Below are 144,179 nucleotides of genomic sequence, written 5' to 3'. Positions count from 1 at the left end.
CCTAGACCTTGGGGATGATAGCAACCCCTTGGGTTGGGGGATGGCAACCCCATCTTCACTAGAACCTCTATAGTTAACTTTGATTTTTCCCACACCGTCTATCCATCCCATGTATGCAGTCAGACATTTGATCTTGGACTTTTACTGACAAAATATCCTTGAATATAACCATTTCTTTTCACTGCCACTGCTACTGCTTTTGTCACTGCCTTAACTAGAGCTTTAACTTTAAGTTCTTTATATAAATATCTAAATATCTATATATAAATAAAATATACAAATAAATAAAATGTAATATTAATTTTGATGATTTAAAAGTCTTTTCTTGATAAAGACTTTTCCTGATAAATATACACAATATCTTATATAAATATTTGTGTATTATCTGTTCTTTTCTTAGAATTTTAGTCATATGATTCTATCTCTTGGTATGTCTAGAACTTTTTGATTGAATGCTGACTATTTTATTTGGCTTTTAAAATTTTTCTCAGTGGAAATGTTGTTTTGCTTCAAAATATTTTACTCTACCTGGAAGTAGCAAATCTTCAAATTACAATTTGTTAAATGCTTTGAAATATCAATACTATAGGTGTCACAAAATCTAGAAAAATGACATTTGAAAATTAACTACTGCCAGATGTGTCTCTATAAAACTTTTTCCCCACTCTTGTAGCTATATATTCTTTAACTGCCTCCTGTTTTAGAAATAAAATTGTAAGAAATAAACTTTGTAGTTTATAGACATAGATTTCTTTTCACATGGTTGATTAGAGTTTGCTTTTAGTTATTAATAGTTTAGAAAAGTTTATTTCAGCATCACAATTTATTATTGATAATGTCGCATTAATGTTCATTGTTAACTTTGAGAAAACCTCTATGGATTACTTCCTCATAAATATTTACTATTATAAATGCATTACTGATTTCAGTACTGCTATAGGTTTGTGCATTACAGGAATTCTGATAAAATACTCATTCACACCATTCCATTACACACATTATTGATGGGGTATATTCTTTTATTTCTTTATTTATTTTTGACTGTGTTGTGTCTTCGTTGCTGTGCGCAGGCTTTCTCTAGTTGCAGCGACTGGGGGATACTCTTTGTTGCGGTGTGCAGGCTTCTTATTGTGGTGGCTTCTCTTGTTGCAAAGCACAGGCTCTAGGCACACAAGCTTCAGTAGTTGTGGCTCGCAGGCTCAGTAGTTGTGGCTCACGGGCTCTAGAGCGAAGGCTCCATAGTCGTGGCACACGGTCTTAGTTGTTCCGCGGCATGTGGGATCTTCCCGGACCAGGGCTCGAACCCGTGTCCCCTGCATTGGCAGGTGACTTCCTAACCACTGTGCCATCAGGGAAGCCCCTGGAGTATATTGGTTATTTTTTTTTTTGCGGTATGCTGGCCTCTCACTGTTGTGGCCTCTCCCCGTTGTGGGGCACAGGCTCCGGACATGCAGGCTCAGTGGCCATGGCTCACGGGCCTAGCTGCTACGTGGCATATGGGATCTTCCCGGACTGGGGCACGAACCCGTGTCCCCTGCATCGGCAGGCAGACTCTCAACCACTGCACCACCAGGGAAGCCCTGGGGTATATTCTTGACAGAAGGAAATTTCCGTTTTGACTAAGCATTGAAGAAAACTGAATCTTTGACTTATCCTTCACATGCCTGATGATTGAAATAATTTTCCACAGAATAACTTCTGGTTTTATACTTTTCAGTTCTTTTTTTCTTCTTCAAACGCACATGCTTTGAGAGCTGTGAAGTGCAAGACATGGCTATATTGTAAGGTGGTTTTTGTCCTTACGCTTCTGTGTCTTGTGCTAGTTAAGTCAGTAGAGTAGTCAGTAAGAGTACTGGAAGTTATTCCTGTAATGGGATATTATATAGTCAGTTACATATGGTGGTGTCTGAAAATCACATAATAGCCTCACTTAAAACATCTCCTTAGCCAGATTTCAAGAAAGCCTGTGACCAATCCAATATGATCCAACATAGCAGAATATGATAGAAGGAAAATTGACAAAGAAATAGACGCTGGACTTACCTGATGGAAATTAAAATATCTCACTTTTGACAATTTTCCAAAAACCTATAATTACATGAACTAATTTCTAGGGTTCTTCGTAGGACCTAAAAAGGAACCCATAGAGTTGTGGAACAACAATAGAAGCTACTGTGATGAGAAGCCCGGACACCGCAACAAAGAGTAGCCCCCGCTCGCCGCAACTAGAGAAAGCCTGCACGCAGCACTGAAGACCCAACGCAGCCAAGATAAAAATAAATAAATAAATAAAAATAAATTTATCTTTTAAAAAGTGATACTCAGGTTTGAGGCATGAGAAATTTGATGAGGAGAAATTAGCTCATGTTTGCAGAACTTTTAAAATATCAAACTCAGTCTCTAAGATTTTAGCATTCTATACAACATCGGTTACTTATTAGTGGTTTGGGAAGGCCAATTTAAAATTTTCTCATCTTACTGTATTGAAATTCACGGCCCTAATGTTCTCCACGTTGACTATATGAATGATGAAGAAAAGTCAATCATGTATTTCATTTCCAACTGGACAGAAAACAATATTTTGAAAAGTGTTTGGCCTACTGACTTTTGATTTCTTCTAAGGCAAATGGATAGGTAATTTTTATTCCCTGATTAGGAGAAAAATGGGGGAAGAGGGCAGGGTTAAGAATTAAGATTTCAAGAGCATGAGAGGTAGATGGCCAACCATAGTTCCTAAGGTTCGGTGCCTGTAACTGTTGCCGCTGCTTAAGCGTGCCAAAGCAGTGGTACGGCTGCTGCGCTCGTGTTTGCTACCACTAGAAACATTCTTGCCAGTAGTGGCGGCAGCGGGACTCAATTACTCCCTTTTTTCACTCTCTCCAGAAGCTCCAGATGGCGTCTTCCATGGGCAACATGGCCGACAGCACAGAACCAACGAAACGTATGCTTTCCTTCCAAGGGTTAGCTGAGCTGGCACATCGAGAATATCAGGCAGGAGATTTTGAGACAGCTGAGAGACACTGCATGCAGCTCTGGAGACAAGAGCCAGGCAATACTGGTGTACTTTTATTACTTTCATCTATACACTTCCAGTGTCGAAGGCTGGACAGATCTGCCCACTTTAGTACTCTGGCAATTAAACAGAACCCTCTTCTGGCAGAAGCCTATTCGAATTTGGGGAATGTGTACAAGGAAAGAGGGCAGTTGCAGGAAGCAACTGAGCATTACCGGCATGCATTGCGTCTCAAACCAGATTTCATCGATGGTTATATTAACCTGGCAGCCGCTTTGGTAGCAGCAGGCGACATGGAAGGAGCAGTACAAGCTTACGTCTCTGCTCTTCAGTACAATCCTTCTTTGTACTGTGTTCGCAGTGACCTGGGGAACCTGCTCAAAGCCCTGGGTGGCTTAGAAGAAGCCAAGGCATGTTATTTGAAAGCAATTGAGATGCAACCGAACTTTGCAGTAGCTTGGAGTAATCTTGGCTGTGTTTTCAATGCACAAGGGGAGATTTGGCTTGCAATTCATCACTTTGAAAAGGCTGTCACCCTTGACCCCAATTTTCTGGATGCTTATATCAATTTAGGAAATGTCTTCAATGAGGCACGGATTTTTGACAGAGCTGTGGCAGCTTACCTTCGTGCCCTAAGCTTGAGTCCAAATCATGCAGTGGTACATGGCAACCTGGCTTGTGTATACTATGAGCAAGGCCTGATGGATCTGGCAATAGACACCTACAGGCGAGCTATTGAATTGCAACCACATTTCCCTGATGCTTACTGCAACTTAGCCAACGCTCTCAAAGAGAAGGGCAGTGTTGCTGAAGCAGAAGATTGTTATCGTACAGCTCTCCGGCTGTGTCCCCGCCATGCAGACTCTCTGAATAACCTAGCCAATATCAAAGGAGAACAGGGAAACAGTGAAGACGCGGTTCACTTGTATCGTAAAGCATTAGAGCTCTGCCCAGACTTTGCTGATGCCCATTCAAATTTAGCAAGTGTATTGAAGCAGCAGGGAAAACTGCACGAAGCTCTGATGCATTATAAGGAGGCTATTCGAATCAGTCCTACCTTTGCTGATGCGTACTGTAATATGGGAAACACTCTATGGGAGATGCAGGATGTTCAGGGAGCCTTAGAGTGTTATACTCGTGCCGTGCAGATCAACCCTGCATTTGCGGATGCCCACAGCAATCTGGCTTCCATTCACCAGGATTCAGGGAATATTCCAGAAGCAATTGCTTCTTATCGCACTGTTCTGAAGCTTCAACCTGATTTTCCTGACGCTTATTGTAATTTGGCTCATTGCCTGCAGGTTGTCTGTGATTGGACAGACTATGATGAGCGAATGAAGAAGTTGGTCAGCATTGTGGCTGACCAGTTGGAGAAGAATAGGTTGCCTTCTGTGCAGCCTCATCATAGTATGCTCTATCCTCTTCCTCATGGCTTCAGGAAGGCTATTGCTGAGAGGCATGGGAACCTCTGCTTGGCTAATATAAGTGCCCTTCATAAACCACCGTATGAACATATAACAGACTTGAAGCTCAGTGATGGTCGACTGCGTGTAGGATACGTGAGTTCTGACTTTGGGAACCATCCTACTTCTCACCTTATGCAGTCTATTCCAGGCATGCACAGTCCTGATAAATTTGAGATATTCTGTTATGCCCTGAGCCCACATGATGGCACAAACTTCCGAGTGAAGGTGATGGCAGAAGCCAATCATTTCACTGATCTTTCTCAGATTCCATGCAATGGGAAAGCAGCTGATCGCATCCATCAAGATGGTATACACATCCTTGTAAATATGAATGGTTATACCAGGGGTGCTCGAAATGAACTCTTTGCTCTCAGGCCAGCTCCTATTCAGGCAATGTGGCTGGGGTACCCTGGGACTAGTGGCGTGCTTTTCATGGATTATATCATCACTGATCAGGAAACGTCACCTGCTGAAGTTGCTGAGCAGTATTCTGAGAAACTGGCTTATATGCCCCATACGTTCTTTATTGGTGATCATGCTAATATGTTCCCTCACCTGAAGAAAAAAGCCGTCATCGATTTTAAGTCCAATGGGCACATTTATGACAATCGGATTGTGCTGAATGGCATCGACCTCCAAGCATTTCTTGATAGTCTATCAGATGTGCAAATAGTCAAGATGAAATGTCCTGATGGAGAAGACAACGCAGACAGCAGTAATACAGCTCTTAATATGCCTGTCATTCCTATGAATACTGTTGCAGAAGCAGTTATTGAAATGATTAACAGAGGACAAATTCAGATTACAATGAATGGATTCAGTATTAGCAATGGCCTGGCAACTACCCTGATCAACAATAAGGCTGCCACTGGAGAGGAGGTTCCCCGTACCATTATTGTAACCACACGTTCTCAGTACGGGTTACCGGAAGATGCCATTGTGTACTGTAACTTTAATCAGTTATACAAAATTGACCCATCTACTTTGCAGATGTGGGCAAATATTCTGAAGCGTGTTCCCAATAGTGTACTGTGGCTGTTGCGTTTTCCAGCAGCAGGAGAAGCTAATATTCAACAGTACGCACAAAATATGGGCCTTCCCCCAAACCGTATCATTTTTTCCCCTGTTGCTCCTAAAGAGGAACATGTTCGGAGAGGCCAGCTGGCTGATGTCTGCTTGGACACTCCACTCTGTAATGGCCACACCACAGGGATGGATGTCCTTTGGGCAGGGACCCCCATGGTGACTATGCCAGGAGAGACTCTTGCTTCCCGAGTTGCAGGTTCCCAGCTCACTTGTTTAGGCTGTCTTGAGCTGATTGCTAAAAATCGGCAAGAATATGAAGAGATAGCTGTGAAACTGGGAACTGATCTCGAATACCTGAAGAAAATTCGTGGCAAAGTCTGGAAGCAGAGAACATCTAGCCCTCTGTTCAACACCAAACAATATACAATGGAACTAGAGCGGCTCTACCTACAGATGTGGGAGCATTATGCAGCCGGCAACAAACCTGATCACATGATTAAGCCGGTTGAAGTCACTGAGTCGGCCTAAATAATGACTGTGTGCCCAGGAGAATTACCCCTGTAGCTGAGCCTCAACCTTCTGGGGGAAAGGGAACTACTTTTTCAATATCATGGTGCAGATGGGTGACAGACAATGATAAGAAATAGCACAGCCAGACTTGCTTCCTGCATGGTCACGATAGGGAGAAACCCAAGAGATGCGAAACTGCTGTTCCACAAGGAGTCTCCATCGAATTTTGCAGCAGCCAGGTGTCTGGAAGGTCTGGAAGGTGAGTCTGGAAGGTAAGTCTGGAAGGTCTGATCTCCCTTGGTCTTCCAGGGGATGGATGGTTAATGTGGAAGGGAGATAGAGATTGCCCGGCCGTTTTGTGATTATCACGGATTGATTGAGTCTTCTGAATTAATTTTTTTCTTTATATTTTGGGTATTGGAGCTTTTAAAAATGTTTGGTTTCAGGTATTTTTATTCATGTGAAGTGTATATGATTCTCTTGAGATAAGGTTTTAAGCTAAAATATTCCTTGTTTTAGTTTCTGAACTCTACCGATAAATGGGGACTTTGCTGGTGTAGTCTTTTTATAGGTTTTATAAACCACTTGAGCCTCTATCAGTCACTTTAGTGTCTGACATAACGTTTGGAACTCTCAGTGCTTTGTTGGTCTGTAGATGATGGCTTCAATTCTTTTTCTGGTCCGTTTCCTTCTTCCCTTCCCCCCACTTTAAAAATTCTCCTGTAACTTGGCTAACAAAATACCAAGTGTGATTCAAAACCTCCCAGAGTGTTTCTCTTCAACACATCATCTGGTGCCAAATGAAGATTGTTAGGAGTGCTTATTAATTATGAAGGGCACAGTTGTGGTACTGTCACTGACGATAATAATAATGGATTTTTGGCCTAGAGTTTTGACCTATTTCACCAGTGTTTTACCATTGACTGCCCCTCTATGCTGCTTCCAAAAGTGAGAGTGTGTGATAAGATTTTTACTTTCATTTCTAAAGTTTGTTTTTTTTAGGTGAGTCCTGTTTTTCCTTTTTCTTTCAGCAGAAATGAAATCCCAGGTAAGTATAAGTATTCAAATATTTGATCAGTAAGTCACAGTTATCTCCAGTACATTAAATAACTTTCATCAAAAAACATGTTATAGGTGAAAAGCTCTGAAGGACCAGCTATGTATATGATAATTATGTTTCAGGCCTTCTAGGGTATTATATATAATAACTTGTCTTCTGGTCGTGGTCTTGAAGTCTTTATGGATTCAGCCTCAGTAGTAGCGAACTGCACTGCTACTTGGTTTGGAGTACAAATTAGACTTTAGCCCTCCTGGAGGTTGAGTTTTTGGTATTGAAAACCATAGGAATGAAATTATTGTATTTCATCAAAGGATCGAGGGCTTGAGGCTTAAACAAGCCAACATATGTGTGGGAAGCAGTCAGCCTTGAGAGCAGGCTACGGACATGCCAGGCATGCCGCCGCTGCTCGAAGGGACTGTCCCTACTTGTTCCCCTCCTTGTTCCATTCCACGGGAGATAAATCACCAGGGCCCAGAAATCAGAAAGAATGTAAAATGAGACAAGCCAATCTGTCTCCACCCTGCACGTGCAGGTTATTTTGGATGATTCTGGGTTTATGGGTTTTCTCCCAGGGAAGTTATCCTTGAGCCGAGACAGTCATTAGATGATGTAAACCACCGTCTGGCAACCTTCCCTTTTCTAGTCGATATAATCTGCAACTGTAGCATAATAAAACTTGCCTTGCAACCGTCAGTTGTCTTGGTCCTTCTGACCCCATTTGTCGGTGCTACTTCAGTTCCTTACCCCGTCCCTTCTGACCCTGGGCGGTGAAATCCTCTTTCTGAGGCTGGTCCGCGGCAAGTGGCGCCTGAACAGGGACCTGAAGCGTGAAGCCAATGAAAAGAAAAAGAAAGTGCAGGTAAGAGAACCCTTATGCAAAATATGTGTGGACACGAGTAAAAGTGAAACTAACAGAGGCATAAGGCAACAGTCAGAAGTAAAATAAGATGGGGCAAAAGGGCTCAAAGGAGCGTGAATTATTTGCTCCGGTTTTACTTTCGATGCTTAAAGCTCGGGGTAATAAAGTTTCTACCTCACAGTTGACTGAATTTTTGCAGCATATCCATGATGTATCTCCCTGGTTTCCTGATGGCGGCTCTGTGACATAGAAATCTGGCAGAAAGTTGGAGAAGATTTTAAAAATTATTATGAGTCTCGAGGGCCTACTCATACTGCCGTTGTTACATTTAGTTTGTGGAATCTGATAAAAATATGTTTAGGTTCTTCTCATGATAGTGTTGATTTGAATGTAAAGTCAGAAAAACATAAGCCTCTGACAGAAGAAACGACTGTATTATCAGCTACTGTGTCGCCACTTCCTAAACCAAAAGAGCTAATAAATTTAAATATTTCAGATGAAGAGGAACATTTTGACTTAACAGATGAGGCTTTTAAACATAAAAGAGAGAAGTATCCTGAAGATGATTTTCTAATGGCTATAATAGATAAGTCAGTGAAAAAGCTGCAAATTAGTAAGGACTGTCTTCCTCAAAATTCTCCATCTGTAAAACTGCTCAGTCCCTTGCAACGTGCTGTACAAGCAGCAATAAAACGAGGAGAAGATCCTATTTTCTGTTGTCCTGTCACGGAAAGACCTGATCCTAATAATCCTCAACAGGCTATTAGGGAGCATCAGGCTCTTCCTTTTAAAGTTTTGAAAGATTTAAAATCTGCTTGTGCTCAATATGGGCCCACTGCTCCTTTTACTACTGCTATGGTTGACACTATTACAGGAGAAGCTCTTCCCCCTGCTGATTGGCAGTCTATTGCACGAGCTTGTTTAAATGGTGGAGATTATTTAATATGGAAGTTTGATTTTTATGAACGGGCTGCTGAACAAGCAGAAAAGAATGCTACCCATGATATTCCAGTTGATTATCATATGCTGATTGGGGAAGGACCATATATTTCTTTACAAGTTCGATTAACTTATCCCTTTGTTGCTTATCCTCAAATAAATCATTTGGCATTACAAGCCTGGAGGAAATTATCTTCTACACACAAAACTGAGGATCTTTCAAAAATTAGACAGGGACCTGATGAACCATATGCTGATTTTGTAGATAGATTGTTACAGCCGGTGGGGAGACTCATTGTGGATGGACTCACTGGTACAATTGTAGTTAAGCAACTTGCTTTTGAAAATGCTAATAATGCATGTCAGGCTGCGATTCGACCTTGGAGAAAACGGGGAACATTGGAGGATTATATTCGCCTTTGTGCAGACATTGGGCCTGCTTATATACAGGGTGCTGCTATGGCTGCAGCATCAACTAAAGTGGGGTTTAAAAACAATCCAAAGAGAACAAAGACTAGTTTTAAATGCGGAAAGGCAGGTCATTTTGCTGGAGAATGTAGATCTTTTCACTGTAACCCTGGTCCTTCCTTCCCTACTCAAAACCCTCCAGATGGTCAGAAAATCCCTGGTTTATGCCCTAAATGCAATAGGGGAAAACGTTGGGCACGCGATTGTTGGTCGCTCAGTGGCCCACAAGGATGGAACACCACTGTCGGGAAACTCCTCCCGGGGCCTTCCCCGGCCCCAACAGATAATAGGGGCAATGTCTGTGTATCCTCCTCAAACTATCAATCAGACATTAACCAAAAACAAAAACATACAATATCTTTGCTCTCCAGAGAAACAGCAGGAAGCGCAGGACTGGACCACAGTACCTCCGCCCGCTATGTATTAACTCCTGAAATGGGTCCTCAGGCCTTCTCTACGGGCATCTATGGACCTTTACCCAAGGGTTTGATGGGACTACTATTGGGAAGAAGTAGTGTCACCATGAAGGGTTTAACTATTATGCCAGGAGTCATAGATTGTGACTACGAAGGAGAAATAAAAATCATGGCACAAACTATTAAAAATATAATAATGATTTCTCCTGGGGATAAAATTGCACAATTGCTACTTTTGCCCTTTGTACCTCATGGACAAATTTTACAACATCAAAAGAGAGACACAAAGGCTTTTGGATCATCTAATGCTGCCTACTGGATTCAGAAGATAGGGAAAGAACATCCAGAAAGGAAATGAACCATTAATGGAAAGGTTTTTTCAGGTTTGTTAGACACTGGAGCTGATGTCTCTGTTATGACACAGATTCACTGGCATAAACATTGGCCCGTTAGTCCTACTATTACAGAACTTCAAGGAATAGGACAGAGTTCTTCTCCTATGCAAAGTAGTCAGTTATTATGGCAAGATAGTGAGGGCCATTCAGGATACTTCCAGCCTTATGTTTTGCCTAGGCTGCCTTTAAACCTCTGGGGCCGAGATATATTAAAAGAAATGGGAGTATTACTTTATAGTCCAAATTCTCAAGTCTCTAATATGATGTTGGATCAAGGATTTCTTCCCACAAAAGGGCTGGGAACAAATCAACAAGGACCTGTCTATCCTATTGATGTGAAAATAAAATATGATAGACAAGGTTTGTGTTTTTCTTAGGGGCCTTGGATTCTCCTCCACTCACTGCCGATCCAATTACTTGGCTGAGTGATGACCCTGTATGGGTGGACCAATGGCCCCTCACAAAGGAGAAATTAGAAGCTGCAGAACAATTAGTACTGAAACAATTAGGGCATTTAGAAATTTCCAATAGTCCTTGGAATACTCCTATTTTTATTACCAAGAAAAAATCTGGAAAATATAGGTTATTACCGGATCTAAGAGCTGTTAATAAAACTATGCTAATAATGGGAGCTCTTCAAGCAGGCCTACCCTCTCCAACAGCCATACCACACGATTATCATCTTTTAGTTATAGATTTAAAAGATTGTTTTTTTCACTATTCCTTTGTTTCCTGAAGATAGAAAACATTTTGCTTTTAGCTTGCCTTCCTTAAATTTTAAGGAGCCCATGAGGAGCTTTCAATGGAAAGTATTGCCTCAGGGCATGGCAAATAGTCCTACATTATGCCAAAACTATGTGGCTCAGGCCTTAACTCCTGTGAGAAAAAGGTTTCCAACGTTATATCTCATACATTATATGGATGATATACTTTTAGCCACTGATAATATTTCTTTATTAGAGACTGCTTTTCAATTTTTACAACAATCCTTACAATCATTTGGCTTGGTCATTGCCTCAGAAAAAATTCAAAGACAATCTCCATTTTTCTATTTGGGAAAATATATTGATAACACTACCATTAGGCCTCAGAAACTGCAAATTCGAGTTGATAATTTAAAAACATTAAAGGATTTTCAAAAATTACTTGGAGACATTAATTGGCCAAGGCCTTCCTTAAAACTTACTACTGCTCAATTAGAGCCTTTGTTTGATATTCTTAAAGGTGACTCAGCTCCTTCTACTTCACGCTCTATGACTCCAGAAGCACTTCAAGCTTTACAAGTAGTTAATAGAGCTATCAGCTCTGCACAGTTAACTCGAATGCATACTCACCTGCCAATTTCTTTAATTGCTTGTCCAACACCTCATGTGCCTACTGCCATCTTATGGCAAACTGTTGGCATTATTGAATGGATTCATATGAAAACTACATCCTCTAAGGTTATTAACCCTTATTTTGAACTTAGTAGTAAGCTAATAATGCAAGGTAGAACTAGATGCTTACAACTTCTGGGTATAGAACCTTCTCAAATTATTATCCCTTATTCAGTTAGTCAACAAAATTGGCTTTTTCAACATAGTAATGAATGGGGTCTTGCTCTTGCAGGATTTTCAGGTGCCTTGGAATGCCATTACCCTGCTGATAAATTGATCCAATTTGACAAAGTTAACTGTTATATCTTTCCTTCTATAATTAGGCAACAGCCTATTCCTCATGTACCTTTGGTTTTTACAGACGGTTCTTCTTCAGGAGGGGCTACTGTAATCACTGACGACGGAACAAAACTCATTAAACAAACTTCCTTGACTTCAGCTCAACGTGTTGAACTGTATGCTGTCATGATGGCTTTTAAACATTTGCCTTCTATATCTTTTAATTTGTTTTCTGATAGTAAATATCTTATCAGCTTATTATTTCTTCTGGAGACTGTGACCAGAGGACATACTAATGACCCTGAATTATCATCCTCTTTTCGTTTGCTTCAACAGCTTATTCGTTCCCACGATGGCCGTGTTGCAGCTCTGCATATCCGTGCTCATTCTAACTTGCCTGGTCCATTGTCTAAACTTAATGTGACTGCAGATGTTTTAACTCGATCTAAACGTGATCTTTATCCTGTGCGTTTTCCTCCCAAAAATAAAGTTAAAGTTACTCTTCCTCCTCAATCTCTTTTCCCTAAAGCAGGACATATCCCAAATTACCGTCCTCCTCCTTTCCGTTCGTCATGCTGTCAAGAATGGCTAAGGTATTGCATTCATTATCTTCATACTGTTGATACTCATGGTCCATGTCCTGGACACCCTCATATTATGGTAAGTTATGATCAAACTGCTTCACAAGCAGCACAGCAGTCGCATGCTTTACACCATCAGTTGGCGGCTACGTTACGCAAAGAATTTTCCCTTACTCGTGAAGCCACCCGACAAATTGTTAAGCAATGCCCACAGTGCTTACCTCACCTTCCTGTTCCACATTATGGTGTTAATCCTCGTGGATTATTACCTAGTTATTTATGGCAAATGGATGTTACTCATATCCCGTCTTTTGGGAAATTACAATTTGTTCATGTCACTATTGATACTTATTCTGGTTTCCTCTGTGCTACAGCACAGACCCGAGAAGCTACTAAACATGTTATCACTCATTTATTACACTGTTTTGCTTTTGTGAACCTTCATTTTACAGGAACCAACATTACTCTTACAGGCCCGGCTACCAGCCGACGAGAGGATCTTAAGGATACCATCATTTGGTATAAAAATGGGCAAGCTATTAATATTAGAGGTCGAATCTCATATGCCTCGCCACTTTGGGATTCCGCTATTACTATAGCCAAGGTTCCAGGTGAAGATTCAGGAAATTATTTCTGTATGAAGCATTTACTTGGAGGACAAGGGATACTTATAGTTGGACATAAGGTTACTATTCTTAACAGAAAATCAAAACCTCAATTTCCTCCTTTTATGACCATTAACTTTGCTGGATCCAATTTTGAATGTTGCAATGCATCTTGGAATAATAACCAAATATGGTGTACTACAGATCATACCAAGGGGTCAATTCTTCTCTCTTCTATTCCCATCATAGATAGGTTTATCACATTTCAAAAGAACTGGGATATATGGAAACTAGCTCTAACTTATTCCAATACACCTGTTATAACTTGTGTTGCTCCTCCATATACACTTTTGATTGGTTCTATTAACATTGGTAATTCTTCCAAAGGAGGATATAATATTAGCTGTGTTCATTGTATTTTTAGCAGTTGTATGTTCCCTTCTGCAGGAACACAATCTGTGCTTATACTAAGGCAACCCATATATGTTATGGTGCCTGTACATCTGAGAGAACCTTGGTATGAAGATACTGGAGTACAGGCATGGGTGGAACTCTCTAAAGCCTTGCAGAGAAGGAGACGCTTTATTGGGTGGCTAATAGTAAGTTTACTTGCCTTGGCTGCTCTGTCTGCTACCGCGGCTACTGCCCGTCTTGCTCTTTCACAGAGTATTAATCATGCTCACTTTGCTAATCAATTATCTCAAAATACCAGTCTTGCTTAATCTTTACAAAGTCACATAGATTTACAGATTAATAACAAGTTAGATGAATTTAAAAACGCAATTTTGAGGATTGGAGATCAGATGGCAGCATTAAAATTGAGGATGCGTTTAGCTTGTCATGCAAAGTATACGTGGATTTGTGTTATTCCTTACAAGTACAATGACTGTATTTGGGAATGGGAAAAAGTAAAAATGCATCTGCTGAGTGTTTGGTCAGATAATAATATTAGTCTTGATCTTAAGAAATTAAATGCTGAAATTCAGGATATACAACATGCACATCTTGATGATATTTCACCAGAAGATGTAATTCAAACTTTACTGGATCATTTAAAGTGGTTAAACCCTTAGTCGTGGATTACTAGAGGGTTGTCAGGAGTTATTACCCTGGCCATAATTTGCCTATTATTGATAATAATCTTCTCATGTCTGTTTCGTATCCTCATGCTTCAGTATACTACTCTCGGCACTAAGCTTCATGGAATTATTTTGCAGCAAAAATTAAAAAATAAAGAAGGGGGACCTGTGGGAAGCAATCAGCCTTGAGAGCAGGCTACAGACATGCCAGGCATGCCGCTGCTGCTCGAAGGGACTGTCCCTACTTGTTCCCCTCCTTGTTCCATTCCACGGGAGATAAATCACCAGGGTCCAGAAATCAGAAAGTATGTAAAATGAGACAAGCCAATCTGTCTCCACCCTGCACGTGCAGGTTATTTTGGATGATTCTGGGTTTATGGGTTTTCTCCCAGGGAAGTTAACCTTGAGCCGAGACAGTCATTAGATAATGTAAACCACCGTCTGGCAACCTTCCCTTTTCTAGTCTATATAATCTGCAACTGTAGCATAATAAAACTTGCCTTGCAACCGTCAGTTGTCTTGGTCCTTCTGACCCCATTCGTCGGTGCTACTTCAGTTCCTTACCCCGTCCCTTCTGACCCTGGGCGGTGAAATCCTCTTTCTGAGGCTGGTCCGTGGCACATATGAATATGTTTTTGTCTTGCTGTACTGCACATATGCTGTCTAGTAACAGATATTTTGTCTGCTATTAGTGTTTTAGATTATGTCTTTCCAAAGCGCTGAGGCAGTGCACCTATTTTGATGTTGCAGCTGATGCCTGAACGTATCCTAGCTGACAAATTATTGATTAATAAAAACATGAATTTCTGAAAGATTTGTACTGTTAACCAAAATCTGAGCAAGGAGTCTCAAATGTAATTCTTAGCCAGAATTACATGTTAATGAACCATTTAACAGTGTAAATCAAGGAACATCAATGTAGGGATTTCTTTTCATTTATTTCTTACCTGCTTGAAATATCAGTTAAAGGTTGCCAGCTTGGTTGCAGATGAACAGACATTTGAAGTTCCCTGAACTACGTAATGTGGAATAGGATAGTAGACTTCCAACGCCCTCAAGGCTGTGACCTTGCAGCCATTTTACATAGCACATCATCCTCCTATAGGGATGAACCTTTCCCTGGCCCAAAAAGTAGCCACTCCGTTGAAGCTTTGCTTATTGTAACAGGCTTTTGTTTCCAGGTTACATGTCTGTGGAAGACTTAATTCTGAATAGAGATATAGATATTACTGGAAACTAATTGTTTTTGCTATTATACTCTGCTTTATCAAAAAAGTAAAACATTTAAATTGTGCTACAAAAATTCAGATGTCTTACAATCTTTAAACAATAAATGAATGAATTGCCCTTAAAAAAAAGAATTAAGCAGTTAGTTAAGCTGTTGGTCCCACATCAGACAAATTATCCTTATACCTCCTGTCAATATTGTTAACAGAGACTGTTATTTTATTAATCCTTATGATCCCATGATTCTTTCTTTCATGTTTCGGGGCACAGCAGGTGAGAGAGTGGGTTTGTTAAGCTGGGTGGGTTTATCCTTCTTTTATGCGTTCATTCAATTTTCTGTTCATTTACTTATTGTATACATATGGCAATAGAAGCTGCTAAGGCAATCATTGCTATTCTGCAAAACAACAAGGCACAGAAGCAGATGTCTTATTTCCGAGATTTCTCCCCCCAGGATTATTATGATTAAAGATCCTTTCCCCCCACTCCCTGGAGAGGACAAGGGGCTGCTCGCTGGAGGATTTTTAATGACTTGGGGAAAGGCTCAAATATCCCCCCATTATGGTAATCCACCCCAGGGGCAAACCACACAAGAATATTATGAATTTATTTTATTTTTCTATCCTTGCAAAGGTAATACTCAGCTCATTAGAATATGAAAACTATACTGTCAAATTTCAGAATTACATGGATGAAGAAAATCACCAAAGTGGCATCATATCATGTGTGTTATAGCTGTATTTACTATATTGACTATATTAAATATGTTGTGTTATCAATGTATTGTATAACTATATATTGAAAAGGCAAAATGCTGTAACGTATTTCAGAGAAAATAATTATGTTGGCCAACCCCAAATTGTACATTGTAGACGGGTCCTAGGAAAAGAAGATTCAATTCATAGTGAACAAGAGGTTAGCTTCTGTTTTCAGCCATGTGCTATTTCAAGAATTAAACATCATGAATAATACAGGATATAAGAGGAATAGTCTAAAGATGGAAAAGCACATTTTGATTAGGAAAGAGAATTTAAGTCTTTTTTTTTTTAAGGAAAACTGCCTTATTACTATGAGATAAGAAAATTGTTTCCTTCTTTTCTTCCTTGCTTTCTTCTTCTTTTTTTTAACCTTTTTAATTTTGGATATTTGACCTCTAAGCTGAGATGACTGAAAATGCCTCCTCTGGGCATCAACCTTTTTGAAAGACTTTTTCCCCCTCCCTGAGGGCTATTTGTCTCTTGGAGGCTTTGTCTACATTACTCCTCAAGAGGCAAGCATTTGTCCTTGCACTAAATGCTGACATCTCCTGATAAGAGGGAAGCTGCAGAGTAGAAGAATTGAAGGTCAGTATGTTGATATTGGTCTCAAGCGCATTGATGTACATTTGTGTATTGGGGAAGGGGAGTGAAGCTTGAGAGTGGGCCAGTGGGGAGGGGTAAATATTTTGTGATGCTGTCTACCTATGGGCTTATAAAGTTTATGGCTGCATTAGGAGGACAAGCATTACCATTAGCATGAAAAGTAGGGCAGACCTCAGTTGCAAAAGCTTCTAGCCATACACATAGGGCAATACGTAAATGATACACCTTATTGCATTCACCCATTCACCCTCCCCTGTTCACGCTAATTGGAAATTTCCATCCATTTCAGAGAAGTAACACAACTATCAATCATTTTCCCTGGCACGAATCTTCCAGGAGAAAGAAAATGGAATACACCTAGCGACAGAGCTCACGCACTAGTAGTCCATGTGTCTTAGATTTAATATCTGATGACTAGCTGCATTGAAGCCAAGAGGTGGTTCACAAAGTTGCTGCACATTAGAATCACCTGGGGAACTCTGAGACCTTCCCGTGCCCAGGCTCCTCCCTAGACCTACTGAATCAAAATCTCTGGGGCTGGGACCCAGACACCAATGTTTTTCTTCAAAGCTCTTTAGGTAATTCAAACGAGCAGCAAAGCTTGAGAACCAGCCCAATAATGGGAACAAACTTATTTCACACAGATAAAGTGGGGCAATTCATATGTTAAAAGAACGTGAATATATGTATATATTTCTTTTTTTCACTTTATTCTGTTTGTATTTCAAATAGGCTTTTTTTTTTCCTTCTGCAAAAAACATTATTGTTTCCATTTGGTCCAAGGCTTGGGAGAGGGCTCCAGGGCGGTTACAAAGCTGCCTAGTGGCTGCAGAGCGGGGCTTCAGGCAGAAGCTCTGACGCCAGAGGGTCTCCTCAGACGCGGCTGGACTTCAGAGACTCCTGTTTGGCTCGAGGGTGAGCCTTTCAAAGAGATACTCGCCCAGCACAGCCTGCAGACCAGCCAGCCTGCGGAGGTTGGTCAGGTGGTCTCCCATCTTCTGGATGAGTTTTACCTGCTCCTCCAGGAAGCGGCTCTCCAGGAAATCACAGAACTGGGAGTCTGCACGGGCAGGACCCAGGGCGCGCAGATCCGTTAGTGCCTGGTTCAGATTCTTCTCCCTAAGAATGGCGGCTTCCACAGCATCCTGGGTTTTACCCCACTCATCCTGAGAAGGCTTCTGCGCATCCTGGAAGAGGGCGCGGCCGCAGCACTGGTTTTGCATTTTCAAGAGGCGCTGGGCGCCCTCACACTTCTCCTCAGCCAGTTGGCGAAAAATGTGGCCCATACTGTCCAGAGTCCCATTGTTGCTGTCGAAATAGATGCTCAGAGAGAGGTAAGTGTCCACAGATGCATGTTGAACAGGCGGTGGACGGCGGCCTCCACCTCGGTGGAATAATTCTGACGAACCTGTGAACTCGTGGTTGATCAGTGATAAGGAGCTAAGCTCAAAAACTGGTGTTGGCCTGTCCTGGAGGCTGAGGATAGCTGAGTGTCTGATTCCAAAGGTTGCGAAAGGAAGAAAGGTTGGAAGGTGGTCGGGGGCTGGAGCAAGGAGCGTCCCTGGGTCTGTTCATTCCAAACACTGTTGAAGCAAAAGACAGATCTGCAGGACTGCCGAACGCACTGCCTCAAATAGGCTTTGATATAAATGAACAAGAAGTCCAAGCAAGGACAAAACTTACCCTTCCTCCCACCAAAATAGCTGGTGATACTAGAATCTAGATCTGGGAAGGGATTCTTCCATTGCTTTCTTAACATTCCAAGCCACTAGAGCAGTGGTTCTCAAAGTATGGTCACCTTGTAACCAAGCAGTACCCTATGGGGCCTTCCTAGGACAGACCCATCCCCCATATCCTCTATTGTAGTTTCTCTCTGAAGTACTCAGATAATAGTATCTCAGGCATATTTCTTGAGTTTTCAGATGCTAAAAACCACCACCCAATGGAAGAAATGAACTCCTTGATGATCATGAGCACGTAGCCCTCAGACCTCCTGGCACCTAAGGATGGATAATGTTACCTGCCTTGTGGCCTCAACATCAGCCAATCAGAGGATTGTGCACCAGCTGATCACATGCCCTGGGATGTCCCTCCCTCACCTGGCCTTTAAAAATGCTTTGCTGAAATCCTTTGGAGATTTCAGGGGTTTTGGAACACGGACCACCCCTCTCCTTGCTCGATCCTGCAATAAACCTTTCTCTTCTCCAGACTCCAACCTTTAGGTTTGTTTGGCCTCACTGTGCTTCAGACACATGAACCTGCATTCAGTAACAACTTGACCAGCTTTACCAGCGTCCCCTGATAATGTGTCAGATATTCAAGTTTTAGGGCCCTATCCCAGCCCTATGGAATCAGCAACTCTAGTGGGGCTCAGTGATCTCTGTTATAACAGGCCCTCCATATGATTTTTATTCACCTTAAAGTTTGAAAATATCTGCATTGTCAGCTGGCCAAAGTGTCCACCAGCAGGTGAAGGGGAGTGATGCCTGGAAAAGATAGGGAGTAGCCAAGGCAAGTACAGCAGCATTTGCCGTGGTAGTAATGGAGAATGCCTTTTCTCCACTGGTTGGCACAGACTAGTATCTGGGAGCAGTGGCAGGGTTATTTAGGATGCTTTACAATTCAATGTAGTGACCGCTGTCCTGGTTTGCCAGGGACTTCCCCTGTGTGAACACTTAAAACCTCATCCTGGCAAACCCCTTAGCCCTGGATTTGAAAAACTTAGGGAATAACATGAAATTTAGGGGAAACATGATCTAGGATTTGGGCGAGTCACAAGTGCTAATTAAAGCTAAGCAAGTATGGTCAGCATCTAGCCTTCTTTACCCCTTTGTGGGAAGGTAAATCTGATTGGGTGAAAGGACTTATTGTTAAGAAATCTTTGTAGAAACATCCCCTTCTGCTTAGTCTGCTGGTTCTCAGTTCTGGCTAGACACTGGCATCGTCTGAGGAGATTTAAAGTTATTTTATTGGTCTAGGATGACCAACAGTCAGTGTGAGGGTTTTTAAAAAGTGCTTCAGATGATTCTAATATGCAGCCAAATTTAGGTGCCACTGCTTAAGCTTTTGAACCACTGCTACATATTTTCACCTCATCTTCCTATGAGAATATCCAACTGTAGTTGAGGTTTGTTTGTTTTTCTTTTTCTTTTTTTAACTCTCTTATTATAAGATTTACTGTCTTAAATAAGATTGAATGTACAGAAAATCCTGCTAGTCCATCTGGTACAGCTAGATACTTAGAATAATATCGTTAAGATATATACCATTTAAGTACTGTGACTGGCCTTTTTAAAATTAACATATGCATTGAATTAGTACAATCTCTTTTGAAGTTGTCATGTTGGGGAGCTATACCTGTAATCTGCTGCCATTGCTAAATATCTGGACAACTCTTATTAGGAATTGTTTTTAAAAATCTTTAGGGATTAAAACCAAGAGTGCTGTATTATTTGTACTGGGACCACAAAAACCTCACAAAGTTTCCCCACTGTACCTTCTACCCCCATCTCTAACCCTTGGCAACTTCTAATCTGTTCTCTATCTCCACAGTTTTGTTATTTTAAGAATAATACGTAAACATAATCATGAATTACTTAATCTTCGGAGATTGGCTTTTAAAAATTTTTTCTTCAGCATCATTCCCTTGAAGTTCATTTTAATTTTTGCATATATTAATAATTTGTTCCTTTTCGTTGCTCCGTAGTATTCTATCATAAGATTTTATCACAATTTGTTTCAACATTCATCCATTGAAAGACATTTGGGTAGTTGCCAGTTATTGGCTATGATAAATAAAACTGCTATGAACATTTATGTGTAAGTTTCTGTGGGAACTTAATTAAGTTTTTGTTTCTTTTGGATAAATGCTCAAGAGTACAAGTACTGCGTTGTAGGGTGAATCTACTTTTAGGATTAAAAGAGACTGTCAAGCTGTTTCTCAGAGTGGCTAAACCATTTTATTTTCCCACCAGTGACGTGATATAACTTTTCTACGTACTCGCCAGCATTTGATGTTGTCACTATAATTTTAGTTATTCTCTGATATCTCATTATGGTCTTAATTTGCATTTCCCTAATGCTAATGATGTTGAGCATCTTTTCATGTGCTTCTTTGCCATGTGTATATTCTCTTCCATGAAATGTCTGTTCCTGTCCTCTGCCTATTTTCTAGTTGGATTTTTTTAAGTTGTTTGGAGAGTTCTTTGTATATTATAGATACAAGTCATCTGTCTCATATGGGATTTTCAAATATGTTTTCCCACTGTGTAATCTGAGTTTTCATCCACTTAAAAGGATCTTCTATGAAGCATTTTTTTTTTTTTTTTAATTAGTTTCTGCTTTATAACAAAGTGAATCAGTCATACATATACATCTGTTCCCACATCCCTTCCCTCATGCATCTCCCTCCCTCCCACCCTCCCCATCCCACCTCTCCAGGCGGTCACAAAGCACCGAGCTGATCTCCCTGTGCTCTGTGGCTGCTTCTCACTATCTATCTACCTTACGTTTGGTAGTGTATATATGTCCATGCCTCTCTTTCGCTTTGTCACAGCTTACCCTTCCCCCTCCCCATATCCTCAAGTCCATTCTCAAGTAGGTCTGTGTCTTTATTCCCGTTTTGCCCCTAGGTCCTTCATGACTTTTTTTTTTTTTTTTAAATTCCGTATATATGTGTTAGCATACGGTATTTGTCTTTCTCTTTCTGACTTACTTCACTCTGTATGACAGACTCTAGGTCCATCCACCTCATTACAAATAGCTCAGTTTCGTTTCTTTTTATGGCTGAGTAATATTCCATTGTATATATGTGCCACATCTTCTTTATCCATTCATCCGATGATGGACACTTAGGTTGTTTCCAGCTCCGGGCTATTGTGAATAGAGCTGCAATGAACATTTTGGTACATGTCTCTTTTGGAATTATGGTTTTCTCAGGGTATATGCCTAGTAGTGGGATTGCTGGGTCATATGGTAGTTCTATTTTTAGTTTTTTAAGGAACCTCCATACTGTTCTCCATAGTGGCTGTACCAATTCACATTCCCACCAGCAGTGCAAGAGGGTTCCCTTTTTTCCACAGCCTCTCCAGCATTTATTGTTTCTAGATTTCTTGATGATGGCCATTCTGACTGGTGTGAGATGATATCTCATTGTAGTTTTGATTTGCATTTCTCTAATGATTAATGATGTTGAGCATTCTTTCATGTGTTTGTTGGCAGTCTGTATATCTTCTTTGGAGAAATGCCTATTTAAGTCTTCTGCCCATTTTTGGATTGGGTTGTTTGTTTTTTTGCTATTGAGCTGCATGAGCTGTTTATAAATTTTGGAGATTAATCCTTTGTCAGTTGCTTCATTTGCAAATATTTTCTCCCATTCTGAGGGTTGTCTTTTGGTCTTGTTTATGGTTTCCTTTGCTGTGCAAAAGCTTTGAAGTTTCATTAGGTCCCATTTGTTTATCTTTGTTTTTATTTCCATTTCTCTAGGAGGTGGGTCCAAAAGGATCTTGCTGTGATTTATGTCATAGAGTGTTCTACCTATGTTTTCCTCTAAGAGTTTGATAGTTTCTGGCCTTACATTTAAGTCTTTAATCCATTTTGAGCTTATTTTTGTGTATGGTGTTAGGGAATGATCTAATCTCAAACTTTTACATGTCGCTGTCCAGTTTTCCCAGCACCACTTATTGAAGAGGCTGTCCTTTCTCCACTGTACATTCCTGCCTCCTTTATCAAAGATAAGTTGGCCATATGTGCGTGGGTTTATCTCTGGGCTTTCTATCCTGATCCACTGATCTATCTTTCTGTTTTTATGCCAGTACCACACTGTCTTGATTACTGTAGCTTTGTAGTATAGTCTGAAGTCAGGGAGCCTGATTCCTCCAGCTCCATTTTTCGTTCTCAAGATTGCTTTGGCTATTCGGGGTCTTTTGTTTTTCCAAACAAATTTTGAAATTTTTTGTTCTAGTTCTGTGAAAAATGCCAGTGGTAGTTTGATAGGGATTGCATTGAATCTGTAGATTGCTTTGGGTAGTAGAGTCATTTTCACAATATTGATTCTTCCAATCCAGGAGCATGGTATATCTCTCCATCTATTTGTATCATCTTTAATTTCTTTCATCAGTGTCTTATAATTTTCTGCATACAGGTCTTTTGTCTCCTTAGGTAGGTTTATTCCTAGATATTTTATTCTTTTTGTTGCAATGGTAAATGGGAGTGTTTTCTTGATTTCATTTTCAGATTTTTCATCATTAGTGTACAGGAATGCCAGAGATTTCTGTACATTAATTTTGTATCCTGCTACTTTACCAAATTCATTGATTAGTTCTAGTAGTTTTTCGGTAGCATCTTTAGGATTCTCTATGTATAGTATCATGTCATCTGCAAACAGTGACAGCTTTACTTCTTCTTTCCCAATTTGGATTCCTTTTATTTCCTTTTCTTCTCTGATTGCTGTGGCTAAAACTTCCAAAACTATGTTGAATAAGAGTGGTGAGAGTGGGCAGCCTTGTCTTGTTCCTGATCTTAGTGGAAATGGTTTCAGTTTTTCACCATTGAGGAAAATGTTGGCTGTGGGTTTGTCATATATGGCCTTTATGATGTTGAGGAAAGTTCCCTCTATGCCTACTTTCTGCAGGGTTTTTATCATAAATGGGTGTTGAATTTTGTCGAAAGCTTTCTCTGCATCTATTGAGATGATCATATGGTTTTTCTCCTTCAACTTGTTAATATGGTGTATCACATTGATTGATTTGCGTATATTGAAGAATCCTTGCATTCCTGGAATAAACCCCACTTGATCATGGTGTATGATCCTTTTAATGTGCTGTTGGATTCTGTTTGCTAGTATTTTGTTGAGGATTTTTGCATCTATGTTCATCAGTGATATTGGCCTGTAGTTTTCTTTCTTTGTGACATCCTTGCCTGGTTTTGGTATCAAGGTGATGGTGGCCTCGTAGAATGAGTTTGGGAGTGTTCCTTCCTCTGATATTGTTTGGAAGAGTTTGAGAAGGATGGGTGTTAGCTCTTCTCTAAATGTTTGATAGAATTCGCCTGTGAAGCCATCTGGTCCTGGGCTTTTGTTTGATGGAAGATTTTTAATCACAGTTTCAATTTCAGTGCTTGTGATTGGTCTATTCATATTTTCTATTTCTTCCTGAGTCAGTCTTGGCAGGTTGTGCATTTCTAAGAATTTGTCCATCTCTTCCAGGTTGTCCATTTTATGGGCATAGAGTTGCTTGTAGTAATCTCTCATGATCTTTTGTATTTCTGCAGTGTCAGTTGTTACTTCTCCTTTTTCATTTCTAATTCTATTGATTTGAGTCTTCTCCCTTCTTTTCTTGATGAGTCTGGCTAATGGTTGATCAATTTTGTTTATCTTCTCAAAGAACCAGCTTTTAGTTTTATTGATCTTTGCTATCGTTTCCTTCATTTCTTTTTCATTTATTTCTGATCTGATTTTTATGATTTCTTTCCTTCTGCTAACTTTGGGGTGTTTTTGTTCTTCTTTCTCTAATTGCTTTAGGTGCAAGGTTAGGTTGTTTATTCGAGATGTTTCCTGTTTCTTAAGGTGGGATTGTATTGCTATAAACTTCCCTCTTAGAACTGCTTTTGCTGCATCCCATAGGTTTTGGGTCGTCGTGTCTCCATTGTCATTTGTTTCTAGGTATTTTTTAATTTCCTCTTTGATTTCTTCAGTGATCACTTCGTTATTAAGTAGTGTATTGTTTAGCCTCCATGTGTTTGTATTTTTTACAGATCTTTTCCTGTAATTGATATCTAGTCTCATAGCATTGTGGTCAGAAAAGACACTTGATACAATTTCAATTTTCTTAAATTTACCAAGGCTTGATTTGTGACCCAAGATATGATCTATCCTGGAGAATGTTCCATGAGCACTTGAGAAAAATGTGTATTCTGTTGTTTTTGGATGGAATGTCCTATAAATATCAATTAAGTCCATCTTGTTTAATGTATCATTTAAAGCTTGTGTTTCTTTATTTATTTTCATTTTGGAAGATCTGTCCATTGGTGAAAGTGGGGTGTTAAAGTCCCCTACTATGATTGTGTTACTGTCGATTTCTCCTTTTATGGCTGTTAGTATTTGCCTTATGTATTGAGGTGCTCCTATGTTTGGTGCATAAATATTTACAATTGTTATATCTTCTTCTTGGATCGATCCCTTGATCATTATGTAGTGTCCTTCTTTGTCTCTTCTAGTAGTCTTTATTTTAAAGTCTATTTTGTCTGATATGAGAATTGCTACTCCAGCTTTCTTTTGGTTTCCATTTGCATGGAATATCTTTTTCCATCCCCTTACTTTCAGTCTGTATGTGTCTCTAGGTCTGAAGTGGGTCTCTTGTAGACAGCATATATATGGGTCTTGTTTTTGTATCCATTCAGCCAATCTGTGTCTTTTGGTGGGAGCATTTAGTCCATTTACATTTAAGGTAATTATCGATATGTATGTTCCTATTCCCATTTTCTTAATTGTTTTGGGTTCGTTATTGTAGGTCTTTTCCTTCTGTTGTGTTTCTTGCCTAGAGAAGTTCCTTTAGCATTTGTTGTAAAGCTGGTTTGGTGGTGCTGAACTCTCTCAGCTTTTGCTTGTCTGTAAACGTTTTAATTTCTCCATCAAATCTGAATGAGATCCTTGCTGGGTAGAGTAATCTTGGTTGCAGGTTTCTCTCCTTCATCACTTTAATTATGTCCTGCCACTCCCTTCTGGCTTGTAGAGTTTCTGCTGAGAGATCAGCTGTTATCCTGATGGGGATTCCCTTGTGTGTTATTTGTTGTTTTTGCCTTGCTGCTTTTAATATGATTTCTTTGTGTTTAATTTTTGACAGTTTGATTAATATGTGTCTTGGCGTATTTCTCCTTGGATTTATTCTGTATGGGACTCTCTGTGCCTCCTGGACTTGATTAACTATTTCCTTTCCCATATTAGGGAAGTTTTCAACTATAATCTCTTCAAATATTTTCTCAGTCCCTTTCTTTTTCTCTTCTTCTTCTGGAACCCCTATAATTCGAATGTTGGTGCGTTTAATGTTGTCCCAGAGGTCTCTGAGACTGTCCTCTGTTCTTTTCATTCTTTTTTCTTTATTTTGCTCTGCAGCAGTTATCTCCACTATTTTATCTTCCACCTCACTTATCCGTTCTTCTGCCTCAGTTATTCTGCTATTGATCCCATCTAGAGTATTTTTTATTTCATGTATTGTGTTTTTAATCGATGCTTGATTCATCTTTAGTTCTTCTAGGTCCTTGTTAACTGTTTCTTGCATTTTGTCTATTCTATTTCCAAGATTTTGGATCTGGGAAATAGAATCTTGGATCATCTTTACCATCATTATTCTGAATTCTTTTTCAGGTAGACTGCCTATTACGTCTTCATTTGTTAGGTCTGGTGGGTTTTTATCTTGTTCCTTCTCCTGCTGTGTGTTTTTCTGTCTTCTCATTTTGCTTATGTTACTGTGTTTGGGGTCTCCTTTTTTCAAGGTGCAGGTTCGTAGTTCCCGTTGTTTTTGGTGTCTGTCCCCAGTGGCTAAGGTTGGTTTAGTGGGTTGTGTAGGCTTCCTGGTGGAAGGTACTAGTGCCTGTGTTCTGGTGAATGAGGCTGGATCTTGTCTTTCTGGTGGGCAGGTCCACGTCTGGTGGTGTGTTTTGGGGTGTCTGCGGACTTTTTATGATTTTAGGCCACCTCTCTGCTAATGGGTGGCGTTGTGTTTCTGTCTTGCTAGTTGTTTGGCATAGGGTGTCCAGCACTGTAGCTTGCTGGTCGTTGAGTGAAGCTGGGTGCTGGTGTTGAGATGGAGATCTCTGGAAGATTTTCGCCGTTTGATATTATGTGGAGCTGGGAGGTCTCTTGTGGACCAGTGTCCTGAAGTTGGCTCTCCCACCTCAGAGGCACAGCACTGACTCCTGGCTCCTCAATTTGGGATGATTTGTTGTCTATTCATGTATTCCACAGATGCAGGGTACATCAAGTTGATTGTGGAGCTTTAATCCACTGCTTCTGAGGCTGCTGGGAGAGGTTTCCCTTTCTCTTCTTTGTTCTCACAGCTCCTGGGTCTCAGCTTTGGATTTGGCCCCGCCTCTGCGTGTAGGTCGCCGGAGGGCGTCTGTTCTTCGCTCAGACAGGACAGGGTTAAAGGAGCAGCCTCTTCGGGGACTCTGGCTCACTCAGGCCGGGCGGGAGGGAGGGGCACGGAGTGCGGGGCGAGCCTGCAGTGGCAGAGTTCGGCGTGACGTTGCACCAGCCCGAGGCGCGCCGTGCGTTCTCCCAGGGAAGCCGCCCCTGGATCCCGGGACCCTGGCAGTGGCGGGCTGCACAGGCTCCCGGAAGGGCGGTGTGGACAGTGACCTGCGCTCGCACACAGGCTTCTTGGCGGTGGCAGCAGCAGCCCCAGCGTCCCACGCCCGTCACTGGGCTCTGTGCTCTCAGTCGTGACTCGCGCCCGTCTGTGGAGCCCCTTTAAGCAGCGCTCTTAATCCCCTCTCCTCGCGCACCAGGAAACCAAGAGGGAAGAAAAAGTCTCTTGCCTCTTCGGCAGCTCCAGAGTTTTCCCGGACTCCCTGCCGGCTAGCTGTGGCACATTAGCCCCCTTCAGGCTGAGTTCTCGCCGCCAGCCCCAGTCCTTTCCCTGCGCTCTGACCGAAGCCCAAGCCTCAGCTTCCAGCGCCGCCCGCCCTGGCGGGCGAGCAGAGAAGCCTCTCGGGCGGGTGAGTGCCGCTCGGCACCGATCCTCTGTGCGGGAATCTCTCCGCTTTGCCCTACCCAGGTATGTGGGGAGTTTCTTGCCTTTTGGGAGGTCTGGGGTCTTCTGCCAGCATTCAGTAGGTGTTCTGTAGGAGTTGTTCCACGTGTAGCTGTATTTCTGGTGTATCCGTGGGGAGGAAGGTGATCTCCGCGTCTTACTCTTCCGCCATCTTACCCGGAAGTCTATGAAGCATTTTTAACTCATTTTGATGAGATACAATTTATCAGTTTTTGCTTTTATTGATCATACTTTCGGTGTCAAGTCTAAGAATTATTCACCTAGTTCTAGATGCCAAAGATTTTCTATTTTTTTTTCTAAAAATGTCCTGCTTTTACATTTAAGATTATGATCCACTTTGATTTAATTTTTGTGTAAGGTGTGGAGGTTTAGGTTAAGGTTCATTTTTTGTTTGTTTTTGTCAAGGGATGTCCAACTGTTTCAGTACCATTTTTTGAAATGTCTATTCTTCCTTGATAGCATTTGCACTGCTGTCAAAAACAGGTTAAATGTATTTATGTCAGTCTATTTCTGGGTTCTCTATTCCATTCCATTGATCTATGTATCTACCCTCCAAAATTACTGCAAAGTCTTGAAATTGGGTGGATTAATTCCTCCCATTTTAATCTTCCTTTACAAATTGTTTTAGCTATTCTTCAGCCTCTTCTTACCATACAAATCTTAGAAAAAGCTTGTCTATATCCGCAAAAACCTTGAGGGCATTTTAAGAGTAATTGTGTTAAGCCTCTTAACTTGGGGAGAATTGACATCTTTATTATGTTGTGTTTCCTAATCCATGAACAAGGTATGTCTCCCTATTTGTTTGGGACTTTAAAATTTTTCTTCATCAGCATTTTGTAATTTTCAGTATAGAGGTCCTATAAATGTCCTATTGGGCTTGTATTTAAGTATTTATTTAGGTCAGTTGTAAATGGCATCACATATTTTAATTTAAGCTTCTACACATTTGTTATTAATATATAATGTGATAAAATTGTGTTGATCTTGTACTCTAAAACATTTACAAACTAATATTATTTCTCAAGCTTTTTGTGGATTCCTTGGTATTTTCTCCATTTAGATTATCATGTCCTCTTCAGACACAGACAGTTTTACTTTTCCTTAGGCAATATAATAGGATATATTACTCTTCAACATTCAGTAGGATATATTCCTTCCTATTCAACATAGTAGGAATAGTCCTTTTATCCTTTAAATGAACTTTTTAAAAATTTAACTTTTAAATGTATGTATTTATTTATTTTTGCTTTATTTTCTTACTAGAACCTCCAGTAATACATTTAATAAAAGTGGTGAGAGCAGATATCTGTGCCTTGTTTCTGATCTTACAGAGAAAGCATTCAGTCTTTCACGGTTAAATATAATCTCGGTATAGGTTGTTTGTAGATCATCTTTATGAGTTTCAGTATGTTCCTTTTCTATTCCTAGTTTGCTTGGAGTTCTTTTTTCTTCTTTTTTTAAAATCATGAATGGGATTGGATTTTGTCAAGTGCTTTCTCTGCATTATTGGATAGGATCACATGACTTTTCCCTTTAATCTATTGGATATGGTGGATAACATTGTTTGATTTTAAAATATTTAACCAACTTTGCATAACTAGAATAAATGCCACTTGGTCATGGTATATTATTCTTTTTATATATTTCTGGATTTAATTTGCTAATATTTGGCAGAGGATTTTTACAGCCAATTTCATAAAAAATATTGGTCTGTAGTTTTCTTCTTTCTATCGTATCCCTGTCCGGTTTTGGTATCAAGGTAATACTGGCTTCATAAATTTAATTAGGAACTGTTCCTTCTACTTCTATTTCTTATCAAATCATGTAAAATTGGTGTTAATTCTTTATGTCTTGGGTAAAAGTGAAACATCTAAGCCTGAATATTCCTTTTGGGAGTTTTTAAATGAAAAAACAGTGTTTCTAATGGTTACAGGAAAACTGAGATTATCTATTTCATCTTGGCTGAGTTTTGGTAGTTTTGAGTGTAGAAGCATTGGCCCATTTCACCTACATTTTTCAATTTATAGTGTAGACTTGCTCATAACAACTTGTTCCTCATTAACCTGCAGGATATGCCATGGTATCCCTGGTTGCATTTCTGATATCTGTGATTTGTGCCATCCATCTTTTTATCTTTATCAGTCTTGCTAGATCTTTATTGATTAGATTGTTTATTTCCAAGAACCAGCCTTTTGTTTCATTGATTTTCCCCCCTATTTTCCTGTTTTCAGTTTCATGGATTTCTATTTCATCTTTATTATTTCCTTCTTTCTGCTTGTTTAGTGTTTTTTCCTCTTCCTTTTTTACTGTTGTAATATAGAAAATTAGATTATTGCTTTGAAACACTTTCTTTCCCAATTTAGTGCTATAGACTTCTCTTTCAGCATTGCTTTCACTTCATTCTGCAAACTTTGATCTGTTATATCTCCATTTCCTTTTATTCTATGCATTAAAAAATATTTCCTTGATGCTGTCTTTTTTACCCATGAGTTATTTGGAATTGTGATGTTTAGTTTTCACGTGATTGAAGATTTTCCTGTTGTCTTTCTGTTATTGATTTCTAGTCTGATTCCATTATGGCTAGAGAACATACTCTATGATTTTAATTCTTTTAAATCTGCTAACTTTTTATGAATATATAAATGAAAGAAATAAGAAAACCTCTGAGTCTTAGCATCCAACACTTAGGCACATTACAATTTAAATCTGCTAAGGTTCTTTTTATTGCCCAGTATATAGTATATGAGTGAATATTCCATGGACACTTGAATATGTATTCTGCTGTTACTGAGTGTGTTCTTTAAATGTCAGTTATATCCTATTGATTGATGATGTTTTCATTTCTTCCATATTCTTGCTGATTTTTCTCTCTGGTAGTTCTATAAATTGCTGTGCTGAAGTCTCAAATAATAATTGTGGATTTAAAATTTTCTCCTTTTACTACTTTTTTCAGTGTTTGCTTCATGTATTTTGAAGTTCTGTTGTTTGGTGCACACACATTTTGTATCATTGGGTCATCTAGGTGGATTATTCCTGTTATCTTTATGTAATGACCCTGTTTGCCCCTAATAATTTCCTTTGCTCTGAAGTCTACTTTATCTGATATTAATATAGCCATTCCTACTTTTTCTGATTAACGTTCACATGATATATCATTATCTTCCTTTTACTTTGAACTCCCTATATCATGATGTTTAAAGTAAACTTCTTATAGACAGTATATAGTTGGATCATGCTTGTGAATTTTTAATCTACTCTTCCAATCTCTGTCTTTGACTTGGTTATTTAGATCATTTACAGTTAATGTAATTATTGCTATGTTAAAGATTAGGTCTACCATTTTATTTTTTGTTTTGTCTTTTACCTTAGTTTCTCAATCCTGTGTTTCTCTTATTTTGCCTGGTGGGTTACTTAAACATTTTTTAATAAGTCCATTTTAATTTAATTTATTTATAATCATTTGTGTATACTGTTTGTATAGTTTTCTTAGTGGTTACTTTTGGCATCACAGTATACATATGTAACTTACCATAGCCTACTGGAATCAGTGTTTTATTACTTCAAGTGAAGTTTCAAAATTTTACTTCCATTTAGTCTCTTAATATTCCCCAGTTTTAAAGTATGATTTTCTGTAGTATTTCCTTTCTCTACATTGAGAACCACATCAGATGGTGTCATAATATTTGCTTTGACCATCAGATAGTATTTAAGAAACTCATGAGGCTAATGATAGTCTCTTATATTTACCCCATTTGTTTTCACCCATTCCATTGTTCCCCTTTTCTTTCTGAAGTTCCCAGTCTTCTGTTATTGTTTTTTTTTTATGTTTTCATAACATTAGGTGATATCTGGGCTTTCCAGTGCCATTGGATATGAGTTTCAGGAAACACTGAGTCTGGCTCACTTAATGCTGCTGAGTTGGAGGGTTTGTATATGTTGGGCCTGTTGGCGCAGCAGGTGCTAGCAGATTAGACTAATGTTGATGGGACTAGTGCCACAGGAGGATGGGTTCCCATTCAGGCTATGCTGCTGCTACAGTAGATCAAGTCCCCCTCTACTCCAAGTGTGGGGCAGTGACCTGCTGCTGTCACTGCTTTGTATTAGGCTGCTTTTGCCTCAGGTGTGTGGTGGGATCCCTTGGAAGCTGCTGCTGCTGTCAATCACAAGGTTAAATTCATTTCAGAAATACTTAAGTATAAATATATAGCCTGGCTCCTGTAGGACCCCTGTAATAGTTTTTTATTGCTTTCATACAAATTACCACAAATATAGTGACTCAAAACAATGTAAATTGATTACCTTACAAGTCTGACATTGGTCTCAATTGAGTAAAGTAAAAGTGTTGGCAGGATCGACAGATGAATGGATAAAGATGTGGCACATATATACAATGGAATATTACTTAGCCATAAAAAGAAATGAAATTGAGTTATTTGTAGTGAGGTGGATTGACCTAGAGACTGTCCTACAGAGTGAAGTAAGTCAGAAAGAGAAAAACAAATACCGTATGCTAACACATATATATGGAATCTAAAAAAAAGAAAAAATGGTTATGAAGAACCTAGGGGGCAGGGCAGGAATAAAGACGCAGCCGTAGAGAGTGGACTTGTGGATACAGGAAGGGGGAAGGGTAATCTGGGATGAAGTGAGAGAGTGGCATGGACTTATATACACTACCAAATGTAAAATAGATAGCTAGTGGGAAGCAGCCGCAAAGCACAGGGAGATCAGCTCTGTGCTTTGTGTCCACCTACAAGGGTGCGATCGGGAATGGAGGGTGGTAGGGAGATGCAAGAGGGAGGAGATATGGGGATATATGTATACGTATAGCTGATTCACTTTGTTATGAAGCAGAAACTAACACACCATTGTAAATCAGTTATACTCCAATATAGATGGTTAAAAAAGAAAAAAAAGTGTTGGCAGAGCTACATTCTTTTCTGGAGGCTCTTAGGGGTGTTTCTGTTCCCTGGACTTTATCCGCTTCCAGCGGTCACTTGTAGTCCTTGACTCAGAGTCCCCTTTCTCCACCTACAAAACCCAAAATGTTGAATCTCTCTGATTCTGCTTCTATTAAGACATCTCTCTCTTTCTCTTTCTACAGTTGGGAATGGTTTTCTACTTTTAAGGACTCATGCAATTAGATTTGTTCCATGAGGTAATCCAGGATAATCTTTCTCAAGGTCTGTAACTTCAGTCATATCTGCAAAGTCCTCTTCACCATGTAAGGTAACATATTAATAGGTTCTAGGGATTAGGGTGAGGGCATTTTTAGGAGCCATTATGCTGCCTACCACACCCTTAACAAGTGACCTTGAGAAAATTACTAAGATTTTTAAAGCCTTACTTTCCTCAAACATAAAATGGAAAGAAAGCTAACTAGTTAATATCATGAAAGTGAAACAGTATATATGAAATCAACTAATTCAAAAAATGAGATTTCTTCTTTTTCTTTATGATTTACATGATTCTCAGAGTTCGGTTACTTGAAGAGTTACTTTTTTTTTAAACAGAACTAAGGAATTTCAGGGTTCAGGTGCTGTAAGATTGTCTGAATTATCTGAGTAACAATTAGCTAAGCACAGGTGTAAAGCATTTGATTTACTCCCTGGTTTTCTTTATCTTCTCATCCCAGTAAATGCATATCCCTTTTCTAGCTCCAGCCAGTAGAGTCAGAGCTTGTTTTACTGTTTAACTAAAGTTCAATTTAAATTCTCTCTACATCTCCAGATTCTCGGCCCTGGTTGCATATTATAATCACCTGGGGAGATTTCAAGAACTACCGATGCCAAATTTCTACCTATCATGGATATTTGAGGAGGGACCTGGAATGAAATGCTCTAGCTTATGGTTTTTGGAACCAAATCATAGTCTACACTGAGCCAAATTATTTGTGAGATCACCTCTAAAAAGGAATTTATCTGTGGTGACTAATGCTCTTCCTTTGTCAGTATGCTTGATTTGTCCCTCTTTGGGGGAAAAAAAGAGGGGGAAAAAACCCCCAGCAGTTGTGCTCCCTGAATTATAACCTGATGCTTTGGAATTAGTGTTGGCTTAGAGCGCACATCTTCGGATACCCATTCTCTCTCCTGCTTCCTTGCATGAACTTATATCCTTGGGCAGTGTTTCATCCACCACCCTCTTTTGCTTCTAATCTTAGCAAGTAAAGTCTCCCCTTAATGAAATAGCATTTCATGAGGCTTACTGGGAGCATAGGTCTGTTCCAGACCTATCCTATGTTAGCTAAAGCAGATATAAGTGATGTATTTTTGGCATTCATCCTTGTGGGTTGGAAAGAGAAGACAGAATTTTATCCTTTAGGTGTCATCGGACTGGACAAATGGGCTCTTTCCCTCTGCTGCCTATCATGTAAAAACCTGAGGGTGTTACCTCTAGAAGGTATCTTCTAGTTATCAAAATAGTTCAGATAAGTCAAATTTCTCAGTAAAAGATGACAAAACTATGGCTTAGGTGGTTAATTTTCTATGTCAATTTGTCTGGGCCACCATGCCCAGTTATTTGGTCAGATATTATTCTGGATATTTCTGTGATGGTGTTTTCGTGTTTTTTACAATTTTTATTTATTTATTTATTTATATTTTTGGCTGCGTTGGGTCTTCGTTGTCACACGTGGGCTTTCTCTATTTGCAGCAAGCAAGGGCTACTCTTTGTTGTGGTGTGCAGGCTTCTCATTGTGGTGGCTTCTCTTGTTGCAGAGCATGGGCTCTAGGTACACGGGCTCAGTAGCTGTGGTGCACGGGCTTATTTGCTCCACGGCACATGGGATCTTCCCAGACCAGGGCTCAAACCTGTGTCCCCTGCATTTGCAAGCGGATTCTTAACCACTGCGCCACCAGGGTAGTCTCCGTGATGGTGTTTTGGATGAAATTCATATTTAAATTGGTGTTGGACTTCGAGTAAAGCAGATTATCCTCCATAGTATGGGTGCGCCTCATCCAATCAGTTGAAGCTCTTAATAAAACAAAGACTGACCTCCCTGTCGCAAAAAGGAATTCTGCCAGAAGACCTACAGAAATTGAACTGCAACTCTTCCTAGAGTCTCTAGACAGCCTAACCTGCAGATTTTGAATTGACCAAGCCTCTATTATTGTGTGAACCAATTGTTTAAAATCTCTCTCTCTCTTTCTCTATCTTTATATAGATATGGATATAGATCTAGGTATCATTATTGATATCTAGATCTATATCTATCAATATATATGGGCACATTGTATACACATGCTGTTGGTTCTGTTTTTCTGGAGAAGCTTGACTAATATAGTGGCCCATATAAATAAAAGGATGAACCCAAGTTCACCCAGGTAGAAATTAGTACAATGAGAACTGGAACTTAAGGCCTCATGACTCATTCAGCTGTGAACACTGACCCAGAACTGGGGTCCTCAAACTCTGGCCCACTGATCAGATCTCGCTTGACTCCTGGTTTTGTACATAACATTTTGCTTGAACACAGCCACACCCATTCATTAATGTATGGTGCATGGCTGTTTCTGTGCTACAGCAGCAGATAGGCAGTTGCAACGGAGAGGTATGGTACACAAAATCCAAAATATTTACTATCTGACCCTTTACAGAAAAGATCTGCTGACCCTTGCTCTAGGATGCCATCTGATTTCTGATAACACAGAGGAGAATAATTCATGCACATTGGGGTTGATTGTTAATCTTCTGTCCTCCTTAGGTCAAAGATCTCTTAAATGCTCACCCTTGCAATAGCCAGCTTGGGGAGCATTGTCTGAGGATGCAGAAACATTTCTTGCCAGGTCTTTCCAATCCACACTGCTCCCTGACTATGGTTCTTAAAACCTATTTTAAAAAAAATTTTTATTGGAATATAGTTGATTTACAGTGTTGTGTTAATTTCACGTGTACAGCAAAGTGAATCCGTTATACATATACATATATCCACTTTTAGGTTTTTTTAGAGTCATTTCCAAATAGCCCATTACAGAGTATTGAGTGGAGTTCCCTGTGCTAATAAGAAGAGCAGGTTCTTATTAGTTATCTATTTTATGTATAGCAGTGTGTATATTTCAGCCCCAATCTCCCAATTTAGCCTCCCCACCACAATCCCCTGGTAACCCTAAGTTTGTTTTCTACATCCCTGCCTCTACTTCTAAAACCTGTCTATTTTAACCAACTACCACTCATTGCTTACTGTCTCTGGCTTCATGTACTTCATAATAAATCTGCCTCTTGTTCAATCCTGGATGACATGTTCCAAAGACTGAGATAATATCTTATTCTACATAACTTGTGCTTGATATTGTCTAACTTGGGGTCTTTATCTATGTCCCAAAGAAGACAGTCACACTCTGTCTTCTAGTACTACTAATAATACCACATTTTATGTCATGAATTTGACCCAATGCACTGAACTATCCCTTTAGAAACTGTATGCAACCTGTCACTGGGTTTTAGCACCGGGATAGAGCTCAAATTAGTGTTCATATTTAAACAAATCTACTTGACCAGAAACTTTTTGTCTCACCATTTATTTTATTACACAAGTAACTTCTCTCTTTGCATCTATGATGTAAATATTTTTGATTTCCTAAATTATCTGGAAAATTATTTAGAGCTTCCATTTCAGTAGGCATTGGAATTGCTGTGTTATGACTATTTCATTATTTTATTTCCAATGTTAAATTAGGCTTCAAGCTTTGGCCAAGAGTAGACAGGAAAGGGTTTTAAAAGAAATGAAGAATGGGAAAGACTTCTGATGCAACGGAGACTTAATAAAGATTTGCTTTTGAATCAAGAATTTATAATAAAGGTTTGAATTTGAATCAATAAGTTATGTCATTGCAAAATAGCTCCCTGGTAAAATTCCATTCTTTTGTAATCATTAAGTACAGAAATTAACCATCAAAATATGCAGTGATCTTTTTCATTTTCTAAAAACAAACCTATATCTAGATGAGAGGAGAATTCATTTCATAACTCAGGCTCTGGACTTACGACTCCAAGTCCTGTTTTCTTTCAACCATGCCTGCTAAGTTTCTGTCTACCTTCTTGAGCATGAGGTAATGGCTTCAGCTTTCATCTCCTTACTCAGTATATAGCTTGGTGACTAAGAGTAAGGGATCTAAACCTTGAGAACTTGGGTTCCAATCTTGACTCTAAAATTTACTTGTTGAGTACTCTTGAGCATGTTATCTGTTTTTGCCTCAGTTTTCTCATCTATAATATAGAGATAACATTACTTCTCTCAGCGAGTTGCTATGAGGGTTAAAAAAATTCATACAATGCAAGAATTTATCAGTTCTTGGAACACAATAAATACTGAAAAGAAATGTTAGCCATTATCAAGGGCCCCTCATTTTATGGATAATATAGATTAGTTTATATAGGTCTAATATTTACATATACATAACTATTTTGTACCTATATGTGTGTATACGTTCTTCTTAGAAATTGAGCAGTCAACATTCACATCTAAAAGTATGTGCTCTGTGAAATGTAGATCTCCTGTGTACAGACACAGTGCTGTAGTTATCTATTGCTACATAATAAAGAAGTCCAAACTTAGTGGTGAAATAAACAAAAATTGTAATATGTGCCCAGATTCTGTGGGTCAGCGATTCAAACAGTACGCAGAGGAGATGGCTTGTCTCTACTCTGTGACTGATGTCTGAAACCTCAGCTCATGAGGATTCAAATGGCTGGGGCTGCAATCATCTAGATAATTTTAATTCACATGTCTGGCCCTTGAGATGGGATGACTTGAACACTGTGCCCAACAAAGACTGTTGCCTGGAGTGCCTATAGATGGCTGCCCATGTGGCTTGGACTTCTCATAACGTGGTAGTTAGGATTCAAGATAGAGTATCCCAAGAATGAGCGTTCAGGGTTGAAGCATTCCAGGAGAATCATGCAAAAGCTGCATGACCTTTTATGACCTAGTCTTAGATGTTACATAGTATCACTTTATACTATTGCAGGCGTTGGAGACCTTTTTCCATAAAGTGTCAGACGGTCAATATTTTAGGCTTTACACGCCATACAGTCTCTTTTGCAACTACTTAGCTCCGCTGCTGTGATGTGAAAACAGACACAAACAATACATATACTAAGGAACATGGCTGTGTTCCAATAAAGCTTCATTTATAAAAGCCGGTAGAGGCCTAGATTTGGCCCACCAGCCATAATTTACTGACCCCTGCTCTACTGTTTGAAGCCATGGAAAGCCTGCCCAAATTCAAGGGAAAATGCCCACATCTGGATGTGAAGAATGGCAACGAATCTGAGACCCTGTATTAAAACCACTACATATGGGATACTTAGAAGAAGATCTGTCTGCATACCTTGTTTCTCCCATGTATGGTGGATATGAGGTATTGGGACATGTTACATCTCTGTAAGCCTGGGTCAAGGTCAAAGTTGGAATCTGAACTCAATGACCTTGATTTCTGGAAGAATTGGTAACTCTACTTATGATATCCTTACACTCCTTACCCATATAAATACACCACAAAAGATAGATTTCAAGTAAACAGTTGCTTTATGGCAGCTTTTTATTATGTCTCCATTGACTGAATTATTCCATTTTGGTTAGAAACATGAGTTTTGTTTCTTTCCTAAAGAGATCTGCAACTTTTCAGATGCGGCATTTCATTCTAATGAGAGGATGATGTAGGTTTTTATAAACGGAAAAAGCAGGGCAGGCTGAGTTCACTCAGATCATACCAATGCTTACAGGAATAACCGAAGCTGGAACACAGGCTTCCAGGTTTTCCTGTCCTGTGCTCTTTTCAGTAGGTGCCATTGTCTGCTGGGCCTGGCAGTAATAAGTTTTGACCTTTACCTCTCTACACTATTGTGAAGTGGTTTTGGGCTTTGTTAGCTTTCTTATGAGTTTGTACTAAATTGTGTCCATAAAGTAGGCTGAATTCCTCAGGGAAGGATGATAGCTGTTACTGTGTTATTACTGCAAATGTTGTGTTGGTTACTTTTTTTTCTTTTCTTTTGTCCAGTTGTATCCTGAACTTAAAAGTTATATTATCTGAAATGAACGATGTGCATCTGGTGGAAAACACTAATTTAAGGGATGAAAATTCCTGATGATTGCTTCAGTCAACCCTTAATACACACTGAGCTTCATTAGTAAATAGACAACTCTCAGACCTTTCCCTTGGAAGAGGTCACATAATCAGGCTTTGTGTTGATTTCGCATTCTGTTCGTTAGAGACAGAACAAAGTAGAATAATTGGCTGGTACAGGGAAAGCAGAAAGAACTTTCTTCTATTTTGGTGATGCATCCCGTAATAAGGGTTGAAAATGAGACTGGAGGTAAAAACGTGAAACTCAGAAGAGCAAAGGAGAGAGGATATTGTTTCTTTGAAAATATTCTTTCAGTGTTGGCCCAGATGAAATATGAAGCTGAGGAAATTTTTTTTTAAATGATGATTTTTGTGTTAACAATGTGAGTGTGGAATTAGTAAGAATCAGAAAGCAAGCATCCTTTTCCACCAAGGACTTGGGAGCAAGTGAAACCATAAATACTCCCGGTTCTTGGAAACCCTTTTGGAGCAGTAATCAGAGAAGGGTAAAGGCAAAGCCTCAGAGCAGAGGTGTTCAGAGCAAAGGGATAGGAGGAGAACAAAAGGAGAGTGGATATTTTTAGAGCTGTCATTTTGAAATTTACCTGCTTCTGATTCAGTGCTGCTTTGCTACTGTGTTGATCCCGTGGAAATCCTCAAAGCAGGAGCAGCCCTATTTTAAAATAATAAGGTTAGAGCAAGTGACTTGAATCCAGGTCTCTTTAGCTCAAGAGCACAGAGGAGAGTGTGAGGAAAGAGTGAGGCCACAAGGAATTGTTCACTGGGTACATTTTCCCCAAACCTCACTAACTGGGAGAAACTGACCACTGGATTATGTGGCTTGAAGGAAAGCAAAAATGTTGAAAGCAAAGAGTGTGGAGCTTGTTTAGAAAGCAAGCTCTATCATTTGGTCACCTGCTGATGATAATAGCATTGGCTGAGTCCTGACCATTTACAATGAAGGCACTTCTGTAGGTCATAAGTTCCAGGAGGGCCAGAACTGAGTATGTCTGTTTCAGCATTTAGCATGGTGTAGCATCTTAGAGCCCGGTACATTATTGGCATATAGTAGACTTAAAAATGAATATTTGTGGATTGTCTGAATGAGTGGATGAATGTGTGTGATTCATATCCTATTTGCAGGTCCTATGCCCTACAGTGGATTTTCAGTGTCAGATTGGGAACGTATTTATGATGGGGATTGGCATTGTTCCCTATCTAATGGATAAAGATTACACATCAAAGGACTTTACATTCACATCCCAAAAACCTCATAGGAATTACTTAACAAAAAAATAAAATTGGATTCTGTATAATTTCTAATTTATAAGCTGGCTAGACCACTGGTATTTCTGCCAGTCCTCTGGTAGTTCCGATGATGTCCCCATGATGACCCAGGCATAATCAGAATGGCTTTAGGATTGGGGAGCCAAAATTTTCCTCAGTATTTACTGCTTTGCTAGTCCATTTAAGAAAATGGACTATTGAAAAAATAGCTTCAGACACAATATGGCATTTTATGATTTAGCATAAAATCTGAGAAATATAGAGGTTATCTGAAGCCTGCAATGGTAAAGTTCCCTCTGCTATTGAAGTTATTGTCTTTAAATAAAGATTCTACATCAGTAATGCTATATATATATATTTTTTTCTGATATTCAGGTTAATTTCCTATTCTCTATAAGGAAGTAATTGGTTGGTTGATATGAGAGATAGTGTGGCTTCCAAAAGTGAAAAGTATTATTTTATTGTAATTTCCAGCTACCTAAGGATGGGAGAGGCCCAGGACACTGCAGTCAGTATATTATGTGGAGCAGGTTATATTGTGGTTTATTTATGACCTTTTACATGTTTATTTTCTATGCAATTTTGTGTGCTCCTTTTTGAGTTTTGGTAGATAAGTGCTTTGTAACTTCGGAATACTTGGAGTTATATAGATATATATATGACATATATATATATATATATATATATATATATATATATTATCATAGTAGTTAAAGCCGTGGACAGTGTACTAGTCTACCTAGGTTCAAATTCTGGCTTGACCCTATGACTTCCCTGTGGCTTCCTCTGCTCACCTATTTAAAAGGAGTATAATAAGACTGCTGTGGTGAATTATATACTAAGTGCTATTTAAGCATTTGCTATAATGATTATGTATACTCGAAGGCAAGGGACTTGCCCCTTGATTGTCTCTGTATTCCTAGTGCTTAAGAATTCCTAGTGCTTTCCTAGTGCATTGTCTTAGGATAGAGATAGCTCAGTATAGTTCTTCTCACTATAAAGTACTGTTATGTTGAAAGTCTTTGCTTGTGTACTAATAATCTATGACATATCTGCTGAGGACAAGGAAAGGAATAGTTTTAAAACTGCAATGGATAACAAAAGATTGTATGATGTAATGCCTTTATTATGTAATTATAAAACTAACAAATGATCATGGTAGAAAATTTGAAAAACTCCTAGACAAAATAGAGATCAATAAAATTTGGAGTAGCGTTCAGAGTGTAGAGTTGTCCATGAATATTAGTGCTTTCACATTTTCCAGGACTTTAAGTAGACTCTGCTTCTTAAGAGTCTATTCATGATATTTTATTTTAATGATGTTTTCATCATGGGGACACACACACACACACACACACAGAAATCTGTTAAAAAAAAAAGAAAGACATGTAAATCACTGATGTTTCAGATAGCCACATGAAATAAAGTGAGAAAGGTCAACAAGCTGAAAGAATGTGGAGTAGCATCTCCTTAACTGCTTACATAATTCTGATAATTACCTCTCTGTGGATAATGTAATTAATGGGGAATCTAATTCAAGAAAAATGTATGAACTTCAAGCCTTCTCGAAGCCAAGTATTTCTTTCCACAAAAGTTTAATTTCCACGGCCGTGCTTCCTTATTACCTGACAGGGAAAGTGTATTGTATGGCAAAGGATCTTCCCGAAGGAGGGTGCTTCCCACACTGATCGTCATAAATGACTTCGGAATTACTGTTGCTATATTACCAAAATCTTAAACTAGGGTATTTTTGACAAATGCGGTCCTTAGTTAATTTTTAGAGCTACAAACTGTCAGATGGCTCTGCAATAACAATTGTCTGGCTGTTCTTCAGGGTGATCACAATATGGTAATGACCTTGCGGTACCACTAAAAAGCAGGAAGGTGTGAGTCTTCCTTTGGTTCCAGAGTGAAATGCGAGTTGGAGTTGGAGTTGGAAAAGAGGCCGACAACCAAGTGATAGAGAAGGAAATGTGAGGTCATTAATGAAAAACCAGGTTTAAGTTAAGGTGAAGAGGCATGAGGAAATGGTCAGCTGTTACAGTATTACAAAGATCATGAAGAAGCATATCCATGAATGTGGTTTGTATTGCAATCTGCTGAAAAAGAGACAAATATCCTGGCCTGGCCTTCATGGAGATTATTTTTATTGATTCTGATAATAGATTATTGTTGAAAAGGGCTTCCTATAAATTATAACCATGCAAAGGCAGCAAGATAATTTGTTTTTTCTTTATGTATGTGTTTCTCATTCCTACTCACTTCTCTCTTAGGGGAAGAGAAAATCACAAAACACAAAAATGTCAAATCTCAGCTATTCATTTTCAAAATAATTTTTTTTCCAAATTCCAAAGGAGGCAATAGGTTAACTTTTAAGATTTGTAAGGCTCAAAAAACTAGATTTTTACAAAGTGTAGCCAAATTTTGTTCCATAAATAGTAGCTTTGGAAAGAATATGTGATGATGCAAAGTTGGAAAAAGCTGGTTTTTCTTCCGTAAATGACTTCACCGTGTGGGAGAAGAGGCAGAGAAGAAATCAAAGTAATTAAACATGGGGTGAGTTTTTCTGATAGGGGACTCTAGTGCTTTCAAATAGACTAGATAATCCTCGGGATAATCTGAGGGTAGAACAGACCAGTGCCTCATTTCCAATCTGGTACCCTGGAAGAAAACAGTGTATTTCCTTTGAGGTCTTGAGAGGTTTTTCTTCTTCTTTGTTTTGTTTTTGGTTCATTTTGTAATCAACTTTATTAAGGTATCATTTACACACAATAAAATGCAGACATGTTTAGTCAACGGTTCAATGACTTTTAATTAATGTACACATTTGTATAACTACCACCCCCATAAGATCGATAACAATTCTAAAACCCTAGAAAATTTCCTCCTAGGCTTTTGCAAAAGTATCCCCATCTCCCACCCCAAGGCAACCACGGATCTGATTTTTATCTTTAGAGATGAATTTTGCCCAGTTTAGAATTTCATGTAAGTTGAATAATATGGTAGGTGCCCTTTTGATCTGGCTTCACTTGCTCAGCATATGGTTTTTGAGATTCATTCATGTTGGGCTGTTTTAAACCAGGACTTTAGCCTGGGTGACTGATGTTGTCTGAAGGCACCTATAGGTACATCTGAGTCTCTGGCATTGTCACTGTCTGTTCTTGGCTCAGTATTTTCAACTTTACTAAGAAGCACAAGGTTGAAGTAAGGAAGATCATTGTCAGTATAATGGAGGTGAAGTGGGGTCTGTTATATAATATTCTCAGCATAAATTGACCTGCTTGGAATCATTGTGTTGATAATCGACAAGGATACTCTTCCTCCAAAAACCTTGATACTATAAAACTTCTAAAGGACGCTGTCCTAGGACTCTTTTAGTTTTCATTTTTTGGGAAACATTTCTGGAAAATTGAAATGCTCACAACCTGAAAGAAGCAATTATTCACCTGAAGGCTAACTCTGCTAAAGTTGAGTTGTCCGACCTTTACCTGCTGATAGAACCCAAATAGCCTTGCAAAACAATGCTCTTATTGGATATAAGCATATAGATTGTTTAAGACGGACGTGTATATGCAGTAAAGTAAACAAAAAAAGAATCTTTGAGTTTTCCTTGCTGGTTTTTTTTTTTCATTTATGCTTCTATATCATACGCTAATAGTTTAGGGTAACCTCAGGTTAGTTTTAGGTCCACTCTTTATGTAAATGTTGATGTACTCCATACGCAACTTTTTTCTACCTTCCTTCTTTTCTTCCATCTTTCCTTTCTAACTTCTTATAATCCATTCTACTTAATCCTGCATTTGTTGAGGTGGCAATTACTGTAGGAAATTGAAAGCAGTGTGAAATTTTGCTGTTCAGAATGCATGTTGACCAAATTCTATATTGAGAAAAGGTCTGAATTTACCCACAGTAACCGTTTCTCAGCGTCTCTGAATAAAGGCCGTAGAAACTGGACTATATATAATATCCTGACAGGTATGTAGAATTCATAGCAATTACCCTCAAAGAGCTTACCTAGCGTAGATGCCTATGAATGCATTTAATGATTGCTTTATTGGCAGCAGTGCCAACACACACAGTCTATTTTGTTTTATATGATTATCATTACCTGCTGTTTACCACTGTATACATTGCTAATGGTGTGGTTTCTATGGCTTGTGAATTTCACGGCCCAATATTATGTAATTTATTGCACACTTTAGTGTAGAAGATGGAGACTCCATAAATTTTCGTGTGCTCTTTGCCCCTTTGGAATGTATTACACTGAGATCAGGCAAAGTAATAAATTTATTTCAAATGTGCGTGATAGCTAAACATCAATTAGGACTTGATGGGAAATATTTCTTCTTCCAGCAACATAACAGTTTTTTTTTTTTTTTTTTTTTTTTTTTTTTTGCGGTACGCGGGCCTCTCACTGCTGTGGCCTCTCCCGTTGCGGAGCACAGGCTCCGGACACACAGGCTCCGCGGCCATGGCTCGCGGGCCCAGCCGCTCCGCGGCATGTGGGATCTTCCGGGATCGGGGCACGAACCCGTGTCCCCTGCATCGGCAGGCGGACTCTCAACCACTGCGCCACCAGGGAAGCCCCAACATAACAGTTTTTAAAGACTAAGCCATTGAACGTGGAGTTCCTGAACATGGGACTCAGTTCACTGGGATCCCTTCTTAGAAAAATAAAGGAAAACTTGAATTGGATATGTGTGGCTTATTCAAGTAGTAACTAATCAGCTACATCTTGGTTAACTTAATTTGTCACAATGGTTTGGTATTTTATTAACTCTCTTCCCCTTCTTCCCCTGACTCTCACTAGAATGGATCATGAGTATCTTAAAACATACTAAGTCGTCTTCCATCCCTGTTAATCTAACTACAAAAACACACTTTCCTTATCCAATGTAACATACTGTCTTTTAGAGTAGCTGTGGTTTTAATTCTCTACAAAATTAAAACCAGCAAAGAGAAACATTTTCAAGGAGCCACCACATTGTAGAGCTTTAGAAAGAAGACTTTAGAATTAAGAGCAACTATATCATTTTATAGCTAAAGCACCTGAGACCTAAAGTAGGAAGGTAACCATCGAGGTCAGGGAAAGGGGTTGAAGATCAGGTTTCAAGCTGAGAAAGAGTCTACAGGGACTCAATCTGAGCAGGTCAAAAACTGAAATGAGACCACGAATGTTCTGGGAAGGGTGGCACCTGGCCTCAAGGGTGGGATTCAAACAGGGAGTGGGCCTGGGGGAACTGAGCTTCTGCAGTAGGCAGAGAAGGCCACCTCATCTGTGGAAAGTGCCACTGACATCAGGGAGTTGAGGGGAAAGAGCAGTGAATTCCAGTCCCCCTGAGAAAGCAGGCCAATCTGATTAACTCTGAATTTAGGCTTATTTCAGATACTTCTAATTTTTTTGTTTGTTTGTTTGCGGTACGCAGGCCTCTCACCGTTGTGGTCTCTCCCGTTGCGGAGCACAGGCTCGGACACGCAGGCCCAGCATCCATGGCTCATGGGCCCAGCCACTCCACGGCATGTGGGATCTTCCCGGACCGGGGCACGAACCAGTGTCCCCTGCATCGGCAGGCAGACTCTCAACCACTGCATCACCAGGGAAGCCCAGATGTGTAGTTCTTTAAAAATATTTTTAACATTTTTCCAGCTACATGTAGACTATAACTTAGCATAAAAACAATATGGGTTTTATTTTAAGTAATTTAACATTTTGACATCCTCATAATGAAATTAAATCCAGACGGTTTCTCTCCATGTTCTCTTGAAATAGTCCTTGATCATCCACAGTATTTCCCATCATCACAAAGGTGGTACCAAGGGCAGAGAACTCCAACATTATTAAAGTTTCATAAAGCAAAGTCAATTTTAAGAATATAATGTCCCCTAACTGCTAAAGGTCTTGACAGATAATTTCAAGGGAAGCATAAATTATTTTCTGTTTGTCAGAGGGCAAAATTATTTAGGTTGACTTAATGAATAGTAGAGTTTTTGAGTGGAGAGTGTTCTTAAAATATTATGTAGATCTGTCTAGCATCTGTCAACAGATGCTAGCCACGTGGCATTCTTTATGTGGAAACAAATTTTAAAATAAGGTTAAAAATTCAGTTCCTCAGTTGCATTTGCCATATTTCAAAGATGTTTATTAGCTCCATGTAGCTATTGAATACTGCTTTGCATAGTACAGATATAGAATATTTTCATTATCACCAAAAATTCTATTGAGCAATACTAAAATTATACCCAGATATTCACAGAGAAGGCAACCAAGTCTCAAGGAAATAATATAACTTCCCCAAGGTCACACAGCTATGTTTTTAAAGAAAAGCAAAATGACACAAAGGAAATAGTAACAGAGGCATTAAAGAAACCTAGTAAGTTTCTGGAGCAGTCAAAGTAGGGTTTAAAAGTGCACACTTAGCTGTTAGCAGGGTTGAAGCTCTTGATGGTTGGTAAGATCTACCTGCCTGAATTTGGACATTAGCATTTTATGCAATGAATTAAAAGCAAAAAATCATTTCAACGAATGCCTTCCAGCTCCATATTTTTAGCCACTGCCGTGCTTCCAGATTATGTTTATCACTTTCTTATACAGGGCACCACTGTGAAATGTGATGGTTTATCTGACCCCAGAGAAATCAGGAAATCTTGTGGGGGTTATGGCTCTATTTGAAAACGTTGATTTTTAAATGCATCATGCATACTGGCCCTGTTTTAAAAGGGATTCCTGCCATCAAATAATCAAAATGTAAACCTCTTCTCAGCTTGCAAAAGTCAAAGATAGTCCCTGCATCTTTATTATTTCATTGAAATCCAAATATTATTTTTCCTTTCTCTAACTTGTTTTCCTCACAGTGTGATCAACTATTGCCAAGGAAGGAAAGGTTAGATTTATCAATCAAAGTTTGCTAAAGGCCCCCTAGGTAATTGAACCCTCAGGAGAAACAATCCTCATGTATTCTTTTTCTGTTGTTTCAATAGCTTTGTAAAGAGTCATTTCAGTATGTTTGGTTCTGTAGCAGAGGTTCTGTGAAGTGCTTGTCGTCCTCAGAGGTCCAGAAAGTCTGCGAGTCTGTGGGTAAAGATGGGTAAGGAGAGAGAGGGAAGGAGGATAGAGAGAGGCTCAGGGCTGAGATAAGGACAGTGATCTAAAGACTCCTGGGGGTGAGGCTGGGGTGCACAGACACCCACGACTAATCTAGACAGAAACTGAGTAATCAAGGGGATGACCACTGTGAGGTCATGTGGTCACCTCTCCCTCTAGAAATAAACATTGCCCTCAGTAAGTCTCCTCCCACCCCAGAAGAGCATTAGGAAGGTCTGGAGAGGGGGCTTATTGGCAGAAATGGAAAAAGCAGGTTGAAGGGATTAGCCTGGAGCAGAGAGACCAAGAAACCCAAGCCAGTAGGTGGAAGGCAGACTTTTCATGGAAGTCTCCAAGCCCAAGTCAAGTTCTGGGACCACCAAGTACAAGTCAAAGAGTGCTCATTTAACCCCTTTGGGCCCCCATGGGTGTGGAGGAAGACTGGACAGAGAGGGAGAAGGGGCCAATGAAGGTACAGTATTTACTATGGGATTTAACACCTGAAAGGCCTCCCAGTAGCTTCAGGTCTGCTCAAGAATCCTTCATGTCCTGCTGGTTTGCAGTGAGTGGCTCACAGCTTCAAGGCCTCCTCTGCCAGATAGAGAACTATTTCAACCATCCTGCCTCTATTTTGGACTGTAGCAATGCAGACAGGAAACCTGACCCCATTTTCAGGTTCTAAAGAGAAATTCTAAGTACCTGAAAGACTGAGGAACATGGTGGCTTTTATTTAAGATGGGGAGCTAGAGAGCACATACCTGGACTTGGGCCTGCAGCAGCACCAAATTCCACCAAGAGTTCCCTTTATTTTCTCTCGCATCTCTGTTTCTCCTTTTCTCTCTGCTGGATTAGCCACGGGGACTCCAAGTTCTTCATTGTGTGGTCCTGGTACCAAGATTCTCCTGGGAATTATAAAGCTATTCACCTTCTACATCGAGCACTTCTTATTTTTTCCCCAGCAAAGTTAAGTCATCCTTAAGAGGAGTCAGGGTGCTAGCTCTTAAATATATTTTAGTCATCCCTTTGTACATTAAATGCTCTTTCTTGGAGACTGCTCCTGACGTGGCGTTCACCGTGCTCTCAGCTGGCCTCCTGAAGTTCTGCCCTGCCTTCCCCACCAGGTACAGTTCAGGAGCTGCCTACCTCAGGGTGATAGGTTATCTTCTAGTTGCTTTATTCCTTTCCCTTTTACATTTAGAAAATATAATTTGAATACATAAACTTCTCTGTGGCCACAGCTTTATTTGCAACCCACAGGTTTTGTTATGGCATATTTTCATTATCATTCAATTAACAAAATTCTAATTCCCATTGCGACTTTATCTTTGACTTACATAATGATCAGAAGTATGTTTTTAATATCCAACTATTTGGCAAAATATTGGTTATATATTTTTTAAATTCTTGCTTATTCGGAGTCTTGTTTTATAACCGGAATATAGTCAATTTTATAAATGTGCCATGTGCACCTAAAATTTTCTGCATAATATATATATTCCATCATTGTTGTTGCAGTGTTTTATGTAAATGTAGGCCAAAGTTTTTAATGATGGTATTCAGATCTTCTCTAACCTGCTGATTTGTTGTTGTGGTTCTATGTTACTGATCTAGGTAATTTAGATTTTTCTATTTCTACTTAGTTTTTTGGAATTTCCCTTCATCTATTGCATTGAAGTTTAGATTTATAATATATTCCTTGTAAAGTAACAGTGGGTTTTATTATCCTGCCTTATCGCCAGTGATACTTTTTGCTTTCAAATTTATGTTAATATTAAAAAATCTTCTTCAATTTTACTTATTGTTGTTAGGACATAATTTTTGAATCCTTTAATTTTCAATCTGACTCTTGTCTCTTGTAGGTGGCATAGAATTACGTTTTTTGTTTGAATAATCCTTGTCCTTTAATTTGAGTATTTACAGTTAAGGTATTTTCTTGTAGACCGTTTACTCCTCGTTTACTATCTGTCCCACCTTGTTATGTTCCTTTTGCTCTTCTTTCTTCCTTTTAGATTTCTTCAAATTCCATTTTCCCTTGTATTAGCTTGTTATTTGTACATAAGTAGCAGTTACACATGTACCATGACTTATTAGCTCTTTTACTGCTTCTCAAGCAATGCTGAGATCTTAAATATCTTTTACTACTTTTTCTCTTCCATTTTTTTAATGCATTTTAATTTTTGATATATTTTATTATTACTTTTTTGTGCTGTTAGATTTTATTTAGGTTTATCCACTTATTTATTCCTTCTGTTATACATAATTCTTTATAAAGTCCTTATTTTCGTCTATGATAATCTTCCTTCAGCCTGCGGGTCTCCCTTTATAATTTAATTCAGGCAGTTCTGATAAGAACATATTTTCTAAATTTTGTTTGTCTGCAAATTTCCTTATTTCATCTTTCCTTCCAAACAACATTTTCTCTGCCTCTAGAATTCCCAATGGGCAGTTCTTTTCTTTAGCACTTAAAAATATTATTCCATTATTTTCTAGTATCCAGTCAGTTTCGTTGAGAAGAAAGCTGTAATCTTAATCCTATTGTTCCTTTGAAAGTAATCTCTCTCTTTTTCGTCGGGCAGCTTTTAAGATGTTATGCTTTTCATTGCTATTCATGAATTGTACTGTGGTGATCTCATGTGTGGTTTTCTTTGGATTTGTTCTTGTTGCATTTTTTAGTGCTTATTGAATTTATGGCTCCATATATTCTTTTTAGTTTTAGAGAACTCTCAGCTGTTAATATTTCTGAAATATTGTTTTCATCCCAATCTCTCTCTCCTTTTTTCTTTGGACTCCGGTTTACACATATGATAAAAAATATTTACTGTGGCCCATGTGTCTCAAATGCGCTTTTGTCTACTTTTTATTCTTTTCGTTTCCCATGCTTTACTCTTAATATTGTTACTACTCTATCTTCCAGTTCACTTACCTCTCTTTACCTGTGTCCAATCCAGTACCGAGTTTTAAATTTCGTATAGTTTTTAATTCTATCAGTTCAACTTCAATCAGTTTGTAGTTTCTACTCGTCAAGTTAAGTTCTCCACCTTGTCATCTATTTTCTTGAACTTGATAATATTTACCGAAATATGTATGAACTTTAATGTTTAGGTCATCTATGATTCTGATTCTGTTTTGTTTTTTATTCTAATTCTCCTTTTCTTGGTTGTCTTGGTGGCTCTTCAGTGAATACCAGACTTGGGATATGACAAGTTGTATAGAATCTGAATGACATTACAGTTGCCCTTTGAACAACCTGGGTTTGAACTGCACAGATGCACTTATACATGGATTTTTTTTCAATAAGTAATACAGTACTACATGATGTGTGGTTGGTTGAATCCTCAGATTCAGAACCACAGATAAGAAGGGCCGACCATAAAGTTATATGTGGATTTTTGACTGCACAGGGAGTCAGTGTCTCTAACCCCTACATTGTTCAAGGGTCAACTGTATTTTCTTGAGGAGAGAATTTCCTATTCTTAGGTAGGGAGCAGAGGGGAAGATCACCTCAGTCACTGGACCAACTTCATACTCATTTTCCTTCTTTATAAGGTTCAATGTAGATGTTGCCTCAACCTTCCTAACACACACACACACACACACACACACACACAAACACAGACACACACACACACACATATGTAGAGATTTCAATGTCCTAATTCATATCATTAGTTTACCATTGGGCCACAAATCTTTCATAGGTTCTGAACCCCAATTTTGCCTCTTCAGCATTATGAACCAACTAAGTCTTTGTTTTGACTTCAGTTAGCTTTTGTTTGACTTCTTAGCATCTTGCCTTGTCTACCTATTATACATGGAAAATACTGCAAGGGAACACTGTTGCTGAATCCAGCTCTGTTCTCTGAATCTTTACTCTCTCTGTGATTTTGGTCCTTAAAATTCTAGCTGCCTTGTTATTTCTCAATTCCAATTCTGGTTTCCTTAGTCCTATGACATTGTCCTAAGATCTACTGGCTTTTCTACCTCTTAGGAGCCGCATTTGGTTTCTCAGCCTTTTGCTCTTCATCAGTAGTTTCTAAATGTCTGGGCTAGAAAAGCATGTGCAGAATATTGTTCTCACTTCAGTGAGTTTCTTTCTCTATTTTACTTTTCTAGGTCATGGCTACCTCAGTAGCTTTCTAACGCTCACAGTCAAATGTTGCTTATGATTTATCTGGCCTTTCTAGTGTGTTTTCCTAAGGTAAACTGATATAGTTGGAAACAGAAGTTCATACCCACCATTTAAAAAATGCTGTTTTGTCTTTCTATGAATTCTCTTTTCGTCCCATCTTCTGTCGCTTTTTCCCACCAAAAATTCCCATTCTCCCAGATAGATTATTTTAGACTAAAAATTATTATTAAGCTAATATGTTAATTTTGAAAGGAATTAATTTTGCTTTGAACAAGAACACAGATTGGTGAATGGAATATGGAAGATTCCTTAAGACCTTTTTCATCTCTAAGAGTAGTATCCAACCATCGGTACCATAATAAGTTTGTCAACAATGGAAGAAAGCAGTCTTTATAAAATCAGCATTATTCAGTAATCTCAAAAACTGCTTCACTTTCCTGCTCATGCCACCAATTTCCAAATGTTCAATAGGAGCAGAGAATCATGGGATAGGATGTGGAGAAATGGCCTGTCATAGTAACTATAAATATTGGAAAAATGGAATTATAAATAAAGAGGGTTTTCTATGAATATATTTGAAGTGTTTGTTCCTACAGAACTTCTAGAATAAGACTCAAAAGTTTAACATAGAAACACCTCTTAATAAGTATGAAAATCACTAAAATTTATCTCATAATACTTTTTTCTTTTGTGTTATGTGATTGTCAGAGTCACACAAAACTATTTTTATCTGGACTTCACAGATCTTCTTATTTTTACTATGGGATCAGTTACCCTACATTTTTGAAATTTGGCAAAATAGTTAAAGTTGGAACATTTCCCCAAAATCCAGGGCATATGACTTACATTTCTGTAGAAGGCAATATTATATTTCTGTCTAGTTCTGGGGTAAACATTTTCATACCTGCCAATCCAATTTGACGAATGTATCATTTTTCCAGTGCACTAGTGTAAAGTAAATGGTAAATTCAGTCAAACAGTCATTTCATACATCAAAAAGGAAAATCAGTCAACACAACTGTCTGACTGAAATGAATGAAGAAAACAAATCAAGGCAAACAACTGTCCCAGTAGACTTGTATAAATACAGTAGTGGTGTCATGTGCAGGATTAATCTTCCCTCACCCTTAACTGGAGAACACTGGGCCAGCCAATTCAGTCACTCAAATGATACTGAATTATAATATTCCAGTTTCATTTACTCTCAGTTACTGCTGACTGCCCTTCCTTCTCCTTCATCTGTCCATCAGTGGAGAATGTCAGAGCAGGAGAACAGTAATATTGGCATATTGTAATGTACTGTCGTGAATTCTACAGCTTCAAAATTCTTAGGATAACTCAATGATCTTAAAGAGTCTGGTGCAGAAAGGATATGTGAATTAAATCGCAGACCACTGTCTGACCCTACCAGCACTAACACCCCTTATTCCTGGTTCTAATATATCACAGAATACTCAAGAGGAAGGTTTTGAGTGGTCAGCAGAAATATGGCTCCAAAGCAGCCACATGGAAAAGAAATGTTGTCATCTCTGATCCACTTTAAAGTTGACTTGTCTTTTACTCATAAACCAGATTCAGTGTGAACTCTGTTCTGCTAAATGTTAGAGAATCTATTGGAGGAGTGTGGCCAATTCTTTTGAATTGTTTTACTCTCTAACTTTTTGTTTTTTTAACATCTTTATTGGAGTAGAATTGCTTTACAATGCTGTGTTAGTTTCTGCTTTATAACAAAGTGAATCAGCTATACATGTACATATATCCCCATATCTCCTCCCTCTTGTGTCTCCCTCCCACCCTCCCTACCCCACCCCTCTAGGTGGTCACAAAGCACCAAGCTGATCTCCCTGTGCGATGTGGCTGCCTCCCACTAGTGTGTGTTTTACATTTGGGAGTGTATATATGTCCAAGCCACTCTGTCACTTCATCCCACCTTACCCTTCCCCCTCCCCGTGTCCTCAAGTCCATTCTCTACGTCTGCGTCTTTATTCCTGTCCTGCCCCTAGGTTCTTCAGAAGAATTTTTTTTCAGATTCCATATATCTGTGTTAGCATACGGTATTTGTTTTTCTCTTTCTGACTTACTTCATTCTGTATGACAGTCTCTAGGTCCATCCACCTCACTGCAAATAACTCAATTTCATTTCTTTTTATGGCTGAGTAATATTCTACTGTATATATGTGCCACATCTTCTTTATCATTCATCTGTCGATGGACACTTAGGTTGTTTCCATGTCCTGGCGATTGTAAATACTGCCACAATGAACATGGTGGTACATGTCTCTTTTCGAATTATGGTTTTATTAGGGTATATGCCCAGTAGTGGGATTGCTGGGTCGTACGGTAGTTCTATTTTTAGTTTTTTAGGGAACCTCCATACTGTACTCAATAGTGGCTGTATCAATGTACATTCCCACCAACAGTGCAAGAGGGTTCCCTTTTCTCCACACCCTCTCCAGCATTTATTGTTTGTAGATTTTTTGATGATGGCCATTCTGACTGGTCACAGAAAGAACTTTGGCATGGTGTTCATCATCTAACTTATCCTAACATGCAGACATTTATGAGAGTAAAGTCATGTCTTTGCCAGAGTGGGTTGGTTATCTGGGCAACTGGGTCAAATCAAGAAGGGCAAATGTAGGCTGCCAGAGTAAATAAGGAGAGGAAAAACAAAAAGAACGAGCCATATCATTCATCAGTGATTTTCCCCCCAATATTCTTAGACTCCACCTATCTCCATCTTACTGGTAACACAGGAACTAGACTGAACAATCAGGTAAAAGGTCTCTACAGAAACTGAGGTAATATAGAAAATTTAAAAAAACATAAAATTGTAAATTTTCTTCCTAGGGCTAATTGAGATGATACTTCAATAATAACATAAGATCAGGTGAAGTCTAAAGAAATTTTAGAAAACCTGGATACAGTAAGAAAACATGTGTTCGCCAGCATCCGAATGTTAGAGAGACACCAAGACATGTGGGCCAAGTTCTGGAGAGAAGGGAAACACAGATGCAAGCTTGACATTTGGTGCAGCTTTTCTCCTTGGGGCATTTGCTGATTCAAATGTTATAGCCTAGGAGCTGAAAAGCCAAGGAGTTCAAAAGACTGTAACCACAGAAGCCAAACGGCAAGAGCTGAGGCTAAAAGCAACAACTAATGGAATGACAAGTTACACGTATCCTTAGTCTCACAGGGCTGGGGGAACCATTACATTTAAAGCCTAACAAATACAAGGGTAGTTGGGAATAGGGAGAATCCAAACGTTCACATGGTAATCCCAAACGGCAACACCCGTAGAGGAAGGACAAGACAGAAATAGAGCACCCTTCACACAGACGGAAAAAAAGGCTTTGAATGAGCTCAAACTGAGAATGGACTAAGGTTTCCAGTCCCTATGGTAACTGTCTGCCATGGGCAAAAGGAAATCTTTTCAAGAGAACGATAACAACATCCAGAATATGGAGGTATCTTTATAGTTTCCTAAAATAAGTTAAGCCCAATTTTAATATAAAAAATAATTGGACATACCAGGAAAAAGACTCAATGATCAAAAGCTCAAAAAAAAAAAAGAAAGAAAAAAGACAATATAAATAGACACAGGAGGACAAGAGTTAGTAGGCATTGGCTAAAAAACAAAACAAAACAACTATGATTAAACAAAGAAAATAGACACATGGCAAATAAGCATATGAAAAGATGCTACACATTCCATGTCATCAGGGAATTTTAAATTAGAATAACGAGATACCACTACACACCTATTCAAATAGCTAAAATCCAAATAATGAAATACCAAAGTTGTTGATGATGCAGAACAACTGAAATTCTCATTTGCTGCTAGCAGGGTACTTGGCAGTTTCTTACAAAACTAAACATACTTTTACCATACAGTGATCTAGTAATCATGCTCTTTGGTATTTACCCATAGGAACTGAAAAGTTATGTCCACATAAAAACCTGCACATGGATGTTTATAACAGTTTCTTTCATAATTGCCAAAACTTGAAATCAACCAAGATGTTTTTCAATAGGTGAATGGATAAACAAACTATGGTATATCGGTACAAAGGAACAACATTGAGCAATAAAGAGAAAATGCTATGAAGCCATGAAAAGACATGGAAGAAGCTTAAATGTATATTGCTATGTGAAAAAAAGCCAATCTGCAAAGGCTACATGCATATTATATGATTGCAGCTATATGAAATTTAGGAAAAGGCAAAAGTGTGGAGACAGTCAAAAGATCAATGGTTGCCAGAGGTTGCGGGGAGGGAGAAAAGGATGGGTGAAGTGCGGAATTTTAAAGGCAAAGAGACTTCCTGTGTATGGTTCTGTAATGGTGGATACAGGTTATTGCACATTTGTCAAAAATCATATAATGTACAAAACAAAGAGTGAAGTCTAATGTAAACCATGGATATTAGTTAGTAATAATGTATCAATATGGGTTCATTAACTATAACAAACATCTTACGCTAATGTAAGATGTTAATAATAGGGGAAACTGGGTAGAGAGCTAAGGAGTTATGAGAACTCTGTCCTTTCTGCTTAATTTTTCTGTAAACCAGAAACTGCTCCGAAATAGTCTGTTAATTTAAAAAACAAATCTAGACCTGCATACATAACTTGCACGTAAATCCAACCACAGCAGCATTATTCATAAGAGCCCCAAAGTGGAAATAACCAAATGACCATTTATTGTGAATGGATAAATGAAACATAGTAATATCCACACCATGGACTATTATTCAGCCATAAAAAGACATCAAGTACTGATGCATGCTACAACATGGATGAACCTTGAAAACATGCTAAGTAATTGTATGATTCCATTTGTAGGCAATGTCCAGACTAGACAAATCTGTAAAGACAAAGTATATTAGTGGCTGCCTAGGGTTTGGAGAAATGGGGGAGTGAGTGACCTATAATAGATTCTTTTTCTTTTGGGGGGTGGATGAAAGTTCTAAAATTGATTGTGGTGGTAGATGCATAACACATTAAATTGTACACTTTAAATAATATGGAAAGTAAAATATATCTCAATGAAACTATTATTTAAAATTATGATTAATGTATTAAAAGAAGGGCAACATGTACAATTTAAGCAAAAATGATCTGTGAAATGCAACCAAAAGAAACTTCTAGAATTAAAAAAGTTGAAATTAAGCACTCAGAAGATTGGTTGAACAGTACCTTAGTCAAACAAAAGAAAGGAATACAAATGTCAATTAAAAAATAACTACACAAAAATTTGGAGGGAAAATGATGGAAAACAGAGAAATAAGTACTTAAGACATATAGAGTATATGTGAAACACTGTGTCTAGCCAGCCCCAAGTCACACAGCCTAGGAAGGAGACACACAGCCTACCTGAATCACAAGGACTTCTCCAAAGTAAAAATGAGGTTCTGAGGCCAGAAGTGGAAGGAATGAATTACAAAGGAAAAGAACAATGGTAAACTATAATGTAGATATACATCGGTAAATACATAGGTTCCCTGGGGTTGTGATCTGGTACAAACAATAAAAAGAAAAAAGATAATACTCATAGTAGAGGCTGCTAGATTCTGCTGAGGAAAATGTCCAGGGAGGGAAGAGTTGATTTATTTCATTATTTTTCTAGAGTCCACATATAAGTGACATCATGCACTATTTGTTTTTGTCTTATTTCACTTAGCATCGTGGCCTCCAGTTTTATCCATGTTGACTTAAATGATAGGATTTTCTTCTTTTTTAAGGTTGAATAATATTCTATTCTATATATATACCATATTTCCTTTATCCATTAATCTACTATGGACACTTAGGTGGTTTCCATACCTTGGCTCTTGTGCATAATGCTACAATAAACATGGGAGTACAGATATCTCTTCAAATTATGATGATATTTCCTCTGGATATATACTCAGAAGTGGGCGTGAGGAAGAACTTAGGACACAAATCGACCCTATGTAAAAGATGTTGTAGGAATGAAAAAGTCTGAACACCTAGAAAGAGTGTGGAGTATTTGGAAAGGTCATTGTTCAAGGTCATACATAGTTTAAAGTTATGACATTTCAGTGAGCCTGTGTGCATGAAGGCTTGCTCATATTTTGGGATTTGAATACAGTGCAAAGAAGTGTTGCTAAATTTTCGATCAACATCAAAAAAAGGGTGGAAATGTTTTTTCTTTGATTATGAAACTGCAGGAAAGGCAAGCCTAGAATTCTAGGCCCACTAGAATTTTCCCTGATGATAGTGCTAATTTAGGAGAATAAGAAGGATCCAAGGCTATAGAACAATTTTGAAAGCAAAATAAGACCGCCGAGTCTTCACACAGTGTATGAGATTAAGTTTTAATGGCATATGATGAAGTGGCCATGACACAGCCAGCAGAGCTCATTGAGTTGTGGAAAATGGCTCTTGAAGCTACAGGAAATGGACCGTAGACATAGAAAAAGAACAAGGTAAATCCCAAAGAGTGGAAGGACAAAATTAATCAAGAGAAAAGTCAAAAATAGAGAAGAAAAGCAGTAAACGTGACAAAGAAAACCAAAAGCTTGCTCTTTACAAACACCAATAAAATAAGCAATATTTGGCAAATATGATAGAGATGGGACTAGCTATAAAACAGAGAGAATTTTTTTTTAATTACAGAAGAATACTATGGTAGCTTTATACCAACACATCTAAAAATCTGGACAAAATGGCTGATTATGATTAGTTATATGCAGCCATTATTTACTCCTGTTTTGAGTAGAGAATACAAGAAGCTTTATGAAAATAGAAAACATAATCAAAGATATACACCTTAGAAAGACATCAGTTATTTTCCAATGTATATAAAAAATTAGAAGAGTCCTAATACGAAAATCAGATACGGGGCTTCCCTGGTGGCGCAGTGGTTGAGAGTCCGCCTGCCGATGCAGGGGACACAGGTTCGTGCTGCGGACCGGGAAGATCCCACATGCCGCAGAGTGGCTGGGCCCGTGAGCCATGGCCGCTGAGCCTGCGCGTCCAGAGCCTCTGCTCCGCAACGGGAGAGGACACAACAGTGAGAGGCCCGCGTACGGCAAAAAAAAAAAAAAAAAGAAAGGGAGTGACAACTTAAATGATATATGGAATATTTTGCTGACTTACAAGAGCATGCAGAATTAACTATGACCCAGTTGAAATGTTAATTTTATTTTAATGTGTATGTTGGGATGGAGTCTTCAAGGTGCCAGAAAACAACCATTCATCCATGCTGTTTGGAACTGCAGCACACAGACACCTTCAGTTACCAGTTCTGTTCATGCCACAGAATCATCTTCAGAAAACATACTGTTTTTTATGGACCTGGTATATATCTTAATTAGTTTGAAGAATTCCCCAAATACCTGTTAATATGTAGTGCTCCAATTCCAATCTTGCCACGACCTGTACCAGTGACACAGCACATAGGAGTTTTATTTCTCTTTCTTTCTCTGGGTTGTTCAGAACCCAACGAAAGAACAATGGAATGGCATCAAAGAGATCAGGGTTCTTGTCCCAGAGTTACCATAAAATAATAGTGTCCTCTTGGGAAAATTATAGTTATTCTAGGCCGCTTTCCTTTTCTTTACTTTGACAGAGCTGCACCAGATGACCCCAAGTAACATTGCACTCTTTGCAGTAGTAGCTTAGATGTTATTGGTTTTCTGAAACAAATGAAGACAATGACACATGAAACTGTGCAACATCTCTGTAACTATGTTTTCTTAGAGTTGCCTCCATTTTACAGATGATAAGATGGCTGAGCACAGAAGTAGATGTCTTGACCAGAGTTTGCAGAGTAGATGGAACGGAACCACAAGTTTCCTTCTTTCCTGAAGCTCACTTAGCCAAAACATAGGCTTCTGAATATTAAGCTGTAAAGCATATTATCAGTATGCTTTAAAAGAAGCGGTTCTTCTAGGATTTCCAATTAATAGCAGGAGGTTTTGAAATTCTTCAAAGATCATCTAATTTTGTGAGATTTACAGCTCAATTTTCCTGTCAAGCAAGTTGTATTAGTGCCAATCATCTGAGCTGCTGGATGCTTCTCTGAACTTCTTGAAGTTTTCTTCTTGCTCTCTGAAATTCATGCCAGATAAGCCTTTTTCTAGAGCGTATATACAGACTTGTGTATTTTTTATACAGAAAAGCAATGCAGTGAGTCAGGACGGGGGTTAAGCCCTCATTCTCAGAGTGGTATTGAGCTCCTGGTGAAATATAATCATCATTTCCTCAGAATCGAAAAGCAATTATCTCTAGTTTTTAATCCCATTAACTATTTATACATTTATGTATGATACATGTATTTATTGTACCTACTAGGTGTGTTCTCTTTGGGAAGTACAAAGCTCTTTGAGATATAGGTAGTTCATTTTTTTGTTTTCCCACAAATACTGTGACCTTTTGAGCAGGAAGGTCTATATTTTACTAACATCTAGAACCAGCAGTTAACACGGTGTCTAAGATGTAGTCAATAAATATGAAATACATAAATGAACACATTTTTAAGGAAGGGCCAGGAAATGAACAAATAGAAATTTTTCATTTTCAGTCACAAAGCAACCAGAGACATAAAAATGATACAGACAACGAGTGCTACGGTCATTCAAATAAGGCATAGAATAGATACAACAAGGATCTCCTTATTGGCACAGGGAACTCTACTCAATATTTTGTAATAACTTATAAGGGAAAAGAATGTGAAAAAGGAATCACTGTGCTGTACACCTGAAAGTAACACAACATTGTAAATCAACTATACTTAAATTAAAAAACAAACAAACAGACAACAACAACAACAAAAAAACACAAAAGAGGTCATAGAAGTTTTTATGAGATTCCATAAGAGAAGCCAAATGAGGACGGGAGAGACAGCTTTTGAATCAATTCAGAGGAGAGGTCACAGAGAAACTTGTCTTTGACCTGAACTTGAGTTTCCATTAAGATTGCAACGCAGGGATATTACAGATGAAGGTAATCACATAAACTTACTACACTGAAACTTGCAGAGGTTATGAGTGTTGTTCAAGATCCCAAAGCAAGTGCATTGTGGAATCAGAATTTTAAGTGAGACCTAATGAACTAAAAACAAACAAACAAAAAAACAAACCTTTTCTGTGATACCATGTTGCCTTTGAAGTCGTTATTTTGGTGGGTTGGTAGAAAGTGGTTCCCGTGTTTCTGGCAGCAATGACTAGTTCTGTGCCCCCTGCGGCCCCCCACCCCCGAGTTGATCCTCAAAGTTTCCTTTAGAATGGACTTGCTAAAATGCAGACATGCAAGTATTCATGACGCCTGTGTCCAATCATTTCTCTTGCCATTGCCTACTTCACTTCTGGATTATATGAACAATTCACTGTCTTCATTTATGCTTTTCCCTCCTCCAAGAATTCCTTTCTCCCTATGGGGCACCTGGGAAACCCACTTCATTTTTCAAACCTCAGTTTACATATTATGTCTTTTGTGCAGTCTTCTTTTTAGTGTTGTGATCACATGCTCCTTTTTGCTACCCTTGCACTTCTGCATGCCTGATTGTTGCACTCGCTACACTGTATTGTGATTGTGTTGTTTACATATATCTGTGTTCTCCTGGACAACGTTCCTTGGGGCCAGGTACTACCGTTTTTCATCTATTGGTGTTGCCTTAGCATGTTGCTTGTTGCGAAGTAGTTAGTTATAAAAATGAGATTTGTTTAAATTGAAAATTGTTATGTACATATTAGTTATTATCATTTACAGATATAACAGGAAAAAATATTAATGCTGGTGCTGAAAGTTCACTTCTAGTAAATGATGGTGGTACTTGACTTCACTTATATTATTTTCCCCACTATTTTATATCTTTCTACCTGATATCTCTTCTTTATTTCCATCTCTTTCTTTATTACTAAACCAAGAAAAACAGGGATGAGGGTAGGGCTAGGCCATACTTGGCTGGAATAGTAAAGAAATTGTGTGGGGTTTTGGTGAGAAAATCCTGAAGCATACAGGTCTGCATCTTCCTTTTATTTTTACTTTTTTGCGGTACATGGGCCTCTCACCATTGTGGCCTCTCCCGTTGTGGAGCACAGGCTCTGGAGGTGCAGGCTCAGCGGCCGTGGCTCACGGGCCCAGCCGCTCCACGGCATGTGGGATCTTCCCGGACCAGGTCACGAACCCGTGTCCCCTGCATCGGCAGGTGGACTCTCAACCACTGCGCCACCAGGGAAGCCCCTGTTTGAAGTTTTTTGATAAATTAGATTTGATAACACAGTTTTATAAAAACTTAGTTTGGACATTTCTGAACCTCTTTTTTTGTTTCCTTATGTAAGAAAGCTGCTTGCTTAGGGCTAATACTAATTCAATGGGGGTAAGATTTACACAGGACTAACCCTAACATTCATAGTGTGTGGCACAGGAAACAACTTTGAATGGCCATTTCAAGGAACAATATACTTAAGTGTATACAATGAGTAAAATGGATGAACTACACAAATTTATGAGTTGAAAACCATAGAATCATAGAATTTTCTCACTGTAAAGGCTCTTACTTTTCCAACTGCTTAACTTCAACCTCTGTTAAAGCACTTCAGTAACAGGGAGTTCTTGAGTTTAAAATGCAGTCGGTCCATTTTATAGTTGAAAGGTTCTACTTGTCAAAATATTCATCCTTTTATCAACCTAAACCTGTCTACTTGGTCTAAAATCTTCAGTGTGGGACAGTCTAAACCCTTTTTCATAGGACAACTCCTAAAATAGTTTAGAGCGACCACCTACTTCTCTCCTGGTCTTGCTTCATGTCATCTATTCCCAGTTCCTTCAATTACTTCTTATTTTAGATTCCAGACACTTTACTGAATTCATCACTTTCTTCAGTATAATAACTCATTTGCTGAATGTGATATTTTAAGCCTAAAAGGATTTGTTTACTGTTTTCTGTAAAGAATTAAAACATAAAATGTCCAATCAACCAATAATTCTTCACCTAACATGATTCATATACACCAATTGATAAGGAAAATTTAAAAACTCAAATTACTTCATTCTTAAAGAGTGATCATAGTATGTCCTTATTTATAATGTACAGGAAATATGAATTTTCTTTCTGTGCATCTATAACAGTGCCCTCTTGCAGGGTACAGAGGATCCTCCATTGATGCTGCCTAATGATGCGTATGTGATATCCTGATATTTACTAAGAAGTTAGATATTCAGGAGGATTTTTTGTTCCCAGCAGACATACACATATGAATTTTTCTTCTCTATTTTTGTGTGTTTCTAACTTTTATTATTCATCTATTGGCACTTCAGTGCATTCACCAAACTGCACCATAAACATCAAAGTAGATTACTTCACTTTTCCTTTTATGAGATTATTATACTTATCAACCAATATTTGAGCCCTTAATATGGGCAAATCATCCTAGCCTGTTAAGCACAGAGGTAAAGAGCATGGAGTTGAGAGGGCACACACCAAGATTTGAACAAATTACTTAATCTCTCTAAGTCTTCATTTTTGTATGTGAAAAATGAGAATAATTACAAGGATTGAACTCATAAGGTGGATCGTAGAAAACATCTAGGTGCTACATGCAAAGAGCTTGTTTGACTACCTGGCAAATATATCCATTCTTTATTAACATGATGGTGATGATGTTGATGGTGATGATGATGATGATGCAGCTACCAGCAGGTGTCCTTATTAGGTTGGTAAGGATGGTGAATAAACCACAAGATCATGTCTGTGAACATTTGCATTCTAAGGCTACACTGCCTTTGCCTTCTCAACTCCGGCTCCACTCCTCATCTGTTTAAACATCTCCCAAGATAGCTCAGGTCTTCTCCTCTATGAAGCTATTCTGCACTACTCCTCTAGAATGAACTTAAAATACATTGCTTGCACTTATATTAATTTATATCAAGTACAAACTTCTGCAGTGGAATCACTCATCCTCCGTCAACCTTATATGGACCTTTACCTCCAACACTGATGCCTAGCAAATCCTTCCACTACATTATAAATTATTAACCATAAGGTTTAGCATGTTCTCTCTTCCAAGGTGTTTAGAACTTTAAAGGAGAAAGAAGCCTGCCCAAGTGGACAAAGCTAACACTTATCAAGCATGAGCTCCCAACATTTGCACCAGACAATTTCACATCATCTCATTATAAACTGACAATAATCTTTGTGAGGTTGGGGTCCTAACCTTCTTTTTACTGTGAATCCCTTTGACAATATGGAGTAGCCCATTTAAATAGTCTTAAAATAACACTTTTAAATTCATAAAATATAATACATAGAATCTCAAAAGAAACTAGTTACTATGTTTTAAATGTAGTCATTAGAATATTTTAAAAACCAAATTTGTGATATAGAAACGAATGGGTATTTAAACTCATCAAATAACAAGATATAACAGAGACTCTATTAACTACTATACTTAAAAATAGTGATGTTGGGGAGATGGGTTCACAACTCTGATACATGTGTACTGAAATTGGAACAATTAAATAAATAGATGGTGGATGGTGGTAGCCACATTTCTCAATATTGAAGTATGAATTTACAGATAAACAAGAGGAGAAGGCTAAACTAATCTCAGCGTTAATGCATTATAGTTGCAGACATCAGTATACACTCAGCTCAATATAGATATAGATAGTTATATATAGAAGTATTTACTGATATGTGTATATACATGGGTTAGTATACATATATATTTCTTTGTTCTCTCAGTTAAGAGAGCCTAATCAAATAATAGCCCATTAGCAACAGCACATCTAGAGCCCAGATCTTGGTTTCTATTACTACTCTCCAATAAAAGGAATCAGGGCTCCTCAGAGAAATGACTGATTCTAGGACTGGGGCAGGAAATACACAAAATGAGCCTGGAGCATCTTGTGGTACCAAAAAGTCAGGAAGTATTAAACACACACACAAACATGCATGCTAAACACAGATACACACACACACACAAACTCACACACCCCAAAAGGAGTATGTCAAAGGAGCACAGGTGCCAAAAGCAAAAGCTCCCAATGGCCAAAGCTGGAACAATTCAAACAACAAAATAAAGTAGTATTGGATTATAACCCAAAGGATAAAATAGATATCCATGAGTCTATACTGATATAAATAAATATCAATAATTGAATAAATTAATGTTTAGGGGAAAATAGACAAATCTGTGTGGAAGAATTCCAAATACTTTATGTACATACTCTGTCCTCAAGGAGGTGGATCATAACTCTCCACTTTTTGGGTTTGTGCTTCACATAGTGACTTCCTTCCAACAAGTGTAGTGTGGAAGGGGTGGAGGAGTAACTTTACAGTGGAGAAATCTGAGACACGACCTCAGCCAGGTTATCAAGGTCAACATCAACAGGCAAATCACATTGATAGCATGTACCCTTGATAAGATGTTATTAAAAAGGCACTTTATCTGGTTGTCCTCCCAATAAACCATAATCCCAGTCTTACCGTGAGAAAAGCATTGGACAGTTTACATTAGTGAGGTATGCTACAAAACACTTGATCACTGCTCCTCAAAACCGTCAAGGTTGGGGCTTCCCTGGTGGCGCAGTGGTTGAGAGTCCGCCTGCCAATGCAGGGGACACGGGTTCGAGCCCTGGCCTGGGAAGATCCCACATGCCAGGGAGCAACTAAGCCCGTGAACCACAAATACTGAGTCCATATGCTGCAACTACGGAGGCCCACGCGCCTACAGCCCGTGCTCCACAATGAGAGAGGCCACTGCAATGAGAGGCCGGCGCGCTGCAACGAAGAGTAACCCCCGCTCTCCGCAACTAGAGAAAGCCCGCACGTAGCAACAAACACCCAACACAGCCAAAAATAAATAAATTAAATAAATACATTTAAAAAAGAAACTGTCAAGGTTATCAAAAACAAGAAAAGCCTGAGAAACTACCACAGCCCAGAGGAGCCTAAGGGGGCTTGATAACTAAATGTAATGTGGTGTCCTGGATGGAAGCCTGAAATGGAATTAAGGACACTAGGCAAAAGCCAAGGAAATCTGAATAAAGTACAGACTCTGGTTAATATTATTGTATTAATATTGGCTCATTAATTGTAAAAAAGGTACCACACTGGTGTACGGTGTCAATAATCGAGGAAATTGGGAATGAGATATATAAGAACTCTGTATTATCCCCTTAATTTTTCTGTATATCTAAAACCATTCTAAAATAGATATAGTCTATTAGATAAAACAAAAAAGGTAATGATGATTTGATTGTAACATCAGACTAGTGATACTCTGAGATATCTATAAAAACTGCCTTAGGAAATTGTCTGTGGTATCTGCTGGGGATATAGTCACAGGTACTCCTAATATTATTGTGGTTTGTTGTCTGCATTTAGATTTAAAGGACATGCTAAATACTAAATTGCAGCTAGAGGTTAGTGAAATTAAAGATGTAATATTCCCATCCAGATTCCACATACACTTTGATACATATTAAGAATCCCCTGCTCTTTGGTGAGGTCTAATTTTATGAAAGTGAAACTCAGAGAGATGAATTAGGTTGTTCCAGCTTTTTAAAAGCCCGCATTCTAGGGTCAAGAATTCTTACTGAGCCTTGTTGAAACTGTTTGCTACACTACCTCCTAATTTTGGAACTGCTAAACAGAGAGTTGGGAACTCTTCCTAGATTAAAAGTACTGCCTTGGCCTTGTGCAATTATACTGTTTAGGTTGCTGGACAAATCCAAGGATAAAACTGGCCTGGACCTAGTGATGGGCAATTCCAAAAGCAAGCTGAATGTGAGAAGTTCACTCACAGAGAACCCTAGGGTCAAAAAGCCTCTCTACTTGGGAATGGCTGAACACCGGGAAAATAAGCCCTGGTTCAGCTGTAAAGAGAGCACATCCTTGGCCTTTTTTTCCCCCTTAAGTCCGGAAACTGATGATCTGGTCAGCTTAGGAGAGGGAGGAAGGGAAGGAGGGAGGGAGGAAAATGAGAGAGAGAGAGAAACCTGTTAATAGCTGGTGCCAATTTAAAGAGAAGGAAAGGGTTTATTATATACGTATATGCTAATATTATTCCTAAAGCCAATTCTGATAAATCCTTCGGGAAAGAAAGAGATGCAGCCACCTGTTAATGTGGCTTCAGCTTCTTTGTGTCCAAATGTTACAGCTGTCACCAGACCAGCCATTCCACTTGGGGCGGGGCCAGGGGGTTAGAGGGGGAACATCTGTCCACTAAGGACACTACTGAACAGCAACAAAATCTTGGGGCGACCCCTCTCTCTTTCCTCGAGTGCTTTTGCTAGCCGGTCCTACTTCCCCACTCCTTTGGGAGTTTCCTGTTCCATTACGTAGGCAAGAGGGCGAGAGGTCCCAGCTTTCCTAATTGTGAGTGGTTTGGCTGGGTGTGTACGTGCGAGTAACTGTGTGTGTGTGTGTATGTGTGTGTGTGTGTGTGTTGAGGGAAAGTGGAGCTTGCTACAGGGGCTTGGAAAAACTAGTCGCCAATTTAAAATATTTTCGGAGTGTTTGAATGATATCTTCAAAGCTAATCCCACTCTCAAATTCAGCGAAATGAACAATACAGATAAGGAAGATGAAGAGGGTGGAAAACCCACACAGCGGAATGGAGCTGTGCATGCCGCGGGAGTGACAGGGGAGCGCTCAGAGGTAAGGCGCTCTGCAGAGAAAGTCACTCTGGCTCTTCTCTCTCGGTCCACCAGCCGGCGACGCTTCTTCTGTAAAAGCATTCCTAGAAAATAACCCTACAACCGGGAAGGGTAGCGATCTTTGAGCGCAGTTTCCAGGAGCCGGTCCCCGCAGCAGGAAGAGGCCCCTCTCCCCCCGCGGCTGGCGCGGAATGTGGCGATCCGGCCCGGCGCGGGGGATGACTTCCTGCGGCCGGAGCTCGGCGGCGGAAGCGGCGGGAGCAGCTGCTGCAGCTGGCAGGTGGGGTGGGGGCCGGCCGAACTGACCAAGCACAGACCCGGCGCGGCGGCACTGCGGCCCCGGGGCAGCCGGCGCGGGGACATGCGCTGATTCGATCCCTCCGGAGAAGGTAAGCAGCCCGGCTATTATTAGCCTCGGCCACACTAATGGGGTTTGTAATACAGAGGGAAGAAGGGGAATATCCCTGCCGCCTTCTGCAATGGGAAAAGGAGCAGCAACTGGAATTGAATTATCAATCAGCCAAGTGCTTGAGATTATTGGAGGAGCGGTGTTAGTGGGCAAACAAAGAAGGCGGTCAGCCTCTGTAATCTTAAGATAATCAACCATTGCTGTGCCACACTCGCTTCGATATTGAAGAGGATTCAGAATGTAAAATAATTTGAGTTGCACTTTTACGTTGCTACCTTCAACCTTCGCTTGGTTATTTTTGGTTTGCGAGCAGCAGGTTCTTGTCAGCAGCCTGGAGAAGTAATCGGAAATCTTCCCTCTTCTTTTGCCTTCCTCAGTCTTCTCCCCTTCCAGTTATTAGAATGGGTCTGCACATTTCAACGTCAAACACCCACTTCAATACTGAACCTTTAGAAAGAATCTCCAATTAGAGGAGAAACTTACCTCCTGGAGTTCAGCTTGGGTTGAGCAGCACTTGTCCCCACTTCTCCCTTCATTTACCATCTTCTCTTGTCAATCATTTCATGGATTCCCCCACCCCCCACCCCGGGGATGCTGTGCTCATTAACAAGCCAGCTCTTGTCAGCTCCTGTCCACCACCTCTGTTCCGTGACTGATTTTTCAAGGACCCAGAAAGGGCATTGCCTTATACCATGTTTGGACTATTATCTGTGTCCTTCCCCAAAATGCATGGCATGAAAAATCCTTTAAACTCAGTACCAACATGGTTTCAGATAACTCCCTTCATTGTAGTCACTGCAGCTACCAGATGGGTTTCGAGGACAGCAGGATCTGTTGGGGTGTGAGAAAGAGGGCTATACCTACATATTTTGCTCCACGTGCATAAGAATAGGTGGAAGTAGAAATGCAAATGTCAGTCTGTCCCGTTTTTCTTGAAGCTTTTTTAGTCCAGCTAGGTTGTGAGACACCTAGCTGGGTAGGGTATGGGGCAAGTCCTCCTGCAAAAGCAAGCAGTGTGTTTGTCCTAGGATTCCCCCAATAACCTCAAAAGAGATTCCAGAGAGGCTTTTCCCACAGGCAGTCAGAAAGCCAGGGGAGGTGGCCAAGGTAAACCTCAGGTTATTTGGGCATCCTCAAGTTAGTCTCCCCTTTTAGGGGTTCTGACCTAGGATTTCCCCACAAACGCTTTGCTGCTGAGCTCAAGTGCCCATTCTTGTTGCCACCTAGGGATGTACAATTGAATGATATTCTGTGAAATAGTGAAGATTGCTATGGTGGGGATTACAAATGTGCCACTTCACCAACAGAGAACAGTTGCAATAAGCCAGACTGTGTGGTGTCTGTGTGCCAATATTCCATTTAAGAAGAGATTTGTTATCTTTAAATCTGAAATTAAAGAGACAGTTTGACTCAAAAGGCCATGGATTTTATTTTAACAAATTAAAATAGGAGATCAATGAAAAAGAGGTCCAGGGTTTATAGCTAACCTTCTTTTTTATATATTGCTTTAGAACAAGATACTGGTTCTGAAAAATCATGTTACTTCTATTATATATTGTTATTGTTTTTCTGATTACAAATTCTCTATTTATAAATACACTTTGGAAAGATTTGAGTTGGTTTCTTTGTCTCTATCTTCAGTATATGAGGCAGAAGGAGTGGAGGGGGGTGGGCAAATCCCACTCCAAGTGGCCCACTCAGAGAATTGTTCCCCGGACCATGCAAACCTCTGGACCGATATTGTTTTGGCTGGTTGTTATTATTATCTTTAAATGTGGTTTGGGTTTGAAATATTAAATTTTCAATATTCTAAAATTTTGACTCAGGCACACCAACTAGAAGAGAGAACAAAGAACAAGAATAGCAAAACTATTTTCCACCTTTCTTTTTTTCTTCCCCCAATGTATTTATTTATTTATTTATTTTTATTAGTTTCTGCTTTATAACAAAGTGAATCAGTCATACATATACATCTGTTCCCACATCCCTTCCCTCATGCATCTCCCTCCCTCCCACCCTCCCCTTCCCACCCCTCCAGGCGGTCACAAAGCACCGAGCTGATCTCCCTGTGCTCTGCGGCTGCTTCCCTCTATCTATCTACCTTACGTTTGGTAGTGTACATATGTCCATGCCTCTCTTTCGCTTTGTCACAGCTTAGCCTTCCCCCTCCCCATATCCTCAAGTCCATTCTCAAGTAGGTCTGTGTCTTTATTCCCGTTTTACCCCTAGGTTCTTCATGACATTTGTTTTTTAATTCTGTATATATGTGTTAGCATACGGTATTTGTCTTTCTCTTTCTGACTTACTTCACTCTGTATGACAGACTCTAGGTCTATCCACCTCATTACAAATAGCTCAGTTTCGTTTCTTTTTATGGCTGAGTAATATTCCATTGTATATATGTGCCACATCTTCTTTATCCATTCATCCGATGATGGACACTTAGGTTGTTTCCAGCTCCGGGCTATTGTGAATAGAGCTGCAATGAACATTTTGGTACATGTCTCTTTTTGAATTATGGTTTTCTCAGGGTATATGCCTAGTAGTGGGATTGCTGGCTCATATGGTACTTCTATTTTTAGTTTTTTGAGGAACCTCCGTACTGTTCTCCATAGTGGCTGTACCAATTCACATTCCCACCAGCAGTGCAAGAGTGTTCCCTTTTCTCCACACCCTCTCCAGCATTTATTGTTTCTAGATTTCTTGATGATGGCCATTCTGACTGGTGTGAGATGATATCTCATTGTAGTTTTGATTTGCATTTCTCTAATGATTAATGATCTTGAGCATTCTTTCATGTGTTTGTTGGCAGTCTGTATATCTTCTTTGGAGAAATGCCTATTTAAGTCTTCTGCCCATTTTTGGATTGGGTTGTTTGTTTTTTTGCTATTGAGCTGCATGAGCTGTTTATAAATTTCGGAGATTAATCCTTTGTCAGTTGCTTCATTTGCAAATATTTTCTCCCATTCTGAGGGTTGTCTTTTGGTCTTGTTTATGGTTTCCTTTGCTGTGCAAAAGCTTTGAAGTTCCATTAGGTCCCATTTGTTTATCTTTGTTTTTATTTCCATTTCTCTAGGAGGTGGGTCCAAAAGGATCTTGCTGTGATTGATGTCATAGAGTGTTCTACCTATGTTTTCCTCTAAGAGTTTGATAGTTTCTGGCCTTACATTTAAGTCTTTAATCCATTTTGAGCTTATTTTTGTGTATGGTGTTAGGGAATGATCTAATCTCAAACTTTTACATGTCCCTGTCCAGTTTTCCCAGCACCACTTATTGAAGAGGCTGTCCTTTCTCCACTGTACATTCCTGACTCCTTTATCAAAGATAAGTTGGCCATATGTGCGTGGGTTTATCTCTGGGCTTTCTATCCTGATCCACTGATCTATCTTTCTGTTTTTATGCCAGTACCACACTGTCTTGATTACTGTAGCTTTGTAGTATAGTCTGAAGTCAGGGAGCCTGATTCCTCCAGCTCCGTTTTTCGTTCTCAAGATTGCTTTGGCTATTCGTGGTCTTTTGTTTTTCCAAAAAAATTGTGAAATTTTTTGTTCTAGTTCTGTGAAAAATGCCAGTGGGAGTTTGATAGGGATTGCATTGAATCTGTAGATTGCTTTGGGTAGTAGAGTCATTTTCACAATATTGATTCTTCCAATCCAGGAGCATGGTATATCTCTCCATCTATTTGTATCATCTTTAATTTCTTTCATCAGTGTCTTATAATTTTCTGCATACAGGTCTTTTGTCTCCTTAGGTAGGTTTATTCCTAGATATTTTATTCTTTTTGTTGCAGTGGTAAATGGGAGTGTTTTCTTGATTTCATTTTCAGATTTTTCATCATTAGTGTACAGGAATGCCAGAGATTTCTGTACATTAATTTTGTATCCTGCTACTTTACCAAATTCATTGATTAGCTCTAGTAGTTTTTCGGTAGCATCTTTAGGATTCTCTATGTATAGTATCATGTCATCTGCAAACAGTGACAGCTTTACTTCTTCTTTTCCAATTTCGATTCCTTTTATTTCCTTTTCTTCTCTGATTGCTGTGGCTAAAACTTCCAAAACTAAGTTGAATAAGAGTGGTGAGAGTGGGCAGCCTGGTCTTGTTCCCGATCTTAGTGGAAATGGTTTCAGTTTTTCACCATTGAGGACAATGTTGGCTGTGGGTTTGTCATATATGGCCTTTATTATGTTGAGGAAAGTTCCCTCTATGCCTACTTTCTGCAGGGTTTTTATCATAAATGGGTGTTGAATTTTGTCGAAAGCTTTCTCTGCATCTATTGAGATGATCATATGGTTTTTCTCCTTCAACTTGTTAATATGGTGTATCACATTGATTGATTTGCATATATTGAAGAATCCTTGCATTCCTGGAATAAACCCCACTTGATCATGGTGTATGATCATTTTGATGTGCTGTTGGATTCTGTTTGCTAGTATTTTGTTGAGGATTTTTGCATCTATGTTCATCAGTGATATTGGCCTGTAGTTTTCTTTCTTTGTGACATCCTTGCCTGGTTTTGGTATCAAGGTGATGGTGGCCTCGTAGAATGAGTTTGGGAGTGTTCCTTCCTCTGATATTGTTTGGAAGAGTTTGAGAAGGATGGGTGTTAGCTCTTCTCTAAATGTTTGATAGAATTCGCCTGTGAAGCCATCTGGTCCTGGGCTTTTGTTTGATGGAAGATTTTTAATCACAGTTTCAATTTCAGTGCTTGTGATTGGTCTATTCATATTTTCTATTTCTTCCTGAGTCAGTCTTGGCAGGTTGTGCATTTCTAAGAATTTGTCCATTTCTTCCAGGTTGTCCATTTTATTGGCATAGAGTTGCTTGTAGTAATCTCTCATGATCTTTTGTATTTCTGCAGTGTCAGTTGTTACTTCTCCTTCTTCATTTCTAATTCTATTGATTTGAGTCTTCTCCCTTCTTTTCTTGATGAGTCTGGCTAATGGTTTGTCAATTTTGTTTATCTTCTCAAAGAACCAGCTTTTAGTTTGGTTGATCTTTGCTATCGTTTCCTTCATTTCTTTTTCATTTATTTCTGATCTGATCTTTATGATTTCTTTCCTTCTGCTAACTTTGGGGGTTTTTTGTTCTTCTTTCTCTAATTGCTTTAGGTGCAGGGTCAGGTTGTTTACTCGAAATGTTTCCTGTTTCTTAAGGTGGGATTGTATTGCTATAAACTTCCCCCTTAGAACTGCTTTTGCTGCGTCCCACTGGTTTTGGGTCGTCATGTCTCCATTGTCATTTGTTTCTAGGTATTTTTTTATTTCCTCTTTGATTTCTTCAGTGATCACTTCGTTATTGAATAGTGTATTGTTTAGCCTCCATGTGTTTGTATTTTTTACAGATCTTTTCCTGTAATTGATGTCTAGTCTCATAGCATTGTGGTCTGAAAAGATACTTGATACAATTTCAATTTTCTTAAATTTACCGAGGCTTGATTTGTGACCCAAGATATGATCTATCCTGGAGAATGTTCCATGAGCACTTGAGAAAAATGTGTATTCTGTTGTTTTTGGATGGAATGTCCTATAAATATCAACTAAGTCCATCTTGTTTAATGTATCATTTCAAGCTTGTGTTTCCTTATTTATTTTCCTTTTGGATGATCTGTCCATTGGTGAAAGTGGGGTGTTAAAGTCCCCTACTATGATTGTGTTACTGTCGATTTCCCCTTTTATGGCTGTTAGTATTTGCCTTATGTATTGAGGTGCTCCTGTGTTGGGTGCATAAATATTTACAATTGTTATATCTTCTTCTTGGATCGATCCCTTTATCGTTATGTAGTGTCCTTCTTTGTCTCTTCTAATAGTCTTTATTTTAAAGTCTATTTTGTCTGATATAAGAATTGCTACTCCAGCTTTCTTTTGATTTCCATTTGCATGGAATATCTTTTTCCATCCCCTTACTTTCAATCTGTAAGTGTCTCTAGGTCTGAAGTGGGTCTCTTGTAGACAGCATATATATGGGTCTTGTTTTTGTATCCATTCAGCCACTCTGTGTCTTTTGGTGGGAGCATTTAGTCCATTTACATTTAAGGTATTTATTGATATGTATGTTCCTAATCCCATTTCCTAAATTGCTTTGGGTTCGTTATTGTAGGTATATTCCTTCTGTTGTGTTTCTTGCCTAGAGAAGTTCCTTTAGCATTTGTTGTAAAGCTGGTTTGGTGGTGCTGAACTCTCTCAGCTTTTGCTTGTCTGTAAAGTTTTTAATTTCTCCATCAAATCTGAATGAGATCCTTGCTGGGTAGAGTAATCTTGGTTGCAGGTTTCTCTCCTTCATCACTTTAATTATGTCCTGCCACTCCCTTCTGGCTTGTAGAGTTTCTGCTGAGAGATCAGCTGTTAACCTGATGGGGATTCCCTTGTGTGTTATTTGTTGCTTTTCCCTTGCTGCTTTTAATATGATTTCTTTGTGTTTAATTTTTGACAGTTTGATTAATATGTGTCTTGGTGTATTTCTCCTTGGATTTATTCTGTATGGGACTCTCTGTGCCTCCTGGACTTGATTCACTATTTCCTTTCCCATATTAGGGAAGTTTTCAACTATAATCTCTTCAAATCTTTTCTCAGTCCCTTTCTTTTTCTCTTCTTCTTCTGGAACCCCTATAATTCGAATGTTGGTGCGTTTAATGTTGTCCCAGAGGTCTCTGAGACTGTCCTCTGTTCTTTTCATTCTTTTTTCTTTATTTTGCTCTGCATCAGTTATTTCCACTATTTTATCTTCCACCTCACTTATCCGTTCTTCTGCCTCAGTTATTCTGCTATTGATCCCATCTAGAGTATTTTTCATTTCTTTTATTGTGTTTTTAATCGATGCTTGATTCATCTTTAGTTCTTCTAGGTCCCTGTTAACTGTTTCTTGCATTTTGTCTATTCTATTTCCAAGATTATGGATCTTGGAAATAGAATCTTGGATCAGCTTTACCATCATTATTCTGAATTCTTTTTCAGGTAGACTGCCTATTACCTCTTCATTTGTTAGGTCTGGTAGGTTTTTATCTTGCTCCTTCACCTGCTGTGTGTTTTTCTGTCTTCTCATTTTGCTTATCTTACTGTGTTTGGGGTCTCCTTTTTGCAGGCTGCAGATTCGTAGTTCCCGTTGTTTTTGGTGTCTGTCCCCAGTGGCTAAGGTTGTTTCAGTAGGTTGTGTAGGCTTCCTGGTGGGGGGGACTAATGCCTGTGTTCTGGTGGTTGAGGCTCGATCTTGTCTTTCTGGTGGACAGGTCCACGTCTGGTGGTGTGTTTTGGGGTGCCTGTGGCCTTATTATGTTTTTAGGCAGCCTCTCTGTTAATGGGTGGGGTTGTGTTCCTGCCTTGCTAGTTGCTTGGCATAGGGTGACCAGCACTGTAGCTTGCTCGTCGTTGACTGAAGCTGGGTGCTGGTGTTGAGATGGAGATCTCTGGGAGAGTTTTGCTGCTTGATATTATGTGGAGCTGGGAGGTCTCTTGTGGACCCGTGTCCTGAAGTTGGCTCTCCCACTTCAGAGGCACAGCACTGACTCCTGGCTGCAGCACCAAGAGCCTTTCATCCACCCGGCTCAGAATAACAGGGAGAAAAAGTAGAAAGAAAGAATTAGTAGAAGAAAGAAAGAGAGAGGGAAAGAAAGGAAGAAGGGAAGAAAGGAAGGAAGGAAGGAAGGAAGAAAGAGAGAAAGGAGGGAGGCAGGAAGGATGGAAAGAAAGAAAGGAGGGAGGGAGGGAGTGAGGAATGAAAGTAAAAGGAAGAGTGAATGGAAGAAGGGAGGGAGGGAGGAAGGAAGGAACGAAAGAAAGAAAGACAGGAGGGAGAGAGGGATGAAGGAAAGAAAAAGAAAGTGGAAAGAAGAAGGGTGGGAGGGAGGAAAGAAAAAGAAAGAAAGAAAGGAGGAGCCGAGGGAGGGAGGGAGGAAGGGAAGGTAGGAAAAAAAGAGCAGGTAAAGTAAAATAGAATAAAATATGAAATATAGTAGCGTTATTAAAATTAAAAAGTAATTATTGAAAAAAAAACGGCCCGATAGAACCCTGGGACATATGGTGGAAGCTAAGCTATACAGAGAGAATCTTACACAGAAGATTACACATACACATTCACAAAAAGAGAGCAGGGGGAAAAATCAAAAATCTTGCTCTCCAAGTCCACCTCCTCAATTTGGGATAATTCGTTGTAAAAAAAGGAAAAGGGCGAGAAGTCTGAAATCTTGCTCTCTAAGTCCACCTCCTTAATTTGGGATAATTCGTTGTAAAAAGAGGAAAAGGGGGGAAAGTCTTAAATCTTGTCCTCAAATTCCACTTCCTAAATTTGGGATGATTCGCTGTCCATTCATGCACTCCACAGACACAGGGCACATCAAATGGACCGTGGAGCTTTAATCCGCTGCCTCCGAGGCTGCACAGAGAGATTTCCCTGTCTCTGCTCTGTTCTCACAGCTCCCGGGTCTCAGCCTTGGACCTGGCCCCGCCTCTGCGCGTAGGTCGCCGGAGGGCGTCCGTTCTTCACTCAGACAGGACGGGTTTAAAGGAGCCACTGATTCGGGGGCTCTGGCTCACTCCGGCAGAGGGGAGGGAGGGGCGCGCAGTGTGGGGCGGGCCTGCGGCGGCAGAGGCCGCCGTGACGTTGCAGCAGCCCGTGGCGCTCCGTGCGCTTTCCCGGGAAAGCCGTCCCCGGGTCCTGGGACCCCGGCAGTGGCGGGGTGCACAGGCCCCCCGGAAGGCGGGGCGGACAGTGACCCGCGCTCGCACACAGGCCCGGCGGCGGTGGCGGCGGCGGCGGCGGCGGCAGTAGCCCCAGCATCTCACGCCCGTCTCCGAGGTCCGCGCCTTACCCGCGGCTCGCGCCTGTCTCCGGCGCTTCCCCAAGCAGCCTTCTTAATGCCCTCTCCTCGTGCACCAGGAAACAAAAGGGAAAAAAGTCTCTTGCCTCTTCGGCAGCTCCAGACCCTTTCCCCGGACTCCCTCCGGGCTAGCCGTGGTGCACTAACCCCTTCAGGCTCTCGTCCTTTCGCCAGCCCCAGTCCTCTCCCTGCGCTCCGACTGAAAGCCGATACCCGAGCCTCAGCTCCCAGCCCCGCCCGCCCCGGCGGCCAAGCAGACAAGCCTCTCGGGCTGGTGTGTGCCTGAGGGCACCGATCCTCTGTGCCGGAATCTCTCCGCTTTGCCCTCCACAACCCTGTTGCTGTGCTCTCCTCCGCTACTCCGAAGCTTTCCCCCTCCGCCACCTGCAGTCTCCGCCCGCGAAGGGGCTTGTAGTGTGTGGAAACCTTTCCTCCTTCACGGCTCCCTCCCACTGGTGCAGGTCCCGTCCCTATCCTATTGTCTCTGTTTATTCTTTTTTTCTTTTGCCCTACCCAGGTATGTGGGGAGTTTCTTGCCTTTTGGGGGTCTGAGGTCTTCTGTCAGCGTTCAGTAGGTGTTCTGTAGGAGTTGTTCCACGTGTAGATGAATTTCTGATGTATCTGTGGGGAGGAAGGTGATCTCCGCGTCTTACTCTTCCGCCATCTTCCTCCGAAATCGGATTTTCCACCTTTCTTACCTAATTGTAAAATATTTAATTATATGAATAATTATTCTGAATAATAGGTGAAAAACATATTAAAATAATAATTCATTTTTTTGAAAGTAGCCCAAGGTTTATGAAATACAGGTTAGTGCAATTGATCTTAAGTACAGTAAAAATTTCTGTAATTTTGAAAGGTGTTTTTATGTTGAGTATTAGTACATGAAAATATGCTAATGATGGTTAGAAATTGAAATGTCTGTTACTTGGTTTCTGAAGAAACTGAGTTCTTTGGCAAGAAATGGGTCAGGATTAGGCGACTGGAGCCGCCAAAGCCGGCATCATACCTGCCAGTGATTTTATAGGTGAGATGAATGCATTAAGTTATGGATTAGGGTTGGAGAAGCCTTCTGGGGAAGAAAGAAAACAAGATAGAAAATAGAATTTGTTATTTTAGTGCAACTAAGATAATTAAATTTAAGGTATTTCTGAATTTGGACTTCGTTATATTTAAACAATTTCTGAGGAAAGTTTCTAAATTCAAAGCCCTAGGTAGAAATAGTTGTATGATTTCCTAACCGAAATTAATTTATGACTCTATTTCCTTTGTTAAAAACGTTTCCCAGAGAAAGGAAAAATTAATTGCCCCGTGTTAAGGAGGAGTAATACCAAATAGAAGGATGTATTCTATTAGTTGCTAAATGAACTGTAGGAACTTTTTTGTAGATATGACAAGATAGAATTGAAATCAATCTGTTGCTTTCCAATCACGTAAAAAAAAACATTTAGTCTGGTGGGTGGTCAGTGTTATCAGTAATTTAAGACTTGAGTACCCACTTAGGATTCACAAAGTTGCCCTCTCTTTACAAAAGGCATTTTCTGGTGCTGCTTTACTGCCATTAGCTACAATTGAAGTAGACTTATCCTGAGATTTTGAAAAACAGAAAAAGAAATAGTAGGATTCATAAGGCTTTGCCTCCACTGAGAATAGGTAGAAAAAGTGCTATTTTGAAAGTTATCAATGGCCTCTTAATTGCCAGATTTCTGCGCTGTTTCAACCTGCTCTTTATGTCTTTATTTTTAAGTTCTCTTCTAAGTTCTTTTTTAAAAATTTTACTGCTTAGTGTTTTATTCACTAAAATAGCATTTTTAATTGAAGTATAGTTGATGTGTAATATTATATAAGTTACAGGTGTAAAATATAGTGACTCACAATTCTTAAAGGTTATACTCCATTTATAGTTATAAAATATTGGCTATATTTTCTGTGCTATGCAGTATATCCTTATAGCTCATTTTATAATAATAGTTTGTACCTCCTAGTCTCCTATCCCTATATTGTTCTTTTTTTAATTAAATACTTGTGTTCAAAAGTATTATTAATAAGTAATACATAAAGAGATATCTCTTTATCTAGTTTCTCACTAATCCCCTTAAATTACCTCATGACCAGCCTAGAACAAGTGCTGTTTATTTCTAGTTTGTGCCTCATGATATCACGACTATATGTCTTCATTTGTTCCTTTCACTCACGCTGCTACACGTTGAAACCTTGCTCACAGCATACACTGCCTCTTCCATGAACCCTTCCCCATACCCACCTTCCTTCTCATTTCAGATGTGTTTCTCCCTTGTCTAAACGCCTGTGGCACTTTCTATTTTGGTCTATCCTTTAGTTTGAACATGATTTGCTGTTGTAAAATAACCCTAGGGAGCAGAGTCTTTGACTAACAACTTTTTATTACCTGAAACTCATAATACAGTGCCTAGCTATGTATATGCAAAGTAGATGTTCAGCAATTTGATTTTAGTGAAGAAATTAGCTATTATTTTCCAGGGGTGTATATCCACCTACTCAAATATCCAAGTTAGGCTCTAAATAGTGTGTGCAGGTACATTTTAGTTTAAAATCCCTATATAATAATATAGTGAAAGTACATTCAAACAGTTATATTCAACAAAAGTTATTGTGAGCTTACATGCCCTTAAGTGGATATTGGCTCATCCGTATCAAAAAGCATAGTAAGCATTACAAAAGAAAACTTTAAAGAAGACATTGTACCAGCTTTCAGTATGCTTTCATTCTACTGAAAACAAGTAAGCAGGGGAAGATGTCTTGCATAAATAAGTACTAGTCTTAAAGCGCTCTGCTAGGTACTTTCATCTATGGTGTATAATTTCATCCTTCTACTATATGCTAATTTTACACTGAGACTCAGAGATCTTACCTAAATGGCAGAGATTCTTTCCACATTCACATGCTGTTCTTTGAAGTGTTAACGAGTGAAGGAAAACTATAAAAACATAATCAGAGTAGTTTAAAATGGTTTTGTGGTCAGGCTTTCCAGTGCTTTTTAAACTTTTGGGTCTTAACATCCCCTTTAATAATTCACTAAAGGCTATGCGTCCACTCCCCAAGTACATACACAACACACACACATAGAATTTTGCCTGTAATTGCAGGTGTTCGCGGACCTAATAAAGCCCTCCTTTGCAAATGCTTTAAGGACATCTACGCTGGGCTCAGTTTTTCTTTTTGCTTGTTCTATGCTTAATATTTATTTTTGTACCTATTAAAATTAAACAAATTGTTATCTGTTATAGATTGAGATATAAACCTAAGCAGCTTCATACTTTACAACTTTTCTTTTTGCATTTTTGTATTCTGTCCTTCTCTCTCACACAAACACACAAATTTATATAAATGAGATCAAATAATACTTTTCTGTGAAGAGAATGCTTAGAATTTATTCTTAACGATTTTTCTATATATCACACCTCAGTGTTAGCTGTAGTCATCATGTTGTACATTATGTCCATAGTATGTATTTATCTTACAATTGGAAGCTTGTACCTTTGACCATCTTCCTCCAATTTCCCCTCCCCTGACCCTCTGTCTCCTGTAACCACAGGTCTGATCTCCTTTTCTATGACTGTTTTCTTTTTTTTTAGGTTCCACATATAAGTGAGATCATATAGTGTTTGCCTTTCTTTCTCTGACTTATTTAACTTAGCATAAAGCCTTCAAGGTCCAATTCTGTTGTCTCAAATGGTAGCATTTCTTTGTTTTCTTACAGATGAATAATATTTCAGTGTGTGTGTGTGTGTGTATACATATAATACGTATATATCTATAAATATATAAAACAACCTCTTTACCCATTTGTCCATCAATGGGCACTTAGATTGTTTCCATGTCTTGGCTATTATAAATAATGCTGCTATGAACATGGGGGTGCAGATATCTTTTTGAGTTAGTGTTTTCATTTTCTTTGGATATATTCCCAGAAGTGGAGTTGCTAGATATATGTAGTTCTAGTCTTAATTTTTGAGGATCCTCCATACTGTTTTCCATACTGGCTTTACCAATCTACAATCCCACCAACAGCACAAGGCTTCCCTTTTCTCCACATCCTCACGAGCATTTGTTATCTCTTGACATTTTTGAGGATGACTGTTCTAACAGGTGTGAGGTAATATCTCAGTGTGGTTTTAATGTGCATTTCCCTAATGACTAGTGGTATTGAGCATCTTTTCATGTACCTGTTGGCTTTTCGTGTGTCTTCATTGGAAGAATGTCTATTTGGGTCCTTTGCTCATTTTTTTAATTGGGTAATTTTTTTTTGCTATTGATTTGTATGAATTTTTAATTTATTTTGGATATTAACCCTTATCAGATATATGGTTTACAAATATGTTTTTCGCATTCTATAGGTTGTCTTTTCAATCACTTTGTTGATTTGTTTTTGTTTTTGTTTGCTGTGCAGAAGCTTTTTAGTTTGATGTAGTTCCATTTGTTTATTTTTTATTTTGTCGTTTGTGTTTTCAGTGTCATATCCAAAAAGTCATTACCAAACCCATGTAATGAGCTTTATTCCTATGTTTTCTTCTGGCAGTTGCATAGTTTCAGGTCTTACATTTGAGTCTTTAATCCAATTCAAGTTAGTTTTGTGAGTGGTATAAGATATTGGTCCAATTTCATTCTTTTACATGTGAATATCCAATTATCCCAGGGTTCCCTTGTATGTAACTTCTCTCTTTTCTCTTGCTGGTCTTAAAATTCTTTCTTTGTTTTTGACTTTTGATGATTTAATTGCAATGTGTCTCAGAGTAGCCCTATTTGAGTTCAACCTATTTGGGCTTGTTTGGACTTCATGGATATGGATGTCCATTTCTCATCCTAGGTTTGGGAAAGTTTCATCCATTATTGCTTTAAATATACTTTTTTTCCCTTTCTCTCTCTCTTTTCTTCTTCTGGAATTCCCATACATGAACATTGTTTACTTTATTGTGTCCCATAATTTCCATAGGCTTTCTTCACTCTTTTTATTCTTTTCCTTTTTGTTCCTTTCACTGGGTAATTTCTAAAGTCCTGTCCTCCAGTTTGCTGATTCTTTCTTCTGCATGGTCGAATCTACCTTTGAAACTTTCTATTGAATTCTTCAGTTCAGTTATTGTATTTTTAAAATCTAGTGTTCCTGTTTCTTTGATGTTGCTATTTCCTTGTCAAACTCCTTGTCTTGTTCATGCATTGTTTTCCTAATTTCACTTAGCTGTCTGTGCTTTCTTGTAGTTCACTAAACTTCCTTAGGAGGATTATTCTGAATTCTTTGACAGTTCATAGATATTCTTTTTTTTTTTTTGCGGTGCGTGGGCCTCTCACTGTTGTGTCCTCTCCCGTTGCGAAGCACAGGCTCCGGACGTGCAGGCTCAGCAGCCATGGCTCATGGGCCCAGCCCGCTCTGCGGCATGTGGGATCCTCCCGGACCGGGGCACGAACCCGCATCCCCTGCATCGGCAGGCGGACTCTCAACCCCTGCGCCACCAGGGAAGCCCAGATCTTCATTTTTTTAAGGTCAGTTATTGGAGTTTTATTACTTTCCTTTGGTGGTGTCCTATTTGCCTAATTTTTGTGATCCTTGATTCCTTACATTGGTATCTGCATATCTGAATAATTGGGCTCTTCCTCCAGACTTAACTGGGTATTATATTCAGTAGTAGTAGTACATGGGGCTATGAATTAGTTTCCTGGCAGAGAATCAGAGCTTGTATAGGACCTGGCTCTGGACAGGACCCAGAGCCTGTATAGTTCATTGTTTGGGAACCCAAATCAGGCCAGAGTGTGCACTTAATTCCCTGGTCAGGTGAGGGCACTGGTTTTGCCCTGCAGAAGGGGGAGGCCACAGGCTGTGCTGTCTGTTCAAGTGCCACTGTATCTAGGGCTGTTTAATGGGCTGTACAGCTTCCCATGTTCTCTGGTTAGGTTCCCCAGTTGGACGTGCTGAAGGCTGTATTCAGTGATGAGTAGGGCTATGAATTAGATTTCCTGCCTGGGTGCAGCAGGAGAAGCAGCTCTAAAGCCAGTAAAGCTCTTTGTTGTCTTAACTCAAGCTGATCCACACTCCACGTTCTGTGGCTGAACAAGGCCACTGGCTTTGCTTTGCAGACTATCAGCTCTGTCTACCCTTCTCTAGGCTTGAGCACTGCTGGGCCGCACAGTTTCTAGGAGTTGTCACCAATCCTTCTAGTCAGATGGGCCAGGAAGACACTCTCCACAGCAGATGGGATGGGGCTAGTCCCAGTTCCTTTGCCTGGGTGGGTTGAGGAGGGACCACTCCAGGCGACTCTTAATTTCTCAAACAGACTCCCCAGTTGGGAGGAGCTGGGAGCTCCTCTCAGCCTTGGATATGAATTAATCTCCCTGCCTGTGCATGGTACAGGATCCCTCCACACCTGATACTGGCTCTGCTTTGTACCAGAGCCAGTGATGAGCTCTGGCTGCCTGCCTCTTGGCTGGAGCACGACTGGGCCAAATAGCTTCCAGGATTTATTGCCAGCCCTTTTGGTCAGATGGCCAGAAGACACTCTCCACAGTGGGTGGGCTGTGACTCTGCTCTTTCCCTGGGTATGGGCAAACCAGGTTCAAGGGCCAGATGCGTATCAGGTGGATCTGTACCCTGCTGAGTTCCCCGGTTGTAGTGTCCCACCAACCTGGCTCTGTAGATAAGCAAAGGTGCCAGTTGTGATCACTACTTGGGCACTGCAGGTATGAATTCCATCGGTCACAATCCATGTGCTGGCTGTTGCATGCCCCTTCCCCCTTCATCACAGTCCAACTTTTAGTGGTCAAACCCTGCAGATTCCCCTGCAAACCCAGTGGAGCAGATTAGAGCAGTGGCTCCCACAACGCAACCCCAATGCTAGTGGTGGTGCTTGCTGTCCCCCAGTTCTCTTCCCCTACTGGAGGAACCAGAGGTTCAGGGGAGACCTCACCCATGGTGCTCCACTGGCTTGGGGGAGGGGCAGTGTGGTCAAGCTCCTTTTCTCACCCTTCTAATGCAGTCTGTCTTGGTCTCTGTGGTGCACGGGGGTGCTTCAGCCTCACCTCCATGTTCTAGGATTCTCTCAAATAGTGTCCTGTTTCCAAATAATTGTTAGTTGTTCCTCCTGTGGGGGACGTGGAGCCAGGAATGACCTTGGTGATGTCACCCCACTCTGGGCTTACTTTGACAATATGTGTGTCCTTTATAGCCCAGACATTTCTGGTACTTGAAATGAGGTTCTCCTTTTATTGTTCTCCCTGCTTTAGGACCTAAAGTGGGAGCTCTTCATTAGCACTGGCACAAAGGCTGCTGAGATGACTAGGAAGCAAGTGCCAAGGAGGATAGTGAATCAAAGAACCTTGATTCATGGAAAAGGAATCCCAGAAGGAGCTCTAAACATTACACATTCCAAAGGATTTATTCAGGGTTTTCCAATCAAAATCATTTTTACAAAAAAGAAACAGTTCTCAGACTGCGAGTAGTATACTGCCAAGTATGTGGAAGAACATTGCCAGCAGTTGAGTGGTGTGGTCTGCTTTGAAATATATTCAGTTTGCTTAGGATGGACATATGTCTACTTCAAAGTTACTATTTCTTTCTAGTAATGCTGTCTACAGTACTATATTTTCTTTTGGCAAGTTAAGAAAACAATGACATCCCTCCCAGGTTCTAAAACAATTACCAGCATAAAAATACATTAAACTTTTTAGCTGATACTTAAGTAAACGAGTACTAGCTAGCATTCCTACTGATGCTAGTATTCAAAGAGAGGCGTGACAAAACCATTAATCTAGAAAACACCAGGTTGGAAAGATGGAGAGAAAGAACTCAAGAGGACTACTTAAGCTGTTGCTTTCTTTACACGTCTCCAAATATGATAATAACCATATAAGCTCCTAAAATAAGTGCAATTTTATGCAAACTTCATAGTATGCCTAGTATGAGGTAAATTTTTACTTTATTTTATAGTATATTTTTATTTTTTATTTTGGTAAAATGTCCCATAATGTAAAATTTACCTTTTTAACCATTTTTAAGTGTATCATTTATTGGTATTAAGTACATTCACAATGTTGAGCAACCATTACCATTATCCATTTTAAGACCTTTCTTGTTATCCCAAACAGAAACTGTACTCATTAAACAATAACCCCTTATTTCTCCCCTCCCCTTAACCTCTGGTTAACTCTATTCTATTTTCTGGGTTTATAATTTGCCTATTCTAACTACCTCATATAAGTGGAATCATATAATAGTTGTCCTTTTGTGTCTGGCTTCTTTCACTTAACATAATGTTTTCAAAGTTTATCCATGTTATAGCATGTAGCAGCATTTCATTCCTTTTTAAAGCCATACAATGTATAGTGATTTTTAGTTGCAAAACACTTTTAGTACATTGTGTTTCTATTATATTAATGATATCTAGCATATATCACTACCATATTACCTTTAGTAGATGCCCAGTAATGTGTACTATGAGTGAGCCATAATTTCATTCAGTCAAAACCCATTGATAAACATTTATTAAGTTCCAGACAGTTTTATGATTTCAAGAAATGTGGTAATGGACATAGAGGTTCATGTCTTTATGTCCTGGAGCCTTTACTTTTGATGGAAGAATTCTTGGAGTGGCATGGAATGGTATTGTTGGGTCAGAGATTATGCAGAAACATTTATCATTTGAATACATACATTGACTATAAAAACCATCAACTTCTTCAACAGATAATATTCCTGTATTTTATGTAACCATTTATGACTATCTTAAAAATGAATGCAAGTAATGTAAGGGAATCCACTTAATGTGATTTGAGCAAGGAAACATTCTCACTTTTTTCATTTCTAGTTCATGGAAGAAAATTCCTATACACAAGTATTGAAATATTTCAAGTCTCTGGATCACACATTTCATCATTTCAAAAATATTACAGAGTATATCACGGATGTCAGTCAAGTCTTGTAACAGCAGTGTAGAAAACTAGTAACATTTATAGCTAGTTTGTTTTTAAGCTTCAGCAATGGATCAATTCTATCCAGCCTAATCTGTAATTTTAATTAGATTAATTTTTAAAATAAAAAAGATTAATTTTTAATTTAAAAGTATTTTTAGTTCATATTTATGTACCTGCATTATGGTAAATCTTTTATTTTGTTGTTTTTTTTCTTAGTTTCTCTTCAGAGTATCTTTTAAAATTTATTTTTAAACAGAATAATTAAAGCCCAAAGATGAGAATGTCTCATTTAAGATAAACTAAAGAACGTTGGAATAGCTGAAGTACGAACACAATTGGCACAACTTTTCACCACCATCCTTAGAAGAAGACTGTTTTGATTTGCATGGTCCAAGAAAGGAGAAACAGATAACTTGCTGGGGATTGCATCCTGCTTTACTTAAGTTAGACATTAACAGGCTAAAAGGGCAAGGATGAAGCAACATGTTTATAACATATTTTTGAAAAGCTACTTAAAGGTGAAGGCTGGCAAGAACACAGACAGACACACCCTAGACATTACACTACAATATTTTAAGGTATGCCTTTTCTTTGGTTGATAGGGATGGAGGGACCTATTAATAAACATTTCTCCTATTTACTTTTGTCTTTATTGCTGTCTAATCAAACCCTCATTAAAAAACAGACATAAAACAAATAAGCATTCTGACTTTTGCCTGAATAAGCAACAACAAGCTCACATCTTAAACAATGGACTGCAGTGGCTATGAGACTGAGGATCCTTGGTCATTGCAACAGTAGCAACAACACAACCTGCTTTGTTCCTTCTGTTGTATACTGCAGAATCTGAGTAAATAGAGAGAAGTCAGTGATACCTTTAGTGCCATTTCTTACACTTCTCTCCATGATCTTTCACACTCAGGTTCTCTGGTCATCTCAATGTAGTGAAAAACCACCAGGATGTTAATACCCTCTATCCATTCACAAAACTTAATGCTTCTGAGACTTGCAGAAATAATGTTGAATCTGAATTGGTGGTACCCAATAGAGTCACTAAGAATAATCCGTCAGACTCACCAAATCCAAATTCAGATTTAAAGGCCATCAAATTTTAAAGATAATGAAGATTTTAAGATTTCCATATTTATTATATATGGTCATATGTAAAAATTTAGAAAAGTAAAATTACATGTATAGGTTTTTAATTATAAGCTATATTCACTGGAGAATTAATGCATTTTTAAAAGGATTCATTCTGAAAAGATTACATTAGCACTTTTTTTAAACGACTACCCTCAAAAATAAATTGTGACAAATCACTGTTCACCCAAGTTTATGTCTCATCTCAAGGAAGTGAGTTGTTCTTGGGGAAATTGCTTTCATCTAATTTGTGCTTTCCTGCAGTGGATCAAGCTGAAATGAAATGGGGCTGACATTCTTAACTATTATTACGCGCCCACATTTACCGGAATTACCTAATGATCAGTACCGAGGAGTTTTATAATAAATAAATATGTATGTACTGAGAGTCTCCACTGATAAAAGTTAGTTGAGACATGGCTGGTGATCCCATAGAAGAGATATCTAGCTTATATTTCTTACATCATCTCCATAGTAGAAAGCAATCCAGGATTGCAAAGCAGGGCATGAGACAGTAGCATTTGGTGTATTTTATAAATGTTTAGATTTCTAGGGAGCTTATTGGTATTACATATTGTGGTAAGCACTCAAATGTAAACTGTTACTTTAAAATAGTAAAATATCAAGACCATAAAAATTCCTGCAACTTAAATGGTCAGTTTGGTATTTGGCTTTATGATAGGCATCTGCAAGATATTTATTAAACAACCAAATGAACCAATACCATTTAATTTTGAAAACTGCCTTCCTAATACAAAAGAATTGGTATTCTACACAAGTTCCTTGTGATTATTTTTGTAGGTGTGGTGGGAATGAATTATGGATGGCACTACCCTTTCTCCTGTTTCTTGTCTGAGGTTTTGGTAGGGTGGAAATTAGAGATGATGGACCTTAAAGTTTGAGCAGTTCAAGACACTCAACCAGTAAGTCAGAAAGAGAAAGACAAATACCGTATGCTAACACATATACATGGAATCTAAGAAAAAAAAATAGGTCATGAAGAACCTAGGGGTAAGATGGGAATAAAGACACAGACCTACTAGAGAATGGACTTGAGGATATGGGGAGGGGGAAGGGTAAGCTGTGACAAAGTGAGAGAGTGGCATGGACATATATACACTACCAAACGTAAAATAGATAGCTAGTGGGAAGCAGCCACATAGCACAGGGAGATCAGCTCTGTGCTTTGTGACCACCTAGAGGGGTGGGAAAAGGAGGGTGGGAGGGAGGGAGACGCAAGAGGGAAGAGATATGGGAACATATGTATATGTATAACTGATTGACTTTGTTATAAAGCAGAAACTAACACACCATTGTAAAGCAATTGTATTCCAATAAAGATGAAAAAACAAAAAGCAGTGAGTAGAATTCAAATAAGTAATAGTAGATATAAAAATAATAAAAAAGAAATTTTGGCAAAAAAAAAAAAGACACTCAACCAAGCACAATCCATTTACCCAGGACAAGAAAACATATGACATTACTCTTCTTTTTTCAACCACCATGGATTTGAACTTTTAGAAAATTGAAAATGCAAGATACAGATTTTATTTATTTTCTTAAGTAATTTATTTATTTCTGACAGCGTTGGTTCTTTGTTGCCGTGCCTGGGCTTTGTCTAGTTGCTGGGAGTGGGGACTACTCTTCGTTGTGGCGCACGGGCCTCTCATTGCGGTGGCTTCTCTTGTTGCACAGCACGGGCTCTAGGGCATGCCAGCTTCAGTAGTTGCAGCGCATGGGCTCAGTAGTTGTGGCTCGCGGGCTCTAGAGCGCAGGCTCAGTTGTTGTGGCCCATGGGCTTAGTTGCTTTGTGGCATGTGGGATCTTCCCAGACCAGGGTTCGAACCTGTGTCTCCTGCATTGGCAGGTGGATTCTTAACTGCAGCACCACCAGGGAAGCCCAAGATACACATTTTAATAAGAAAATATGAGTCAACAGTTCTCTTATCTCTGTGTCTTTTTCTATCTCATTGATTGTGAAGAATACAATCATAGAGAAAGCAAAATCTACATCAGTTGAAAATTTTTTCCACCTGCATGCATGTTATAGTGGATGTGTAACATCTTCACAGGGTTTGTGAAATCACTATTTCACCACAGAAATTAAATATGACACTAAAGTGATCTGACACTAATTAGTCCATTGAATAAGGGGAGGAGGATCGGCATCTTGGTCATCGTTTAGAAGAAAAAAAAATCATTAACCTGTTAGGCAAAATACTTGTCTTTAAATTATCCCTTAATAAATATAATAGAAAATGAAATAAAATGGCAGTACGGTGTTATGAAAGGAAAGCAATTGGGTGATCTCAAAGTGAGTGAGTATAAAAATATTTTTTGTTTAGTTTGTTAATAATTTTATTCTTAGAGCTCTCAGGCAGCTAGCTTTTGGTCATTTTTAAGATAAATCAAAAAGTTCTAAACATTATTTTTAAGGTATGCAGATCACTAGGCCCTCCTCCCCTCCTTTCTCTCTTTCTTTTAATTTTTTAATTTATTTTGGGGAGTTTTGGCTACCATTTATGTTCTAATCATGTTTTTCAGGAAGTGAATTTGAACTTTGAACCTCACCTAGTTTGAATCCTACCTCTATTGTTTTCTATCTCTATGACTTAGGGTAAGTTACTTAGCCACTGTGAATTGTTTCTGGATATTTAAAACAGGAAAATCACAGGGTTGTTGCGAAGATTAAAGAAGATAACATAAAAGGGAACTTACTGCAGTGTTTGAGACATAGTAAGGGTTAGTAAATATTTCCAGTTTTTATCTTTCTAATTCTCGTGAGCAGTTTACAATGAGATCTCATTACCACAGATTTTCCCTAAAATTATGAACCTTTTCCTACCCCTCTCCATTTTAAAGCAAACCTTGAAATAACTGAACCTCATAGGAAGATGTCTCAATGCAGGGAATCCCAGTAGCAGGAGAGGTTGAAGCTACCACAATGCAAAGTTGTCAGGCTCTGATCTGGCAGTAGCTGTGGGAATTAGTCTTAGCTTCTATTTTTAACTCTGCAAGGAGTTGATTGGATGACCTGGGAAAACTCAGTTGGCATCTTATTTTCTTTCTGAATTTCTTTCTGCATCTTATTTTCTTTCTGAATTGTACCATTTGTCTAATCACTCTTTTCACTGACTCATTATCAGAAATGATATCAAGGTTGTTGAATAAGGGTGTTGATTTCAGAAGTAATGTTATAGAAAATGGGAATTGTTCCCTTTCTTAAAAGCAATAGTTGACAATTTTATTTTATTTTTTTCTGATACAGTATTGAAGTTCCTGGGAGAGGGCAACTTTAATTTATAAAGAGTTGTTAACATTCACTTCCTCTAACAAAAGCCTTTAAAGGTAATACTACTAATTATCTGCCTTGTACCCCAGTCTTTTTTTTAAATATGTAACTGTTGAAATTTTTTAATGTTAATCAATATCATTAAGTTGTCCAAAAAGGAAAATTAATCTGTTACTCCATTGTACATCATATACAAAGGAATCTTCTTGGTATATGATATCTTTCTATTTGACTGAATCTCAATGAATTGAGAGAGTACATGTAAGAATTTTAATATTCAGAGTCTTATTCATAAAAGTGCACTACTGAGTAGATTCAATCACTAGCAACACCTTTAAACTGAAATCAAAAGTAGAGCCTCAATTAATGTGAAAACTTTAGTAGCAGAAACACCTGCCTATAAAAACTGCACTGTTAGTACACAGGCGAGCTTTAGTATGATAACAATTTTGTTGAGCTTGAAAAGCACATAATTTTACATTTTTTTCTTATTTAACTTTTTATCATTATGTGGACCATTTAGGTCTAAGGAAACAAGTACAAAAACTGCCTAAAGCCTTCCATTTAATATGTAAGCCATAGTTGTCCGCAAGAGAGAATTTTGTGGTGATCAACAACTCTAGCCAAATCGGCAATAATTTATTATAGTTGGTAGAGTCTAATCATGTGTACCTAACTATGTTCTTTTAAGTAAAAAGTGTAAAACATTTTTAGTAGTAAGTTTGTCCTGAATTTCCAAGTCAATATTTTTAATCCCTGTTTGAATACTGAATTCATTAGCTATTCACCAAAGGCTTGAGGCATAGATTTTGGGCACAGTCTGCTTCTAAGATGAGATGTAGCAAACAGTCTAAATTCCAGTTTTAAATATACACGTGCAAACACATATACACATATATTATACAAAAATTTATATACAGACATTCCCCGAATTACAATGGTTCGACTTACCGATTTTTCAACTTTACCATGGTGCGAAAGTGATACTCGTTTAGTAGAAACTATAGTTTGAATTTTTTCATTTTTTCAAAGTATACTTTGAATTTAGAGTAGAAACTATACTTTTCCCAGACTCCTGATATGCAGCATGATGCTCTCTTGTGATGCTGGGCAGCAGCAGCAGCAAGCCACTCCTCCCACTCAGCGACTCGATCACAACTGACACACTTACAACCGTTCTGGTTTTCACCTTCAGTACAGTATGCAATAAAACAAATGAGATATTCAACAGATTATTATAAAATAGGCTTTGTGGTAGATGATTTTGCCCAACTTTAGGCTAATGTGAGTGTTCTGAGCACATTTAAGGTAGACTAGGCTAAACTATGACGGTTGGTAGATTGGGTGTAGTATAAGCATTTACAATTTATGATATTTTCAATTGATGATGGGTTTATCAGGATGCAGTGCCATAGTAAGTTAAGGAAGATCTGTATTTTATGTGTATTATACATATTCATTATATTATCCAATTATGTGTATATATGCATATAAATGCATGTATATATGTCTGCTTTCATGAACATTTGCCTTCTATTTCAAATATTTGATTATATTTATTTACTTTTTATTTTTATTTTTTTATTTGGTTATATTTAAAATAAACAGACAAGTTCTTGGAGAAGCATTTGAAGAATCTTTGTTTCCAGAGTCAAGTTTTGCAAAGAAAACTTATTTTTTCACTAGCTGTTTATTTTTCAATAGTTAAAAAAATATTTTTAAATTTTAAAGTGATTCTTTAATATATGAATATGAATATGTATTTACTTCAGGTGCTATATATGTTATTTATACATATGTGTATTTATATATATTTAAATGTTTTTAAACCTGATCTTACTGGGTTATGTCTACTATCCAATTATGTGAGAATAGTGAGATTGTTGCCTTTCAGCTTGGAACATGCTTCTGTTTCATTTGATTATATTTTATCCATTAAGTGCTCTGGCCTTCCATTAGCTCTTTTGCTTTGAGGAATACATTTTATAGTGCATTAGAAATATTCTTCTATTTTTCATGCCATAATTTTCCAGTGTCTCACAAAATCATAATTTGGAATGTTCTGACTTGAATAGTGTTTCAGAATAGAGACTTGTCCCTTTTGGAATCATCAGATCTGTTGGTTAGGTATAGTATTTCTTATTTTTTCTGTTGGGGAAAGGGAGGAAGGAAACTGCAGTATGGAACGTTCCAGTTTTTTTTTTTTTTCCTTACGCTTATACCAAAAAAATGCACTCTTCTAGTAAAACTAGAAACATGAGAGTGGCAGTTACATAGTTCCAAATTAGGACAACCTAATATACTGTAATTTTTTCAAGTAAAAGAATAACCCAGGTAGTATATACTATTAACGAGATTTTTTAAAACAGCCATTTGTTGCTTAATAATTCTACTTTTTCCATTCTTAGTTTCACAACATTTTTACACAAAGGTTTATATTAACAAATGCCATCAGTTGTATTGTTGTTTTCCTCCTGCTTTCTGATGAGTTCTATAATTTAATAATGCTTAAAGTCCAGACTTCTCAACTAGAATACATAAGCACAGTAAAAGCAGTGTTTTTAAAATTAATTCTGGAATATATTTCTCTTGATGGTAAAGACATATAAGATTACAGATGTGTATGTTTGGATGCTTTATAAATAAAAGTAATATGATTAATCATGTATTAATTTATACTACCAGAAATTCCCTCTAAATCCTTTCTAGGACACCAACATTTATGACATTTCTATATTATTCTCATTTTATTATCTTAATGAAATATTATATAGGTAGTATTTCATAAAAACATTGCATCAATTGTAATACAAGTTTAGGAATCTTAATTTGGTATGTAAATATACTAACTTCTGTTGAAATTGCTATAGCTTAGGGTCAAAATTAATTTGAAGGTTATTAGTGTTATTATTCTGGTTTTTATTAGCTGCTGTCTCAAATTAATTATAAAGACAAAAATATCCCTGGCTTAGAGTTTCTGCGCTATTAATGACATACCGAGATGTCTCTTGGGTATCGGTAAATGATATATTTTAGAGCATAACTTACGAAATGACTTGCCGATTGGCAGACCACCTTTGACAATAAAATACATTTGATAGTCTACCTTTGCAAATTCATTGTACCACACAAATGTGATCTTGGTAATTGACATATGACTATTAAGCTTCAATCATTCTCCATAATATTCCTATTAGCAATTATTAACAGAATAAAGGGGAGATAACAATTCTATAGTATTTATTCAGATTTTTATTTAAAGTCAAGTATAATCTATATATCTATTGTGCTTTTTTTATCTAACACCTCACTTAAGTAGAAGGACGTGTTCTAGAGGTTTGTTATCAGCTTTTAAATGAAGTCATCTTTATCTTTTATTTAAAAATACTAAAAACAAGTTTCATGGTCTTTAATTAAATATAAATAGTGGAATTGTCTATGAAACTTTTGAAATGGTCAATCACATAAAAACATAGGGATATCCTTTAAAGCAGGGGTCCCCAACCCCCTGGCTGTGTGAGGAAATGGGCCGCCCAGCAGGAGGTGGGCGGCCAGCGGGCGAGCGAGCGAGCGAGCGAAGTTTCATCTGCTGCTCCCCATGGCTCGCCATCGCTCGCATTACAGCCGGAACCAACTATCCTCCCCCCACCCGCCCTGTTGGTGGAAAAATTGTCTTCCACGAAACCAGTCCCTAGCTCCAAAACAGTTGGGGATCACTGCTTTAAAGCATATGAATTTCTAATATATTTATTTAGGTTATAGATGCTGAACTTTTTTTTACATAATAGCTCATAGGTAACCTTCACTATTAAGTATTTTATGATGCTTAGAAATGGAAACAATACAGAAGTTAACAAATTAAAATTGTTTTTTGTAAAATGTCAAGTGAGAAGAGAAGAATGTTAAATAATAAATACAGCATATTCACAACTTGGTTTTGAATATCACACACATAGAGAAAAAAGACCCAAAGAAAATGTAAAAATTATTTATCAATGGTTAACTCAAGACATAAGAGAGTCAGGGTGACCTTTACTTCCTCCCGTTCTCATTCTGTATTTCCAAATTCATTGCACTATGTATGTATTACTTTTAGAACTGTTTAAGAAGAAATGTGCCAGTTTGGATAATTTTTTTTTTAACATCTAAACATTGCCGAGTATTGTTAAAATGTTCAGTTTTTATGTAGCTTTCTGGAAGATCTAGGTGGCCATAAAAAGCTGAATATATTAGCGGAGGGGGAGTTTTCCCTCATCTTGAAATAATAATGATAAATAATATTTTTAAAGCATTAAATAATTTTCAAAGCATTTTTATGTACATTTTCTCCTCAGACCATCCTAACTCTCTAGAGTTGGTAGAAAAAGGATTTTACGCATTTTGCCCAGGGTGGGGGTTGGAGAGTGGGAATTGAAATTCATGAAGTTTAGCAAATTGCCTATTTAAGCCGTACACAGTTATTAAGTGGCAGGGCCAGAATCCTAACCTGGCCATTCATGCCATGGCCAATCTAGTGCTTTCCTCTATGCTGTAGGAACTGGACATATCACAAAAATGGAAATAGGTCTGAATCTTGCTCTAGTTGCAAATTTGCCTATAGACCTCACTGGAGCCTGAACCAGGAAAATCTATATGAATTTCTTTCTTCAACCCAAAGAAATGGCCATGTTAAATAATTCCTAGGTTTAATTTTAAAAAATCGATACTGTCTGTTTTTTCACCATATTCCAGTTTGTGTATCTTGTGTCTCTCAACTTCTCCAAAGAACCATGCTTCCTACCTAAAGGATTGCATTGCTTAAGAAACAAACATTGACAATTCTGACGCTAACCTGAATTAAATAATATACCAATCATTTATGAGATCCGCCTTAGTATTTTTACACTCCTGAAATATCATCTCTATAACCTGCTTTTTAAAATAGTCTGACACCTACTGAGTACTCTTTCACTTCCTACAAGAAATAAAGAAAAAGAAAGCATTTGTGTTTTTAATTTTAGTGAAGGGTTCTTGATTTAAGAATTAGTCATTTAATGTCATTTGAATTTCAAGTGTGCCTCAAGTACTTGAGGTTCTTTCTGTATGACTTCTCCAGAGTTTTCACATATATATCATCATTAATTTCATCTTTCACTTGGGATTAGTACCAGAAAAGTTTTATTTACTACTATTTCTTAGTTTTCTTCATTTCGAATATTCAGTGCCTTGTCAAAAATAATATTACAGTCTTATACTGTTCATTGATAACAGATAATACCAAGAAATTGTGATTCTGGTTTTCAGTTAAAAAAACAAAATGAGAAACTAAAGAAATAATTACTATAACAATGTTTTTCTCCATTTAGCCAATCAGATATTCACATCAGTGAGTGTTAGATTTTGAGACTATGAATCCCAATACTAAATGTTTTATATATTCAGAGAAGTGAAAAATAATAATTATTATGCTTCCTCTGTGCTAAATACTATTTTAAAACCAGTTGGAATCCCCCCTGACAACAATCCTAAGAGGTAGGTACCGTTTGCACCTATTTTACAGCCGGACAAACTGAGGCACAGAATGATTAAATTATTCATGGTCACACAGCTAGTAAGGCACAGATACAGTATTTAAAATCAAGTCTGTTTTTGTGAGAGTCCACATTCCCAACCCCTGTAATGAAAGCGTGTGACCCCTACTATTTTCTATGTACCCATTTACTTGCTTTGTGGAAAGAAAGGGAGTGAGGGAAGAGGAGGGAAAGGGAGGGAGGGAAAGAGGAAAAGAAGGCGGAATGGAGGGAGGCAGGAGAATTGTCAAAATTCTGCCAGCTTGTTGCTACTGTGTTTTATTTCTTATAATAAGGTTGAAATTAAGGACTTGTAGAGATTTACATAGAAGAAAGAATTTTAAATTTCCTTAAGGGAAGTCTCTGGTAATATTATCAGATGGTGACAGCAAGTGAATTTCTGTTTAATTCTATTCATAATTAAAATGCTATAGCAGGCTCATATTTGGAACAAACACAGTTCTGTTAATTCTCATAGTAATAATTCTACATTTCCTTAAATTTGTTATCATGTTTTTCACCCTCAACACTCTCAGCTTATTTAATTTTAGTACCTACTCTTTTTCAAAAGTCCATAAGTTGTAGTTAGGCTTAAATCATAGGAAACTTGAAGAAAGTTTAGAGCTTGTAACAGAAGGAAACCACCCCCTTCCCACCCCGAGCCCAGCTCTGTCCATTTCTATCAGAGCTACTCCACCAAGAATGGAGGAATTATTCTAATTGGTCAGATTTAGGACACATTCTATTACGTAGGGTGACTGTATTTGTTTAGAGGTACACAGCAACAGTTCCACATTTCTTCTTGTCCGTTGCCTGGTCCTGTGACAGCAGGTAAGTGGAGTGAAGATCCTCAAAACCTCGACCTCAGTCTCTTGTTTCTGTTCCATTCCGTTCCACCAGGGTGAGCTTAATCCAGCAGAAGAGTGAGCTCTTCTGTGTTTCGCTGGGTGGTTCCATGCAGATGAGTCAAGTTCCATTTTGAGCCTGGAAAATCTTGCATGCTGTCTCATCAACTTCTTCCTCGTCCGAGTGTGTCCTCAGAAAATGGTACCATGCCCCCAGTAAGCCTTCACCACAGCTCCGACTCAGGGCTATTAGGAAGGAATTCCAAATCTCAGACATGTTCTGTATTTTAATCAACAGATAATTTGTACGTATAGTTAACATTTACTCTGGATTAGTCACGTGTTCTTATGCAGTTGGAACCTATTTCTGTCTTCATGTGCTTAAGGCTAGGATGAGTATGGATTTTAATCAAGATAATTTAGAAATTTTATTAAGTGTTTCTTATGTGGCAGGCACGGTTCTAGGTACTGGTGATAGAGTTTTAAACAGAGTGGTTACAATCCACACTCTAAGAAAGGGTACTTAACATGAAAATTCATATAGGAAAGATGTACAGAAATCATACGCAAAAAACAAGAGTCCGTTTAATATGCATGGTTGGCATCTTGGGGATAGAAGAAATCTAACACAAGGCGTTTTACAAGACTGATGGTATTATAGTCACTTCAGTTGAACTTTGTTTTATTTAAAACAAGCAACCTTTTTTCAAACCAAGTAAAAAAATTATTGACAGTAATTGTACAACTTTGTAGCTCCTTATTTAGTAAGGAGAGGGTGCTTTGACTTATGATATGAGGCAATTTCAGTATTTTGATAAACTAACCTTCAGCATTTTAGAAATTAAGCTTTTTCACTGATGGAAATTCTAATATTTGCCCATCAGTTTTATTTCATGCCTCCGAAATTAGATTAAATTTTCCAATTTTAAGTGAAAACCTGGCATATTATCTATTGACACTACAGTTCCAAGTTTTATCATAAGAAAAGGTGGGTGAGAGGAATCCCCAGCTCAAAATCCTATCCAAATTTGAATTCTGAAAGTCTTTTTTTGATTGATTAGTAGATGTTGGTATCACATTATTTGCAATGACAGAGGACATTGTCAAGTTGTTACTAGCATTCATTGCAGCACCGGCTTCTGAGAATTCAGTGGGTTTTTTTAAACCACGTTTTCTCCTCTTGACCCATGAGTCCAACTCTCAAAATATCTTGACTCATTCATACATCATACATTCAAGAAATAATTACTGATCACATATACTATTCCAGATACCAAGCTGGTCACTAGGGAGTCAAAATGACTAAGGCACAGGCTTGGCTGTCCAGGAGACCCCAATGTAGTGAACCTTTGCTTCTTACTCTTCAAGTGGCATTGATCCTGTGTAATCAGAAGTAATAGGGAATTAAGTAGCATTCATATTGTAATTAAATGTAGATTGAGCCAGATGATTTTCCAAAATCAGGTTTAATCAGAGATAGGGCAAGAGTGTTCTTTGGGATTTTTCCTTGATGAGCATTGTTAACTATCCTTGAGATGCAATAATAGAAGTCAGTGAGTGATTTATCAATTTGGTTTCCTATGGGAACCAAGATGAAGGACGTTTCCTCCTTTAGTCATTGACTTTCTACAGAGATAGCAAAGGCGCTTCAACTTTCCCAGAAAAGCAATCACCAGTAAACAGCAGTGATGGTAGATGTGGGTTATTTACTACCATGGGGTTGAGAATATTAGTGAGCTGCATTTTGACCACTTGTCAAACATTTTGACATCTTGGAACAGAAAGTGTTATTTAAATATAAAAAGCATTTCCTGGGCTTCCCTGGTGGCACAGTGGTTGAGAGTTCGCCTGCCGATGCAGGGGACACGGGTTCGTGCCCCAGTCCGGGAAGATCCCACATGCCGCGGAGCGGCTGGGCCCGTGAGCCATGGCCGCTGAGCCTGCGCGTCCGGAGCCTGTGCTCCGCAACGGGAGAGGCCACAACAGTGAGAGGCCCGCATAACGCAAAAAAAAAAAAAAAAAAAAAAAAAAGCATTTCCTGTTGAATTGCTGTTAGTCATCCCCATGAGGAAATGACCTATTAAGTAATAGATCGGGAATAAGATTGATTTCTGCTAAAGAGTCCTTAAAGTAGCTACATGTTTCAATTTGTGGGTGTTTTTCAACCATTTGTAAGTTACCACAGTAAAAACCCCATATAAAAAGCTCTCTGAATTTACTTTCCAGCATTCTTTCCTGGGCTTTCTCTATCTTTCCCCCACCCCTCGCTCTCTCTCAGATCAGAAGAAGAGCAATGGGTCTCAAGCTTTAGCTAGAATCAGAAGGCTTGTCAAAACAATGATTTCCGGAGCCTCAGCTGGGAATTTGCATTTCTAACAAGTTTCTAGGAGAAGCTTCTGCTGCTGTTACATATTTGATGAACCACTGCTCAAGTAAAAGGAATGGGAATTTAGGAAGTAGAAAGATGGAGAGCTATGAAAAGCTGAAGTCAGCTTCTGATCTTCTTCACCAAGCTGCCCAAGCTATTGGGAAGATAATCACTACTGCCCCAGGGAAGCGTATTGAAAGTCACACCGATTAGAATGGGCATCATCAGAAAATCTACAAGCAACAAATGCTGGAGAGGGTGTGGAGAAAAGGGAACCCTCTTGCACTGTTGGTGGGAATGTCAATTGATACAACCACTATGGAGAACAGTATGGAGGTTCCTTAGAAAACTAAAAATAGAATTACCATATGACCCAGCAATCCCACTACTGGCACATACCCAAAGAAAACCATAATTCAAAAAGACACATGCACGCCAATGTTCATTGCAGCGCTATTTACAATAGCCAGGTCATGGAAGCAACTTAAATGCCCATTGCCAGACAAATGGATAAAAAAGACGTAGTACGTACATAAAATGGAATGAACTTGGGTCATTTGTAGAGACGTGGATGGACCTAGATACTGTCATACAGAGTGAAGTAAGTCAGAAAGAGAAAAACAAATATCGTATATTAACACATGTATGTAGAATCTAGAAAAACGGTACAGATGAACCAGTTTGCAAGGCAGAAATAGAGACGTAGATGTAGAGAAGAAACGTATGGACACCACGGGGTGAAAGCGGGGCAAGGGTGGTGGTGGTGGGATGAATTGGGAGATTGGGATTGACATGTATACACTAATATGTATAAAATAGATAACTAATAAGAACTTGCTGTATAAATTAATAAATTTAATTTAATTTAAAAAGTAATTGGCCCTCCTCTGAGTAAGTGATTGCCCGAGGGCATCATGTTGAACACTCTCGACTGTCCTCTTAAGCCCAGGTTTGCAGTGAATGAGCCATTTAACCTCTCTTTACCCCAGTCTTTCTAGATTACAAACAGTAACGGTAATTTCCCTTCCCTCTTGTTAAAAAACAAGACAAAACAAAAAATACGCAAATCCTGATGGTGCTTTCCCTTTGTGGAAAATTCTTTGGATTTATCCACCTATTACTCTGATGTAGTAAAGAAGAAATTTAGCAAAATTTCTCTCTGTCCATAAAGATTTTAGGCTTTTAAGCTTAACTCTTTAGCAAAAACTATCAAATGCCTATTCTCCACTGCCTGGGGCTAGACAGTTCCTTGATTCTGTCTAAGAGGTGGGGAGCCACAAGGGAACAAGTACTTAAAGAGACTCTAAAAAGCCCTATCTTTTCTGCACCCGCTTCGCCACCACCAGCTCTCCAGTTTATCCACTGCTCTTCTCACTCTTTCCACACCAGGAACACCAGCCTCTTAGTTTGTACTTTCAACACTCAACGTTCTCCCATCCAAAGGCCCTTGCATTTACGATTTCATCTTCTGGAAATGTTCTAGAAAAGTAATCCATACACATATAAATAGAATATGATACTAGAGGTTATGATAATAGATAGGATATGACTACCTTCAAGTCTCTGGTCAAATGTCACCACATCAGTGAGACCTTGATCATCCTATAAAAAACAGCTGTTGTGCATCCCCATGCAGGTGCACACATTAACCTACACATGCTCCATTCCATCTCTGATATAGTTTTCTCCATATGTTTGTTCCCGTCTGCCAAACAATATATCAATATTTTGGTATTGGTTTATTTTCGGTCTCTTCCCTAGGTAGAATGCGAATTCCGTGCAGGTAGAGTCATGATTTTTTCACTGCAGAACCTACAACAATCATTGGCACATAAGAGTCACTCAGTAAATATTTCTAGGGTGAAAAAAAGAAAGGTGATATATCCTTACCTTAGATTATCCACTGCACATTTTGGTATCCTTTGCATTACTTGCTCAAATGATCTTACACTCCAGCCATACATACCTATTGGCAGTTCTTTAGGCCCACCATTGCTCTGTATGCCCTCGTGTCTTTTTTTTAATTTAATTTTATTTTTTAACATCTTTATTGGAGTCTAATTGCTTTACAATGGTGTGTTAGTTTCTGCTTTATAACAAAGTGAATCAGCTATACATGTACATATATCCCCATATCTCGTCCCTCTTGCGTCTCCCTCCCACCCTCCCTATCCCACGCCTCTAGGTGGTCACAGGACATATATACACTCACTACCAAATGTGAAATAGATAGCTAGTGGGAAGCAGCCACGTAGCACAGGGAGATCAGCTCTGTGGTTTGTGCCCTCTTGCTTTTTAAATCTTGCTGTAGCCTCTGCCTAGAATGTTCACTTCTGAAACTTTTTTGTTGTCTTTCACACTTCTACATTTCCTTCAAAACACAAATCAGGTGTCCTGTTCTTCAAAAATATTTCATGATGAACTCATTCTTTCTCTGTGTCCTCCTTCCCACCCTGGCACCCTGTCCTGGCACTTATCTACTCATTATGTTATACTATTCTGTCCAGTTGAAACTCCTCCCAGCTTTACCAGAGACCACTTGAAAGCAGGGACTGCTTCTGACGTCAAAAGCACAATGCCCCAATGCCTGGCATATGACAGCTACTCATAAATGATCAATAAATGAACAACAACCCACCTTATTCTTTTTTCTTATCGTAAGAAGCTACTCTTCATTGCTTTAAACTTCTAAAATTGCCCTGAGGGATATAATAGTAATGAGTGTTCCTGAAAATCAAGAGAATGGACACTTATGGTAAGTAGCTTGAAGATCAGCCAAGTGAAAACTTGAATAGCTCCCAAGGAAGAGGAGTGAGGCATTCGAGCTCCTTTAGGAGTAGCAAGTAGCAGTGATGCTGGTGTTCACACTGCCGTGAAGAAAACCACTGCCATGTGAAGCTCCTAACACAAGTAAATATGTAGTATCTCTGAGGTATGTGATAGTATGTGAGAGTAGATCATGACAGAACTCTTCAGCAACCTTGTTTCTGGATTTTACCTCATCCAGCATCACTTGGTGTATGTTGAGGTAATGCACAAATTTTACTAGGTAATTAGTCTAGGACTTATTCCTCTAGGGTAGAAAGATGCTATCTTACTCCAATCATGTTGCTATAACAAAATACCACCAACTGGGTAGATTATAACAACAGCAATTATTGCTCACAGTTCTGGAGGCTGGGAAGTCCAAGACAGAGGTGCTAGCTTGTTTGCCTTCTGACACCAGGAGGAAAGTGGAAAGTAGTCATGTATGTCCCTGCAGGTATTTGTAGGTTGTCTTCCACCCTGAGATTTCTCTGCTGCCTCCCCTCCCTTAAACAAGTGTCAGAGAGGATTGGAGCTCTATCTTCACAGCGCTTGCTGACTTTTCAAGAGAAACATTTTTATTGTACAGATAGACCCACAGACATACTGAAATAGATATCCGCAGCTCTGTTGGATGTGTAGTATTTAGCTTCTTCGGTCTGTGTGTGAAACACTTCTAACATGCTTCCCCTCCTCCAATGCCCACAGGGCCACCAGTTTTCAGCCTGTTTTCTCTGTTCTGTTAAACACACCTCTTTTTCTAGCAGCTGAATGGGAAGGAGGACCCCCCTTTCAGTTGTCATCTTCCTCGAAACTGTTCACTCTAAACGAATTCTCACATTTCCCTTCTGAATCTATCTACCATCTCCCTCTATGTCCAAACTCCTCCTGATAGACAAATTTATTGAGCGCTTAAATGTATACCAGTTACCATTTGTCAGTGGCATTTAACCCTCACAAATATTATCCACACTACACAGTTAAATATTGAGGCTTAGAGAAAGTAAGAAACTTGCCAAAAGTTGCACACTTAACAAGTGACATGTCTAGGATTCAGGCACAAAAGATTTGAGCCCAGAGGCCATGCTCTTAACCATGAAGTGAAACCCTCTAAACAGGAAGAAGTTAACACCTGTTCAAGGGAAATGGAGGGTCCATGCTAGCTCCCTTATTTATACCAGCTGCCCGAGGGGAAAGTTTAACAGAAAAGTGTTCCCATTTAATTTTTCTGTTTCTTTAACCATTGAATTAAACAATAACACATCCTCCTTAAATGCAATCTCTCTTTGATTCAAGCTTTCTGATTATTTCAGAAACTTCAGTGAATAGTTTATATCTTCATAATTTTTTTCTTTAATTTCAGAACTTTGTGAGAAGGATAATGCTATTTTCTTTTAAGTGATTAGATAATTTTGTAATTTTCTATGCTAAAAAGTATACTTATACTATAGTATATATAAATTCTATGTATTTAGTGTGTACTTTTGTTAAAGCATTGTAAAATAACAACTGAATTGTACTCCAATAAATACATCATTTTCCTCAACATTGACTTAATGTGCACTATAGTTCATATTTTTTTCTGATTAGTTCAGAATTAGAGAATTACCATTTTGAGACTGGTTTTTACTAACTCTAACTTCCATGTTCCTAATTTCCATGTTCCTAATGAATAAACTAAGCTTTATTTATCCTTAATATTTTCTGACCTCTTCACTTCAATTGAAATCTGGATTGTTTCAAATGATTCCCCTACCATCTCCACCACAAATTTAGCTTTCTCTTTCTCTAGTATAAGAAGAGCCAGCCTGCTTCTTACATTTAGGCCACTTTCTGATTATTATTCTATAATCTCTGTATTCCCCTAATTTTAACTTACTGTTAGGAAGTAAAGTTGGCCCTCTCTCTATTCAAACCACTCCTGTATCCTCCAGAACCAGCGCCTACTTCTACTTTCCTGAATGAGGTCAACTACACTTCACCAAGCTTAATGTTTTTTAATTTTAACTAATTAATTTTTTAAAAATTAATTTTATTGAAGTATAGTTGATTTACAGTGTGTTAGTTTTAGGTGTACAGCAAAGTGATTCAGTTATACATATCCATATATCTATTCTTTTTCAGATTCTTTGCTCATATAGGTTCTCATAGACCAAGCTTACCAATTTTATAGTTTCATTGCCTGTCTTCATCTATGCCATGACCTCATTTCTCATTCACATCTCAAAATTAAACTTTCAGAACTCCATTGCAACAACGATCAGTGGTCTAATGAACTTGTATAAGATGACCAGAAGTTGAAGTATTGTAAGCATTAGTAATATAAAAGTCCAACTTCTGTCTGTTCTGCAAATGAATATATGTTTAATCCTAAATATATGTTTAGTACTAAAAGTTTCACCATGGTAGTGTGAGTCTTTCCAAAATTTATTACATTCCTATTATATGCCAAGCACTGACTTACTCTTTGATTTCATTTTCCCCCCAATTTTGTTTTCCAAACACAGAATGACAACTTGGTGAAAAAAAACCCTGCGGTATATACCAAATACCAAGATGTGCATCCTCTGCCCATCCTCATTTCTGTATTCCCACTCATCCCATCGTAATTAGATTCTGCCACTTTTCTCCTGAGCCCTATAATAGTCTCATGTCTACTCACTTCCCATCTCTTCCCCGTCTTTTAATCTCAAATACAGTTCATACATACAGAACGTCACCTGAATGATGTTCATAACTGATGGCTGCTTGCTTTCTTAAGAATGCTTAAAAGATGCAGTGTTGGAAGAGAAAGCTGTCACCACCTGCTGACTTGTGCCCAAAGTCTCAGAGGCTGAAACTTCTGCTTTCATAAATGGGGAGGTCCAGCACAGAAGTGAATTGAAGAAGTGCCACAAAAGAGCTTATGAGCCTTTTAAAGACTTCCCAGGAGATATACACACACACATACATGTACACAAGATGTTCAGTGTGATTTCAGAGAAATTCTCAGAGACCTCATATGTCTCGAACACTGGGTAAGACCTCTGCTTCCAGACATTCTAAAATTTACTCTTGAATAATGCAACCCAGAGAGTGGAGTACTTGGACCAAATTACTTATATCCCTTATAGTATTATTTCTGGCAAATTACCCCATCCGCTTTTGGCTTGCATAACACACAATTACAAGAACTTCTTTTCTATCTATTGGTAGAGGTCCTCTTCCATCACATCCTGTATACAAAGACTATATAAGTGCACATAATGTCTTACATATTATTTCATAGGGTTAACAGATACTTGGTGTCCAATGTAGAATAACATGGACTATGGGCTAACAGTGTTCTATAAAGAATAAAGTAGTTCTTTGTAAACTAGACTGTTTATATATTTCATACACACGCTTTGTTTCCCAGTTATTCTCTCTTATCACTTAATAAATTCTTTTGATGTCTTTTCTATATCATTTGTACTAAAGTGAAACAAAGCAAGATGTTTTTGATTGCTCCATACCTGGACAAAAGTGTTAGAATGGAAGCCTAGAGGCTGCTATGGTGGTAGCAGTCATAATGAAAATGAGAGAACCCCTAAATGGATGTGGTTTTCCTGCTTCAATTACCTGGAGATTGTTTTCCAGTGCTGACACCAGGATGTTCTGCATTTTGCTTTAGTGAAAGGAATGAGTGTTTCCTCTACAGTTTTAATTATAATTTTGTTTCCTCTAAAATGGCTATGTAATTTCATTGACCATTGAGTTAATACAAAGTGAACTCCTTGGCCTGGCCCTCCAGGCACTCCAACTGTTCTAACCTATCCCTGCTGCTCCATCACCTCCCCTTCTCCTACACATGGGCCTGTGCTGCCATCAAACTGCACAAACCTCTCTTCTCTCAAGTGCTGGGGAGTTTTCTAATCTCTGTGTCACTTTTCATTCTGCTGATTATGTCAGGAATCGGATTTTCTTAGATGCGATGCATACTAAATCTACTTTACACGTATAACATGCTTATATAGTTAGTAAATTTGACAAAAAATTATTAAATGATACCTAATGATGACTACATTATAAAATCATATATATATGCTTTTTCATATATATTCATGTCTTTCAACACTAACCTCACCCTCTCCATTCTCATAATACTTAAAATATGCTTGCTTTATGTTGTCCAGGCCATTGCATGTGGTGCTCTCTTTGCCTGGACTTCTCTCCTTCCTCCGTTCTTCTACTTGCTACCACTTCCCCATGTAATGACCCGATTTGGAGAAGACTTGTTTCTGCTTCTCTTATGGGTTCCCTTAGTACCCTATTCTAAGTTCTATTAATTCAGACTGCATTGTAACTCCCTGTTCATTGTCTTACTTGCTCATTGTGTCCCCAATGCCTATACAGCACCTAACGTTTGGAAAGTACTCAAATAAATGAAAGTTGGTGACATTGAAATACATGTATAACTGGTTTAGAAGAGTTAAATGATCATTGTTATTGAAAGTCATAAAGATACTTACGCCTTTGACCCAGTAATCCAGGAGTCAAAAATTCAAATGCTTTCAGGGTCAAGCAGGTAATCTAAATGTACAATGTTGGCCTGGGGGAAGGCAATGGGAATACAGGTTACTGTACTTGCCTCACCTAAACACATTCAGATTTACACTTTTATAAATACTGTCGATACAAGCCAAACAAACCATAACCCCTGTCTCATTCAAAGAAACAATTCTGTAGAGGAAAAAAATATTCATAATAATATTATTTGTGAATCTATCTGTAATAAGGAAAAAATGAAGACAAATAGCTAGTAATAGGAAGCGGATTAAATTAAATATAGATTGTATCCATTAAATATCATGTATTCTTTAACATTAAAATAATCCCCCAATTGTAATATATGAAAAATGCTTTCGTTATTGGAAATGGTGAAGGAATAACACAAAACTCTGTGTTTGCTGTAATTGCAACCATGTAAAAATATACATCCTTGTTAAAAAAAAAGGATTATGCAAAATGAAGATAACTATGTTAGGGTGCTCAAAATAGAAATGATTTTTGTAAAGTTCAGCATTTAATAATGCCGTCATTTTTCCAATCCTAGTCTCTGGAGAAAGCTTTGGCAATATCTCTTGGAGTCTTAGAAGATGATACCTAGCAAGCAGAACCAGGTTACTTTGGGTAAAAGCTGAAGAATATGAATTGTGGGCTGAGCTACAAATAACATTGTCATAGCAACCTCCAAAGATTTCATAGAAAAGGCATGACTTGGATTTCTCTTTTTTTTTTTTTAAGGAAAATGACTAACAAGATCCCTTTTAAAACAGTTCCGATATAGTGCGGGATAAGATACAATAAGTTTGATAAAGAGTTTTGTTGAGAAATTGGGATAACCTGGCAGAACCTTGAGATCAGAAGTGAGACTCCCTAGTGTAGCCTTAGCACATTATTTTGTGTGTGTATTGATTAGTTTTCAGTGACGTAACACTTATGTGATGCCAATCTGCCTTCCCTGCAGATAATATTTATTTAATAATAAAATATTAAGAACAATATAATAATTCTATAATGATAATAATGGTTATTGTTAGTAAAAAAAGTTCAATTCTCCTTGTTAAGAGACATTTAATATATTTCTCTGATTCTTTATAAAGGCTTGATTATCTGTTCTCAGGGTTCTTCTGTGATACTATATATAACCTCCTGGAAACAGAGGACTGTGGAAATACTGATAGTGTCAACGGAAATCATTGTAACTTCTTTGGAAAGGGCGTATTCCATCAGTCTCATTGCCTCATTTGTTAAGCTGAATCGCCATCCTCAGTGACAGATCTTTTCAGTGTCCAAACTTCCTGCAAGGATTTATGTATTAACCCCATTCTGTTTGAGTTTAGATCAGGAGTGTCCCTTAGGTTATTTTAGGAGCCCAGGATTCCTGTAGTTTGCAAAAGCTGGCCCAGCCCACTGGCAGAAAATCTGCTTCTGATATCATAGTCCTGTGGTAACAACTTTGGTATCTTGCACAGATAAGCAGCCTTGATATAGGTCCATGTGGTTAAGGAGGAAGACATTGTCAGTAATTACTTTTACGGGGAAAATGCTAGTTAGCAATTTTTTTCCAGTTCGAGGTAAACATGTAAATCTGGGCTTATCATAAATAGCAATATATCCAAAGTATCATTCTCAGACTACACACAAATTTTTGACTCTAGCTTTCTGTGTAACGTTAGAAAAACAAACAAACAAAAAAGCATAGTCAGATCACCTGTTACCTCAAAATAAGGAGCTGTGTGGCAGCATCGGGAAGCATAATGAGTGAAGCCAGAATTAACAAGTAGCAGGGCTGAGTGTGGAACCCCTGCAGTTCAGGCCTGACCATTGAAACTGGCACCTGATTGCCCTTACAAGTACTACCTGTTCACTCAGTTCTTGAAACAATCAAATGTATACCGTAAATATCATGGTTCTGCTAACACCTTTTGTGTGTTTTCTGAAGCCACTGGTAGAACTAACCTTTTTAACCATCTGCTGAGGACAGAAGTCACGTTATAAGTCAAGTGGAACTTTGAGTTCTATTTCCATTTCTAAACATTTGACCGCAAAATTAAACCTCAGATTCTTAAAGAAGAATTCAGTCTTCTGGGTAAGTGGGATCTGTCCACTCGTTCATTCAACAGTTACTGAGCTGCTGCTTCATGTAGAATGTACAAGTGGGTTAAAAGATGTTTGAGGAGATTACTGTCTCGTTAGCCATCCAACTAATCATCACTCATGCTGAAGTTTTGAATCAGAAAAAAAAAGAGTTGAACCAATATTTGTTAAATTTTGCACACAAATAGCCCTAGGGAGCACAGAAGGGAAGATTTTTTCCATTGAAAAAATGTATGACTTTTCTGAATAAATTAATATGTATCTTAATCATCTACGTTTCAAATGAGGAAAAGATTAATTTAACAGAATCATTCTGTAAAACCCCTACTGCTTTGAATCCTATGAGAACTTGTTGCTAATTTGAGGCTTTCAAATTTAAAGTCATAAGATAAGTTGAGCAGTCAATAACCTTGAAATTTAGGAAAGTGACTGACATGGACTAGCCAGAACGTTTTTTGCAGTAATTTGATTTATAACTCTGCCCTAATCACTCTTAAAAATCAGCTAGACAGTAAAAAGTTCTCTACCTTCAAACCTCTTGATGCAGTTTTGCAGATTAATCTGAATGGGTTGAAAATTTGATGAAAGGATGGAGAGCATCTAAATTTAGTTTTTCTGGATAGCCACACACAAAAGAATGAGACTAGACCACTATCTTATACCATACATAGATATCAACTCAAAATGGATTAGAGACTCCAATGTAAGATCTGAAACAATAAAACTCCTAGAAGAAAACATAGGCAGTATTCGCTTTGACTTTGGTTTTAGCAATATCTTTCTGCATATGCCTCCTCAGGCAAGGAGACCAAAGCGTAACTAAACAAATGGGACTATTATCAAACTAAAAAGCTTCTGTACAACAAAGGAAACATCAACAAAATGAAAACCTACCAAATGGGAGAAGATATTTGCAAATCATGTATCTAATATCCAAAATAGATAAAGAATTCAAGCAACTCAACAACAAAAAAGCTAACAATCCAATTAAAAAACGAGCAGAGAAACTGAATAGATATTTTTCCAAAGAAGGTATATAGATGGCCAACAAGCATGTGAAAAATGTTCAACATCACTAATTATCAGGGAAATGTAAATCAAAACCACAGGGAGATATCACTTCACACCCATTAGAATGGCTATTATCAAAAAGACAAGAAATAAGTGCTGGAGAGGAAGTGAAGAAAAGGGAACCCTTGTGCACTTTTGGTGGGAATGTAAATTAGTGCAGCCACTATGGTAAATCACATGGAGATTCCTCAAAAAATTAAGACTAGAACTATCATATGATGTAGCTATTCCACTTGTGGGTGTTTATCCAAGGAATACAAAAACACTAATCTGAAAAGATATATGCACCCCTGTGTTCATCACAGCATTATTTAGAATAGACAAGATGTGGAGACAACCTAAGTGTTCACTGATGGATGAATGGATAAAGAAGATACACACACACTTACAATGGAAGAATAGCCATAAAAAGATGAAATCTTGGCATTTGGGACAACATGGCTGGACCTTGTGGGTATTATGTTAAGTGAAATAAACCAGATGGAGAAAGACCAATCCCATATGATTTAACTCATATGTGGCATATAAAAACAAGCAAAACAAAATGAATGAAGAAACCAAACTGAAACAAATAGATACAGAGAACAGAGTAGTGGTTAGCAGAGGAGAAGGGGGTGGAGGGAGGGCAAGATGGGTAAAGGGGGTCAACAATATGATGACAGTTGACAACTAACCTTTTGGTGGTGAGCACACTGTAGTTTATATAAATGTCAAAATATAATATTATACACCTGAACCTTATGTGTGATAAACCCATGAAACTATAAATAAATAAAAATTTAATAAATAAATTTACTTTCATTAACTTATGAAACAGCAACATACTTTGCCCAATTTACTTAGCTTCAGAATTTTCATTTGTACAGTTTGAACCAGAAGAAGTACCTTTTTATTGGTTTATTTTTTTTTCTAAAATTCTAAGACTAAATTGTTATTACAATGTCTTCACAAAATTATTAATAGAATGCCTTCATAATTATCTCACGTAAATATTTAGATAAATAGCTATGTAATAGCTGAATTTTCTCAAACTGTTAAAATATTATTTCTAAAGGTATATTTCAGGTTAAGAAGGATTAAGCTGCAGAGATATAATGTTTAATGATATTTCTCAAGTGATAAGAACTTACTGTCAGAAGCATGTAATGTATTAGTACCCTCATTATGGAGTTCAGATTCTCTCTTCAGCAGAAAATGCTCAGGGCATATGTGAGTGATGATAATTTTTTTTTCTATGCCTATATTCCTATAGCATTTCTTATCATGATGTCATTGGGTAACTGCATTTAAAGTGGGCTCTTAGGGACTTCCCTGGTGGCGCAGTGGTTAACAATCCACCTGTCGGGGCTTCCCTGGTGGCACAGTGGTTGAGAGTCCGCCTGCCGATGCAGGGGACACGGGTTCGTGCCCTGGTCCGGGAAGATCCCACATGCCGGGGAGCGGCTGGGCCCGTGAGCCATGGCTGCTGAGCCTGCACATCCGGAGCCTGTGCTCCACAACGGGAGAGGCCACAGCAGTGAGAGGCCCACGTACAGCAAAAAAAAAAAGAATCCACCTGTCAATGCGGGGGACACAGGTTCGAGCCCTGGTCCGGGAGGATCCCACATGCCGTGGAGCAACTAAGCCCATGCACCACAACTACTGAGCCCGTGTGCCACAACTACTGAAGCCCACGTGCCTAGAGCCTGTGCTCTGCAACAAGAGAAGGCACCGCAATGAGAAGCCCGCGCGCCACAACGAACAGTAGCTCCCACTCCCCGCAACTAGAGAAAGTCCACGTGCAGCAATGAAGACCCAACACAGCCAAAAATAAATAAATTAGAAAAAAAGATGATTCTTTAATAAATCAATCAATCAATAAATAAAGTGTGCTCTTAAGCATTTGCCAATTAAAGAAACTCAACATAAAGACCCAAAGACCCCATCTGAGTTTGCTAAGTGATGCAGTGTTAATAAAACTGTGGCTCATTGGAATGTAGTGTGTTACAGGATTTTTTGCACACTTAGCTCTTCAACTGATTTGGTTTGGATTCTAGTCAAATTACTTGGTACCTTGGTTAAGTGGGCTTGTGAAAAATACCTGATATATACAACCACTTCCTTTGGAGCTAATAGCTATGTGTTTGCTAAGTATTTTGTGAGCAGAAAAGATCAGAGAGCAAAGAAAGCTGGATTTCCTTAAAAGCACTGAACTGTAACATGTATGTAAAGACTGGGTAATTACTGGGCAGAAACAGGCCCGCCAGTAAAAGCCAAATATATGCAGCTCCCTTCTTCTGCTGAAAATCTGTCCTAGTTTCATGTTAAATTATATATTAAAAGAATACTGCATTTTTCTATAATGATGTTTTTATAATATAGAGGGTGTTTCTGACCAAAGACTCTACATCCACAATATATGATAAAAGCAAAGGTATAATGATAAAATATCATACTCAACTCATTTAAGTAGTAAAGTATATTCTAAACCTCATAATGGACAAATACAGTCACTGTGAGGTGGTTCTATAAGTCTCTAATATATTTTAAAAAGGTATATATCATGTTCAAACCAATTTCTACTATATCTTAAATTATAACTATATAAAATGAACCCATTAACTTTAATGACCACTTATTTACACTAATATAAGTCTGTTCCCCAACAAGAAAGATGTACATATGTATATGGGTGTTTGTATGAGTTAGATAACTGGCATCTTTTAAAAAACTGCTCAAGAAAGTTTGAAGTAATGAATTTTCATGTAGCATGAGGAGGTAATCAAAATCATTCTCCCATATTTCCTTAATTCTAAGGTGCCATATGTTGTATATGTCCTTAAGTTAGTGAAACTTTTTTTGGAAAGAAAAAGCAAGTACACCCAATGCGCACATTAGAAGGAAAATTCTGGTTTTATAAATTTTATAATGAAAAAAAGAAAATGGAGTACATATTTTTATTTACCTTAGAATTAAATTTGAATTTAAGCTTAATTTCTACAGTAACCTTTAGAAATTTTTATTATGCAGTCTTTCTTGATGATAATTTGTAATTTGCTATGATTGATTTAGAATTTCCAAATTTCCATCCATTTTTAGAATTCAAAATTTTGGCTAAAACCATCAATTATTGGAAATCCTCTCAATGTAGACTGTGCATGAGGCCAGTACCTGAGCTGATCCTCTAGGGAGCTTCATGGAGAGTATAATAAGGGGAGCCCTTGTTGAGTAATTTATAGTTGATTAACATCATCATGAATTGCTCCCAACTTTATTCATGATTCTGAACACTTGAGATAATTGAAATACCAAAAGAACGAGTATAAAGCTATTAGGACGAGTGGATACTTGAGCCTACTCACAGTCTCTTTGAGGCAGAGGCTCATTTTGTGCATAAGTGTAAAGAAATATATTTTTGGAAAAATAATTCTAGTTCCAGTTAGAAGATGGTGAACTCAGAGATTTCATTGATCACTGCTCAAAGTGTTTAGAGCCATTGAAAACATTTCCCCCTAGACATTGACATGATGGACTTATTTTAATCAGCAATTACAAAAGTTGACCAAGTGCCAGGCATCAGTGAGTAGATTATTGGGCAAAAATCAGTCTTTCCCCCTTGTACAAAACCTGGATGCATCCTGTCCAAGGACAGACTTAGACAGGCAAGGGAAAGTTTATTGAAAACGATTGCAATTGGAGAGAGAGATTGGACTAAACTCTGCTGAAACAAAAGGTGGGACAGTTTACCAATTCTGGAGTGAGCTAGTGGACTGGTACTGGAGGACATTAGGAGGAGACTGGTTAATGTGATTAGGCCATCTGTGTTTGCTAATCAGCACTTATTGAAGTTAGACTCTTGCCCTCCCACAGAGAATGCGGTGCTATCTTTCTTGATGATTACATTTCGAAAAATGGCTCCCATGTCCGTGAGAAAGACATTCCTGGGTTGTAAATCTGGCAAGATTACTAGAAGAAGATTTACGTGTCAAAGGGGTGAAAAAAGAATTTGCATGTTTTTTAGAGTGAATGTTCTAAATAAGGGGAGGTCAAGGGCCTATAAGTCAGGAAGAAACCTGTCTAAAGTTTTATTAAGCTGAAAGGAATGTGAAGGCTGTCTTGGTCCATCTAAACCTTGAACACAGGTAAAGATGTTTGCCAACTCTAGAGAAAAGCCTACAAGTACGGCAAGCTCCTTTACCTTTAATCTCCCATCCTCCCTAATCTGATTTAGATATTTCCCTTGTGTTGTCACAGGCTTACCAATATCACAGAATTTATCAGGTCAAATTGCAATTTTTTGTCTGTTTACTACTCTTGACACTAGACTGTAAGGTACCTGAGAACAGGGATCCTGTTGACATTTGTAACCACAGGACCTACTGTAATTCCCCTTACCTCAATTCATGCCTGCTAAAATAAACTGAATTCTAAAAAAATAACAGAAAAGTAGCTGAGATAGGAAATAAGAATGTGGGAATTACAAAATAATTAAGAGCCTTTAGTTTAGTAAAATGAAGATGGTAAGGGAATATGATCAGAAGCCATATATTCCTAGAAGGTATGAAATTTTCTAGTAAATCCTAGAAAACTAGAAGTTGGCCACACCCAGTGGAGATAGGAAAGAGGGCTCACATTTAATGTACACTATATGGTAGACACTATGTTAGCATATCAAATTTAATCCTTTATCTGTGAAGAAAGCACTGCAAACCCTATTTTATAAGTAAGAAAACTGATACCTGGAGTGGCCATATACCACCTCCAGAACAGTGAACCAAGATTTAAACACTCACCTTTATGGCCCCAAAGCTGTTAAATTTGGCTGCCTTAAACATAAATTATAATAGTTTAAGTTTAGGAGAGAAAAATGACCAATACTTTTAACTTTGCATATGAGATGATATCCCTAAGAAGGGATCACCCTCAAAATATAAATAGAATCAATAAGTATCAGATGTGTCTTTAAATACTAGAGACAAGCAAGGTTGTAAAGAAAACTGGTGATGTTTGGGGGTACCTTGCAAAACTTTTGAAGGTGGTGTCACCACAAGGAGACTCTGTCTCTTGGTAGCACCATCAGCTCTGCTTCTGGATTGGATGGATTTTGAGATGACATTAGAAGTGCTCTTCTCTTAGAGTTAGGACATTCTCGGATTCTTTAGTAATGAAATACCTTTGATTCTTTGCTTTATCACCAAAAAAGATGGTTTAAAGGAACAACCTTTTTGTTTTTCCAGATACACACTGGGAATGCTATTTACTAACTCTCACTACATGCTAGAGATATGATGGTAGTCCCCTTATATATCGCAGTATACCGTACAGAAAATATTAAGGCTACTGGCATCAGTCCCATATGGTTAAATAAGCTATTTAAAGGAGGATATTCCTGAACTGGAGAGGGATGTCTGGGACAAGAGCAAGCAGGATGAGGATTTAATCAACAATTTAGTTTTCTCTGGAAGCCTGATAAAATTCAAATACCCATGTCTTGCTTACATGGGACTTATTTTTCAACATAGTATGGCTTGACAATTTTTCTTAAGAATTTGGGATGAGAAGGAAAAACATAATAATTTAATCTAGTCAATAAAAGGAATATTGATGTTCCTCATATTTCTTTGAAGTCCTTTGGTAAATTTCTTGACTTTTCATCTGACTGACTTTTACCCTTTTCTAGAAAAAAAGCATACCGGGAGGAAGTAAGACCTAGTGCTTTTTAGTGTACTCTTGGCATTCTTCCAACTCTTCTGGAAAACATCATTCTATCACTTATATTCCTGTAGAACTGTAAGTTGAAATGAAGAACCCTCTTACCCAGCCTCTTACACAAAAGTATCATGATATTCTTTAAAAGACTCTATCCAAACAGACACATTTTAAATAATTATTAGTTCATCATCATGAGCCAAAAAGACTGCAAGGTTGCTTAGCAACAGAATCAGGCACTCTTAACAGGAACATGCATGGGAACAATGGTGAAAAGTGATGGAGATCTTACAAAGGCAAATTCTTTGAATTAAATCTTTGTGAAAAGACATCACGGGGAAAATGAGTTTTTTAACCTAAGAATTGTTTCCTGAGATTGATACATTATTTCATAGCTAAACATCAACCACTTTCCATAGAATAGATAGAACAATGGAAGTTTTAGTCTTTACATAATTTAGGGCACTTACAAAACATTATTTATCAGTGTTAGCTTGAAAATGAATAATATTTCTGTGTTGTCCCATTATCTTTAAAACTGTATAGATACATAAAGAAAGGAAGTTACTTACAAAAATAAATACTGCAAATGTATTTGATTAATGACGTTCTATTTTTATGTCATACATAGACTATAAAAAATTGTATTCTTTTAAATTTGAACAAGATATAAGTATATATATATATATATATATATATATATATATATATATATATATACACACACATACATACATACACACAAACATGCATTATCTATCTAATTCCCATTTCCAGTGGAAAAAAAAAAGAAAAGAAAAGAAAAAGCCTGCAAAGCATTGTCTCTTTGGGACTCCTAGATTGACTAATTTTTGACTAGTTTGACTGAATGGGCTGATTTTATACTACAATACCTGTAAAGGCACTAACTTGCTTCTATTAGTAAATGGAAGAAAATCCAGTACATATGGGCTCTGTTGATGCAATATGTAAACACCCAGCAAGTTCAAAGAGTAAGCTCAACATCCTGGCAGAAGACCTCAACTTTGACCCTAGTCCCATCTCTGGCTTGGACAATTCACTTAACCACCATAGACCTCATATTCCTCATCTATAAAAGGAGGCCTCCAAGATTACTTTCAGCTCTAAAATTCCTAAAGTTCATGTCCATCAACTCTAAGTAGCATCATTCTTTTTTTCTCACAGAAGAATTGTTTGTTTTAGTGCATTGGTTATTTGACTACTGTCTTTATGTAAATACTAGAAGTAGCAGGCTTGTTCACCAATACATTCAGGTATCAGGCAAAAAACTTTCAATACTGGGTTTTTGTTTGTTTCTTTCTTCATGGCTGATTGCATGTTGCAGAGCTGATTTTTAGTTTCTGGAAGTTAAAAACATGCAGGTGTAGATATAATATGCTGCAGCCATTTATATCACCAGCCATAATGTTTTAAAACAACTGGCTTTTTTGCCTAGTCTTTAGAAGAGGGTTAGATGAGCACTTCTGTTTTCCTTTTCTTGAGAAGTTTTATAAAAACACCAAAAGGTCATCTTTAAAAGGTCAGACAAGATTAACAACAAAATCTTGGAAGACAGCCAGTCCACCAAGGAAACAAACCCAAAGGACTCTTTACAGATGCAAATCTTAAATAAGCAACAGAACCTGAGAGTGGGGTGAGGGCAGGGGAGAGAAATACGTTGTAGCAAAGAAATACATTCAAGAGATGCCTCGTGGCATTGAACTGTTGGAAAGGAGTAGCAGTAAACAAACCTGGCCCCCAGCAATTGCTAAAGGGCACATTCATTAGGAAGTTGGAAGCAAGAAGTCTAAGATCATGAGTCAGAGAAGCAGAATCATGAGCCACACCCACACTGGGTTCTATATGCTATTGTTAAAACAAAGAGAAGTTGATGTAAATCTTTTAATTGCAAGGCATTGAAAAAGTGGTTATTAATCCCACTAGTTGATGCCAGGCCAGGTTTCTGATTATACAACTGAGGATGTAGCTCTATAGTCCTGACAGCTGGGTAGTAGAGAAGATGCAGTTTTCTTCCCACAAAAGTACCACTTCTCCTACTAACAATTCTAAAGGGAGAGAAAGCCTTTAACAGAGAACACGTTAAAGGAGAGTCACAGTTATTTAAAACCAGAAACTTAAATATTGATGGAAGAAGCAAGTAGGTTTAGGAAGAGAGCAAGCTACAGAAATTGATAAAAGCTTTGCACTTTTAGTTGAAATTTTTAAAATTATAAACAGAAATGGAGAATTCTCTGCCATTTGTATTTTATCCAGTATTCAACTAAGTGGCCTATTAGTTTAGTAGGATGAAAAGTATCTTGCTGGCAAATGTGGAAACTAATACTGAAACAAAAATATAAGGCAGAGACATATTTTTGTAGCAAAGGATTTCACCAGCTTTGTCAGGGTTGACACAAGAATCATATTATAGGGGCTTCCCTGGTGGCGCAGTGGTTGAGAGTCCGCCTGCCGATGCAGGGGACACGGGTTCGAGCCCTGGTCCGGGAAGATCCCGCATGCCGCGGAGCAACTAAGCCCGTGCGCCACAACTGCTGAGCCTGCGCTCTAGAGCCCGCAAGCCACAACTACTGAGCCCACGTGCCACAACTGCTGAAGCCCGTGTGCCTAGAGCCCGTGCTCCGCAACAGGAGAAGCCACCGCAATGAGAGGCCCGTGCACCGCAACGAAGAGTAGCCCTTGCTCGCTACAACTAGAGGAAGCCCGCATGCAACAACGAAGACCCAACACAGCCAAAAATAAATAAATAAAATAAATTTAAAAAAAAATCATATTATAGTTATACTTAATATAAATGTTAGATTATGTAATACATACATGTATATTCAGTAGAAATAGTCAATAAATTGTACATAATGTACTACAGTAGTAAATGTTAGGTTCTTTTCAATGAATACTTTATAGTGTTTTTGCGATCTTTATAAAGAACCTGGTTTTTAAATAAATACTATTTCAAATTTGGGGAATGAGAAGTTTAAAATAAGATGAACCAGATTTCTACAATCCATTTTCTGATGCTCAAAGTGGGCAGACTACAAAATGGAGCATGGCTGAGGCCATGTGGTCATCTGTGTGTTCCTTGCACTGTTTGAATTTTATGATACATCCGTAATATGCAGGGGCACAAATCACTCATAGGTTATGCTTTTTAGGCAAACTTTTACACACGAATAACAACTAATTAGAATAGACCTCAGCAAAACCGTGATGTTTGCTTGTTTCATCAAGCTCCACTTTCTGAGTTTCCCCTGTGAGTCTATTTATTGCTCTGTCTTCTCTATTCCCTAATACCCTCTGCAGAACCCTTATGCCCTCAAGTTCTCTTCCCTCTTGCACATCATCAAAACTTGCTTTTGGATCATTCAGGCTGAGGTAAAAATGACTACGATCTTAAAGCACAACCAGTATTTGAATTTTAATGGGAAAAAAAGATTTAAGCTAAAGGGATGAGATTCTGAGATAAAAGGATGAGAGTTGAGCGCCAACCATCAGTTAGTAGATGAGAAGACATTTTTAGGCATCAAAGCTTTTCCGCGGGCTTCCCTGGTGGCGCAGTGGTTGAGAGTCCGCCTGCCGATGCAGGGAACACGGGTTCATGCCCTGGTCTTGGAAGATCCCACATGCCGCGGAGCGGCTGGTCCCGTGAGCCATGGCCACTGAGCCTGCACGTCCGGAGCCTGTGCTCTGCAACAGGAGAGGCCACAACAGTGAGAGGCCCGCATACCACACACACACACACAAAAAATGCCCAGATAAAACATTTCATTTTCCCATTAGAGAAATGCAAATCAAAACTACAATGAGGTATCACCTCACATTAGTCAGAATGGTCATCATCACAAAATGTACAAACAATAAATACTGGAGAGGGTGTGGAGAAAAGGGATCCCTCTTGCACTGTTGGTGGGAATGTAAATTGATACAGCCACTATGGAGAACAGTATGGAGGTTCCTAAAAAACTAAAAATAGAACTACTATATTACCCAACAATCCCACTATTGGGCATATACCCAGAGAAAACCATAATTCAAAAAGATGCATGCACCCCAATGTTCACTGCAGCACTACTTACAATAGCCAGGACACGGAAGCAAACTAAGTGTCCATCAACAGAGGAATGGATAAAGAAGAAGTGGTACATATATACAATAGAATATTACTCAGCCATAAAATGGAACGAAAACGGGTCATTTGTAGAGACGTGGATGGACCTAGAGTGTGTCATACAGAGTGAAGTAAGTCAGAAAGAGAAAAACAAATATTGTATACTAACACATGTATGTGGAATCTAAAAAAATGATATAGATGATCTTATTTGCAAAGGAGAAATAGAAACACAGACATACAGAAAAAACATATGGATACCAAGGGAGAAGCGGGGAGTGAGACGAATTGGGAGATTGGGATTGACATACATATACTATTGATACTATGTATAAAATAGATACCTAATGAGAACCTACTGTATAGCACAGGGAACTCTACTCAGTTCTCTGTGGTGACCTAAATGGGAAGGAAATCCAAAATAGAGGGGATATATGTATAGGTATAGCTGATTCACTTTGCTGTACACCTGAAACTAACACAAGAGTGTAAAGCAACTATATTCCAATAAATTTTTTAATTAAAAATAGAAAAATATGGGGAAAAAATCAGGGATTTAGGGGGAAAAATTTAAAGAATCATTACCATATGAAAAAGTGATTAGTGTCACTAATGATAAGGAACATACAAATTGAAAGCACAGAGAGATATCACTAAGAGATGGCAGGGAAGTAGTGCAACTGTTACACACATTAGTGTTCTGTTGGGTGAATATGGTGATCCAAGAGATTAAGAAAATATTTTTTTTTAAATGGGGGAAAGCAGAGCCTTTTTTATTTTATTTATTTATTTATTTATTTTTTGCGGTACGCGGGCCTCTCACTGTTGTGGCCTCTCCCGTTGCGGAGCACAGGCTCCGGACGTGCAGGCTCAGCGGCCATGGCTCACGGGCCCAGCCGCTCCGCGGCACACGGGATCTTCCCGGACCGGGGCACGAACCCGTGTCCCCTGCATCGGCAGGCGGACTCTCAACCACTGAGCCACCAGGGAAGCCTCAAGAAAATAATTTGGCACAATCGAATTTTTAAAAACTGAAAATATCACACTATGCTGCAGACATTGTTATTAGTTGTTTGCCTAACTGTTCTTGCATATTTAACACTAGGAGATATGTCAAAAAAACAGAAAAATAACCCATAAATTCTCTCAATTTATTTGGTAAAGCTTAAATTCATAGCAAACAAATTTTAAATGCAAAACTGAAGATAGTGGTTACCTCTGAGGGGATCAGAAAAGAGGAAAGGTCACCAGAGTCATGCAAGTGATATCAAGGTAAGAGTCATGTTCAGTTCTTAGACTGAATGGTGAGTCTTTGAAAAGATAATCTGGAAAATTAGAAGTCACTACCTCTACTCTCAAGGTCAGAAAATATGTAACAGACCCAGAGAGATTTTTTTTACCACACGTGGTTGCAATTTTATAGATAATAAAAAATGAAACCTCACTCTTGCCATTAAATCAATGTTATTTTTTTAATTTGAAGAAAAATGAGGCTATATAAATTTTTACAGTGGTGAACCCTGTAAAACTGCTCCTTTGAACATTACAGTGGTAATTTCAAGTCTTTAAAACACAAGTTTGAAGAGATAGGAAAATCCATTACATGTTCTTTCATACTTTCATGTAAATTAATATTAAAACAGCTTTATTAAGTTGTTTATATAATAAAATGCACATATTATAGTATGCAATTTGATGAGTTTTGATGTATGTATAAAACCATGAAACTATCACCACAATCAAAATAATAAACAGATCTGTTGACAAAAAAGTTTCCTCATGGTCTTTTTAATGTATTCTTTCCAACTCTACCTACCCCTCTAATCCCGGGCAACAACTAATCTGTTGTCACCATGCAATAATTTGCATTTTTCTAGAATTCCGTATATGTTCAATTCCACCATATATACCCTTTTTGTCTGTCTTCTTTCTGTCAGCATATGTGAGATTTATTCATGTTGTGTATGTCAATAATTCATTCCTTTTTGTCATTTTATTACTTTTTATGAATATAGTAAAGTTTATTTACCCCTTTGCTTATTGTTCATTAAACTTTTTTTGACCATATTTAGTTTGTCTTTAATTACATCCAATTTATTTTCATCTTGGACATTGTAATTTTCATCTCTAGAAATTTGAAAGTCTGTTTTGCATTACTTTTTATCTTCTTTGTTTCTACTTCCTTTTGGACATAGGCAGTACAGGTATAATAATTGTTTTAATATCAGTGCTTACTACTTCTAACACTTCCTTGGTAACTTTTCATTGGTTTTCTAACACTGTGAATTTTACATAGTGAGTGTTAGATATATTTATTTCTATAAACATTCTTATGCTTAATTTTGAGATTTATTAAAATTCCTTAGGAATGTTTTGATCCTCTGGATCTGGTTTATAAGATTTGTTATTTGGAACTTTTGCAGTTTTGTTTTAGGCTAATTTTTTTCCCACTACTGAGGCAAAACCCTTCTGTGTACAGCACCCTGTAAACTTTGAGGTTTTCCAGTCGGGAAGGTGGGGTGAGAACATGCACTATGACTGTCTTTGTGTGAATGCCATGCCTTGTTACACCCAATCCTTGAGGTGGTTTTCCCTAACCTCAGACACATGCCCTGATCAGCACTTAGCCAAATGCTGGAGGGGAGCACTCTGCTGCCATCTGGAATTCTCTCTCTGTGCAGCCCTGTCACTGTTCCTCTGACCTACGAATTCTAGTCTTGGTTTCTCTGAACTCTCAGCTCTGTGTCCTCAACTCATTCCTCAGTCCCCATCTGCACTCAAGATCTGTCTGAAATCAGAAGGACTGACACCAACATGCACTGCAGTGCGTTATCTTATGTAAAATTGGGTTTAAAACAATAACTTACAATTAAGGATGCTTATAATACTAGTGATAAGTTTCTTACAGTAGTAACAATTACACACAGTAGGTAATATATTCAAAGGGCAATTTTCATCTAATATTCACGTTATTTCAAATCATTTTTGGAGTCATTCCAAACATGTTAAATACTATCTCAAATGTAGTAAGTTTTCTTTCTATATAGGACAAGTAATAACTGTCTTATACATATGTATATATCAGACAAATATGAATTGATCTTTTTTCTAGGGTATACTCATATATTACATAAGTTTAACTATACAATAATTGTTCTTTACTAATTTCCCCCTTTTCAATAAGAAAATGTTATATTTCCTTACATATATTTTTATATATTTTATATATACTACAAATATGTATTTATATATAGTCTTATGATGTATATGTGTATATATACATAGACTAGAAACATATATATATATATATATATACATAAAATACATATACATACACACATAGACTAGAAACAATTAATTGCATCAATTGATAAAACACTAAACTCAGGAAAATCTAACGCTTCTCTAACAGTGCTCTGTACCTCCTCTCTCTCTCAGCATACAAATTAGGCAATTTTATATTAAGTCAACTTCTAGATCAAAGCATTCATCACTTAGCCAGAGGAAATATTTTTGGCACAAACTTCCTTTCACTTCTACAGATGGTTCCATATTGAAACTGTTCTTTTGTTCCAATCTCAAACACTATATTAAACAAACTTGTAACAGGTTTAAGATACCTTATTATTTGATAGTTTGTGTTGGGGCCACTCAAAGTATATTTGTAGTCATGAAAGACACTGAGACGCTTGACCCAAGGGTTAAAAATTTCCAGAATCTCTAGTGACAGGATGAGATAGCATTTACTGAAAAGCTACCCTGCTGCAGCCTACCGCTTCATTTACACATCACAATAGCTCTGAAAAGTAAACAGGATTTTCCCAGTTAGAGATGAAGAACTGTAAATTAAAAGTCAAGGAGTCTACCTTTGGTAAGCGATTAACGAAGAGCCTTGCTGAGATTTTAATCCAGCTGTATTTTGGAGCAACATGGATGGACCTAGAGGTTGTCATACTAAGTGAAGCCAGACAGAGAAAGACAAGTATAAGATATTGCTTATATGTGGAATCAAAAAAAAGAAGATACAAATGAACTTATATATGAAACAGAAGCAGACCCACAGACATGGAAAACAAACTTATGGTTACCAAAGGGGAAAGAGGGAGGGAATAAATTAGGAGTTGGGGATTAAAATATACACACCACCATATATAAATTATACAACTAACAAGGCCCTACTATATACCACAGAGAACTATACTCAATAATTTTTAATAACTTATAAGGGAAAAGAATCTGAAAAAAATTAGGTATATATGTATGTATAACTGAATCACTTTGCTGTATACCTAAAGCTAACACAACATTGTAAATCAACTATACTTCAATAAAAATTAATTAATTAATTAAAAAAGAAACCAAAAAGCTCTAAATGGCATACAGGTAATTTGACTCAAGGTAGAGTGAGCAATAACTGAAGTATCAAAATTTATATAACTCCACTACATAAGCCTCTTCGAATGATCTCTGCTCCCTATCAGCTCTGTGTTCCTACCTCTATCTTTAGTCTCAGGCCTAGGTCTAATGTCAAACAGTGCACAGTATATTGGAAAGAGGGTGGATTTTGGAGTCTGAGAGTATGAAAATCTCAGTTTTATTTTTTTAATAGCCATGTGAGTGTTATGAACTTAATATTGTCCTCCTAAATTTTTTTGTTGAAGTCTTAATTCCTAATAGCTTACAATGTGACTGTATTTCTCGATAGGGCCTTTAAAGAGAAAATTAAGATTCAATGAGGTTATATGGGTGGGCCCTAATGCAATGTGACTGGTGTCCTTATAGGAAGAGGAAGAGTCACTAGGGATGTATCTGCACAGAGAAAAAGCCATTAGAGAACCCAGTGAGAAGGCAGCCCTCTCCAAGCCAAGGACAGAGGGCTCAGGAGAAACCAACTCAATCTTGTACTTCAGCCTCCAGAGAAAATAAGAGTTCTGTCTTTTGAACAGCTTAGTCTGTGGTATTTTGTGATGGCAGCCCTAGCAAACTAAGACAAGACCTTAAAACATTTTACATGACCTCTTTGAATCTAAATTTCCTTAGTTATTATTATAGTTTATAATTATAATAGATTGTATTGACTAATAAGTGAAATAATCTAGAGTGCAATGATGTACATATTCATAAATCTTATTTTCTCCTGGTATGTTTTTCTTGTGACTTCCAACTCCAATAAACTACTCATTAAGCTCATTCTCAGCAGTGGTTCATGAAACAAATCTAAGGGCAGAGAAAATAGGAAGAGAAATTAATAGTCAAAAGCATCTCGAGAAAGTTCACTTGCATAAAATTCACAAAACATTATTATTATTTTTACTTTCCTCAAGTTCTGGTCATCTCATTCTTGATGAATATGTCTGTGAGAATATTATTTTTTTCTTTAAATGGAAAATTTCAAAATGGATAAACCCTTAGCATTTCTTAAATTCGGACAATATTTGAGTGAGTAAATATAAAATGAAAAATGATTTCATCTTATTGTATAAGCAATTAATGCGTTTTTTTTGTTTGTTTCTTTTTTTTTTCTTTTGGTCTCACAGATTTACATACCAATTTGTTTGTGTTCCTGAATCTTCTCCTTCAAACTTTTGAGTCATATTCAATTGTGTTGTCTACTCAACAGAAGGGATCTTTCTCTGCCCCAATTTGCTTCACTCCATAGTCCCACAGACGCCTTACAGTTTTTTTTGGGGGGGGTTTGGCAAAAAGCTGATAATCATGATTAACACCTCACTTTCTTTCACTTCCTATTTCACATCTGCTAGTTCAACCATCAGAATATCACCACCATCCCCACCTCCACCTCTACCAATTCTAAATTCAAATCTCCCCTGAATTATTTTTATTTATTTATTTATTTTGCGGTACGCGGGCCTCTCACTGTTGTGGCCTCTCCCGTTGCGGAGCACAGGCTCCGGACGCGCAGGCTCAGCGGCCATAGCTCATGGGCCCAGCCGCACCGCAGCATGTGGGATCCCGGACCGGGGCACGAACCCGTGTCCCCTGCATCGGCAGGCGGACTCTCAACCACTGTGCCACCAGGGAAGCCCTCCCCTGAATTATTTTAATAGCGTTAGCTGTTAATTATTTTAATAGATACACAGCTGCTACTTCCCTTTCCCTCTTTCTCACCCTTTCCTTACCTTCAGTTCTTTTCAGGCCTTGAACCAGGAACTCTTCAAGGGATCAGACCACACACCTCCACTCTCCACTGGGAAGTGAGCTTTGCCTCACAAGGCAGGTCCTGCGCATGCTTTCTTTCTGTCCATCAATTTCCCCAAACCAGGTTGAATCCCCACTTGATCTCCATCTCCTAATTGAAGGAAGGGAGAAGACGGGAACTAATATTTATTATTTTCATCTGGGGATTCTAGGCTAGCTTCCTTATATATGTTAATCTTTACATACATGATATTATTATACTCATTTTACAGGCAAATGAAACTAATAAGTGCCTGGGATATTTGCATGACTATGTTAACAAGTGTTAACCTAGCCAACGAGTAGCAGTACTAGAATTCAAACCCAGATAAATCTGGGGCCAACTTCCAAGTCATTTCTACCTTGTGTTTCTTTGAAGGCATACATTAGCACTTTTTGTTGGCCACCCTGGGATCCCAGAATGACTGTTTGGGCAGGTAGCAAGAGGATATGTTTAGGAAGCAGAAAAAAACAGAATTTGTGGACCATTTCTTCAACTGTATAATAGAAATAAAAATTCCTAACAGTTCTTTTAAATAATAAAATCAAAGAATTTAGTACTGTTTTTAGGAAAGAATAAACACACACACGCAAATAGATACACACCTGTTATTTCTCTTCCCTCTTTCTCATTAAAAACAAATTCTAAAGTATCACTTAGGGATGGAGAGTTGAGGTGTGTGGCCTGAACACAGAGTTCCTGGTTCAAGGTAAATACATACACACACAGCAAATTAAGTCACTGCCAGTTGTCCTTTTGGTGACCCCTCCAACTTCACTGCCTACCACCTTACTTTGTCTTCATCCACTACATTGACTTCCTCACACTTCCAGGCACACACAATGCCCCTTGGGGCCTTTACTTTATTGATTGATTGATTGATTTAATCTATTTATTTATTTGTTTATTTATCTATCTATCTTAGGCCTTCTCTTTATTCACCTATCTATCTATCTTACGCCTTCTCTTTACTTATTTACTTATTTATTTATCTATCTATCTTAGGCCTTCTCTTTATTTATCTATCTTAGGCCTTCTATTCATTTATTTATTTATCTATCTTAGGTCTTCTCTTTATTTATTTGTCTATTTACTTATTTAGTTCCCGTATTTTTTTGGCTGCGTCAGGTCCTAGTTGCAGCAGGCGTGATCTTTTCGTTGTGGAGTGTGGGCTTCTCTCTCGTTGTGGCTCACGGGCACCAGGGTGCATGGGGTCTGTAGTTTGCGGCCCTCAGGCTCTCTAGTTGAAGCACGCAAGCTCAGTATTTGAGGTGCACGGGCTTAGTTGCCCCGCAGCGTGTGGGATCTTAGCTCCCCGACCAGGGATCGAACGTGTGTCCCCTGAATTGGAAGGCAGATTCTTTACCACTGGACCAGCAGGAAGGTTCAGGACCTTTGCTTTAGGTATCCGCTCTGCCTGCCAAGTTTATCCTGGAGCCTTGGCTTGTTCATTTAATTTCTTCCAATGCCTTTTCAAAGGTAGCTTTATTAGAGAAGTCACCCTACATTATTCTATTAAAATAGCTCACCACATCTCACCACAGGGACTGTTACCCTAACTTATGTTTGTCCCCCTAACTTTCATCACAATCTAACACACAACATGTTTACTTTTTTTTCCCCATAAATATCTGTCTTCTCAAAAGAATTCTTGTACCATAAGGTAAAGGGGTCTCTTTATGTTTTATTTACTTCTAGATCCCAAATGGCTAGATTAGTGCCTAGGGCTGATAAATAAATACTCACTGGATAAACTTAATGAAATAATCAAATATTTATATTTGTTACTGTGCAAATAAAGACTTTAAAAAATAAGATCAGTAAATCTCTGGCCACTTCATCTGACAATTGTATCTTCTTCTTTTGTCTTTGTCATATTAAGGACTTTTAGTAGAAGCCTCAGCTGATTGATCATTTGCAGTAGAGGTCAAAATTGCAATTATTTAATTCCACAGATTGCCTTGGAGGGCAATGAAACAGACAATTGATGCTGCTTGATCTTTTACACAGTTGTTCCTTTATGAAAAATAAACCTTAAAAAATGCTGTTGTGGAATATAGTAAAGTGCTCTGAATATTTACAATTGTAAGAAAATGTCCAAGAATGGTGTATATGGCAAGTATTTCTATGTTGTACACAGTTTATTAAAATTTAATAAAATACCATTTGTTATCATTTTTTTAACAATGTCCAAAAGGTTTCAAAAATTGGTAATTTTTCTTAATCTCTCTGCTTTCAATATTGTTTGCAAACTAGAGTTTTTAAATTTAGTTATGATAAATACAATATCTTTTAAGGAATCCCTTTGACTTATGGACCACAAGGTATGTTTCACCTTATTTTTTATATTATTTCAATATTAAAAAAGAATCACTGGCCCTTTGGCTCTGATCAATTAGATAAACAATTCTGACTCCCTTTTTTTAAATCTGTCTAATTTTTGTATGGTTTTATGATAAGGCAAGTTTTAGGGCAATATTTATCTTGAAGATATTTGAGTTGTTAAAGTTTCCACTTTTCTTAGAAATGTGTTTTCCACTACCAAGAAAGGAGCACTGAGTAGTACAGGGACATTTTATTTTATTATTCTTTTTCTTTTCTTTTTCCCAGTGGAATTTCTCAGCAGAGTTGGAAATTCCCCAGATTTATAAAACATTAATATTAAATGTATAATAAATGATTATGCTGCAAAATCCAATCACATAGGAATTGGAAAAAACCCTTTCTCCGTTAAAACTATTTTTAGGAATGGAGAGTTTATAAAGGATTATCTCTTGAATGCAGGAGAAAAATCATGCCCCACACTCCATAACCAAAAATAGCATTATCAAAGGCAAACACCATTATTCAGTGTAATGAAGATAAGGCTGAGAATTCACAGGACAAATTCTATGAAAAAGTTAAATCATTTATGGCGTTTCTATTGCAGTGGAAGAGAGCTCAGCTACATATATGTATATATATTACCATCCAATTAGATCTATCATGTGGTGGTTGGTGTCCAAGAAAATTTTGATGTGACAGAAGAACGTTTTTTCTTTTCTAGTGGGTCTGTGTCTTTATTCCTGTCTTACCCCTATGTTCTTCATGACATTTTTTTTCTTAAATTCCATATATATGTGTTAGCATACAGTATTTATCTTTCTCTTTCTGACTTACTTCACTCTGTATGACAGACTCTAGGTCTATCCACCTCATTACAAATAGCTCAATTTCATTTCTTTTTATGGCTGAGTAATATTCCATTGTATATATGTGCCACATCTTCTTTATCCATTCATCCGATGATGGACACTTAGGTTGTTTCCATCTCCGGGCTATTGTAAATAGGGCTGCTGTGAACATTTTGGTACATGTCTCTTTTTGAATTATGGTTTTCTCAGGGTATATGCCCAGTAGTGGGATTGCTGGGTCATATGGTAGTTCTATTTGTAGTTTTTTAAGGAACCTCCATACCGTTCTCCATAGCGGCTGTACCAATTCACATTCCCACCAGCAGTGCAAGAGTGTTCCCTTTTTTCCACACCCTCTCCAGCATTTATTGTTTCTAGATTTTTTGATGATGGCCATTCTGACTGGTGTGAGATGATATCTCATTGTAGTTTTGATTTGCATTTCTCTAATGAGTAAAGATGTTGAGCATCCTTTCATGTGTTTGTTGGCAGTCTGTATATCGAGAAGAACTCTTAAACATGATGCCCATGACAAGCACGACTGTGTTCTGGGGTTTAATTAAGTCTTTTTTTTTTTTTTTGGCACACTGCATGGCTTGTGGGATCTTAGTTCCCCAACCAGGGATTCAACGCAGGTCGTCAGTAGTGAAAGCGTGGAGTCCTAACCACTGGACTGCCAGGGAATTCCCATAATGTCTTAACAATGCTAATATGAAAGTAGTCAAATTTAGGACATATGACTACTGAGAGTGCTCCCCAAATGGTCGAAGCTGTTAGACCATTAATTTAAACTGAGGTGGCAACATTTTTCAAGGACATGGAACTTAAGTCAGTTCCTTGCATGACTGACCCAGAGTTACCCTCCACTAGAAAATTAAAATAGAAGACATACTGTTTGTAATAATTAAGTCTATGAACTTTGTGCCCTCCTAGGGCCAGACCACTGGCAATGCAGTTATGGTTGATGGATTAGATGAATAATAACAATCTGCTTACACATTGAGGTTAAGATGCTTCAGAAGCGGCATGTTCTGGAAACAACTGAAATTTTAAGAATTCAGTTCATTTGAATAGTTAACAATAAACAGTGGAGCAAAGTCTTGAACTTTGCAATTTCATTTATCATACTGATCTCAGTTTCATCAAATCAGAGTCATGACCAAACTAAATTACAAAATAGTGGGGTTAAAACTTATCCTTCTTCTCCCTCCCACCAAAAAAAAAAAAAAAACAGCTTAAAAATTCTTCAGGCCACTGTTCTCAATATTGAAAGTTTGTAAAAAGACGTACAACTGTGAAGTTACTGAATTGAAATTTAAATACTGTGCTGAAAGCTAAATATGGTAATGATGCAGAAATAGAGGAATTCTATCTTTATGTAACTGAGTTTTTTTAATTAATTTAAAATTAAAATAATTACCCTAGTTCTATCAATATTTGGAATTACATTCTAAATTCCTTCCCCTTGATAAAAGAAAAGAATGAAATTATTATATACAATTAAAGGTAAAAGAGTTTACTATAGGCCAGATACTCTTATTGTTATTTATATGTTCCATGATAATCTAACTGAATTTTAACAATTCTGTGAGGTAGATGGTATTATTATCTCCATCTTATCTATAAGGCTACTGAAGCACATGCTAAGTAGTTAGCCTATGTCTCACAAGGAGCAAAATGTAGGGTTAGAATTTGAATCTAGACAATCTGGTTCTAGGATAAACGTTTTCAGGTACTAGACTATAGCTACATTACTAAATAAATAAATAGGGTCTGCATCCAAACTAAAGTAAAACAGAATTAATACAATTCCATTTCTGGGCTTCCCTGGTGGCGCAGTGGTTAAGAATCCACCTGCCAATGCAGGGGACATGGGTTCGAGCCCTGGTCTGGGAAGATCTCACATGCCACAGAGCAACTAAGCTCGTGCGCCAAAACTACTGAGCCTGCGCTCTAGGGCCTGTGAGCCTCACCTACTGAGCCCACGTGCCACAGCTACTGAAGCCCGCGCGCCTAGAGCCCAAGCTCCGCAACAAGAGAAGCCACCGCAATGAGAAGCCCGTGCACCGCAATGAAGAGTAGCCCGAGCTCACCGCAACTAAAGCCCGCGCGCAACAACAAAGACCCATCGCAGCCAAAAATAAAATAAATTTATTAAAAAAAAGAAAACTTCATTTCACGAGAAACCACTAAGCACTTATCAGAATGGCTAAACTCCAAAACATGGAAAACACCAAATATTGGTGAAGATATAGAGCAACAGGAAAGCTCGTTAATTGCTGTTGGAATGCAAAATGGTACAAGCACTTTGTAAATTTCTTATGAAGCTAAATATAGGCTTACCTATCATACAATCCAGCAGTCACACTCCTAGTTAATTATCCAAATGCAAAACATGAAAGCCTATACACAGATTTTTAGAGCAGCTTTATTCATAATTGCCAAAAATTTGAAGTAATCAAGATAGAGCTTGGGAAGATGGCGGAAGAGTAAGACGCGGAGATCACCTTCCTCCCCACAGATACATCAGAAATTCAACTACACGTGGAACAACTCCTACAGAACACCTACTGAACGCTGACAGAAGACCTCAGACCCCCAAAAGGCAAGAAACTCCCCACATACCTGGGTAGGGCAAAAGAAAAAAAGAATAAACAGAGACAATAGGATAGGGACGGGACCTGCACCAGTGGGAGGGAGCCGTGAAGGAGGAAAGGTTTCCACACACTACAAGCCCCTTCGCGGGCGGAGACTGCAGGTGGCGGAGGGGGAAAGCTTAGGAGTAGCGGAGGAGAGCACAGCAACAGGGTTGTGGAGGGCAAAGCGGAGAGATTCCGGCACAGAGGATCGGTGCCCTCAGGCACACACCAGCCCGAGAGGCTTGTCTGCTTGGCCGCCGGGGCGGGCGGGGCTGGGAGCTGAGGCTCGGGTATCGGCTTTCAGTCGGAGCGCAGGGAGAGGACTGGGGCTGGCGAAAGGACGAGAGCCTGAAGGGGTTAGTGCACCGCGGCTAGCCCGGAGGGAGTCCGGGGAAAGGGTCTGGAGCTGCCGAAGAGGCAAGAGACTTTTTTCCCTTTTGTTTCCTGGTGTGCGAGGAGAGGGCATTAAGAGGGCTGCTTGGGGAAGCACCGGAGACGGGCGCGAGCCGCGGCTAAAGGCGCGGACCTCGGAGACGGGCGTGGGACGCTGGGGCTGCTGCTGCCGCTGCCGCCGCTGGGCCTGTGTGCAAGCGCGGGTCACTGTCCGCCCCGCCTTCCGGGGGGCCTGTGCACCCCGCCACTGCCGGGGTCCCGGGACCCGGGGACGGTTTTCCCGGGAAAGCGCACGGAGCGCCTCGGGCTGCTGCAACGTCACGCCGGCCTCTGCCGCCACAGCCCCGCCCCACACTGCGCGCCCCTCCCTCTCCTCTGCCTGAGTGAGCCAGAGCCCCCGAATCAGCAGCTCCTTTAAACTCGTCCTGTCTGAGCGAAGAACGGACGCCCTCCGGCGACCTACGCGCAGAGGCGGGGCCAGGTCCAAGGCTGAGACCCGGGAGCTGTGAGAGCAGAGACAGGGAAGTCTCTCTGTGCAGCCTCGGAGGCAGCGGATTAAAGCTGCACGGTCCATTTGATGTGCCCTGCGTCTGTGGAGTGTATAAATGGACAGCGAATCATCCCAAATTTAGGAAGTGGAATTTGAGGACAAGATTTAAGACTTTCCCCCCTTTTCCTCTTTTTACAACGAATTATCCCAAATTAAGGAGGTGGACTTAGAGAGCAAGATTTCAGACTTCTCGCCCTTTTCCTCTTTTTACAACGAATTATCCCAAATTGAGGAGGTGGACTTGGAGAGCAAGAGTTTTGATTTTTCCCCCTGCTCTCTTTTAGTGAATGTGTATGTGTAATCTTCTGTGTAAGATTCTCTCTGTATAGCTTTGCTTCCACCATATGTCCCAGGGTTCTATCTGTCCGTTTTTTTTTCAATAATAACTTTTTAATTTTAATAACGCTACTATATTTCATACTTTATTCTATTTTACTTTACCTGCTCTTTCTTTTTTTCCTACCTTCCCTTCCTCCCTCCCACCCTCCACTCCTCCTTTCCTTCTTTCTTTTTCTTTCCTCCCTCCCGCCCTCCCACCGTTCTTCTTCCCACTTTCTTTTTCTTTCCTTCCTCCCTCGCACCCTCCGCTCCTCCTTTCCTTCTTTCTTTTTCTTTCCTCCCTCCCGCCCTCCCACCATTCTTCTTCCCACTTTCTTTTTCTTTCCTTCCTCCCTCCCTCCCTTCTTCCATTCACTCTTCCTTTTGCTTTCATTCCTCACTCCCTCCCTCCCTCCTTTCTTTCTTTCCATCCTTCCTGCCTCCCTCCTTTCTCTCTTTCTTCCTTCCTTCCTTCCTTTCTTCCCTTCTTCCTTTCTTTCCCTCTCTCTTTCTTTCTTCTACTAATTCTTTCTTTCTACTTTTTCTCCCTGTTATTCTGAGCCGGGTGGATGAAAGGCTCTTGGTGCTGCAGCCAGGAGTCAGTGCTGTGCCTCTGAAGTGGGAGAGCCAACTTCAGGACACGGGTCCACAAGAGACCTCCCAGCTCCACATAATATCAAGCAGCAAAAATCTCCCAGAGATCTCCATCTCAACACCAGCACCCAGCTTCAGTCAACGACGAGCAAGCTACAGTGCTGGTCACCCTATGCCAAGCAACTAGCAAGGCAGGAACACAACACCACCCACTAGCAGAGAGGCTACCTAAAAGCATAATAAGGCCACAGGCACCCCAAAACACACCACCAGACGTGGACCTGCCCACCAGAAAGACAAAATCGAGCCTTAACCACCAGAACACAGGCATTAGTCCCCCCCACCAGGAAGCCTACACAACCTACTGAAACAACCTTAGCCACTGGGGACAGACACCAAAAACAACGGGAACTACGAATCTGCAGCCTGCAAAAAGGAGACCCCAAACACAGTAAGATAAGCAAAATGAGAAGGCAGAAAAACACACAGCAGGTGAAGGAGCAAGATAAAAACCTACCAGACCTAACAAATGAAGAGGTAATAGGCAGCCTACCTGAAAAAGAATTCAGAATAATGATGGTAAAGATGATCCAAGATTCTATTTCCAAGATCCAAAATCTTGGAACTAGAATAGACAAAATGCAGGAAACAGTTAACAAGGACCTAGAAGAACTAAAGATGAATGAAGCATCGATTAAAAACACAATAAATGAAATGAAAAATACTCTAGATGGGATCAATAGCAGAATAACTGAGGCAGAAGAACGGATAAGTGAGGTGGAAGATAAAATAGTGGAAATAACTGATGCAGAGCAAAATAAAGAAAAAAGAATGAAAAGAACAGAGGACAGTCTCAGAGACCTCTGGGACAACATTAAACGCACCAACATTCGAATTATAGGGGTTCCAGAAGAAGAAGAGAAAAAGAAAGGGACTGAGAAAAGATTTGAAGAGATTATAGTTGAAAACTTCCCTAATATGGGAAAGGAAATAGTTAATCAAGTCCAGGAGGCACAGAGAGTCCCATACAGAATAAATCCAAGGAGAAATACACCAAGACACATATTAATCAAACTGTCAAAAATTAAACACAAAGAAATCATATTAAAAGCAGCAAGGGAAAAGCAACAAATAACACACAAGGGAATCCCGATCAGGTTAACAGCTGATCTCTCAGCAGAAACTCTACAAGCCAGAAGGGAGTGGCAGGACATAATTAAAGTGATGAAGGAGAGAAACCTGCAACCAAGATTACTCTACCCAGCAAGGATCTCATTCAGATTTGATGGAGAAATTAAAACCTTTACAAACAAGCAAAAGCTGAGAGAGTTCAGCACCACCAAACCAGCTTTACAACAAATGCTAAAGGAACTTCTCTAGGCAAGAAACACAACAGAAGGAATATACCTACAATAACGAAGCCAAAGCAATTAAGGAAATGGGAATAGGAACATACATATCAACAATTACCTTAAATGTAAATGGACTAAATGCTCCCACCAAAAGACACAGAGTGGCTGAATGGATACAAAAACAAGACCCATATATATGCTGTCTACAAGAGACCCCCTTCAGACCTAGAGACACATACAGACTGAAAGTGAGGGGATGGAAAAAGATATTCCATGCAAATGGAAATCAAAAGAAAACTGGAGTAGCAATTCTTATATCAGACAAAATAGACTTTAAAATAAAGACTATTAGAAGAGACAAAGAAGGACACTACATAACGATAAAGGGATCGATCCAAGAAGAAGATATAAGAATTGTAAATATTTATGCACCCAACATAGGAGCACCTGAATACATAAGGCAAATACTAACAGCCATAAAAGGGGAAATCGACAGTAACACACTCATAGTAGGGGACTTTAACAGCCCACTTTCACCAATGGACAGATCATCCAAAATGAAAATAAATAAGGAAACACAAGCTTGAAATGATACATTAAACAAGATGGACTTAGTTGATATTTATAGGACATTCCATCCAAAAACAACAGAATACACATTTTTCTCAAGTGCTCATGGAACATTCTCCAGGATAGATCATATCTTGGGTCACAAATCAAGCCTTGGTAAATTTAAGAAAATTGAAATTGTATCAAGTATCTTTTCCGACCACAATGCTATGAGACTAGACATCAATTACAGGAAAAGATCTGTAAAAAATACAAACACATGGAGGCTAAACAATACACTACTCAATAACGAAGTGATCACTGAAGAAATCAAAGAGGAAATAAAAAACTACCTAGAAACAAATGACAATGGAGACACGACGACCCAAAACCTATGGGATGAAGCAAAAACAGTTCTAAGGGGGAAGTTTATAGCAATACAATCCCACCTTAAGAAACAGGAAACATCTCAAGTAAACAACCTGACCCTGCACCTAAAGCAATTAGAGAAATAAGAACAAAAGACCCCCAAAGTTAGCAGAAGGAAAGAAATTATAAAGATCAGATCAGAAATAAATGAAAAAGAAATGAAGGAAACGATAGCAAAGATCAATAAAACTAAAAGCTGGTTCTTTGAGAAGATAAACAAAATTGACAAACCATTAGCCAGACCCTTCAAGAAAAGAAGGGAGAAGACTCAAATCAATAGAATTAGAAATGAAAAAGGAGAAGTAACAACTGACACTGCAGAAATACAAAAGATCATGAGAGATTACTACAAGCAACTCTATGCCAATAAAATGGACAACCTGGAAGAAATGGACAAATTCTTAGAAATGCACAACCTGCCAAGACTGAATCAGGAAGAAATAGAAAATATGAAGAGACCAATCACAAGCACTGAAATTGAAACTGTGATAAAAAATCTTCCAACAAACAAAAGCCCAGGACCAGATGGCTTCACAGGTGAATTCTATCAAACATTTAGAGAAGAGCTAACACCCATCCTTCTCAAACTCTTCCAAAATATAGCAGAGGAAGGAACACTCCCAAACTCATTCTGCAAGGCCACCATCACCTTGATACCAAAACCAGGCAAGGATGTCACAAAGAAACAAAACTACAGGCCAATCTCACTGATGAACATAGATGCAAAAATCCTCAATAAAATACTAGCAAACAGAATCCAACAGCACATTAAAAGGATCATACACCATGAACAAGTGGGGTTTATTCCAGGAATGCAAGGATTCTTCAATATACGCAAACCAATCAATGTGATACACCATATTAACAAATTGAAGGAGAAAAACCATATGATCATCTCAATAGATGCAGAGAAAGCTTTCAACAAAATTCAACACCCATTTATGATAAAAACCCTGCAGAAAGTAGGCATAGAGGGAACTTTCCTCAACATAATAAAGGCCATATATGACAAACCCACAGCCAACATTGTCCTCAATGGTGAAAAACTGAAACCATTTCCACTAAGATCAGGAACAAGACCAGGCTGCCCACTCTCACCACTCTTATTCAACTTAGTTTTGGAAGTTTTAGCCACAGCAATCAGAGAAGAAAAGGAATTAAAAGGAATCCAAATTGGAAAAGAAGAAGTAAAGCTGTCACTGTTTGCAGATGACATGATACTATACATAGAGAATCCTAATGATGCTACCAGAAAACTACTGGAGCTAATCAATGGATTTGGTAAAGTAGCAGGATACAAAATTAATGCACAGAAATCTCTGGCATTCCTGTACACTAATGATGAAAAATCTGAAAATGAAATCAAGAAAACACTCCCATTTACCATTGCAACAAAAAGAATAAAATATCTAGGAATAAACCTACCTAAGGAGACAAAAGACCTGTATGCAGAAAATTATAAGACACTGATGAAAGAAATTAAAGATGATACAAATAGATGGAGAGATATACCATGCTCCTGGATTGGAAGAACCAATATTGTGAAAATGACTCTACTACCCAAAGCAATCTACAGATTCAATGCAATCCCTATCAAACTACCACTGGTATTTTTCACAGAACTAGAACAAAAACTTTCAAAATTTGTTTGGAAAAACAGAAGACCCCGAATAGCAAAAGCAATCTTGAGAACGATAAACGGAGCTGGAGGAATCAGGCTCCCTGTCTTCAGACTATACTACAAAGCTACAGTAATCAAGACAGTGTGGTACTGGCACAAAAACAGAAAGATAGATCAATGGAACAGGATAGAAAGCCCAGAGATAAACCCACGCACATATGGTCAACTTATCTTTGATAAAGGAGTCAGGAATGTACAGTGGAGAAAGGACAGCCTCTTCAGTAAGTGGTGCTGGGAAAACTGGACAGGGACATGTAAAAGTATGAGATTAGATCATTCCCTAACACCATACACAAAAATAAGCTCAAAATGGATTAAAGACCTAAATGTAAGGCCAGAAACTATCAAACTCTTAGAGGAAAACATAGGCAGAACACTCTATGACATCAATCACAGCAAGATCCTTTTGGACCCACCTCCTAGAGAAATGGAAATAAAAACAAAGATAAACAAATGGGACCTAATGAAACTTCAGTGCTTTTGCACAGCAAAGGAAACCATAAACAAGACCAAAAGACAACCCTCAGAATGGCAGAAGATATTTGCAAATGAAGCAACTGACAAAGGATTAATCTCCAAAATTTATAAACAGCTCATGCAGCTCAATAGCAAAAAAACAAACAACCCAATCCAAAAATGGGCAGAAGACTTAAATAGGCATTTCTCCAAAGAAGATATACAGACTGCCAACAAACACATGAAAGAATGCTCAACATCATTAATCATTAGAGAAATGCAAATCAAAACTACAATGAGATATCATCTCACACCAGTCAGAATGGCCATCATCAAGAAATCTAGAAACAATAAATGCTGGAGAGGGTGTGGAGAAAAGGGAACACTCTTGCACTGCTGGTGGGAATGTGAATTGGTACAGCCACTATGGAGAACAGTACGGAGGTTCCTTAAAAAACTAAAAATAGAAGTACCATATGAGCCAGCAATCCCACTACTAGGCATATACCCTGAGAAAACCATAATTCAAAAAGAGACAAGTACCAAAATGTTCATTGCAACTCTATTCACAATAGCCCGGAGCTGGAAACAACCTAAGTGTCCATCATCGGATGAATGGATAAAGAAGATGTGGCACATATATACAATGGAATATTACTCAGCCATAAAAAGAAACGAAACTGAGCTATTTGTAATGAGGTGGATAGACCTAGCGTCTGTCATACAGAGTGAAGTAAGTCAGAAAGGGAAAGACAAATACTGTATGCTAACACATATATATGGAATTAAAAAAAAATGTCATGAAGAACCTAGGGGTAAAACGGGAATAAAGACACAGATCTACTTGAGAATGGATTTGAGGATATGGGGAGGGGGAAGGCTAAGCTGTGAGAAAGCGAAAGAGGGGCCTGGACATATATACACTACCAAACGTAAGGTAGATAGATAGTGGGAAGCAGCCGCATACCACAGGGAGATCAGCTCGGTGCTTTGTGACCGCCTGGAGGGGTGTGATGGGGAGGGTGGGAGGGAGGGAGATGCATGAGGGAAGGGATGTGGGAACAGATGTATATGTATGACTGATTCACTGTGTTATAAAGCAGAAACTAATAAAAAAAAAGAAACTGGATAAGCATAAAAAAAAATCAAGATGAATATAAGGTTGGCTCCCTGTGTGGTGCTGAGGGAGAAATCATCTCATGGCTGACTCTTTCCTGCCTTCTGGTGGTTGTAGACAATTCTTTTTTTTATTTTTTTAAAAATTTATTTATTTAATATATTTATTTTTGGCTGCATTGGGTCTTCGTTGCTGCGTGCGGGCTTTTCTCTAGTTGCAGCCAGCGGGAGCTACTCTTCATGGCGGTGCACAGGCTTCTTATTGCGGTGGCCTCTCTTGTGGCAGAGCACGGGCTCTAGGCACTTGGGCTTCATTCGTTGTGGCCCACGGGCTCTAGAGCACAGACTCAGTAATTGTGGCGCAAGGGCTTAGTTGCTCCGTGGCATGTGCGATCTTCCAGACCAGAGCTCGAACCCATGTCCCTTGCATTGGCAGGCAGATTCTTAACCACTGCACCACCAGGGAAGCCCCTTGTAGACAATTCTTGCTCTTCCTTGGCTGGTTCATGCATCTCTTTTATGTCTACCTCCGTCTTCACACAATGCTGTCCCCTGCGTGTGTGTTGTCACTGTGTATCCTCTTCTCTTCTTATAAAGACATGAGTACTTGGATTTAGGGCCCTCCCTAATCTAGTATGACCATATCTCAACTAATTCTATCAATATAGACCCTATTTCCAGATATGGTCACATTCTGAGGCTTAGGGTAGACATGATTTTGGAGGGACAATATGCAACTCCATCATCTATTCCTAATTTGCTGAAGATTTTTATGACAAATTTGTGTTACATCTTGTCAGACGCCTTATCTCTTTCCACAGAGATGACAGTATGATTGGCGCTTTTAGTCTGATTACTATGAAAATCGCATTGATTGATTTTCAAAAGTGAAACCAACCTTGCATTCTTGGAAATAAACTTATCTTTTCATGGGAAATTAATACATTTATGTATTGCTGGATTTAATTTTCTAATATGTCGTTAAGGATTTTTGTGGCTAAGTTCAAGAGTTTTGTTAGGTAGTATTTTTTTTTTTTTTTTTTTTTTTTTTTTTGCGGTACGTGGGCCTCTCACTGTTGTGGCCTCTCCCGTTGCGGAGCACAGGCCCCGGATGCGCAGGCTCAGCGGCCATGGCTCACGGGCCCAGCTGCTCCGCGGCATATGGGATCCTCCCGGACCGGGGCACGAACCCGTATCCCCTGCATCGGCAGGCGGACTCTCAACCACTGCGCCACCCGGGAGGCCCAGGTAGTATTTTTTAATGTCTTTTTTGGTTACTTTTATATTGAGATAATTTGACATACCATAAAATTCACCCCTTTTAAATGTACAATCCAGCGGTTTTTAGCATACAGTTGACCCTTGAACAACGAGGGATTGATCTGCGTATAATTTATAGTCAGTCCTCTGTATCCAGGGTTCCTCTGCATCCACGGATCCAACCAACCATGGACCGTGTGGTACTGTAGTATTTACTATTGAAAAAAGATCCATATATAAATGAACCTGTACATTTCCAACCTGTGTTATTCAAGGGTCAACTGTATCTACAAAGTTGTGCAAATATTACCACTACTTAATTTCAAAACATTTTCTTCAACACCAAAAGCAACTTAGTACCTTTTAGCAGTCTCTTCCCACTATTCCCTCTCCTCCCTACTGGTAACCACTAATCTATTTTTTGTCTCTATACTCTATTTTGGATAAACCCTACTGATATTCTTCAAGTGTGTTAATCTTTTAATATCATCTTATAACTTCTTTTCGATAATATCTCCCTTATAGCTACTTTCCCTCATTCTAATTTGCCTTTAGTTTCTTGAGTCCTACAACACACAAATACACAAAGTCCTTCTTTGGTACTTTCATCATTTCTTCCAATTCTAGTTCTTCTATTGACTATTATTCTCCTGCTTATAAGTCACATTTTCCTGATTCTTGGCATGTCTAGGAATTTTCTTAATTGGATGCAGGACAGTATAACTACTACATTGCTGAATGTCTAAAATTTATTTTCCTCCTTTAAAGAGTGCTGACTTTTTTTCTAGAAGGCAATTAAATTATTCACATATCAGGTTGGTTTTTCTCAAGACTTATTTTGAAGCATTGCTAATTTGAGGGTAAAATAGGTTTTACGCTGGAGCAAATTTAGGCTTATTACTACTAGTAGTCTTATTTCTAGGCTAGAAATATTAGGCTTACTACTGTAATTATTTTACTACTAAAATATTAACCTTCTGGGAACTTTACGGAATGTCCTAGGTTATGACAATTGATTCTCCAGTAATGTTGGTTGGATCTTTCATATCTCTGCACCCCATGTAATCTCTGAGAATTTTCTAGTGTTTACCACCATCCTGTCATTTTTCCTAATCTCATAAACTTTCATTGCATTGTCCACATATGCAGTTTAGTATTCTGCAAAGACTCAGTGCAATTACTGTTCAGGGTTTTGGTGCTCTTTTTCTATATAGGTTCCTCCTATGTCGAACTATGCCTTACAACTTACAACTACCTCAGTGCTCCTGAACTTCAATCTCTTTATGCTTAGCTCAGTGATATTACTGTGCTCTACTTGGGATCTCTTTCTCTGCCTTGTGGTTCATAATGTGTCTCTAGACAATTTTATTTCTCACACTACTTATTTTCTCACTTTGGGGAATCCCAGGCCTGTGCTGTCAATTGTCCAAGGTCTATTTTTGTTTGTTTGTTTTTGTTTGTGTTTTTTTCCCTATTCTCCACTTGTTTGTGGTGGAGGTTAAGTCTGGCTATTTTATTTGATATTGCCAGAAGCAGAAGTCTAGTTCATAAATTTTAATTAGTATATTAATTCAGAAATCAATTCCCCCACTCTTTCTCTCTTGCAGTTATAATTAATAAGTAGTTCAGTACTTCAGGGGACTTTATTGTTAATCATGTGATTTGTTGACAGGTTTTTAATATATTTATTTTACTTTTTTAATATATTTGTATAAAGGTAGTTATTATGTGCACATAAAATACAGTTAATAAAATACAAAACAAACTACTTCCTATATATTATTACATACTTAATGTCCTTTTCTGAACTTGCTTTATGTTGTGAAAAATCACTTAACTTTGACTCTTGGCTTTTAATAAAAAGTAAGTACAACATCAGTAGTTTGTAAAACATTATTTTGTTTTATTTTATATTGTATACAATTTTAATGAAGACTTTAGTAAAAACTTTATGTGATATATAAAGTAAATTTAAAAACATGAACTCTGAAATTAGGCTGCTTGAGTGTGAATCCCTATTTTATCATTTATTTGGTCTGTAACCTAGGAATGGTTAGTTATACTTTTTATATGTTATCTTCCTAATCTGGGAAATAATAACATCTATTTCACAGAGTTGTGAAGAGTAAATTATGTGTGTGTGCTTAAAACCGCTGGTACATCTAACAGCTGTAAAAGTAGTTATTATTATTCCTGTACACAAGAGAAAATATAAAGAAGAAATAATACAGAATTAACTTTACAAGTATAATTAAATTCATTTTTATGATGAAAAGTAAAGTAACTGAAAAGGCAAAATAAAATAGCACTTCTGTTGATCACTCAGGATCTGAACCAAGTTCTGAAATAAGACAAAAGTGTGACCAAGTAGAAGAACAGAGTATCACTTGTGCCTCTCTACAAAGCTAGAGTATATTTTTCTGTAAGATTCCTGTGTCTATATAGACCTTGTAAAAGGTCAGGACTCACACTTGTCCAGGTGAGAGAAAGAGACACCAAGGGCCCTGATTGAGAAATGATGCAAAGCACTTTAGTTCTCTGAAAAGGAGTAAGGCATGTATCAAAGAGCAGATTTTAAAACAAGATATCTCATTTTCATAGAAAGAAACGTAAGAATTGGAGAATGCTCATTCCCACTTAGAAAACACATAATGAGCTAGAAACTGTCACTAGTCCTGCTTTCCACCTGGGATCATTTTTGCTGTTGCTCCTTTTGTTATTTTTATCCCTTCCGTGCTTTTTGTTCTTATAAGTTTATGCATTAAAAAATTACATTATGTTCATTACATTTGAATTTGGGGGTAAGTGGAGCCAAATTAATGTATTTAATCTGTCACCTTTAAGTGGAAGTCTTGCTTACATTCCCTCTTCTGAAAACGTACTGACTAAACCTTTATTTCAGAACATCAGTATAATGCAGAAAATAACTGCTTTATGGGGTGTTTCTAAACCTTTTCTTTTTTAAATCACATAGCCCAACCAAAATAAAACAGGCTATTATTTATTGCTTGGTAAGTCAGCTATACACTGCTATCTTACCTAATTTGCCTAACACAGTTAAAGGTTGTTATCCAGGAGAATTCAAGGCTGACATTAGTTTAGGATAATGAGGTAGCAGAATATGTAATTTGTTTTGCATAGACTGAGCACTGTTGTAAGTAATGGAGATTTATGTTAATAGCAAAGTCAGCATAACTGACGTTGCAGACAAAGAGTAAACGAAATTTATGCACCATCGAGCTATTATTTTGATAAAGTAGATTTTCCTCCCAGAGATATTTAAAGGCCTTAGTAAAATAGTATCAATACATAGAAGCAGCCATTACATACTGTTATCAAATTATGTTTTCTTAAAACTGACTTATCTGATGGGAGTAATCCAATCACAGGGTACAGTACTAGGTAAGAAATAATCAGGTTAAAAAATTATAACACAGTTACTTAAATTTGAATATAAGTTTTAACGGTTAATGTAGGAGTTTTTCAGTTTATCTACAATGCTTAATGTTAAAAAATTGTATCAATTTACTTATAAATTTTTATTGTCTCAATAATGCATTCCAATTTGCTGTGAGACTTTATAAACAAATGTCACAAGTCTGCTCCTTGTTTTTCTTAGTTCTAAGATAAGGTATTTGACTAGGTAGTACTTACTGTTAAACAAACAGATCAGAATTCATGGATACTTGAATACAATTGTCAGGTGAACACTAATGATAGCTGAAAGCTTAAGTAGGGTCTTTCCCAAGAATGCCTGTTTTTTTTAAAATTAATTTTTATTGGAGTATAGTTGCTTTACAATGTTGCATTAGTTTCTACTGTACAGCAAAGTGAATCAGCTATACGTATTCATATATCCCCTCTGTTTTGGATTTCCTTCCCATTTAGATCATCACAGAGCACTGAGTAGAGTTCCCTGTGCTATACAGGTTTTCATTAGTTATCTATTTTATGCATAGTATCAATAGTGTATATGCGTCAATCCCAATCTCCCAATTCATCCCACCACCACCCCTCCACGGCTTTCCCCCCTTGGTGTCCATACGTTTGTTCTCTACATCTGTGTCTCAACTTCTGCCCTGCAAACCGGTTCATCTGTACCATTTTTCTAGGTTCCACATACATGCGTTAATATATGATATTTGTTTTTCTCTTTCTGACTTACTTCACTCTGTATGACAGTCTCTAGATCCACCCACGTCTCTACAAATGACCCAATTTTGTTCATTTTTATGTCTGAGTAATATTCCATTGCATATATGTACCACATCTTCTTTATGCATTCCTCTATTGATGGGCATTTAGGTTGTTTCCATGTCTTGGCTATTGTAAATAGCGCTGCAGTGAACACTGAGATGCACGTTTCTTTTTGAATTATGTTTTTCTCTGGGTATATGCCCAGTAGTGGGATTGCTGGGTCATATGGTAGTTCTATTTTTAGTTTTTTCAGGAACCTCCATACTGAGATCCTTCAACTTCTAGGAATGCCCTGTCCCAGAACTCCCTCATAAATGCACTATATGGGATGCATGGGTCCATGCACCCTCACTGCAATGTCAGGACAGCTCTAGACAGTCGGTGTTTCTAAATTTAAAGGAGTGGGTGGATATAGAAGGAGAAGTTGAGGCCGTGCAACAAGACAGGATTGCAGGCTCTGCAAAAGTATTGTGCTATGATAGAAGTGGATTTTCACTCTGATGTTCATGCTCTTTGAGCATTTTAGGAACCAATATTGCATCTCCAGTGCAAGGAGAACTATGCTTTTTATTGTTTTGAAGGACATGTGCGTGTGTGTTTAGTCTAAAATCGCATCTGTTACACGGAAATAGATAAACATCTAATCACGGTGGTCATCTCGTTATATACCCCCATGTCTAAATGACAAAAAGATTTTCTTCCTTATCTCTATTCAATTGTTCATTTATTTTGGTCACAGTATAAAAAAGGGGAGTGTGTGTGTGTATGTGTATATGTGTGTATGTGTGTCTCTGTGTGTGTGTGTAGGAGTTAGAAAACATATTGTAATTTTAGCAGCTTCTATGTTTCCTATTCTTGCCACACCTTTAAACAATAAGAAATCCTTCAACTTCTAGGAATGCCCTGTCCCAGAACTCCCTCATAAATCACTCCCTTCCATTAATTTATATTGAAAAAAATTTTTGCAAGTTTCAAGATAAAAACCATTCTTATTTTC

At 38.4% G+C, this 144,179-nt stretch overlaps 1 protein-coding gene across 1 annotated transcript; it reads left to right on the top strand.

The window, feature by feature from the left end:
* Positions 1–2,892: 2,892 nt before the first annotated feature.
* LOC308611119 (UDP-N-acetylglucosamine--peptide N-acetylglucosaminyltransferase 110 kDa subunit-like) lies at positions 2,893–6,033 on the top strand (the record flags this gene model as incomplete). Its single annotated transcript, XM_081260027.1, has 1 exon — positions 2,893–6,033. The coding sequence occupies one exon, from the start codon at positions 2,893–2,895 to the stop codon at positions 6,031–6,033; it is 3,141 nt and encodes a 1,046-aa protein (XP_081116153.1).
* Between the last annotated feature and the right edge of the window lie 138,146 nt (positions 6,034–144,179).

This window comes from Mesoplodon bidens (genome assembly GCF_964165515.1).
Source record: "Mesoplodon bidens genome assembly, contig: HAP1_SCAFFOLD_367, whole genome shotgun sequence".
NCBI classification, from domain to species: Eukaryota; Metazoa; Chordata; class Mammalia; order Artiodactyla; family Ziphiidae; genus Mesoplodon; species Mesoplodon bidens.
Note: the sequence above shows the minus strand (reverse complement) of the source record. Positions and strands in the feature narration are given on the sequence as shown.